This window comes from Tachyglossus aculeatus, chromosome 16 (assembly GCF_015852505.1).
Source record: "Tachyglossus aculeatus isolate mTacAcu1 chromosome 16, mTacAcu1.pri, whole genome shotgun sequence".
Taxonomy (NCBI): Eukaryota; Metazoa; Chordata; class Mammalia; order Monotremata; family Tachyglossidae; genus Tachyglossus; species Tachyglossus aculeatus.
In genome coordinates, this window is record NC_052081.1 from 4899004 (window position 1) to 5013883 (window position 114880).

General features: G+C 48.4%; 2 protein-coding genes across 2 annotated transcripts; one reads left to right on the forward strand and one right to left on the reverse strand.

Annotated features, from left to right (window-relative positions):
• Window positions 1-13279: 13279 nt before the first annotated feature.
• DCAF6 (DDB1 and CUL4 associated factor 6) lies at window positions 13280-67132 on the forward strand. Its single transcript, XM_038757598.1, has 18 exons — window positions 13280-13408; window positions 15192-15327; window positions 16980-17194; window positions 20751-20844; window positions 23306-23425; window positions 27100-27360; window positions 32754-32933; window positions 37387-37446; window positions 42786-42897; window positions 46156-46271; window positions 46858-46920; window positions 47363-47687; window positions 54913-54954; window positions 60518-60656; window positions 62089-62245; window positions 63461-63549; window positions 65348-65453; window positions 66666-67132. The coding sequence occupies exons 1-18, from the start codon at window positions 13298-13300 to the stop codon at window positions 66728-66730; spliced, it is 2391 nt and encodes a 796-aa protein (XP_038613526.1). The 5' UTR covers window positions 13280-13297; the 3' UTR covers window positions 66731-67132.
• A 2430-nt stretch (window positions 67133-69562) lies between these two features.
• Window positions 69563-82980, reverse strand: GPR161 (G protein-coupled receptor 161). Its single transcript, XM_038757930.1, has 5 exons — window positions 82626-82980; window positions 78365-79092; window positions 76077-76184; window positions 73644-73763; window positions 69563-72188 (listed from the first exon to the last, which is right to left on the reverse strand). Exons 1-5 carry the CDS (start codon window positions 82973-82975, stop codon window positions 71941-71943), a joined length of 1554 nt encoding a protein of 517 aa, XP_038613858.1. The 5' UTR covers window positions 82976-82980; the 3' UTR covers window positions 69563-71940.
• Window positions 82981-114880: the final 31900 nt, after the last annotated feature.

The following is a 114880-nucleotide window of genomic DNA, read 5'->3' on the forward strand; positions in this document are numbered from 1 at the left end:
TTGTTCATTCTCTTAGAACTTCAAGTGGTTTTGGTGTTAATTTTGAGTGATCAAGCGAGCACAGTTAATTGCCTTAATTTCTTCCTCTTCTTTAAAGCCAATTGACATTTATGCTTAATATTTTAGGTGAATACGATCTGTTGGAATGACACGGGGGAATATATTTTATCGGGCTCAGATGACACCAACCTGGTAATTAGCAATCCCTACAGCAGAAAGGTAAGGTTGAGGGGGGGGGTGTGTGTGTGGGGGGTGTGTGTGTGTGTGTGTGTGTGTGTGTGTGTGTGTGTGTGTGTGTGTGTGTGTGTGTGTGTGTGTGTGTGTGTGTGTGTGTGTGTATTTTAAGAGGAAGAAAGAAATGGTGACTAAAATGTCCTGTGGCTTTTAAAGAAAACACTTTTTTAAAGTAGGGAAACCGCATGGGCTAGTGGAAAGAGCACAGGGCTGGGAGTTGGGAGACTGGGGTTCTGTTCCCAACTCCGCCACTTGCTTGCTGGGTGACCTTGGGCAAGTCACTCAACTTCTCTGGGCCTCAGTTTCCTCATCTGAAAAATGGGGATTAAATGCCTGTTCTTCCTTTCCTTATAGGCTGAGAGAGGGACTGTGTCCCATCTGGTTATCGTATGTCTGCCTCAGCACTTAGCACAGCGCTTGGGCATGTTGGTGCTTAATGCCACAGCTAATGATCCTGGTTAGTAGTAGAATAAAACAGTTAATCTCAAGATTTCAACGTCTCCTCTTTAAATCACGGCAGTAGCTCTTTAAGGCGAAGAAGCTGCTCTTGATGTCTTTAGGACATGATTAGTGTTGTTTACCTAATTCCGGGTCTCTTGGCAACTTAACCAGTGCTATTTACTGAGCACTTACTGAGTGCAGAGCACTGTACTGAGCACTGCCATTTGCTGTGAGTCAGATGCAGGCCACCTGGATGAAAACGGGAGTCCCGTCCGCTAGACTCTCTCCAGTTATAGAACAGTGTGTAGCCTTCCTTTCAATCCCATCATTCTTCAGAAGAAAGTGGGAACGGCAGTTATAATTCTAGGGGTAAAATTATCTACTCAGATCTGTTTCCTATGGGCATTTGATATTCGCCCCACCCTCAACCCCACTTGTACCTATTGTTAAATTATATAAATCTTTTATTTATATTAATGTCTGCCTCCCCCCTCTAGACACTTGACCCTGGTCAAGTCACTTCACTTCTCTGAGCCTCAGTTCCGTCATCCCTTCAAGGCCCTGCTGAGAGCTCACCTCCTCCAGGAGGCCTTCCCAGACTGAGCCCCTTCCTTCCTCTCCCCCTCGTCCCCCTCTCCATCCCCCCATCTTACCTCCTTCCCTTCCCCACAGCACCTGTATATATGTTTGTACATATTTTTTTTTACTCTATTTATTTTATTTGCACATATCTATTCTATTTATTTTATCTTGTTAGTATGTTTGGTTTTGTTCTCTGTCTCCCCCTTTTAGACTGTGAGCCCACTGTTGGGTAGGGACTGTCTCTATATGTCGCCAATTTGTACTTCCCAAGCGCTTGGTACAGTGCTCTGCACATAGTAAGCGCTCAATAAATACGATTGATGATGATGATCTCTAAAATGGGCATTAAAACCGTGAGCCCTGACAACTCTACTCTCCCAAGTGCGTAATGCAGTGCTGTGCACATAGTAAGCGCTCAGTGAATACCATCGATTAGCAAAGGGTGACTGAGAAAAATAATTCAGTGGGTGGGTGTTTCGTAAGTAGTCTTAGAATTATTTCCATTCCTCGTAAGCTCCTTTTGGACTGGGATAGCGTCTACCAACTCTGTTGTAGTTTCCCAAGCGTTCAGTACAGGCCACGCTGCACGGTAACGATCCGGAGATACAATGGAACCAAGTCTCGCCCGTCCAGGTCGGGTCTGGTGGCGTGGTGGAAAGGTTTCATGCTATCTGCAGTGTCTTAACGGCGCTAAGAATAGCTGACCCGGGTGCCAGCTGCCCTTAAGGAAATTTGATATCAGGCCCTGGCTCTTCGCAAGTCAGCCAGAGGTGCCGAAAAGCATCATGTTGAGATCAAACCGGTATAAGGTCATTTCTTTCCTTTGTCCACCTCCTGTTTTTTGTTTTTTTTTTTTAAATGGTATTTAAGCGATTACTATGTGCCAGGCATTATACTAGGCGCCGGGATCGATACAAGCGAATCGGGTTGGACGGTGTCCGTGTCCCCATTTTGCAGATGAGGTAACTGAGGCACAGTAAAATGACTTGCCCAAGTCACCCAGCAGACAAGGGGCGGGGGCTGAATTAGAACTCAGGTCCTCTTCCAGGCCTGGGCTCTATCATCATCATCATCAATCGTATTTATTGAGCGCTTACTATGTGCAGAGCACTGTACTAAGCGCTTGGGTAGTACAAATTGGCAACATATAGAGACAGTCATCATCATCATCAATCGTATTTATTGAGCGCTTACTATGTGCAGAGCACTGTACTAAGCGCTTGGGTAGTACAAATTGGCAACATATAGAGACAGTCCCTACCCAGCAGTGGGCTCACAGTCTAAAAGGGGGAGACAGAGAACAAAACCAAACATACTAACAAAATAAAATAAATAGAATAGATGTGTACAAGTAAAATAAATAAATAAATAGAGTAATAAATCTGTACAAACATCTATCCATATATACAGGTGCTGTGGGGAAGGGAAGGAGGTAAGATGGGAGGGAGAGGGGGACGAGGGGGAGAGGAAGGAAGGGGCTCAGTCTGGGAAGGCCTCCGGGAGGAGGTGAGCTCTCAGTAGGGCCTTGAAGGGCTCTATCCACAGTGTCATGCTGCTTCGAGGCCCTGGCATTCACCTCCATTGGCCAATGCTCCCAGATACCTGCCCACTAGACTCTAATAATAATAATGGTATATAAGTATTTACTATCTACTAAGCGCTGGGGTGGATACAAGCAAATTGGGTTGGACACAGTCCCTGTCCCACGTGAGGCTCACAGCCTCCACCCCCATTTTACAGATAAGGTACCTTGAGGCCCAGAGAAGTGAAGTGACTCACCCAAGGTCACACAGCAGAGAAGTAGCAGCGCCGGGATTAGAACCCAGGACCTTCTGACTCCCAGGCCGGTGCTCTAGCCACTCCACCATGCTCTAAGAGAAGCAGTGTGGCTCAGTGGAAAGAGCCTGGGCTCGGAAGCCAGAGGTTATAGGTTCTAATCCCGGCTCCGCCACTTGTCTGCTGTGTGACTTTGGGCAAGTCACTTAACTTCTCTGGGCCTCAGTTCCCTCCTCTGTAAAATGGGGATGAAGACTGTGAGCCCCTCGTGGGACAACCTAATCACCTTGTTTCCCCCCAGCGCTTAGAACAGTGCTTCGCACACGGTAAGCACTTAAGAAATACCACTATTATTATTATTATTATTATTGTTATTATGCCATCCCTGAGGGCAGCAATGTCAGCAATGTCAGTCACCCCAACTGATTTGATTGGATGGGCTGTAAGTAGAATAAATGATAAAAGGGTACCCAGTTAACTGCTGACAGGATGACTTAAAGCAGGAAAAGGGAAGGAGATTATTGTGGTTATAATTATTAGCCTCACTATTATTGTATTTAAGTGCTATCTGCCAACTATCTGTTCCATGCGTTGGCGTAGTTACAAGATCATCAGGGCGGGCACAGACCCTGTCTCACAGGAGGCTCACAGTCGAAGTAGGAGGGAGAACATTGAATCCCCATTTCACAGACGAGGAACCTGAAGCCCAAGTTCACACCCAAGCAGGGCCGGGATTAGAACCCAAGTCCTCTGACTTCTGAGTCTGGGCTCTTTCCCCCAGGCAGTGGTGTTCAATCAATCACTCGTATTTATTGAGGGCTTGCAGTGTGCAGAGCACTGTACTGAGTGTTTGGGAGAGGACAGTACAACAGCATTAGCAGGCATATTTCCTGCCCGTAACGAGCTGATAGTCTAGAGCAGCGTAGCAGCAGAATTTTGGGAGGCCCTAAGTTTCCAGGAAAGTGCTTTTTTTTGGAGAAGAAAATGGGTGAGGATCCTGTAGACTGTCAGCTGCCTGTAGGCAGGGATCGAGCCTGCCCATTCTATTGCACTGCACTTTCCCAAGCGCTTAGAGTACAATGCTGTGCACCAAGTGCTCAATAATTGCCGTCGATTGATTTTTTTGATGGAGGCTGAAGCAAAGTTGATGATAATAATAATTATAATAGCATTTGTTAAGCGTTTATTATGTGCCAAGCACTGTTCGAAGCGCTGGGGAGGATACAAGGTGATCAGGTTGTCCCACGTGGGGCTCACAGTCCTCATCCCCATTTTCCAGATGAGGGAACTGAGGCCCAGAGAAGTGAAGCGACTTGCCCAAAGTCACACAGCTGACAAGTGGCGGAGCCCGGATTAGAACCCACGGCCTCTGACTCCAAAGCCCGGGCTCTTTCCACTGAGCAACACTGCTTCTCTTGACAGCATGAGGAATTTATTTATATTCATGTCCGTCTCTTCCTCTAGACTGTGAGCTCTCTGTGGGCAGGGAATGTTTGTTTATTGTTATATTGTACTCTCCCATGCACTTAGTACAGTGCCTGGCACATACTAAGTGCTTAACAAATACCATAACCCCATCTCCCCCACCAAACTAAACCAAAAAAACCCTAAACATTCAAGCAAAAGAATGAGAAGCAGCAAAAGGTTCTAATCCCAGCTCTTAAGCTCATCTGCCACGTGACCTCCTTTTAGACTGTGAGCCCACTGTTGGGTAGGGACTGTCTCTATATGTTGCTAACTTGTACTTCCCAAGCGCTTAGTACAGTGCTCTGCGCACAGTAAGTGCTCAATAAATACGATTGATGATGATGATGACCTTGAGCAAGTCACTTCACTTCTGTGTGTCTCAGTTACCTCATCTGTAAAACGAGGATTAAGACCGTGAGCCCTATGTGGGACAGGAACTGTGTCCAACCTGATGAACCTCTATCTACCCCAGGGCGTAGTCCGAGGCTTGATCCATAGTAAGCGCTTAACAGATACCACTGAAAAAAAAAGAAAGCATCATTTTCGGGGCAAAGACCCATCAAGTCACTTTCATCTTGTGGCGGTTTTAAAAAAAAGCCAGACTTGATGTGGGAGGTTTTCCACCGATAATGACGATGTTTATTGTAGGCATTCGGTGCTGTGTGTGCCGAGATCTGTTCTGAGATTCGTCGGCTTCGGCCGAGTTGAAAATTTGAAACGATTGTGATCCAAGGACCCAAGCTGCAGGTGGTGATTGCTTCTGACAGCTGCAATTGGGATCAGTTTGCCAGTGGATCAGATTCTAAACCCTGATGCGGTTGCGGGATTTATCTGTACTTTTCATTTTACTTCTCTATAGTCTTAGGGGAAGGCTCCCCTCCCCCTGATCCCCCCCCCCCCCCCACCTCTCCATCCTTCATAATTAGGACTCAGATTCTTATCCGACTGCTTTTTTTTTAAAAAAAATGGAATTTACAGTGTATTCTTTGCCATAAGGGCAAGTCAGGAGTTGGGTGGTGCTATTTCGGTATACAAACTTCACCGGTAAAGTAGACAAAAGCTGTTTAAAAATATCCCGTTGGGTCATGCCACGTTCAGCTTTGGTCTGTGGCCTCGGTCGACCAAACCAAAAAATAAATAAATAAAAAAGAAATCACTACGACCGTCTCAGTGGCCGAGAATCCAGTTGGAAGCCTCGAGTGGTTTGATGTCGATGTAAATTGCATCACTCATTCAGGATCTTGGATCGGCTCTCGAAGGATGATGTTTTTCAGCACCGGATGACTTCGTCCTTCTGTTCCATTTCGAGTGTAGCAGTAGCCCAGATTATATGAAAGCCGATCAGAAAGCAGGGCTATAATATTGGTGTGTCTTTTCAGGTGAACAGTTGATTGTGGTGGGGGGTGAGGGGGAAGAAGGGGGTCATGCAGAATCCCACCAAAGCAGCCCGCCACATCTGCCCTCTCTCTGGAGTTATACATAATTATATATAATATATATATATTATATCGCCGCCGACCTCTCTCCCACATCCTGCCTCTGGCCTGGAATGCCCTCCTCCTTGTATCCGACAGATAATTCCTCTCCCCCACTTCAAAGCCTTATCGAAGGCCCATCTCCTCCAAGAGGCCCTCCTTTCCTCTTCTCCCACTCCCTTCTGTGTCACCGGGACTTGCTCCCTTTATTCATCACATTTATTGTGCATTTAGCTTTAATTCTGTTTGTTCTGATGACACCTGTCCACATGTTTTGTTTTGTTGTCCGTCTCCCCCTTTTTGACTGTGAGCCCGTTGTTGGGTAGGGACCGTCTCTATATGTTGCCGACTTGTACTTCCCAAGCGCTTAGTACCGTGCTCTGCACACAGCAGGTGCTCAATAAATGCAACTGAATGAATGAATCCCCCCCTCAGTTCCACAAAACTTATGTCCATATTTGTAATATAGTTATTAATATTAATGTGTGCCTCCCACTCTAGACTGTAAGATCATTGTGGGCAAGGAATATGTCTATTGTTATATTGTCTTCTCCCAAGCACTTACTACAGTGCTTTGCACACAGTAAGCACTAAGTATATACAGTTGAATGAATGAAAAGGCAACCCTCCAACTCTACCATGCTCTCATCTCCCCAAGTTCCATCACCTCACTCACACTGTTTCTCCCCAGCTTGGAACAAACTGCATCCTCAACTCTGACAGACCCCAGTTTTTCCCATCATTTAAAGCCTGCATACATTCTCACCTGCTTTTACAAGCCTTCCCGAACAACCCTAACTGGGTAAATTTACCCGCCAGCTGTAGCACTTGTGTATACCTGTCCTGGGAGACAGAAGGTCATAGGTTCTATGCCGACTCTGCCACATACCTTAGGCAAGTCATTTCATTTCTCTGTGCCTCAGTTCCCTCATCTGTAAAATGGGGATTAAGACTGGGAGCCCCATGTGGGACAGGGATTGGGTCCAACCTGATTACCTTGTATCCACCCCAACGCTTAGAACAGTGCCTGGCACATAAGAAGCGCTTAAGAAATACCGTAATTATTGTTTTTATTATTATCCTCAGTACATATGTATGTGTTTATTCCGTGATATATACCGGACCACCACTCTCCCTTCCTACGAAGGTCACATCTCCTCTGAGTGGCCTTCCCAGAATCAGTCCTCTTTTCCCCGGCTCTCTCTCCCTTCTTCATCATCTGTGCATGTCAGCCTGTGCCCTTTGGATACTTGATATTGGCTCCACAGCACTTATGTACATATCTATAAATTATAGATTATAGATTATTCATAGTAATGTCAGTCTCCCCCTCTAGCTCCTTATGGGCAGGGAACTTGCTGATTGACCAATTTGGGAGTAAATAGTTTTGTTTGTCTTCCCTTTTAGAGTGTCAGCTCCCTCTGGGCATGGACCATTTCGCTCCTTTTCTCTGTACTTCCCAAGCGCCTAGTTCAGTGCACCAAACCCAGTGGGTACTTAATAAATACTACAGTTTTAGAGGTGGAAACCTGTACTGAAATCTAAAAGAAAGAGATGGGCACTTCAAGTGATGTGGGAGACATTTTATGAGGTGAATAACATCCCTCGTCATTGGTTTTTTGGGGTTTTTTTTCCTTTATGGTATTTAAGCTCTTACTATGTGTCAGAAACTGTGCCAGGCACTGGGGTAGATATAAACTCATCAGATTGGACACAGTCCCTGTCCCACGTGGGGCTCAGAGTCTTAATCCCATTTTACAGATGAGGGAAAGTGGGGCACAGAGAAGTTAAGTGTCTTGACCGTGGTCACACAGCAGATTAGTGGTGGAACCGGGATTAGAACCCGGGTCCTTCTGCCGCCCAGGCCCGGGCTGTAGTCAACAGGCTAAGCTGCTTCTCGGTGGGATGCAGTCATTCTAATATCATCAGGTAATTCTTTGAAAAGGAGAGAGTAAAGACTTTTGCCTGGGCACACATTTGTTTTTACCGTGCACATTACTTAGAGCCTTTCTTCTTGTGTTTCAGGTCTTGACGACAATTCGCTCAGGTCACAGGGCAAATATCTTTAGTGCAAAATTTCTACCGTGCACCAATGACAAACAGATCGTGTCCTGCTCGGGAGATGGAGTCATTTTTTATACCAACGTGGAGCAAGACGCCGAAACCAACAGACAGTGCCAGTTTACGTGCCATTATGGAACTACCTATGAGGTACTGGGATGGTTTCATGTTCTGAGGAGATTGATTCCGTCTCACGTGTGGCAAATAACGGTGATATTTGTTGAGCGCTTACTGAGTGCCGAGCACCGAGCTAAGCGCTGGGGTGCATATAAGATAATTCAGGTTGGACACAGTCCCTGTCCACATGGGGCTCACAGGGTAGGTAGGAAGGGCAACAGGTATTGAATTCCCATTTTGCAGATGAGGGAACTGAGGCCCAGAGAAATGAAGTGACTTGCCCAAGATCACACAGCAGACAAGTGGCAGACCTTGGATTCGAACCCATGAACTTCTGGCTCCTGGGCCCGGACTCTAACCAGTACACCATATTCACCTCACCCTCAGCCCCAAAGCCCTTCTGTATATTTCTGTTTTATGGATGCGTCACCAATGTCCTCCATTCCACAACCTTATTCTTTTCATACATTCATTCAGTTCGTTGTCGTATTGAGTGCTTACTGTGTGCAAAGCACTGCACTAAGGGCTTGGGAGAGTACAATAGAACAATAAACAGACACATTCCCTGCCCACAATGAGCTTACGGTCTGGAGGGGGAGACAGACATTGTTATACGTAATTAAATTACAGATATGTACATTATTCTTTGTGAGCCCCTTAGTCGAAACCACGTCTCATTCATCTATATATTTTTTTCCCAGAGTTTAGCACGGTGCTCTGCACACGGTAAATGCTTACTAAATACCATCACTATTAATGTTACAGTGCGTAGCCTTCATTGTACTTCAGCTATCACCGGCTAGGGTTTTAACTATCTGAACGAGGAATTTTAATACGTAGCATAGGAAACAAACTCGAGCTGGGAAATAGGAAGTAGGAATCATCTGAAGCAACTACTCTGTGCAAATCACTGTACTGCGTGCTGGGCTGAGAATTAGTCATGGTCCTTGACGCTTCAGTAGGTTCAATCTACAAAGAATAAGGGCAGGAGAAGGGTTAGTAAAAGATCCATAAGATGAGATGGAGAAAAGCACAATAAAACTGTACAACAGAAGGACAAAGATAAACAGAGTAAAAGCAAAGTTTATATTTAAAGTATTATGTGTTTGAGGGCATGAGGAAGTGATGTAAATGGGCATTTACTGATGTGATGTAAATGGGCATTTAGTTTTCCTGCTAAATAGTTTAGGTGGAGGAGACCAGTTGGGAGCGGGAAGTTATAGGGAAGAGGAGCAGATGGGGCTTGGCCGTGCATAATGAAAGTTGGCAGGGAGATGTTAATTTTTGAGGCGCCTTGGTTGCGGAGTGCTGAGGAGGGACCTGGCCCAGAGGAGAAAGTCCAACATGGCCGGGGGGAGGTAGATTCGTGTGTCAGTGGGGCCCTGGGGAGTGGTCCTCCGTGGCTGCAGTCCTAGGTCCTGGGGAGGATTTATTGTGCATTTAGCTTTAATTCTATTTGTTCTGATGACTTGACACCTGTCCACATGTTTCGTTTTGTTGTCCGTCTCCCCCTTCTAGTCTGTGAGCCCGTTGTTGGGTAGGGACCGTCTCTATATGTTGCCGACTTGTACTTCCCAAGCGCTTAGTACAGTGCTCTGCACACAGTAAGCACTCAATAAATGCAATTGAATGAATGAATGAATGAGGAGGAGCTGACGGTCAGGGAGAGAGGCTGCGAACACCCGCGGCGGCGGCCCAGTTGGGTGGGCCCGAGTCCCGACCCGGCGCTTGATGGCACTTCCAGGAGCGGCCCCCGTCTCTCCCGCTTCGGGCGGCGCTGGCTCAAACGCGACCGATCGCCTCCCCCTCCCTCCCCGATTTCCATTTTTAGAACTCCTGGAGCAGAAGGCCTCTGAGCCAGGCCTGGCGGAGGGGATTCTGTTCCCCGAAGCCCACAGAGCCGGACTCCACCAGCAGCGCGGTGGCCGAGGCAACAGGCCTCTGGAGGGAGGGAGTCAAGTGCCCAGGACCACCACGGGGTTTCCCTGCTTTCCCCAAGGGGCATCGTCCTCCAGCCTCCTCCATTCCATTCCCCGACTCCTACGTTTCCAGCTGAAAATATGCTAGAGGGGGACGGACAGAGGGAGACACAGAGAGGAAGGAAGGAGCAGGATAATCAATCCCTATTTCACTCATTAATCAGACATCTCTGATTAATCTCTGATTAGGCACTGCACTAATAGTATTATTTTCATATTCTAGTGGAGAAAGATGAGGTACCGAGGAATTACAGACCGAATTGTCCAAGATCAAAGCATTCAGTGGAGGGAGCAGAATCAGAATCTAGGCTTACCGACTCTCCTATGAATGATCTTTCTAGAAGATCTGTCCTCCAGCTCAGGAAGCAACTTTTTTTAAATGTACTTGTTAATAAGTGCTTACTATGTACCATTCATTCATTCATTCAATAGTATTTATTGAGCACTTACTGTGTGTGGAGCACGGTACTAAGCGCTTGGGAAATACAAGTCAGCAACATATAGAGACGGTCCCTACCCAACAACGGGCTCACAGTCTAGAAGGGGGAGACAGACAACAAGAGGCTGGGGTAGGTACAAGCTAGTCAGTCTGGACACAGTCCCACACAGGACTCACAGTCTTAATCCCCATTTTGCAGATGAGGGAACTGAGGCCTAGAAAAGTGAAGCGACTCGCCCAGGGTCCCACAGCAGACAAGTGGCGGAGTCAGAATTAGAACACAAGGTCCTTCAGATTTCCAGGCCTGGGCTCTATCTACTAGGCCACACTACTTCTCTAGGTATTAAGACCCCTACACCTTCCTGGGTATCTGAGTGGCCAGCGACCCTCAGAGCTATAAAGCGCAAGTTTTACCTTTGGCTAACCACGCGTGAACCCGATTTTTCGACGACCGGTTTAACCCTCTGTTTAAATGTTCCTTTTGACTTTGGAAGGGGAAAGATGTGCTAAAGTCTGCTGAGAAGGTTCCTCAGACGCAGTCAACTGACTCATCCCATTAAATATAGAACTCTGGCTTCTTACACTCCATAAATAACCAGTGTGAATATAATTTGGCTTCGGGGTAGTTTTAGTTTCAAATTAGATGACAGGCCAAATTTTAAACTGGTTGCCAAACTGGGAATTCGTTGCAAGCTCTGTACCTGGTGACGGTGGGAGATGCGGTCGTTGAGAGACTGGGGGAAAGGAATATTTCTTCAGTGATGATGCTGTTCAGTAACAGTGCTAAGCGCTTAGTACAGTGCCCTGCACACAGTAAGCGCTCAATAAATACAATTGAATGAATATTAGGCAGGACCCTTGTGAGTACTGAGTTGCTGTTTTTTGCCAACTGTGGAGAAATCATGAAAAATCACTGCAGTGTTCTAAGAAGATTTTATAGATATGTCTGTCAAGCCCACTTCTGAGATGTGAACCTTCATTCCAAGTGGGAATAGTCTTCATTATATGCCGAATATATTTTCAATTTGGGCAGTAGCTTGTTCGTAAGTTGGGAGGTTCACATCGGTGAAGTGAAGATGAATTGATTATGACTGTGTCCAACTTGATTAACTCGTTACCTACCCCATCATTTAGAACAGTAAGTGCTTAACAAATACCATCATTATTATCATCCTGCGCATTCTCCTCCACATCCACTTGGCTGAAGTACAGGGAAAAAGGGGAAAACTTTCCTTTTTGAGTCCCAGCAGGCTGCATGAGGGGCAAACAGAGGAGGTGACACAACACTTCCCCCTCATACCTCCATAATTATTTCATTATTAGTATTACTAGCAATAATAATATTTAAGCGATTACTGTAAGCTGGGCACTGTACCAAGCTCTGGGTAGATACAAGATAATCAGGTCAGACCCAAGTCCCTGTCCCACCTGGGATTCACCGCCTAAGTGGGAGGGAGAACAGGTTTTGAATTCCCATTTTACAGATGAGGAAAGGACCACACTGCTTGCCTTGGAAGTGGAGCAGAAAGCAGGGTGGATCTCCAAAAAGGCCGCACACACACACACACACCCCCACCCCTCCCCACCACCCATATTGAGTCATTTGGATAGAAAACAAAAAAGCACGTTTATTGCAGTTTTATTGTGGCCGCGGGAGCAGGTGGTGGAGATCCGGGGACCTTAACAGCCCTAATTAATCGCGCGGCAAGGAAGTATTTCATGTCGAATCAGGGCCGAGGCCCCACACTGATGAGCTCGTTATCAGCCCGGGTTGAGAAAGGACGTCCCTGGCCTGGCTTTCGGTGACGGGTACGGAGGGGATCGGTAGCGAGACGGAGGGCTTGAAATAGCCAAGGTGGGCAGTAGACGGACTCAAACGGAGAAATACCGAAGCCGGAGAATCAAACCGATGTCGGGCCGGGGGAGAGTCCGGGAATGTGCGGGTGGAGTTGAGGCCTAGATTCGGAAGGTGGAAAACGATCTCAAGGAATTTCCTGCCGTGGTCCGCACACAGCAAACGCTCGATAAACGTGATGGATTGATTCAGCCTCGGCTTGTTGGTCCCACGAGAGTCCTCTCGGCTTCTCGATTGGTCGAGTGCCACCCCTTTGGCAGAGAAGGGAAAACCCGAAGACCCGATTCTTCCTGGTGAGAAGCCAGATGATGGCCAAAAGAAAGAGGAATGGGGATGAAGGATGTCAAGGCTGTTTAATACCTTTCTGATAATTAGGCCTGGGACTCCCTCCCCCTCCATATAATAATAATAATTATGGTACTGGTTAAGCACTTACTATGTGCGGTGATGATAATAGTGGTGGTATTTAGTCGGCCATAATATTTTTAAGCACTATGTACCAAGCACTGTTCTAAGCACTGGGAGTACAATCGAATTTTTTCAGTGGTGTTTAAGCATTTACTCTGTGCCAGGCACTGTTCTAAGCGCTGGGATAGACATAAAATAATCAGGCCAGACACGGTCCCTTTCTCACATAGGGCTCACAGTCCTAATCCCTATTTTACCAATGAGGCATTTGAGGCCCAGAAAAGTGAAGCGACTTGCCCAAGTTCACACAGAAGCCAAGTGGCAGACCTGGGATTAGAGCCCAGGTCCTTCTGATTCCTAGGCCTGGGCTGTACCCACTAGGCCACACTGCTTCTCTATTGAAATCTATAAGGAGTAGGCTAATAGGGATTTGACTCTGCTTTTTTTTTCTTCCTTTCAGATCATGACCGTTCCAAATGATCCCTACACTTTTCTCTCCTGTGGCGAAGATGGGACTGTCAGGTGGTTCGACACCCGCATCAAGACCAGTTGCACAAAAGAAGATTGCAAAGATGTAAGAACAGAGTCCAAATAACGGTGATGGGAATATACGGTCTTAATTTTTTTTTTTAAAGTTTATAACAGCTGCCTTTGAGTAAATAGGGTGTGATTTGGTTTTACTTGTACATGTTTCCTATTCTATTTATTTTGTTAATGATGTGCATCGAGCTTTAATTCTATATGTTCTGACGACTTGACACCTGTCCAGATGTTTTGTTTTGTTGTCTTTCTCCCCCTTCTAGACTGTGAGCCCGTTGTTGGGTAGGGACCGTCTGTATATGTTGCCAACTTGTACTTCCCAAGCGCTTAGTACAGTGCTCTGCACACAGTAAGCGCTCAATAAATACAATTGAATGAATGAATGAATTTGGTGGCCAGAGGAAAATGAAATGTGATCCTTGTGTCGAAGGAAGCCAGTCACCCACCAAAATACAGTCGTGGTTCCTTTTCTAGCTCTCAACTCTATCTGGATGAACCCTCGTTTTCTGAGAAAGTACCTAGGGGGACCAAAATTGCTGCCTGCCCCTTCGGAAGAGCCCAGATTAGGGCCAACTTCTACTAAAAAGGACTTTCGGGGAGGGAGGAGAGGGAGGTGGCACGAGGAAGGGACTGCCTTTCCACTTTTCGGAAAAACTAAAAGACGAAAGCGAAAGCAGATTTTAAAAAAGCAAAACAGAGAATCGAGGAAATAGTAATAATAATGACGATGGTTTTTGTTAAGCACTTACTATGTGCCAAGCACTGCTCTAAGCGCTGGGGTAGATAAAAGGTAATCAGGTTGTCCCACATGGGGCTCATAGATTTAATCCCCATTTTACAGAAGAGGTAACTGAGGCACAGAGAAGTTAAGTGACTTGCCCAAAGGCACACAGCTGATAAGTTATGGAGCCGGGATTAGAACTCAAGCTTAAAGGGAAATGCAAGAGAAAAGACATTCTAAATATAGACCAGTGCTGTGGCGCTACTAAATGAATGGAAATGGAGTGAATGCTCTGATAACCCATTTTACAGAGGTTTTTCAGAGCTATTAACCGTGAGTCTCTAACTGCATCTTTAATAATGCAGGGGTAGTCTTCATTTCTAAGCCCGTTGGTTGTGTGCTATATCCAGTTAGATGTTCAAACTTTTGTAGATTTAAATACGAAAGATGCTTTGAGTATCCCCTTTTTCTCTTTTTAATTGGCATTCAGTGAAACTTCCAATTTGTTTTCCCTTCTAAAAGTACTATGTTTAATGAGTGTTTCTGTAGGTTTTACTTTTTCACCAAACCAAGAGTACATGCTTCACATTAGAACTCCTTTTTAAGGTCCAGATCAGAAATGAGTGATTTTTTTTTTCCTTGAGGAAGGAGATTGGGGCAAAATAACACATGACCCCGAAACCCAAACTGCCACCATTAGTTTTACCTGAGTTAGTTCATAATGAATTATCTTGAATTCATTCTACAGAATCAGATGGATAAAAATCTATTTGAAAAGGACCATTCCCAGTAAACCATAAAAATATTAAAATAGGTGAATAATTCTTTTTCTAGTTTTGCTTTTTTAATCTTTTTGATTCGACTGTAAGCCTGCTGTGGGCAGAGGAAGCATCTACCAACTTTTATATTGTTGTAGTGTACTCTCCCAAGCGCTTAGTACAATGCTCTGTGCTCAGCGCTCAAGAAATACGATTGATTAGACTACAGTTTCTATTACGTCAAAGAAATTTCCTCCTCAAAAGGAGAATCTAAATATATTAGGATTTCCTCTCAACGGCTGATCCCTTAGTAAAGACTGCTATTTTCCTTTTTGCAGGATATTTTAATTAACTGCCGCCGTGCTGCTACCTCTGTAGCTATCTGTCCCCCAGTACCTTATCATCTTGCTGTTGGCTGTTCTGATAGCTCAGTCAGAATATATGATCGGCGAATGCTTGGAACCAGAGCGACAGGTAAGAAGTCTAACCAAGATCAAGTGCTGTCAGTTTTGCCTCCCTGAAACAGCTTATTCCCTAAAATATGTGTTCAGAGTCCTTTGGGAAATTGTTAGAGCTGTAATAAAATAATAACTGTGGTATTTAATATCAATAATAATAGTGGTATTTGTTAAGCGCTTAGTACCGTGCCTGGCACGTAGTAACACAATTTAATCAGGTTGGATACAGTCCCTGTCCCATTTGGGACTCACAGTCTCAATCTCCATTTCCCAGATGAGGTAACTGAGTCCCAGAGAGGTAAAGTGACTTTCCCGAGGTCAACCAGGAGACAGGTGGCCCAGCTGAGATTAAAACCCAGATCCTTTGAGTCCCAGGCCCCCGCTCTTTCCACTAGGCCACACTGCAGGCTGTTATGTGGTTACATGGCTGTCCACAAGCTGTTTACGTAGTTGCCCGTTCTTCAGGGTGTGATAAGGGCAATCACTTCCTCTTCTCCTGGAGCTGGGCCCTGAGGGTGGCTCTTCCCGGAGCTCTGACAAGACCTGTGAGTTTAATAATAGATGCCCACTAAATACTACAGATCGGTAAGGAATTGCTATGGTCAACCAGTCAATGGTATTTATTGAAAGCTTACTGTGTGCAGATCACTGAACTAAGTGCTTGGGAGAGGACAGTACAACAGAACTGATAGACATGTTCTCTATCTTCAAATAACTTACAGTCTTACGAGCCTTAATTAAGAGGCGGTAATCAAGCCAGGCCAGAAGGTGCACAGTTATGTCGGTTACACCTTAATACCTCCAGCTGCTTCTAAATGTCTAATTTTCTCCAGAAGAACCCCTGATTTATCCAAATAATAATAATAATGGCATTTATTAAGCGCTCACTATGTGCAAAGCACTGTTCTAAGCCTTGGGGAGGTTACAAGGTGATCAGGTTGTCCCTCAGGGGGGCTGTCTTTAGCTCCATTTTACAGAGGGAGTAACTGAGGCACGGAGAAGTTAAGTGACTTGCCCAAAGTCACACAGCTGACAATGGGCGGAGCCGGGATTTGAACCCATGACCTCTGACTCCAAAGCCCGGGGTCTTTTCCACTGAGCCACGCTGCTTCTCTTACTTCAAAAGTGGATGGTTTTAGGCCTGCACAGTCTCCTGTGGCAGTGCATTCCATATTCTTAAAACCTTCTGTGGGGACCATACAGATTGTCAAAGACGAGCGTAAGAGGTTGGTCTTTAGATATTTCAGGACTTCCCCTTTGGTGTGAAAGTCTAAATTTTTGCCATATGTTTGTTTACAGTATCTGTTAAGTGTCAGTATCAGTTAAGTATCAGTATCTGCCAGGAAATGTACTCAGCACTGGGGTAGATGCAAGATAATCAGGTTGGACACAGTTGACACATGAATCCCACATGGGGCTCACAGTCTTAATCCCCATTTTCCAGATGAGGTAACTGAGGCACAGAGAAGTTAAGTGATGTGGCCAAGGTCCCCCACCAGACAAGTGCAGAGCCAGGGTTAGAACGCAGGTCCTTCTGACTCCTATGAATGCAGGTCCTACATGTGACATAACTCAAGTTTGGATTCAAACTATGTAGGCCTTTTTAACAACGACAGCCCGACAGACTCAATTAGTTTAAATCTCCCCAAATTGTGCCTTCCTTTCTAGGGAATTACGCAGGTCGTGGAACTACGGGAATGGTGGCTCGCTTTGTCCCCCCGCATCTCAATAACAAATCGTGCAGAGTGACGTCGCTGTGCTACAGCGAGGACGGGCAGGAAATCCTGGTCAGCTACTCTTCAGACTACATCTATCTGTTCGACCCAAAAGACGACACCGCCCGTGAACTTAAAGCCCCTTCGGCCGAAGAGAGAAGAGAAGAGGTGAGTAGATCCCTGTTGGTCATGGGAGCCATTTGCAAGGTTCCGCAAACAGCCGTGTATTCCCCACTCAAACCAAAGATGAGATTTTTTTTTTTTTAAACCTGAAGGAAAATAAAAAGATGGCCCTCCTTTAGTTGATCTTCATTCTGTTCTGGTAAAACAGTGAAATTCTGCGGAGGGTTGAAATTCTAAGTCAGCCCAGTGGAGTAACTTGGTGGATGTGATCAACTTATGTGTTAGCTGAGTTAATCAATCAATCAATCGTATTTATTGAGTGCTTACTTTGTGCAGAGCACTGTATTAAGCGCTTGGGATGTACAAGTTGGCAACATATAGAGACAGTCCCTACCCAACAGTGGGCTCACAGTCTAAAAGAGTTAATGGAGAGTTGGTTTGCTTGAAGTATAGATGGGGAATAATCAATGAAACCGTTAAAATCGTCTTGCACATTGCAATTCTCGTCATCCTTGCAGTATCCCTCTCTAGACTGTAAGTTCCCCCTCTAGACTGTAAGCTCGTTGTAGGGAGACGGAGTCAGGCGGTTATCTTGAAGGGAGAAAGGGCAAGTGAATCGAGAGATGCAGCATGGCCTACTTACCTACCCACCCAAGTGCTTAATATGGTGCCTGGCACATAGGAAGCGCTTAACAAATACCTTAAAAAATAAACCAAAACAAGCACCAGTGCAACTGCATGGCCATGCGGATAGAGCACGGACCAAAGAGTCAAAAGGACTTGGTTTCTAATCCCAGCCTCCGCCACTCGTTAGGTATGTTTATTATTTATTCTATTTATTTTATTTTGTTAGTATGTTTGGTTTTGTTCTCTGTCTCCCCCTTTTAGACTGTGAGCCCACTGTTGGGTAGGGACTGTCTCTATATGTTGCCAATTTGTACTTCCCAAGCGCTTAGTACAGTGCTCTGCACATAGTAAGTGCTCAATAAATATGATTGATGATGATGATGTTTATTAGGTCAGACATGGTCCCTGTCAGGTCAGACACAGTCCATGTCCCACATGGGGCTCATAGACTTAAGGAGGAGGGAGAATGGAAACTGAAACCCCATTTTGCAGTTGAGGAAACTGAGGGGCAGAGATATGAAGTGACTTGCCCAAGGTCACGCAGCAAGCAGTTGGCAGAGCTGGGATTAGAACCCAGGTCTCTGATTCCCGTACCTGGGCTCTTTCCACTAGGCCACGCTCCCTCTCAACAGTTGTGTGAATTTTCCTTCCTTATCTGGATATCAGAAAGCTGCTCTCATAAGGATATGTGTGTTTTTCCAATTTCTTGGGATGCACCCACTGACAAGTGATTTCAATTTGACCTTCATTTGTGAAATTCCACTGAATCTATGATCAGCCTCTTGCAAGACGGGTGGCTTCTTTCCAGTAATCTTCAGAGGTTTGTTTCGTGTCAGTCTTTATTAAAGCCTATTAGTAGACACGAAACAAACCCTTTTAGACTGTGAGCCCACTGTTGGGTAGGGACTGTCTCTATATGTTGCCAATTTGTACTTCCCAAGCGCTTAGTACAGTGCTCTGCACATAGTAAGCGCTCAATAAATACGATTGATGATGATGATGACACGTCTTGTTAAAGGCTATCGTGCATTTCACACACCCGGCCTCCTGTGATTTAGTGCCTGGAAATTTGCACAGAATTCTTGAAGTATATAAACAGTGTTTCTCTAACTGTGTTTTAGTGCTAAAGAATGTGGACTATCACCAAGCAGATTAAGGAACTTAAAAGAACGAAGGGACTAATTTAGAACTTTCAGCAGCCATTTAAAAGCTTATTAGACACCGGAAAATTTAAATGGAATGTGTTCCATCGTCGTTTTAGGCATGACAGTGTGGCTTCCCCCAGGATATGTGCTTAAAAAAAAAAACAGCGTTCGCCAGACCGCGTGGTTCGTTTTGAACTTCTCCAACTTTCTGACTAGCACAAACAGAATTGGCACCCAAGAACATGAAGCCAGAAAGATGTTTATTCGTTTAAGACCCACACAGATGAGTCATCCCCCGAAGGATTTCTTCAAGTAGCAAGTGTCCCAGCGGCAAGGGCGGGCTCTTCAGAAGCAGAAGAGCCTGCCAGGAGGAGCACGAGGGTTTGAGGGTGACCCGGAAAAGTCAAGTCAAAGCGTTGACCTGAAACTGTCCTTCTCCCTCCCTCTCCTCTCCCCGTAAATGAACAGCTGCCATTACCAGCTGGAGGCAGTGATGCCTTTTTCTTTTTTAATGTTTAAATCATATTTTTTGAATGCTTCTCACGTGCAGAGTTCCGGACTAAGGTCTTGGGAGAGTCCAGCAGAACAGAATGGGTTTTTTGGGGGCTTTTAAATGATATTTGTTAAGTGCTTACTATGTGCCGGTCACCATTCTGAGCGCTAGAGTTAATCAGGCTGGACACCGTCCATGTCCTGCATTCATTCATTCAGTCGTATTTATTGAGCGCTTACTGTGTGCAGAGCACTGGACTAAGCGCTTGGGAAGTCCAAGTTGGCAACATATAGAGACGGTCCCTACCCAACAGTGGGCTCACAGTCTAGAAGGGGGAGACAGAGAACAAAACAAATTAACAAAATAAAATAAATAGGATAAATATGTACAAATAGAATAAATAGAGTGGGCTCACAGTCTAGAAGGGGGAGACAGAGAACAAAACAAATTAACAAAATAAAATAAATAGAATAAATATGTACAAATAGAATAAATAGAGTGGGCTCACAGTCTAGAAGGGGGAGACAGAGAACAAAACAAATTAACAAAATAAAATAAATAGAATAAATATGTACAAATAGAATAAATAGAGTTATAAATACGTACAAACATATATACATATATACAGGTGCTGTGGGGAGGGGAAGGAGGTAAGGCGATGGGGATGGGTGGGGGGGAAGGAGGGAGCTCAGCCTGGGAAGGCCTGCATGCAACCCAGTCTTAATCCTCATTTTACAGATAAGTTAACTGAGGCCCAGAGAAGTGAAGTGACCTGTTCAGGGTCACACAGCAAATAAGTGGCGGAGTCGGGATTAGACCCCAGGTCCTTCTGCCTCCCGGGCCCCGGGATCTATGCACTAGGCCAAGTGGCTTCTCTGATAGTCGTGTCTCCGCCTGCAACGAGCTGAAGGACGAGAGGAAAGTTAGAGTTTCTGTCAGAGGAAAGATAAAGTCCATCAGGGGACGGCTCTGAAGCCGGCCATTCCGTCTGGGTGCCCTGAAGCCTCAACTGAAAGCCAAAAACTACATTTAGTTTCCCTCTGAATCGTTCATTCTTTCATTTAATAGTATTCATTGAGCTCCTACAGTGTGCAGAGCACTGTACTGAGCCCTTGGGAGAGTCCAGTAGAACAATATACAGACACATTCCCTGCCCAGCGTGAGCTTACAGTCTAAAGGGGGAGACAGACATGAATAGAAAGAAAGAAAGAAAGAAATGACAGATGGATGTTGGCGCCGTGGAGCCGGGAGAGGGGCGCTGAATAAAAGGAACCGCGAGCCGCCAGGCTAAGTCCGGGACCGTGTTTGGTCAGTAACCGCCGACTCATTTTCCCAGCTCCGCCAGCCTCCCGTGAAACGTCTGAGACTCCGCGGCGATTGGTCAGACACCGGACCGCGAGCACGGCCAGAGAGCGAGCGGGAGCGAGATGGTAACTGTCCTTCGGTGGGGTTTGGAGCAGGGTGTTGCTCTTCCCAGAGGGATAACTTCCCAAGTGCTTAGTACAGTGCTCTGCACACAGTAAGCGCTCAATAAATACGATTGATTGATTGATAAGGGGAAGGTGTCCAGATCGGCAATAATAAGTAGGAAGGCAGCATGGTCTAGTGGCGAGAGGCGCCTGGAAATCAGGAGATTGAGTCCTAATACTAATAACTATGTGCACTGTACTAAGCGCTGGGTCCTAGTCTGTAAGCTCGTCCTCTAGACTGGAAGCTCGCGTGGGCCGGGAATCTGTCTGTTTCTTGTTACATTGTACTCCCTGAAGTGCTTAGAACAGCGCTTTGTACACACCAAGCGCTCAATAAATATGACTGAATGAGCGAATGAATAGTCCCAGCTCCATGATTTGCCTGCTGGGTGAACTTGGGCAAGTCACCTCACTTTTTGTCTGTTTCCTCATCTGTACAGCGGGGATAAGGTCACCGCTCTCCCTTCTTCTTAGGCTGTGAGCCCCAGGTGGGACAGGGATTGTGTCTGATCCAGTTAGCAATAATGTAAATAACTGTGGTATTTGTTAAGCGCTACTGTGTGGCAGGCACTTTGCTGAGCACTGGGGTAGATCCAAGATAGTTGGCTTGGACACGGTCCCTTTCCCACAAGGGGCTCATAGTCTTAATCCCCGTTCTACAGATGAGGTAACGGAGGCCCAGAGAAGCGAAGTGATTTGTCCAAGGTCACAGAGCAGACAAGTGGTGGAGTCAGGATTCGAACCCAGGTCCTCCTCACTCTCAGGCCCATACTTTATCCACTAGGCTATACTGCTTCTGTTGTTGTTATTGTTAGCACTCGATGATGATGATGGCATTTGTTAAGTATTTATTATGTGCCAAGTACTGTTCTAAGCGCTGGGGGATACAAGGTAATCAGGTTGTCCCACATAATAATAATAATGATGATGGCATGTATTAAGTGCTTACTATGTGCAAAGCACTGTGCTAAGTGCTGGGGAGGTTACAAGGTGATCAGGTTGTCCCACGGGGGGCTCACAGTCTTAATCCCCATTTTACAGATGAGGTAACTGAGGCACAGAGAAGTTAAGTGACTTGCCCAAAGTCACCCAGCTGATAATTGGCAGAGCCGGGATTTGAACCCATGACCTCTGACGCCAAAGCCCGGGCTCGTGCCACTGAGCCATACTGCATGGGGCTCACCGTCTTAATCCCCATTTTACAGATGAGGGAACCCGCTGCAATACATACGATTGCTTGTATTATCTTGTATCTACCCTGTGTTTGACCCAAAGTAAGTTGATAAAATCACGTTTATTATTTAAAAAAACCTCACCAGATTTATTATTTTTAAAAAAAACCCTCACCAGATTGAAGAGGAGACTCTCCAGAGCCTGGTCATGAGGCAGTATCTCAATCTAGCAGATCCTTGAAGCTGGTTGTATTTTAAATTCATCTTGTCTTCCACGCCTTACTTCCTACGTTCTCCTCTATGCTGAGTTTCAGTAGGCTATAGCTCGATTAAAAGGCCAGTACCAGAATGCCAGCAGGGCGTTGCGTTTGAACTGCTATTTCAAGTTCTAAATTGCTTATTCATTCTTCTCACATTAAAAAAAAAAAAATATTTAAAGAGATCTAAAATAGCCTAGCCTCCCTCTGTGTTGTCCGCTCCTTACACAGAGGGGAAAAATGCAGAATCGAGTAACTGTTTCCTTTCCCGCTACCAAAAATTCCCAGCCCTTTTGTCCCAGCTCTGCCGAAAAATTGGTCAAATTGTGCTAGGCCATAAAACCTCTCCTAGCATGATAAAAATAGTAATTGTGGTATTTGTTATGAGCTTACTCTGTGCCAAGCACTGTACTGATTGCTGGGGTAGATTCAAGATAGTCAGGTTTCACATGGGGTTCACCGTCTAAATCAATCAATCAGTCGTATTTATTGAGCACTTACTGTGTGCAGAGCACTGTACTAAGCGCTTGGGAAGTACAAACTGGCAACATAATAGGAGGGAGAAGCAGCGTGGCCTAATAGATAAAGCCCGGGCCTTGGGGTCAGAAGGACCTGGTTTTTAATTCTGGCTCTGCCATTTGTCTGCTGTAGGACCTTGGGCAAGTCACTTTACTTCCCTGTGCCTCAGTTACCTCATCTGAAAAATGGGGATGAAGATTTTATGCCCCATGGGGACATGAACTGGGTCCAACCTAATTTGTATCTACTCCAGTGCTTAGTACAGTGCCTGGCACATAGTAAGCCCTTAACAAATACTATTAAAAAAGAAACGGTGGCAGAGCCGGGATTAGAACTCAGTTCTCCTGACCCCCAGGCCTGGGCTCTTTCCACTAGGTCACATGCTCCTTCTCAAATGGGTTTTGACTGGGGGAAAAAAAAGTTCTGGGATCATTTCAAAACTTGCAATTACAGGCGCTCTCTCTCTTGTTGTAGGAGAACAAAGTCCAAATGTATCGCTGATGCAGAGGATGTCCGACATGCTGTCAAGGTGGTTTGAAGAGGCGAGCGAAGTTGCCCAGAGCAACAGAGGGCGAGGGAGATCGCGATCAAGAGGTGATTCAAGAGTTGATTATAATTATTTTTTATTATTGGGATTGCAAATCTACACCAGAAAGGAGATGTCAGAGAGTGGGAAATCCTGGGCCTGCTTACATCGTGATCAGAGCTCTGACCCAGCCAGGTGAGATCCAAGGGTTAATGCTGTGGAAGGAGATTTTGTTGGCCTGTAAACTCCCTGGGGGTAGGGATTATGTCTGCCAACTCCTTCCACTCTCCCTTGAGCAGCGTGACTCAGTGGAAAGAGCACGGGCTTTGGAGTCAGAGATCATGGGTTCAAATCCCGGCTCTGCCAACTGTCAGCTGTGTGACTTTGGGCAAGTCACTTCACTTCTCTGTGCCTCAGTTACCTCAGCTGTGAAATGGGGATTAAAACTGTGAGCCCCCTGTGGGACAACTTGATCACCTTGTAACCTCCCCCAGCGCTTAGAACAGTGCTTTGCACATAGTAAGCGCTTAACAAATGCCATCATCATCATCATCCCTTGATACAGTGGTTGATACAGTACTTTGTGTCCAGTAGGCTGAGGGCAGGCGTCACGCCTTGTAATCAATCAGTGGTATTTATTGAGCGCTTACTGTGGGCAGAGCACCGTACTAAGCACTTGAGAAAGTACAACACAGCAGAGTTAGTAATAGTAATGATGATAACAACGGAGTTAGTAGTACTAATAATGATAATAATAATGATGGCATTTATTAAGCTCTTTGTGCAATGTTCTAAGCGCTGGGGAAGTTACACGGTGATCAGGTTGTCCCACGTGGGGCTCACAGTCTTGATCCCCGTTTTACAGATGAGGGAACTGAAGCCCAGAGTAGTTAAGTGACTTGCCCCAAGTCACACAGCTGACAAGGGGTGAAGCCGGGAGTTGAACCCATGACCTCTGACTCCAAAGCCCGGGCTCTTTCCACTGAGCCACGCTGCTTCTCCTGTATCCACCCTAGTGCTTAGTCCAGTGCTTGGATATAAGTGCTTAAATACCGTTAAAAGAATTCCTGATGGTTAGCTCTGAGGCACTCAGTCTCTCACTGTTACTTATTCACTTGTTGTCGTCGTCGTCTTATGCTGTCGAGTCACGTCCGACCCGTAGCGCCGCCACGGACACAGCTCTCGATAGGAAACTTTGTCAGTTTTCTTGGTAGAAATACGGAAACGGTTTACCGTCACCTCCTTCCGGGAAGTAAATCTGAGTCTCCGTCCGCAGCTCCCTTCCGTGCTCTATTTATTTATTTATTTTACTCATACATATTCTATTTATTTTATTTTGTTAGCATGCTTTGTTTTGTTCTCTGTCTCCCCCTTCTAGACTGTGAGCCCACTGTTGGGTAGGGACCATCTCTAGATGTTGCCAACTTGGACTTCCCAAGCGCTTAGTACAGTGCTCTGCACACAGTAAGCGCTCAATAAATGCGATTGAATGAATGAATGAATGAATGCTGCTGCCCAGCACGGGTGAGTTTTGACTTGTAGCAGATGGCCTTCCACTCGCTACCCGCTGCCCAAGCGAGGAATGGAATGGATAGGCCTCTGCTTGACTCTCCCTCCCCTAGTCGGGACTGGAAGAGGACTGGAAACTCTCCAGGTGCCACCCTGCGAGGTGACTTATTCACTATTTTATTTTAATGGCCGTTTCCACCAACGACCCTCCTGGAGGGAGGTATCCTTGGCTAGAAACTATCATCCTCTTCCAACGCGAGCACTCCTGTAAGTCAGTTTACTGTGTGCAGAGCACTGTACTAAGCAATCAATCAATCAATCATATTTATTGAGCGCTTACTATGTGCAGAGCACTGTACTAAGTGCTTGGGAAGTACAAATTGAAGTACAAGCACCTGGGAGGAAACAAGTGCTTGATTCAGTGCTTGGCACTCTGTTCTTTCTCAAGCGCTTACTCATTACTCTATTTTACTTGTACATATCTATTCTATTTATTTTATTTTGTTAGTATGTTTGGTTTTGTTCTCTGTCTCCCCCTTTTAGACTGTGAGCCCACTGTTGGGTAGGGACTGTCTCTATATGTTGCCAATTTGTACTTCCCAAGCGCTTAGTACAGTGCTCTGCACACAGTAAGCACTCAATAAATACGATTGATGAAGCGCTTAGTACAGTGCTCTATATACGGTAGAGGTTCAGCAATTACTGTAGATTCTAGGTGCACAATTCCTCTTGCCACCGTATCAGACAAGCAGCATGGCTTAGTGGATAGAGTGTGGACCTGGGAATCAGAAGGACATGGGCTCTAATCCCGAGTCCACCACATGTCTATTTATTTATTTATGCGTATTTATTACTCTATTTATGTATTTATTTTACTTGTACGTATCTATTCTATTTATTTTATTTTGTTAGTATGTTTGGTTTTGTTCTCTGTCTCCCCCTTTTAGCCCACTGTTGGGTAGGGACTGTCTCTATATGTTGCCAACTTGTACTTCCCAAGCGCTTAGTACAGTGCTCTGCACACAGTAAGCGCTCAATAAATACGATTGATTAATGTCTGCTGTGTGATCTTGGGCAAGTCACTTAACATCTCTGGGCTTCAGCTGCCTCATCTGTAAAATGGGGATTAAGAGTGTCAGCCCCATGTGGGACGGGGATTGTGTCCAACCCGCTTGACTTGTATCTACCCCAGTGCTTAGAACAGTGCTTGGCACACAGTAAGTGCTTAACAAGTACCATTATTATTATTATTATTATCAATCAATCAGTGGTATTTATTGAGCACTTACTATGTGCAGAGCACTGTACTGAGTGCTTGGAAGCATACAGTTCAACCAAGTAAGCAGGCACATTACCTGCCCACAACGAGTTTACAATCTGGAGGGGAAACAGATATCAATATAAATACATTGTTTACAATATGTAATGTAGATATTTACGTAAGTGCTATGGGGTTGAGGGTTAATAGCCCCCTTTCCCTTTATGCCTTGCAAAAAGAGGAGAGTGAATTCAAGATTTCTTCTTCCCCTCTCCCTTCTCAGCGTAACGTGAAAATAGGGAGAAACAAATTCAGCTTGATGTAGGCAGGGAACGTGTCTGCCAACTCTGTGGTATTGTCCTCTCTCAGACCTTAGTACAGTGCTCTGCACATAGTAAGCACCCAATAAATACCATTGATTGTCGTAATTGGTTTCTGTGGAGTCAGCGCTCCTAATTTTCATTCATGTCATTTCAGTAGAAAAGAAAGCCCTCCCACTCCATTCCAAATCTCACATGTTTCTTTACTCTGAATCAGACTGGTTGGTTTGATTTTTGTTGCTAATTGTTTTATCCATGTGGAGTTTCCCAGATTGGTTTAGAACCTGCCACACAGTATTTCCGTTGTCTTTCCATCTTGGGAATGGACGAATCCCGGGAATGAAACCAAATCTATTCATCAAAGGAAAAACCGTCGCGCAAGTCAAACCGAAATTCCTCTCGCACGTCTTCCCACTTTTATCTGCCACTCCCCACAGAAACCTACACGAGGCTCCCCCCAGGTCACAACCACTGCCATCATCCCAGTTCATATTTCTCGAGCCTCCAGATGCGTATGAGCTCAAAATAGGCAAGCACTTAGTTTGGTTTTTATTTTTTATTGTCTTTCCCCACCGCCTCTCTTTCACCGGGTGTTCATCGAGCGCCCGGTTTTAAAAGGAGGCTTTTGGTCACGCTGGGTGTGCCTGTTTTGAAGGTGGATCCAGTCAGTCCGATGCTTCCGCCCCTCCAACGGGCCCCCCAAGCGCCGAATTCGAGGGGACCGAGACGACGATGGAAGTAGACAGTCCGGCCGAACCGGGCCTTCAGGCCTCCCCGTCGACTCCGGCCCCCGGCCTGGCTCCGTCCACGTCTTCGTCCACGGAGAGCCCCCGCCCTCCATCCACCCTGCCCTCTCCAGACCACGAAGGGAGACAGTCTCCGGAGGCTTCAGGGCAGCGTCCCTCTCATCAGTCGGGTGAGGAGGAAAGCGCCAAGCGGTTTCCAGTAACGCGAACCTCCCCCTCCTTACAAAACCCCCGGGGGTGATGGTCTAATTTACGAAATGGGGTGTCTCTTCGAAATATTTCCATGAGCTCTGAGGTACTCGTTGAGAAACTTCCGAGAACAGCATTAGGAGCTATACTGGGTTATCATTTGCGGTCTCACTTTGATGTGATATGTGACAGTATGAGTTGACACCAAAGTTACACTTCCAAATAACACTTTCACCAGCTTTCGTATGATTGGGTTCCCCCCGAGGCTACACCCCCCCCCCCCCACAATGACATTTTTACCAGCTTTCCAACGATCGAACTCACCCCAAATTTACACCCCTAAAGGACATTTTTCTGTGCTTTCATACGATCGAGTTCACACCAAAGTTACATCGCAAATGACGTTTTTATGAGCTTTCATGTGATCGAGTTGACACCGAAGTTACACCCCCAAATGACGTGTGCTTGCTCATGTAGGTTTTTACCCCAATTCTAGGTTTGGGCCCCAAATAAAATAGTGTGTAAAGAGGTACCTGTTGCTCTCTCAGCAAGTAAGGGGGAAAGCAGTACGGTAGGTATGATTTTTCACTCTCTCTTCTTGGTTAAGACATCGGTTACTGGTGACATACATTTTCATTTATCGAAGGGAAAAGCCAAGCATTTCTCCATTCTCCTAATAAACGCGATGGACCACTTAGTTTCATTCTGGGGTTTCACTCCCCTGGAGGCCGCCTTGATTTGCATCCAACATGGGAAATGGCTGCTACTTTCTATGTGCCGGCACCACCGATGCTCACACAGATTGCTCCATCCTCACCTTCGAGTCTTTCCGCTCCGCTCAACCCGTCCTCTCCATCTCAGTCTGACGTCTCACATCTTCCTTGGCTGTGCTGCTGCATTAGCGACCGGCAGAAATCTTGGCCGTTCAGAATTAGACACGTCTCCTCTCTTTCCCCATTCTCTGCCTTCTCTGTCTTAATTCCGGGGAACTCAGGGTTGCCTTCTCAGGTGATCACAGTTTACGTAGTATCAAGCTGGTCGGGGGAGAGAGAGAGAAAGAGAGGGAGAAGAAGGGGATGGAGAAAAGGATGAACCTTCCTGAGGGGTGAGAGTACGAAGTAGTGGATAGAGCACAGGCCTAGGAGTCAGAAGGTCATGGGTTCTAATCCAGGCTCTGCCAATTGTCTGCTGTGCGACCTTGGACAGGTCATTTTACTTCTCTGGGCCTCGTTACCTCATCTGTAAAATGGGGATTGAGACTGTGAGTCCCCATGTGGGACAGGAACTGGTATCCTCCCTATTTGCTTATATCTACCCCGGCGCTTAGCACCTAGTAAGCATTTAACAAATACCATAATTATTATTACCAGGGCCCAAGCTCGTTGAGTGTGAGCAGCGAAAATTAGTCTAACAAAGGACTGTCAGTGCGGAAGGAATCGCAAACTAGTGAAGAGTCACCCGGTTGGAACCATCAATCGATGGTATTTATTAAGCGCTTACTGCGGGCAGAGCACTGTACTAAACGCTTGGGAAAGTACAATATAACAGAATGACAGAGTTGGTAGTTACATTCCCTGCCCACAACGAGTTTACAGGCTAGATGGGGGAGACAGACATTAATACAAGGAAATAAATGGCGGATATGGACATAAGTGCTGTGGAGCTGAGGGAGGGGTGAGTAAAGGGAGAAAATCAGGGTAACACAAAGAAGGGATGGGGAGAAGAGGAAATGAGGGCCTAGTCAGGGAAGGCCTTGTGGAGGAGGTGTGTCTTTAATAATTTTAGACTGTGAGCCCACTGTTGGGTAGGGACTGTCTCTATATGTTGCCAACTTGTACTTCCCAAGCGCTTAGTACAGTGCTCTGCACGCAGTAAGCGCTCAATAAATACGATTGATTAATAAGGTTTTGAAGGGTTGGGGGGAGTGATTGTCTGTCAGGTATAAAGAGAGAGGGCATTTCAGGCCAGAGGCAGGAGGTGGGGCGAGAGGTTGGTGGCGAGATAGACAAGATCAAGGTTCCACTGTGACAATTAGCACGCTCCTAAACCCCGCTGACACCCGGCCCAATTTCTCAGATGGCCATTTCTGCAGGCTCCATGATCATGGAATGGGCTGGTGAGGCCCAAATTTTTCTGAGGAGATTGGTTCGTTTAGTTCAGAAGGCAGTCGTGAACCTTTCCACTTTTTTCCCCCCCTCAAAAACTGCACCCGTTTCATTATAGCAGCAGGAAAGGTGTGTGTTCAGCTTTTCCTTCAGGCTGTTAGGATAGCAGGTCGGGGCCCTGACACCCCACCTTCCCCCGGGAAAAACTGAGCACAGCTGGTGGGCCCGAGCTAAAACCTCAAAAAATTCTCAACGGTTCCGCTGCCAGCTTGCCACTCGGATTTCTGGCTTCCATGGAAACGGACACCTGCTCACCCAAAATGCGGAGAGGGTGGGGAGCGGTGTTGAAATAGTCACTGTTTTGAGCAGAACTGCATTTTGGGGGAGCCAGTGTGTGTTTCCACGGGAACAGAAGCAGTGGTTGAAAGCGTGATGAGCGTAGGGACCCGCAGGCTTTCTCTATAATTATCGGCCGAAGCAGGTTCTCAGCAGACTTCAGCGTCTGGGTCAGCTCTTTTTGTGGGAAAGAAAAGGAAAATATTTCTTTCTTTTTTTAAAGGAAAAGATTCAAACCAAGTAGGACCCAGCATCCCCCCAAACTCCCCAAGTAATTCTGCTGAAATATTCACAGGCTTTCAAAAGTGTTCAGAAGGGTGTTCATTTAAAACAATTGCCACAGCACACTTGGGGACACTCAGTTGCTTGGGCTGATGGAGGAAAAGGTCTCCCTTTAGACCCCCGGTCTCCACGTTAATTGTCTTGGCAAATAAACACCCGGACCTGACCTTGGTGTTTTCCCCATCTGGATCCCAGTCACCTTTAACGGTGATCCTGAAAGTGGTTTGATTGACACCCATGGTCCCACCAGCATCATTCCCCTTGACCCCGTTCTCCAAATACCAGGATGCCGTTCTTCCCGTTTTCACCGTGTAAAGCGATTTATTTTCAGGGAACCTCAGCAGAATCATTTCTAATTTGCAGTGGAATGCATCATTTTATCACGTATGTAAAGCAAGCTCCTCACCCGGTGGGCTGATCTTTCTCAGCAGGGCGCCTTCTCAAGTTGCATAGTCAGAAACTTGCATCTGATAAAAAAAAAAAACAGCAGGCAAACAAAAAAGACCCACACCGTCACCACCACTATCCTCATCAAGTAATTCAGGAAATGGCTCAGTCCATTTTATCCAGGCTCTTTTCTACCAGGGAAGCTCACAAATTGGAAAGTAAAAGAAACGGTGAATCGTGGGATAAAACGAATGAGGTGTTTTTTTCCCTTAGGATGTGTAGAAAGTTTCATGAAGAAAAATACCAGAGAAGTAGGTCAGAGTGAGTGGCAGTAAGCTCACTGTGGGCAGGAGACGTGGCCTACCAACGCTGTTATATTGGACTTTCCGAAGCGCTCAGTCCAGTGCTCTGCACACAGTGCTCAATAAATACCATTGATGATGATGGTGATGAGCGGGCTGGTCCTGGAGGGAGTGGGGCTTCCTAGGGACCGTGGCATTTTCTGAAGTGTTGTGCTCACTCCCAGAAACCTGGATCCCACTGGGGAAGAAGGAAGAGGAATTTGTAATCACAGGCTCTAGCAAATCAATGTTAGTGAGCCCCTAACTGTCTGGGAGTTTCAGTACAGAAGTCAGTCGGTCAGTCGATTGTATTTATTGAGCTCTAATGGCGTGCAGAGCACTGTATTAGGTGATTGGAAGAGGACAGTCTAACAGAGTCGGTGGACACAGTCCTTGCCCACAGCAGTTTTACAGTGTACAATCTCCACCGCTCCATCCAGGGCTAGCCCAGTCCTCACCGTCGTCATCGGTGGTATTTATTGAGCATTCACTGTTTGCAGAGCATTTGACTAAGCGCTCGGGAGAGGACAAGGCAGTGGAGTTGGGAAACGCTCTCCCTGCCCAGTAAAAGAGCAATAGCGTGGGACCTGGGCGAAGAGTAAGCGAAGCAGAAGCATAGTCATCATTGACGGCCCTCTTTCCGAGCGGCCACATTCCCGCTTCCGTCTTTCCTCTGGCACTCTACCCTGCCTCCCTCCCTCCACCCCCCCCCCACCCTCCCCGACCTGGAGTTTGAGGCAAGATTAAAGTTTCTTTAAGGAACAGATAAGGGTGACATTTAAATCAGCTGCTTCAAAGGGAGAGGAGCCCTTGAACTTTTAATTGATATTTCAAGGGGATGTAACTTTTAACCTCTAGAGGATATGGACTTTTCAGCTTCTAGTGAGCTCTGGTAATTTCCCCTGGTTATCTGAGTCTCAAAGCACTTGAATGATATAAGATATTCTGTTTTTTAATGATATAAGATACTCTGTTTTTTCATCACACCCCCTCTAGACTGTGAGCTCCTAGTGGGCAGGGAACTTGTCTACCAACTCCACTGTATTGTTCCCTCTCAAGCATCTAGTACAGTGCTCAGCACACCATAAGCACTCAATAAGTACCAGTGATCGATCATCCACCTCTGTGTCTTCTCGCTATTTAATTGTTGTACTAGAAAATAAAATGCCAGGCTGGTGTTTTCCCCTTTCAACAAGAGAAGCAGCGTGGCCTCGTGGAAAGAGCACGGGGACGGAGGAACCCTGGCTCCGCTATGTGTCCGCTGTGTGACGTTGGACCTGTCGCTTCATTTCTCCGTGCCTCAGTTCCCTCATGCATAAAATCAATCAATCAATCGTATTTATTGAGCGCTTACTGTGTGCAGAGCACTGTACTAAGCGCTTGGGAAGTACCAGCTGGCAACATATAGAGACAGTCCCTACCTAACAGTGGGCTCACAGTCTAGTAAAATGGGGATTAAGACCATGAGCCCATGAAGAGCATGGACCGTGTCCTACATGATTAGCTTCTGTCTGCCCCAGTGCTTAATACAGTGCCTGGCACAGAGGAAGCGCTTAACAAATACCGTAATTAATCGATGGTATTTATTGAGCACTCCCTAGGTGTAGAGCACTGTACTAGGTACTTGGGAGAGTACAGTACAAACGAGCTTCCAGTCTAGAGAAAACAAATGTCTTCCGAAATCCCTGCTCCACGGGTAATTTGCCTTTGCCCGGATGAATGTGGGGTCATTCATTCAGTGGTATTAATTGAGCGCTTACAGTGTGCAGAGCACTGTATTAAGTGCTTGGGAGAGTCCAGTACAACAACAAACAGATGCATTCCCTGCCCTCGGCCTCCCCCCCCGCCACCTCCTCCTGTGCGTCCTTTCGGTCGTCTCTTTGCCTCCTCTCTTTTTGACGTCTCTCTTTTCCTGTCCCGTAGCGGAGCGGTTAAGGGCACCCGAGTTAGCTTTGCTCCGTAAGCGCCTGCAGCAGCTGAGGCTTAAGAAGGCCGAGCAGCAGAAGCAGCAAGACGGAGCCGGAGGTCCCCAGCCTCGGCCCGAGCCCCCCACCTCCGGGCGGCCTTCCCCGCGGGGCTCCTCCCGGGAACGTCATCCTTCAGGTGGTCACTGGCCAGGACCCTTAAGGCAGCTGGTAGAGTGGACCGCGTGCGCGGCTGCTGTTTGGAGAGTGGCTTCCGCTCCCGCCCCTCGCCTCTCCGCCCACGGCTCCCCTTTCCGCTCCTCCTCCGTCCCTCGCATGCCGCCGTGTCAGTCATCCCCTGTTCCGAGAAATACGGGGTTGGGAGGGTGGGGGCACCGCCTGACCCCCAGAGATAAAAATGAAGAGTTTCCCCAGCCGGATCCCACCCCTGGCTGGTTTCCTCAGGCCCCCCCACCATTTTCCCTCGCTCCAAGGTAAAGGAAGCAGCGTGGTCTAGTGAATAGAGCCTGGGCCTGGGAGGGGAGTCAGAAGGTCCTAATCCCGGCTCCGCCACTTGCCAAGTGACCTTGGGCAAGTCACTCCACTTCTCTGGGCTTCCTCACCTGGAACATGGGGATTTAAGAGCATGAGCCCCATGTGGGATAGGGACTTTGCCCAGCCTGATTAGCTTGTAACTACCCCGGCACTCAGAATAGTGCTCAGCCCATAGTAAGCTCTTACCAAGTACTGTTATTATTATTACTTCACTTCTCTGGACCTCAGTAACCTCATCTGGAAAATGGGGATTAAGACTGTGAGTCCTATGTGGAACGTGGACTGTGTCCAACCTGATTACTTTGTGTCTACCCCAGCACTCAGAACAGTGCCTGGCACATAGTACTTAACAAATACCATAAAAGAAAACAGGAATGGCATTCCCTTGCATTTTGGTGCGACAGGGACTGTCGCAATCCGATATGCTTGTATCCACCCCAGCGCTTAGTACAGTGCCCGGCACATAGTAAGCACTTAACAAATACCATTGTTATTTTGGGGTACAGGGAGGGATAATCTGGCCTCTCTGGACAGAGGGGTCCTGTGCTGTCGAGCTTGTAGTGACGTTGCCATTAGAACCTCCTGCTCCTGGACACGATCTCAGCAGTCGGAAAAGAGAACCGCTTCTAACAAAGAGCCGTCCTCATTTGGCTTGCCGCCCTCTCGTGCATTTGACAATTAACCAGGGTGCCAGTGTGAGCTATCTAGTGCTGGATTGGAGTGTTTTGGGACGGATGGAGTTAGCCAGTAGCCCGTTAAAAATGGGCAGAACTGATCAATAGCCTTGTCGCCCCACCTCACCATTGACTTTTCATTTATTGCTTGTAATTTGAATCAATCAGTCAGATTTGTCAAGTGCTTACCGTGGGCAGAGTACACTGTAACAGAGTCGGTAGACGTGTTCCCTGCCCGCAACGAGTTTTCCATGGAAATCACACATTCCCTGCTGCCCCGTTCCTTGAGGGCAGAGGATGCGTGTCTTGTTACTGCTGTACTCTCCAAGCCCTCAGTACAGTGCCTGACACTCAGGAGGCACTCATTAAATGCCAGCGACTGACTATTATGGAATTACATTTGGAAGCTATTGAGCGCTAAGTGATTCAGCATTCTAATTTTCACTCTCTTCGCTGTAAAATCTGGGTTGTACGGGATCTGTGCCCCCGGTTTGTTTCAGTGGAAGATCATGATAGCCGGGGACCAAGTCTTTGATAATTATCGAGGACATCAGGTGTCTGATCGGCGATGAATCCCACAGTCCCCGCCATCTTGATACCTTCCCACAATCTTGGTTTGGCCTTACAACCCTCTAGACCATAAGCTCATTGTGGGAAGAGAATGTATCTACTAACTCTTTTATTTTGTATTCTCCTAAAACACTATACCAAACTCTAGGGTAGATACAATAATAGTGATAATTATGGTATTTGTTAAGCGCTTACTATGTGCCAGGCATGTATACTAAGCGCTGGGGTGGGTACAAGCAAATCGGGTTGGACACAGGCCCTCCCCCACATAGGGCTCACAGTCTTAAACCCCATTTTAAAGGTGAAGTAACTGAGGCCCAGAGAAGTGAAGTACCCAAAGTCACAAAACGGACAGGTGGCAGAGCCAGGATTAGAACCCAGCTCCTTCTGATTCCCAGGCCCGTGCTGTACCCACTAGGCCTCGCTGTTCCCTGGTTCTGTCAATCAAATGCTGTTGAGCACTGACTCTGTGCAGAGCACTGCACTAAGCACTGGGGAGAATCCAGTCCGACAGAGTTGGAGTCAGTAGGCATGTTCCCTGCCCTCAGCGAGTTTACAGTCTAGAGTCTGTCGATGCAAATGCCTCTGGAAAACTTGTTTTTTCTGGAAGGCATTCAGCCCGTCTCCTTCCATTACCTAATGGTGGGATCCAGAAATCACCAGGAAGCTTTGAGAGGATGGTGAGTTGGAGAGGACTGGGCAGTGTTAATAGAGATGTAGTTTGCCAGGGAATTTAAGAGCAGGAGAGCTGAACTTTGATTTAGAGTGTTCTTTCTCAGGAAACTTCATTCCCAGAAGGGCAGGGACCCAAATTAAAAACAGATTGGGAGCAGAGATCCAAGAGAATTTTCATTTTCCAGGTTTGGTTTCAAGATAAGATTGGTTACGGGGGTGAAAAGCAAAGTAAAACAAAGTAAATGAATAATGGCAACTTTCTCTAAAAGGGCATACTCCCTTGGAAAGAATCCAAACTGGAAAGACACATGTTAGAAAGTGTAGGGTTCTCAGTCCAGCTAAACGTGAAAATATCCAAACTAGGTTCCTCCTCTGGCTTACTGAATATAAATTCTGGTGACAAAAGTAAGGCCAATGGATTTGGAGAGTGAGTTTCCCGATATGTAAGTCGGCCGTGTATCCGAAACAAATATTTGGAGGCTATACAATTGTCGGAGGGGTGTTCCCGACTCAGTATTTCGTCTATAAAACCATTCACTTTGGTCTACATTGTCCTGTGCTGATGCTACTTGTAAATTTCACTCAGTTCATTACCTTGAAACAGCTGTCCTTTCGCGGGGAGAAAAATGTGGAGGGTCGAAGAAGGGGAGAGGGCCTCGATTCTGTGGGCAGCGAGTGGTGTAAAATTAGTTTGGGGAGAAAGAGGAGCGTCTTGATTCAGTTAAAGTGGACAGTCTAAAGTCTTTCCAACTGCCACTGGAAAAGGTTGATATTTTGTCCATCGGATCAAGGAAAAATGTTGCCTAAATCTTGGAAACTTAAGCCCCCTTGAGCCATAGGGTTGGTTCTTCAAGCCAGGCTTTGATCCCGCTATAAAGCAGGGAGGAAAAACCATATGCTTTTGGGCTCCCATCTCCTCATCGATCAGTTGATCAGTGAGAAGCGGTTGTCTAGTGGATAGAGCCCAGGCCTGGCGGTCAGAAGGACCTGGGTTCTAATCCTGGATCCACCACTCGTCCGCCATGTGACCTTGGGCAAGTCACTTCACTTCTCTGGGCCTCAGGTGTTTCATCGGGAAAATGGGGTTAAGACTGGGAGCCCCATGTGGGATAGGGATTGTGTCCAAACCCAATTTGTATCCACCCCAGCGCTTAGCGCAGTGCTGGGCGCATAGTAAATGGTTAACACATGCCACAGTTACTACTATAGTTGGACACCATTCCCTACTAACGTAGTTTTAAAAAAGAATCCCCGCGGTGCTGGAAAAATGCCTTTTTTGATCATTTTTCAGTGTGGAATCCCGAGAGGGCTCACTGTGGCTGGGAACGTGCCTACCCACTCTGTCGTAGCGTACTCTCCCAAGCGCTTAATACAGTGCTCTGCCCATAGTAAGCGTTCAATAAATGCCACTGATGAAGAACAGGCTTCTAAGTTCTTGCCAGAAGAAGGAATGTGAGCTGAGACTTCCAGATCTGCTTACTGGCTGCTGGGAAACACCCGACTCCCCCCGCTGATCCTAACCCTCCTGGTTCCTTTTGAGGTGGTGTGTACTAACTCAGTTGTGCTCTCCCAAGCACTTAGCACAGAGCTTTGCACACAGTAGGAGTGAAGCCTACAGTACAGTGCTGTACGGTACAGTGAGTACAGTGCTCTGCACATAGTAAGCGCTCAATAAATAAGATTGATGATGAAGCCGCTTGAGGGCAGGGATCATGTTCATGCATTCGTTCAGTCCTATTTATTCAGCGCTTACTGTGTGCAAACCACTGTGTTAAACGCTTGGGAGAGTACAATATAACAATAAATGGACACATTCCCCTCCCACAGTGAGCTTACAGTCTAGAGGGGGAGCGTCTGCTGACTCTGTCATCTCCTAAGTGCTCAGAACAGTGCAGGGATTGTCTCTATTGCTGAATTGTACTTTCCAAGTGCTTAATGCAGTGCTGTGCACATAGTAAGCGCTCAATAAATACGACTGAATGAATGAATAAGCACCTTGAGTCCACTAACTCTCATGTGCTCTTCCAAGCTCTTAGTTCGGTGCCGTGCCCGGAGCAAGCGCTCAATAAATGCTAGTGATTGATTTCAACCCCACCCTTTAACCTTTGGCTGACCGTAACATTGCTCTGCAGTTTTCTGCCGCTCGTTTTGTAAGCTGAAATCTCATTTTTGTTTCAGATTCTCCTTCCTCTGTGGTTAACAAACAGCTCGGATCCATGTCCCTTGATGAGCAACAGGGTGCGTGCCGTTGGAGATGGGCCACACCCATACCCATTTGTAGTTTCATCGTGTTGCTTCAATCGAGCCCTTTCTCTGTCGCTGGCTTTTCGAGTAGATAGATAAGCTGATATTCAGTCCTTCACAGAGTCAAGGGATACCAAGGAGAATTCCAGTCCAGAGCTGGACGGGAGTCAGAGGACCTGGGTTCTAATCTCAGCTCCGCCATTTGCCTGCCGTGTGACCTCGGGCAAGTCACTTCACTTCTCTGGACCTCAGTTTCCTGATCCAAACTGGGGATAGGATGTTCTCTCCCTCTTGTTCTGTGAGCGCCATATGTAACAGGGACCATATCCAATCTGATTATTTTGTACAGACCCCAGCGCTCAGCACAGTGCTTGGTACATAGAAAGCATTAATTAAGTACAATTATGATTAGTCGTAGTAGTATAAATAAGAGCAGGTCTCTTGAGTAGAGCGAGGTGATCTTTAACCAGTTAAATAAATTTCCGTTCCATTGGAGTGAGTCGGAAGTTTTTGCCTCACTTAATTTCGGTGGTAAGGAAGGGGTCAGAAAAGGCCTTTCCCATTTTGCAGTTGTAGAATTGGAGTGACAGGAAAGTTGAGGGACTTGGCTAAGATCCCAAAGGGAAAATCTTCATACCAGACCGGGGCCCTGCAGCCTATACCCACTGTGTTGGGATGTGGTTCATGCGGTCAAGTGTATTTTGGCTTGGAGTCAGAAAAGGATCAAGTCAAACTCATGGCTTTTATATCCAGGCTCGAACGACTCTTCGGGGTGCCTGGTTCCAGTTAGGATCAATTCCCAACCAATGGAAAGGGCATTTGATTTAGTTATAATAATAATGATGATGATGATGATGGTATTTGTGAAGTGTTTATTATGTGTCAAGCACTTTTCTAAGTGCTGGAGTAAATACAAGCTATTCCGGTTGGATAAATCCCTGTCCTATGTGGGGCTCATAGTCTTACAGATGAGGGAACTGAGGCACAGAGAAATTAAGTGACTTGCCCAGGGTCACACAGCAGCAAGTAGCAGAGCTGGGATTAGAACCCAGTTCCTTCTGATTCCCAGGCCTGTGCTTTATCCACTAGGCCGGGCTGCTTAAGGCACCGATTTATAAGCAGTGACTTGCAAGTTCTAATTCTCCTACGGAAATCAAATTATGCAGGGGAGAATTCTTCCTGACCCATTTGTCTCCGCCCTTCTGAATCCCTTCTTTGTGGAGCTGCAGGGGAATCACACCTTTCATTACTTTAATGAGCGGGCTGCAAGAAATCAGGATTTGCAGGCTTGTGAACCTGCCTTCTTGGACAGGTTCAGGGCTATAGCCAAAGTAATAATAATAATAATGGTAGTTGTTAAGCGCCTACTATGTTCCAGGCACCGTACTAAGCGCTGGGGAAGATTCAAGCAAATAGTGTTGGATGCAGTCCCTGTCCCATGTGAGGCTCTCAAGTCTCGAGACCTATTTTACAGATGAGGTAACTGAGGCCCAGAGAACTAAAGTGACTTGCCTAAGCAGCGTGGCCCAGTGGAAAGAGCTTGGGCCGGGAGCCAGAAGGACACCTGGTTCTAATTCTGGCTTCGCCACTTGTCGGTTGTGTGACCTTGAGCAAGTCACGTCACTTCTTTGCGCTTCAATAATCTCATCTGTAAAATGGGGATTAAGACCTTGAGCCCCATGTGGAACATGGACAGAGTCCGACCTGATTAGGGAAGCAGCGTGGCTCACTGGAAAGAGCCCGGGCTTTGGAGGCAGAGGTCATGGGTTCAAATCCCGGCTCTGCCCATTGTCAGCTGGGTGACTTGGGGCAAATCACTTAACTTGTCTGTGCCTCAGTTTCCTCATCTGTAAAATGGGGATGAAGACTGTGAGCCCCCCGTGGGACAACCTGATCACCTTGTAACCTCCCCAGAGCTTAGAACAGTGCTTTGCACATAGTAAGCGCTTAATAAATGCCATCATTATTAGTATTATTATTAGCTTCTATGTACGGCAGCTCTTAGTATAGTGTGTTAGTATAGTATAGTTAAGTGCTTAGTACAGTGCCCTGCACACAGTAAGCACTCAATAAATACGATTGATTGATTATAGTGACTAGCACATAGCGCTTAACAGATACCACAAAAAGGGTAATATATGTCCCTCCTTCACAGTTCCCTCTTTGTTTAGTGACAAGAAAAGGAAGTAGCTAGTGAGTCCTCTGTGTCTAAACTAGCTGAAGGAATATTTTGAGATTTTTATTTTTAATATTTAACATTATTCAGTATATTTAATATTAACATTTGCCCCATCTACCATAAGACTTGCATTTTTCTGGGTAATTTCCTTCTGGGTAGGTCGTGTCTACCTACTCAGCTATATTGTCCTCTCCCATCATTCAGCACAGTGTTCTGCCCAAAGTAAGCATCCAATAAATAGCATCATTTGAAAACCAATGTGCTGAATGTGGTGAGCTACCTAGTTCTTTATTGTCATCGTGCAGGGGATTCTGGGGCCAGGCTCTTTTTCTATATTATGGCTCACTTATGGTGGAAGAAAAAAAAAAAAGGGTGAGTTAAAACAGCTGGGGGTCAGAGGTCAGACAGACAGGGTCCGGGGTGGGTGGAGGGGAAGGGGGGTTGAGAGGGTGTGGAGCAGGAACAGAGACGGGGGGAAATAATAATAATAATTAGTAGTAGTAGTAGTAGTAGTATTAATAAATATGATTGAATGAATGAATGAATCCATGGGAAGGAACCCATCCCTGGCGGGGAGGGTCAGGTCACCTGGGTTAATGCGACTAAGCGCGTGGCTCAGTGGAAAGAGCCCGGGCTTGGGAGTCAGAGGTCGTGGGTTCAAATCCCGGCTCTGCCAATTGTCAGCTGTGTGACTTTGGGCAAGTCACTTCACTTCTCTGGGCCTCAGTTCCCTCATCTGTAAAATGAGGATTAAGACTGTGAGCCCCACGTGGGACAACCCAATCACCTTGTAACCTCCCCAGCGCTTAGAACAGTGCTTTGCACATAGTAAGCGCTTAATAAATGCCATTATTATCATTATTATTATTATTATAAATAACCAATTTCACATGTAAAAAATCAGGTGCAGGCTATTAGCCTGTGAGCCCCGTGTGGGACAGGGACCTGATTATCTTGTATCTATCCAAGCGCTTAGTACAGTAGCTGGCACAGAGCAAGTGCTCAACAAATTGGTCTTGTGGAAGCAAAGGATCCGCCTTCTTGAGGCCGAATGGTGACTGAACCCCATCCTAGATTTGTGTGACCTCGAGCAAGTCACTGCACTTCTCTGGGCCTCAGTTACTTCATCTGTCGAATGGGGGTTAGGACTTTGCTATTCCATTCATGCTGTTTGTGATTCAGTCTAGGGGGAACCCTTCTTAATTCGGCCTTATAAAAATGCTGATGACGTGGGTTATGGCAGGGATACCAACTCGGTTATTTCGTGCTCTCCCAAGTGGCCAGATGGGTGGGCTCGGGACCACGAAGGTGGCACAGATCGTCGGCCCGTGGGGGTCCGGGGGTGGGGAGAGGATCAGTTGTGGTTGCGAGGCTGTCGAAGGCAACTAAAATGTGTTGACCTGGGCCTCTCACGATGGAACCGCAAAGGCTGAACCTAAGTGTCTCACTGCAGGGCCATACCGTTGATTAGTTCCCTCTGCCGGATATTGAGGCGTGGGTAGAGCACGGGCCTGGGAGTAAGAAGGTCATGGGTTCTAATCCCTCAAAGTTCTTTGAGGGGAAGAATCGTATCTACTGAGTCCATTGTACCCTCCCGAGTGCTTAGCATACTGCTCTGCACACAGGAGGTGCTTGTGAGAAGCAGTGTGGCTTATTGGCTAGAACACGGGCTTTGAGTCAGAGGTCATGGGTTCAAACCCCGGCTCTGCCAGTTGTCAGCTGTGAGACTTTGGGCAAGTCACTTCACTTCTCTATGCCTCAGTGACCTCATCTGTAAAATGGGGATTAAGACTGTGAGCCCCCCATGGGACAACCTGATCACCTTGTAACCTCCCCAGCGCTTAGAACAGTGCTTTGGACATAGTAAGCGCTTAATAAATGCCATTATTATTATTATAGAACAAGGGCTTGGGAGTCCAAAGGACCTGGCTTTAATCCCTGCTCCTCCACATAACAATAATAATAATAATAATAATAATAATAATAATAGCATTTGTTAAGCACTTAGTATGTGCAAAGCACTGTTCTAAGCACTGGGGGGGCTACAAGGTAATCAGGTTCTCCCACATGGGGCTCACAATCTTAATCCCCATTTTACAGATGAGGTCACTGAGGCTCAGAGAAGTTAAGTGACTTGCCCAAGGTCACACAGCAGACATGTGGCAGAGCCAGGATTCGAACCCATGCCCTCTGACTCCCAAGCCACATATCTGCTGGGTGACCTTGGGCAAGTCAGTTAACTTCTCTGGGCTTCAGTTACCTCATCTTTAAAATGGGGATTAGGACTAGGAGCCTCATGTGGGACAGAGACTGTGTCCAACCTAATTAACTTGTATCTATCCCAGTGATTAGTACAGTGTTTGGCACCTAATAAGCGCTTAACAAGTAACATAATTATTACAGAGCTATCCGGCAGCTGAGCTACCCAAGGTCGATTATGTGAATGAGGTGTGACCCTGCAGGCTCCGAGGTGCAGGAATTAGAAGAGCTCCTAGAATTAGCGTTCTCCTACAGGTTCACAATTTAGTCTCCTTGGGGCTTTGAGGTCCTCAACTGAAAGCACGATGTGAATTCCAGCATTTTGAAACGACATAGCAACAGAATCCTAAGCGCAGGGCGATTTTGTTTGGGAGGCAAGGAAGCTAAAGGGTTGGGACTTAGTCAAGAAGGTCATCTCAAAGTCAGATTTTTGGGGCCGCAGAAAGCTTTAGAGTGTCTCTGATTCGACCCTTTTTGTCCTGACTGTGGGTTTTTATGTACATAGTATGTGCTTAAATACTACATTATCATCATCATCATCGAAATAAGCACACAAGTCCTTTTATCAGTTAATTTAGCTTTGCTGCTTAAGCACCGAGATGCCCGAGGCTCTTATTTGGAGCAGCGAAAACCTCCCTTCTACCCTGCTGGCCGCCCATATTAAAAATACAAACCATTTTGCCGTTGAAAGACTTGGAGCCCTCCAAAGGGCAACGGAACGGGCAAGATATCACAAACACCTTAATTTGGGGACAAAATAGAGCCGCAAAGACCTCTGCTTTCCATCATCCTGGGCTGTGGGAAATGTCGTCTTTTTTTTGTTGTTGTTTTTTCCTCCTCCTCCTCCTCCTCCTTCCCCTAAGCGATAGCGCCCTATGCCAAACTCTATTTGCAGAGAGCAGCAGTGAAAAGCTGAGCTCCAGGCCAGGCGAGCCAGTGTTAAGTTTGCACTACAGCACGGAGGGAACGACTACAAGCACGATAAAACTAGACTTCACAGATGAGTGGTAAGTCTGGCTCTTGGGGTTTTGTCTTTTGAGGTACAGGGGAGGAAGATTTTGTACCACAGCCGTCTACCGTAGAGGTGTTGTTCTAAATGGGAGGCGGCGGGGCCCGGTGGAAAAAGCACGAAAACTGCAAAGTCAAAAGACTCGGGTTCTAATCCGAGCCCTGTCGCCGGCCTGCTGGGTGACCCTGGGTAAGTCACTTAACCACTTGCAGCCCTCTGGTTCCTCAGCTGTGGAATGGAGAAAAGGTCCCCATTCTCCTCAACATTTCACGGTGTGAGGTGTCGTGTGTGTGTGTGTGTGAGTCCGAGCTGATAACCCTAGCACTTTACGTAGGCCCCTGGCACGCGGGAAGCACAAAATAATTTCGATCATTAATATAATTATTGCTACTAAGGATAGTCATTCGGTTTTGTTCCTTCTCTGGAGCCTCCCTTCCAGAATTCTATCCTGTGGTATATTCGGTCTTTTGTTATTTCAGGGTGGTAGCTATTAGTGGGGCTGAACAGTCAGTAGCAAGAAGCAGTTTTCTGTCATTTTTACTCATCATATAATTCACCAGGAAAATAGCCGCAGTCCTCAGTGTATTTTCAAGTTTCGGGCTGCTTTCTCTTTCATCTGGGGAATCACTCCGTAAGTCTCAAAGTGAAATGAAGGACTGGCAATATAAATGTCTGCTTTAAAGCAGGCAGGATGAACAGAAGACGTGAACGGGGAGAGAGTTTTGTTCCGGTATTAAAATGATCCCATAAAATCCAGTTATAGCTGTTTGCAGGGAAGCAGCACGGCTTAGTGGAAAGAGCACGGGCCTAGGAGTCATTCATTCATTCATTCATTCATTCAATCGTATTTATTGAGCGCTTACTGTGTGCAGAGCACTGTACTAAGCGCTTGGGAAATACAAGTTGGCATCACATAGAGATGGTCCCTACCCAACAACGGGTTCACAGTGTAGAAGGGGGAGACAGACAACAAAACAAAACATATTAACAAAATAAAATAAATAGAATAGTAAATAGTGAGGCAGAGGACCTAGGTTATAATCCTGGCTCCACCGCTTGTCTGCTATGTGACCTTGGGCCAGTCACTTCCCCTCTCTGGGCCTCGGTCTCCTCATCTGTAAAATGGGGATTTAATACCTGTTCTCCCTTCTACTAGCAAGACCTGGTTATCTTTTATCTGTACTAAGCCCGAGCTTAGTACAGTGCTTGGCACATAGTAAGTGCTTCACAAATGCCACAATTACTATAATTATTATCAGAGAATTATCTAAGAGCTTAGTTGTGATTGAAGCAGTGCTTATCCGATTCCTTTGATATTTTGGAAGTTGTAACATCACAACTTATTGTTTGTTTCACATTAGTTTTTCCCAGTTCCTTTGGTCATAGAAGCCAAAGAGTCTTAAAAAGAAATATGTATATTTCAGTCTTGCCCTGTCTTAGAAAAAAATGTAAGGAAACATCCAAATAGTAATTATGATACTTGTGAAGCGCTTACTATGTGCGAAGCACTATTCTAAGCACTGTGGTAGTTACAGGTTAATCAGGTCAGACACAGTCCCTGTCCCACATGGGGCTCACAGTCTAAGTAGAAGGGAGTAGGATTTAATCCCGACTTGACAGATGAGGTACCTGAGGCACAGGGGAGTGAAGCGACTTGCCCAAGGTCACACAGCAGACAAGTGATGCAATCAGGATTAGAACCCGGGTCCTCCGACTCCCAGTCCCAGGTTCTCTGCAGCAGGCCAAGCTGCTTCTCTTTGTTTTTCCTCCTTGTTTCAAAATAGAACCTCTGAGCTTGGATCTCTACTTATTTCTAAGTAAATATTTTCAGATTCTTCAGTTTGAAAATAGAATCACAAAGTGAGGTGCTGTGGTCAGAGGCTTATACTCAGGAGTGAAGTGTCAGGATTATTAAGGTCGCTTTTAAATCCATTTCTCATCCTTCAGTTAGTCTTGCTCCTCCTCCTTCTATTCCTCCTCTTCCTCCTCGTCATCACTGATATGTCCTGAGTACATGCTCTGCGTGGTGTGCGATTCTAGGCTCAATGTAGCTTACAATAAAAGTGGAGGACCAGGTCTCTGCCTTTAAAGAGATTTCAGGATCCTGATGGCTTTCAATCAATGCATTGATGGTATTTATTGAGCACTTACCGTGTGCCGAGCACTGCACTGAGCCCTTGGGAAAGTACAATACCATAGAGCTAGTAGGCATGATCCCTGTCCAGAAGGAGCTTACAGTCTCCATGGGAAGACAGACATTAAAATAGATTAGGGATAGGGAAAGTGTAGAGATAAGAATAGTTAGAGAAGCATTGGTACATAGCCAAATGCATGGTCGATAGGAGAGGAGGGCGGCTAGTGATTTTCTTGCTTAGGCATGTTTCTGTTCAACCAAATGGGAGATTTGGATCCTATCTCTCGACTCATGTCTCCCATATGAAAGTTTCTTAAAATAAGTGAGAACCGTGCATATAAATAGCTTCATTTAAAGCAAATGAAATCCAAAATCGTTCATTCAGATCCTGTCTCCCGGCTGGCTTTCCTTCATTCTTTAACATCTCGTTCTTCCCAGCCTGTTATTCTTGACTTTGTAAAATGGGAGATATTTTTTTCTCCCAATTACAGCTCTCCAATCTGTATATCAGAGATCGAGGGGCTTGTTCCAATATAATTGTATTACAGGCCTTTTGGAGAAATTCCTGAAGGAGCAAGCCCGAAAGGTCAGCAACGGCAATGCCATTGCGAGAGCATCCTTTTATTTGTTCTAATTGGGTTCCAGTGAGGGTCAGCCAGTGGTACTTACTGAGCACTTACTGTGTGCAGAGCACTGTACTAAGCTCTTGGGACACGTTCCCCGCCCTCAAGGAGCTGACGGTCTAGAGGTTGTCTCGTCCAGGAGTTGTCTTGGTGGTGGTGGGTTTTGGGGGGTGGGATTTACAATCGCTTCTGCAGCTTTTAGCCCTCCTTTCCCCTTCCCCAGCTCCCTTCTGCGTCGCCCTGATTTGCTCCTCTTTATTCATCCCCCCTCCTGGCCGCACAGCACTTATGACCATATCTGTCATTTATTTATTTATATTAGTGTCTGTCTCCCCCTCTAGACTGTAAGCTCGTTGTGGGCAGGGAATGTGTCTGTAGTATTGTTCTGTTGATCTCACAAGCTCTCAGTACGGTGCTCTGCACACAGTAAGTGCTCAGTAAATACAATCGATTGAACAAGTGAGGTTCTGAAACCAAGGTTGCCGTGTTTTGGGGCCAGGAGCAGTACAGCCTCAAGTTCCAGAGGAAGCGGCAGTCACTGCAAGCCGGAAGGTCAGGAAGAGGCCTTAATGACGTCGCTCCCGGGGCCGTCCAACACCGAGGACAGCCAAGCAGGTGACAGGTTTTCTTTTGCCGCTCTCTGAAAAACAAAATCCGCGGATTCCACCCAAATTCACACCGCCCTAGATAAAGGGCTCCCAATTCACCAGGACTCGCCCTGTTCCCCACGATTAAGCCATTCAGAATCAGTCAGTCATATTTATTGAGCGCTTACTATGTGCAGAGTGCTGTACTGAGTGCTCGGGAGAGCTTTTTTTCCCCTACAACTGGATTCTGGACATTTACACCAAGATCACGTCCAGTTTTGAAAGGGAGCCGTCACTGCTGTGAATCAGATAACGTGTCTGGGTTGTAGAACGGTCCTAGCCAAAGATTCGGTGAGAGAACAGAAATGCTTTACGGTTCCAAACCAAAGCCAGATGCTTCAGGAAGAGGGACAGATGTACTTTCTCCATGACTAAAACAGTGTCCTGGATCAAGTGGTGGCTCAGTAAATACCCCAACTACTTAAAAAGCAGAGTCGGCTCACCTCCCTCCCGAGTACCAGGTTAGTTCCTGGCTCGAGGTGGAGTGTTGATCGGGTGAAATGAGTTTCACTGACGGATTCATAAGCCGTAACGAGGACACGTTTCTATCCTAGGAGCTCCTGGAGAATCCCTGGAGGAGGCGGCAAAGGTTGAAACTCAACAACCAGAAGTTCCAGGTGGGTAACTGGGCTGGTTTTCTGCAGTTGCTTCAGAACACAAGCCTTCTGGAAAAGCGGTGTGGTCTAGTGGAAGGAACCCAGGACTGTGAGTCAGAGGTCATGGGTTCTAATCTCGGCTCCCCCACTTGTCTGCTGCGTGACCTTGGGGAAGTCACATCCCTTCTCTGGCCCCCGGTTACCTCATCTGTAAAGTGAGGATTGAGTGTGAGCCCCACAGGAATGATGTCCAAACTGATTGACTTGTAGCTACCCCAGTGCTTAGAACAGTGCTTGGCCCATAGTAAGTGCTCAACAAGGGCCATAATTATTATTATTATTCCCGGTGCCTCGTTTTCCTCGTCTTCAAAGTGGGGGTTCACTACCTTCTCTGCCCGTAACGATCTCATCGGAATGAGGTTGAATGAATGGTGTGTCCCAGGGGCCCTTTGTTTCCGGACAGTGCCAGCAGATAAAATGGCAGCCGATTCCCCGGGATCTGGCTCGGACGAGAGGATGGACCCGAGTCCGGGCAGCCCCGGCGAGATCCCCGAAGAAGCCCCTCCGAGCGGGAGCAGCGAAGAGCAGAGGGCCGGGCAGGCCGGGCCGGCGAGTGCAGCTGAACCGGAGAACCCCAGGGAAGAAGCCCAGGTGCCGAGCGAGTCCCCGGGGTCCGCTGGGAACGAAGACACGCCCACTAGGGCCTCCGCTTTCCAGGAAACGGACGACAGTGACGACGACGCGGTCCTAATCCCGGGGGCCAGGTATCGAGCTGGACCGGGCCACAGGTGAGTCGGCGCTCGGCTGACACGGTCCCGGGGGTGGTCACCCCCGGCCCTACTTCCCCAAATCCGACCCTCCCTTCAGTCGGTCCCAGACAGGTGGCCCAAACCTCGAGATCCAGGGTAGGAGAGCGCTGCAGGCCTCCTCGGGCCCGCTGTTTTGAAAACCAAGATTTCTCTTGGGTTAAGGCTGCTCGGAGACCGCTACAGGCTGCCTCAGGCCCTCCATCCTGAAAATAAGAGATTTCTCTCAAGTTAAGACCTCTAGGAGAGCGTTGCAGGCCGCCTCAGGCCCACCGTCTTGAAAATACAGATTTCCTCAGGTTAAGACCTCCCGCGGTGAGTTGCCCACTTTCCAGCCGGCTTGGGCCTCAAAAATATGATTAAGGGAGAATACCGTGGTGCTTGGAAAGGGGACTGGTTTAGGACCCCCGGGAGTTTCTCCTTTTGGGTCACCTCGTACGTTTCAGTGCTCGGAGGGATGACGGTCAGTGTAGCCCGCCCGGTTTGTTCAGGCCTGTGGAAATCTCTGTCTGGGGAGAATGAGCTTTACGTTGGCCATTTCTTCCGACCCCATTTCGAAGCAGGAGAAATAGCACCGAGTAACCGAGACACAGCGGATGTGGGTTGGCGTTACTGGGCCTCTCTCCGACTGTCTCTGGGATAAAAAGCTTCCATTCGGAAAAAAAGAGAGATCTTGCTCTTTTTCCTTCCTGCTTTGAAGCGCACTCATTTCAAACAAACTGTTATCCGCCTTCCCCAACGAAAAACAAAAGTGGTTTTGGCGATTGGAGCCTTTAAAGCTTTCCCACCCCCTTTTCACCCTCTCCCCAACCCTGACTGAATCTGGCCCCATCTCGGGGCCAGTTTAGACTGCAGGGAAAATTCCATCCTCTCCTCCCGCTTTGCCCCACGTGTAGCATTCCTGAATCCTAAACACATCACCTCTCACAGAACCTTTTCCCCGCTTCGCTCTCTGACCATCGGAGCCCTGGGAGGAGCATGCTGACGAAACCGTGCCTCCCGTACATTCCGTTGTTCGGCTAGGCGGCTATTTGGCCTTTACCACTGAGCAGCTTTAGATATGAACCAGAGACACCACGGGTTTGAAGGCGGATATAGACAGAAGTCCCAATTAGCCTCCCATGCGCATTATTCACTTAAAGTGGAAGTGTAAAAATAGCCCCGCCGCCACCCCATCTTTTTGTAGGGAATGCTTCATTTTCCCCAAATCATTGGGTTGTTTGGTTAAAGCAAATTCCCTCTGCTCCGGTATAGCGACTTAGATTAAAATTCCTAGTGATCCTTTCTCATCCTTCTGTAGCCCCGGAGCCTCACAATGCAACTGTTGCAGAGAGAGGAGCCTGGCTCTTTCTCTCTCCTCTCCATCCCCCGACCTTGCGTCTCCCTTGGATTCCAAAGGTCTTCCCAAAGACAATATAGAGCCAGGACTGAAAGTTTGAAAATCAGAAAGAAATCAGGCCAGGTGACCTGGAAAGAACAGGATGGCTTGTTACCATCCTGGATCTCAATGGGTATGGGTATGGTTGAGGACACTACTTTCAGATGGTCTACACAAATGAAGGTGAAACAATTACTGGCACCTACTAGGTGTCCGCTGGGAAGACTGCTACAAAAACCACTTAAAATAGAAGCAGAGAAGCAGCCTAGGGGAAAGAGTGTGGGTCTGGGAATCAGAGGACCTGGGTTCTAATCCCAGCTCTGCCAGTTATTTACTTTGTGACCCCAGTCAAATAATTTCACTTCTCTGTGCCTCAGTTTTCTTGTTCTCCTTCCTGCTTAGACTGTGAGCCCCGGGCGGGACAGGGACTGGGTCCAACCTAATCAACTTAGATCAATCAATCGTATTTATTGAGCGCTTACTACGTGCAGAGCTCTGTACTAACCGATCTACCCCAGCACCTAGAACAGAGTTCGACACATAGTACCATTAAAAAATTAACCATTAACAAGTACCGTTAAAAAAAATAAAATTTAATATGTCCCATTCCCATTATCACATAGAGGGCCCCGGGGGCGGTCTGTGGAAGCGACTCCAGGAGCAGAATTCACCCGGGGTTCACCAAGCACTTTAGTTCTTACCATCGTGAAGATGGGGCAACCGAGGAACCAAGATGATCGGTGCGACCTCCTGAGCATTACAAGTTGACAGTAGAAGCCGGATCTTCTGATTCGGTAGCCGAACATTTGAGAAAGCAGAAGGCTAATTGGGAGCAAACTAGGGCCATCCCCTCCCCGGCCCATCTAGATGGGGGTTGGGGGTGGGGGGTGATCAAATCTCCTGCCTGACTAAAAGCTCGTTGGGGGCAGGAAACGTGTCTACCAAGTCTGCCGTCCCCTCCCAAGTGCTTACTACATAGTAAGCACTCAGTACATTCCACTGATTGATCGATAGGCTTGAGGGGTAGTTTCCAGTTTCCCCACAGTTCGCCTCCTGCTTTCTCTCTGATGTCACCCCTTTGTAGGACAGAGACTGTGTACCACCTGATGATCTTGTATCTACCCCAACACTTAGTACGGTGCCTGACACATAATAAGCGCTTATTAAATACCACAACTATTACTAATATTAGTCAATCAGTCATATTGAGTGCTTACTGTGTGCAGAGCCCTAGACTAAGCGCTTTGGAGATTACACTATAACAGACACATTCCCTGCCCACACCAAGCATAGTGATGATGATAATAATTATTGTGGTATTTGTTAAGCCCTTACTATGTGTGCCAGGTACTGTACTAAGTGGTGGGGTGGATACAAGCAAATCAGGTTGGACACAGTCCGTGTCCCACGTGGGGCTCACAGTCTCAATCTCCATTTTGCAGATGAGGGAAGTGAGGCACAGAGAATTGAAGTGACTTGCCCAATATCACAAAGCAGACAAGTGGCAGAGCTGGGATTAGAACTCATGACCTTCTAACTCCACGGCCCGTGCTCTAAGCAGACATTAATATAAATAAATTACCGATATAGCATTACTATTGTGCAACAGTTGGTAGGCATGCTCCCTGTCCAGAAGGGGCTTCCAGTCTAAAATAATCCCTTGGGATTCATCACACGCTTAGTGCAGATGCGTTTCTTTCCATTTTGCTCTTCCCTCCTTCAAGTCTCAGTGGGCACCCCCCTCCTCCTGTTGTGGAGTTTGGTGAACATCCGTGGGGTCCATGTTCTCCATTTGGTGGGGTCTGTCTTCTCCTTAGTCACCCCACCTTGGTTTTATAGGCCTCAGTCCTGCCCCTTCTAAGCCCAGAGAGTTGTAATTCCTTTCCAGCAGCTGACCGCAAAAAATAAAAGTCGTTCATGACTCAAGGAGAAAAATTCATAACTTAATAATAAGGTATTCTTCAAGCCTGTAAGCTTGTCATTGGCAGGGAATGTGTCAGATTGTTACATTGTCCTCTCTCAAGTGCTTAGCGCTCTACACACAGGAGGTACTCGATAAATACGACTGACTGGCTGATAAGACAAGATTCCTAGAGGAATTTTTGTCTCCGGAAAGGCCTTTAGGGGACCCATATTCACCAGCTAAAAGCATCGGCTTCAACTCTGCCCCCTTCCCATTATATCACCCGCCCTCAAAGTCTGGGGTGGGTTTCAAGATTGGGATGAGAAGCCCCCCTCCAACCAGTGGCTTCAGTGCTTGTCGAGTCTTTCCTCCTCGTGGGGGTAAGGGGAAGGGTCTAGGGATGAGCAGTCAAGGTGCCCTGATGTCCGACCCGGCCCAGTTCCTGGCCAAGGGTGGAGAAGCAGCGTGGCTTAGTGGCTAGAGTCCGGCCCTTGAAGTCAGAAGGTCATGGGTTCTAATTCCCAGTTCCTCCGCTTGTCTGCTGTGGGACCTCAAGCGGGTCACTTCACTTCTCCGGGCCTCAGTTGCCTCATCTCTAAAGCGGGGCTTGAGACTGTGAGTCCCAAGCGGGACAGGGTCTGTGTCCAACCCGATTTGCTCATAACCACCCCAGAGCTACGAACAGTGCCTGGCACATAGTAAGCACTTAACAGCTATCATAATTATTATTATTAAAATAAATTTCAGAATAACCGCTGCTCTTTTGACAAAGGTCAGCATGGGACAGTCTCAAAATCAAGCCAGATTGAGGCCCAAGTAGGCGAGACCGAGCGTGTCTACATTAGGATTCTCCCCAAAAGTTTTCTTTTTTGCCAGAGGGCTGAGGAGATCCTGGTTCCGCATTCTACTTTTGGGGACCGAGTGAAGCGTGGGAAGGAAATGCTTTGGAAGCAAGTTCTAAACGACTAATCTAAGGATTTCAGATGGCCTGTCTGGCTGATTAACTGAAGCGGCGCTTCTCCTGAAATGTAACAGGAGGCTCCTGTGGTAGCGTGGGCTGCTATAGCAGGGTTTGCCATCCCCTGCAATGCCCGGCTGCCCCGCAGAGCAGTGCCCGGTGGTATTAAAGATGGTGGCCCCTGGTGCTCTGGGGCCTCGTTGGCACGGCAAACCCTTGCATCTTGGATCGATCGATCAGTTGTATTTATCGAGCGCTTACTGTGTGCAGGTGACGCAGGAGCAGTGCGTCCCCAAGAGGGGAGCCCCCCCGGTTCTAGAGCAGACAGGCTCTCCCCTCCATCATCATCATCATCAATTGTATTTATTGAGCGCTTACTGTGTTCAGAGCACTGTACTAAGCGCTTGGGAAGTCCAAGTTGGCAACATCTAGAGACAGTCCCTACCCAACAGTGGGCTCACAGTCTAAAAGGGGGAGACAGAGAACAAAACCAAACATACTAACAAAATAAAATAAATAGAATAGATATGTACAAATAAAATAAATAAATACAGTAACAAATATGTACAAACATATATACATATGCCAAGACCTGCACATCTTTGGCTCAGTGGAAAGAGTCCGGGGCCTAACTCCGGGATGGAATGGAAGGGAAGAGAGGAAAAAGGAATCAGGGACCCAAGGCAAAATCCCAGGGCCAGGGATTATTAGGGAGGAGGAAAGGAGAAGGAGACTCAGCAGTGCCTATAATGAAGCAGCGTGGCTCAGTGGAAAGAGCGCAGGCTTTGGAGTCAGAGGTCATGGGTTCAAATCCCGGCTCCACCAATCGTCAGCTGTGTGACTTTGGGCAAGTCACTGAACTTCTCTGTGCCTCAGCTACCTCATCTGTAAACTGGGGATTAAGACCGTGAGCCCCCCCCGTGTGGCAACCTGATCGCCTTGTAACCTCCCCAGCGCTTAGAACAGTGCTTTGCGCATAGCAAGCGCTTAATAAACACCATCATTATTATTATTATCTTCCCTGGTGCTTTGGCCGGAGGGGACGGACACGGTCAATCCCCAGGACGTTCTAAAACAAAATCAGAAAGGAGAAGGAAAAGATAATCGTCAGGGACGTCCTTCGGAGGACTAAGCGCATTTTGGATATCTCGGAAATACGGTCCCTCGTAAAAAGAGGTCTGTCTTTGAGGGTACGTGGTGTGTGCTGCGAAATTCAGCTGCGTTAGGGAATGGTGGTGGCCTGGTGGATTCTCAGGTAGGGTAACTGATTATCCTCTCTCTCTCTGTCCCATCTTTTTCCCTCCCTCTCCTCTCTCCTTTTCCCTCTCCTCTCTCCCTCCTCTTTCTCTCTCCCCCTCCTCTTTCTCTCTCTCTCCCCCTCCTCTTTTTCTCTCTCTCCCCCTTCTCTGTCTCTCTCTCTGTCTGTCTCTCTCTCCTCTCTCTCTCTCTCCCTCTCTCCCCTCTCTCATTTTCCCAATCCATCCTGGGCATTCATGGAAGCTCCCCCAAGCAGATAGTGTGGGAAAGCCCTTTGACTCCCCGAGCCACCCACTCTGTAGTAGTTAGATTATCCCTTCTCTCGCCAAGGAAAAGAGGCCACTCTTCATTTATGAAAGAAAAGTCTCCACCCACTACCCCCGGCTGCCATGACACCCCTGGCCCTCGCCTAAAGGGAAAGTAAATCGTCAGTGGGCACCTACCTGGGTTTAGCTTCCTTAGAAGCAACACAGCAAGGATCTGGGAATCAGAAGGACCTGGGTTCTAATCCCGGCTCTGCCGCTTGTCTGCTGGGTGACCTTGGGCAAATCACTTCACGTCTCTGGGCCTCAGTCACCTCATCTGAAAATGGGGATTGAGACTGTGAGCCCCAGGTGGGACAGGGACTCTGTCCATCCCGATTTTCGTGCTTTATGTAGTTAGTGCTCGACAAATACCATTAAAAAAACAACCCAACACTTCTCTGTGCCTCAGCTCCCTCATCTGCAAAATGGGGGCTTCAGTACCTGCTCTCCCTCCCCCTTAATTGTGGTATTTAGATTGAGAACCCTATATAGGACCTGATAGAAGCGGCGTGGCTCAGTGGAAAGAGCACGGGCTTGGGAGTCAGAGGTCATGGGTTCAAATTCCGGCTCCGCCAATTGTCAGCTGTGTGACGTTGGGCAAGTCACTTAACTTCTCTGTGCCACAGTTACCTCATCTGTCAAATGGGGATTAAGACTGTGAGCCCCAAGTGGGACAACCTGATCACCTTTTATCCTCCCCAGCGCTTAGAACAGTGCTTTGCACATAGTAAGCACTTAACACATGCCATCATCATTATTATTATTATTATCTTGCATTTGCCCCCGTGGCACATAGTAAGCGCTTTAACAGATACCACATTTATCAAGATCATTTCCACATTTCAGGAGAGTGTCTCTGGCGTATATTTAAAACATTAAAAGAAACCGACCATCGGGTCCCAGCCACTAGCAGGGAACGGGTCTGCCAACTCTGTTGTCTTCTCCCAAGAGCTTAGTACAGCACTGCACACATAGTAAGCACTCAATAAATGCCACTGACGATGATGGTAGCGATGATGACCAGGCACCCCGAGGGGGCATTCAGACTCCCTCATCCCCTAAATTCTCCTCCACCCTGCCTTTAAAGACTTCAGGAAGATTAGCGGCCAACCGGTGGCGCGGCCGATACCATTCGAACCCCGAGCCCTGCGGGTCAGTAGATGTTACACGGCCTTTGAGGCAGCCTGGTGGGGGGTTTTTTGGAGGGGGGTGGCTGGGGGCGGGGGAGAGATCCTGGGGATGAGACACCCCTTGGAAGGGAGTAATTAGCCCTTTTTGAAACCCAGTGAGCTGTCCTTTCCTTCAAATGAGATGGTTAATTATGCAGGCGGAGACCTTAGCAGTTGATATAGCCGCCACTACCGGGCTTTTGTGAATGACTGCAGTTATTGTGTTCCCTTCACTAGATTTAATGTCAGAGGAACAGCAGTAGGTGATAGAATAATGAGGTAATTCAATATGTTCCTTTGCCCCTTCCTTCCCCCCGCCGCCATTGGCTCTGCCAGGCCTTCACCTTCCACCGCTAACCACCTTTCCTATTAACACCTAGTACTTCTGAGCATTGTGAAGCAGGTTGCTTTCTGAACTGCATTTATCTGCATGCACTGCATGGGCCCAGTGTGGGGGAAAGAAATAACGATTGAGCCGATGCAGTGAAACGCTCACTTGTCTTGTGTGTCGCAAGAGCACGGGACTGGGTTCTAATTCTGGCTCCGGCCCTGCTGCCCCTTGGCTGCTGTGTGACCTTTGGGGAAGTCACTTCACTTCTGCGGGCCTCTATTTCCTCGCCTGTAAAATGGGGATTCAGCAACGGCTTGGGAGTGAGAGGTTCTAATCCCGCCTCCTCCACTTGTCTGCTGTGTGACCTTGGGCAAGTCACTTAACTCCTCTGTGCCTCTTACCTCATCTGTACAATGGGGATCGAGACTGTGAGCCCCACGTGGGAGAACCTGATCACCTTGTATCTACCCCAGCGCTTAGAACAGTGCTTGGCGCATAGCGCTTAACAAATAGCATAATCCAAGCGCTTAGTACAGTGCTCTGCACACAGTAAGCACTCAATAAATACGATTGAATGGATGCCCGTTCTTCCTCCCTTGAAGGCTGTGAGCTCCGTATGGGACAGAGACAGTGTTTGGAACTGAGAATCTGGTGTCCTTCCCAGCATGAAGCATAGTGCTGCCCAGGAAACACTGAATAAGTATCATTTTTAACTATAAAACCACGTTTGAAAGGCAGCACATTGATTTCTTTAAGTTATCGAATACCACAGCCGTTTGATTTGTGTTTTTGAAAGGATAACTCCTGAATTCTGTGGTACTGAACTGCAGTTTCGTGCACCTAGATTATATTATTTAGAGACAGTATTTTTGTATCGAGAAGCCAGTGGCATTAGAGAATGGAGCCTTTTTTTTTTTTTTTGACCATCAGAATTAAGAGTATTGGTTTTGGAAAAGAACACCTCTCTTTGTGTAGCTGTGCCATGCTGAGGAATCCAGTAAATTGGTCTCCTGTAGTGCGATATCAGATTATCTCCAGAGCACCAGACAAAGCTGGATTTCTAATCCCCCTCCCCCAGGTCTGTCTCTGATCCAGGAAACCAGAGTGGAGTTGAAGGAAAGAGGTTTCATGCCACAGCTAGGCCACGGATCAGTAGAATTGTAAAAGGGTCACAGGTGTCGGAGCTGGTGTCATGGCCTTTCTAAGAAGACGGGAGGGAACGGCAAGACAGGCTTCCTGGAGGATGGGAGGGTAGAACAGAGATTTGAAGGAGGAGAAGTATGGTATGATTGTTATTATATTTGTTTAAAGCGCTTGCTATGTGTCGAGCACTGGTCTAAGCACTGGGGACCATACCAGTTAATGGGGTTGGACCCAGTCCCTGTCCCACACCGGGCTCCCAGCCTAAGTAGGAGGGGGAACCGGTATTTGATTCCCCATTTTACAGTTGCGGGAACAGCCTCAGAGGAAGCGAGGTGACTTGCCCAAGGTCACAAAATAGGCAAGTGGCAGAGCCGGGATTAGAACCCAGGTCCTCTGTCTCCCAGGCCCGGGTCCTTCCATTGGACCACACTGCTCTTTGTTATGTACTTATTGCATGCCAAGCAGTATGCTGAGCGCTGGCCAAGATAATCATATCAGGCCCAGTCCCTGTCCCATATGGGGGTCACTTCATTCATTCATTCATTCATTCAATCATATTTATTTATTGAGCACTTACTGTACTAAGCATTTGGGAAGTACAGGTCGGCAACATATAGAGACGGTCCCTACCCAACAACAGGCTTAATGGTTCCATGGGGTAAATGAGCGAACACTTAAGCGCATATCTGTAATTTTATTTATTTGTATTGATGTCCGTCTATACCCCTCTAGACTGTAAGCTCACTGTGGGCAGGGAATGTCACTATTTATTGTACTTTCCCAAGCGCTTCGTACAGTGCTCTGCACACAGTAAGCACTCAGTAAGTCCGATTGACGGAACACGGACAGGCCATGTGACTCGAGGGGGACAGGAAATCAGTTCATTCGTCTGAAGCGAGAGGGCTTCATCGTGGAGAGCAGTAAGAGATGAGGGTGGCTAATTTATAGCAGAGGGTGGCGGATCAATCAATCCATCGTACCTATTGAGCGCTTACACTGTGCAGTGCACTGTATTAAGCGCTTGGGAGAGTGCGCTGTAACAGTTGGTAGACAAGTTCCTTGCCTACAGCAAACTCCCAGTATAGAGGGGGAGACAGACAGTAATACGAATAAATAAATTACGATTGTGCACGTAAGCGCTGTGACAATGAGGAGGGGTGAATAAAGGGTGCAAATCTGAATTCAAGGGTGACGCAGAAGGGAGAGGGAGAAGAAGAAATGAGGGCTTAGTGGACAAATGGTTTAGGACTTGACCTTCCTTAGTCGGTTTGAATATGCAAAGTAATCAGGAGCCTCTGTTGGGTATTATTATTATGGCATTAGTTAAGTGCTTATTATGTGTCAAACACCGTGCTACACACTAGAAAAGACACAAGATAATCAGCTCAAAATGCAGTCTTTGTCCAACATGGGGCTCACAGTCTAAGTAGGAGGGAGAACAGGCATTGAATCCCCATTTTACAGGTGAGAAAACAAGAAGTCGGACTGGGTTCTAATCCCCATTCTGCCCCTTGCCTGCCGTGTGATCTTGGGCAAGTCACTTCACTTCTCTGGGCCTGTTTTCTCATCTGTAAAATGGGGATCCGGTGTTCATTCTCCCTCCTACTTAGACTGTGAGCCCCATGTGGGACAGGAACTCTGTCCAACTGATGATCTCGTATCTACCCCAGGGCTTAGTACAGTGCTTGGCTCAGAGTAAGCGCTTAACAAGTACCACCATTATCGTATGTGTGGATTGGGGTACTTGGAAGAGTAGGAATGGGTATCAGTAGGAAACAGACCATCATCATCATCATCAATCGTATTTATTGAGCGCTTACTGTGTGCAGAGCACTGTACTAAGCGCTTGGGAGGTACAAGTTGGCAACATATAGAGACAGTCATCATCATCAATCATATTTATTGAGTGCTATGTGCAGAGCACTGTACTAAGCGCTTGGGAAGTACAAATTGGCAACATATAGAGACAGTCCCTACCCAACAGTGGGCTCACAGTCCCTACAAGAAGTAACTCTCCCAAGCCACAGAGGGTAGCATCACATTTTGAACCTTGAGGGGTTTGGGGGTGTCCCTGTCCAGAAAAAATAAGAACACTGTCCGACACCCCCATCTCTGTCTCTGGGTTTTTTGGGGGCAGCGTGGATAGTGATTCTGGCTTTTAGGTGGGGATAGCTGGGTTAGGGTCCGTGGATTTGGGGGACACAGTTGAGGTAGGATCATTGGGTGTGGGGGAGACGGGGTAAGGCCACCGGATTTCGGGGAGAGAGTTGGGGTAGGGTCTCTGATTTCGGGGGACCTAATTGGGGTAGGATCATTGGATTTGGGGGAGACAGGGAAGGGCCACTGGCTTTCAGAGGAGACAGTTGAGGGTAGGGTCACTAGCTTCCCAGAGTTTGGGGTGGTGGCGGTGGTTTCCTTTTGTACCAACCAGGTGACCACCCTCCTCCCCTTCCCTAGCCGGTTCCCAGTGCTCTCCCTCCGGTCCCGTGCCCGCCCCAGGATCTCTCCCCGTAACAGCAAACTTTCCCCCCGGCCGGCAGCGATCCCGGCACCGCTGGGGCAGGAGGAGAACGGCTTGGCCTTCAGCCGTCTCCCCGCCCGAGCGGTCTCCCCCTCTCAGGCCCTCTGGCTCAATGGCCGCATCTCTTCTCTGCCAACGACTGACCCTGCGAGCCGCACGAGACACTTCCCGAGCCACGGCCCATCTCCCCAGTGGTCTTCATCGAGTGCTTGCTGGGTGCAGAGCACCGGACTAAGCACTCAGCGCCGTGGCGGATTCCAAAGGACACGGGACCCTCCATTTTCCTGGAAACCATGGGCAAAAGGGAGACCGGTGGTGGTGAAAGCCACCCATTAATACTTAATCCCTTTACGGGTGGGGAAGGTACCCCTTCTCCGCTTTGCACTTCTCAAACGTTTAGTACAGTGCGTTGCCCCCAATGGGTGCTAGATTCCCACTATTACCGCCCCCTCCACCCCCCCACGTTACTCCCAATGCCTGTCCCTGGTAAGCTCACTGTGGGCAGGAAACGTGCCTGTTATACTGTAGTCTCCCAAGCGCTTAGTACGGTGCTCTGCACTCGGTAAGTGCTCAGTAAATACCATTGATTGGCATCCCACAGAGCCTCCCGGCCCCTAAAACCTGTCTTTTCGCACCCCCAATCCCCAAGCTGGCCTGGGGGGTCTCGGAAGACATCGCCCCACCTCACGGCCGGAGACACCATACGGGGCCTGGTGAATCGAGCCCGGGCTTGGGAGTCAGAAGGACCTGAATTCTAATCCCGCCTCCTCCACTCATCTGCTCTGTGACCTTGGGCAAGTCACTTTTTTTCGCTGGTCCTCGGCTCCCTCCTCTGTAAAATGGGGATTAGACTGTGAGCCCCGTGTGGGACAGGGACTGTTTCCAACCCAATTTGCTTGTATCCACCCCAACACTGAGTATAGTGCGCATAGTGATTATTATTATTGCCACAACTCGGTTTTTTTGTCCTCTCCCAAGTGCTCAGTACAGTGCTCCACACCCAGTAAGCGCTCATTAAAAACCCTCGTTCGATGGGTCGGTCGACGGGCCCGGCCTGTTTAGATCAAATTCTAACCCCGGTCCTCCGCTCGGCCTGCCACTCACCCAGAGCAGAGCGTGGCCGCGAAGTAGACGTGCAGCCAGCGAGTAATCGTCTGCTTCCCTGCCCTTTCCCCATTTCTCTGTCAGGGCGGCATGAAGCAGTGAGAAGCAGCGAGGCCTAGTGGATAAAGCATGGGCCTGGGAATCAGAAGGACCTGGGTTCTAATCCTGACTCCGCCACTTATCTGCTGTGTTAACTTGGGCAAGTCACTGTCCTGTGCCCGTGAAATGGGGATTAAGACTGTGAGCCTTAGGTGGGACAGGGACGTTTCCAACCCGATTACCTTGTATCTACCCCAGCGCTTAGTACAGGGCTTGGCACATCATAAGTCCTTAAATACCACTATTATTATTATTATTATCAGGGCAGACACGGAGCGGCCGAGGGGATCGTCCGTCCCCTTGAAGCCGACGGTCTCCCCAGTCTTTGCCTGCGTCTAAACAACTGTCGCATGCCCTTCCCCGTCCCTTCCCCCGACCCCGGGAAACCTCCTCCACTAAAACCGTGTAGCTCAGGTAACCCCACTTTAGCCTGACCTCCTGTCCCCGTCACATCCGGGGGTCCCGCGAAGGGCCAAGCGACCGGGCTAACGTCATTCGAACGCTCCCGTCCCCGAGCCGTTCCCTCGGGAAACCCTGTGCGACCCCTCCGGTGACCTCTAAGCCCTGTGTTCTGTATGTGTGTGTGTGTGCGTGTGTGTGTGCGCGCATGCTTGCGTGCTCGTGTGCGTGCGTGTAATCCGTAGACGCTCCGCCGTGGCCCGCATTCAGGAGCTCTTCAGGAGGAGGAAAGAGAGAAAAGAGATGGAAGAATTGGATACCCTGAATATCAGACGGCCCCTAGTAAAGATGGTCTATAAGGGTCATCGCAACTCCAGGACCATGGTACAAAACGCCCCCCATCCCATCCCTCCCCCGCCAAGACCCCGGGTGGGCCTGGGGTGGGGGGAAGGGGCACTCGGTCCTGGGCGGGTTAAATCCATCAGCGGGATTTATTGAGCGCTCATGGCGGACAGAACGTCTTCAGTCATTTGATCGTATTTATTGAGCGCTTACTGTGTGCAGAGCACTGTACTGAGCACTTGGGAGAGTACAATACAGCAGTAAAGAGTGACATTTTCTGCCCACAATGAGCTCGCCGTCTAGGAAAGCATCACAAGAACAGTGCAGCAGTAAATCAGTTGATCAATCAGTGGTATTTATTGAGTGCTTACTGTGTGCAAGAGCACTGTTCTAAGCACTTAGGAGAGTCCAAGAGAATTAGCAGACACGTTCCCTGCCCTAAATGGGCTTACAGTTTAGAGGAGGAGACGTTAATATGAATGATTTACAAAAATTGAAAGTACATAAGTGCTGTGGGGTTGGGACGAATATCAAGTGTCCAAAGGTCACAGATCCAAGTTCAGTAAAGTAGAGAGAGAGAGAGAGAGAGAGAACAGCCCGGCCTAGAGGAAACAGCACTAAGGTCAAGAGTTCTAATCCTGGCTCTGCCACGTGCCTGCTGTGTGACCTCGGGCGAGCCACAGCACTTCACTGGGCCTCAGTTACCTCATCTGTAAAATGGGAATGGAGACTATGAGCCCCACATGGGACAGGGATTGATTTTGCTTGTGTCCACCCCAGCACTTAGCACAGTTAAAAAGTAAGCACTTAACAAATACCACAATTATTATTATTATTATTATTATTACTAAAAGCAGTGGTTGGGCTCTGTAAAACCTAATGCAGGGGGGAGTAAAGGTTTAATTATTGCTTTGAAAGGGTTTGAAGAAGAAATGCCATCTCCCCATTACCCCAAGTCCACACCTGCCCCCCATCTCTAACCACCACCACCCCGCCCCCCCGAGAACCTTCAACGGTCCCCTCATCTGTGATTTTATCCAAACCTCTCCAATTCCATATAAATTAATCCTCTCCTATCTCCTACTGTTCTTAGAAGTCTTTGACTTTTTTTTTTTGGCCTGGTATTTATTAAGCGCCTATGTATCAAGCACTGTTCTAAACGCCGGGACAGATACAAGTTAATCAGGTCACACGCAGTCCCTGTCCCGCATGGGGTTCACAGTGTAATTAGGAGAGAGAACGGGTATCGAATCTCCATTTTCCAGGAAACTGAGGTCCAGTGAAGTGACTTGCCCAGGGTCACCCAGCAGGAATCAGCAGAGCCGGGATTAGAACCCATGACCTTCTGACTCCCGGGCCCCAGCTTTTTCTACCAGACCATGGCGTTTCTCTCGCTTTACGTAGTTCCTGCTCCAATCTCCAGGAGACTGGAGGAGAAGGGTGAACATTTCCGATTTTCGTCTCTTCACGCCAGATCAAAGAAGCCAATTTCTGGGGGACGAACTTCGTCATGAGTGGTTCGGACTGCGGCCATATTTTCATCTGGGACCGCCACACGGCTGAGCACTTGATGCTCCTGGAAGCCGATAACCACGTGGTCAACTGTTTACAGCCTCACCCGTTTGACCCAAGTAAGCCGCATTCATCCGTTCAATAGTATTTAGTCACTGCTTACTTCGTATCCACCCTAGTGCTTAGTACAGTGCTTGGCACAAAGTAGTTGACAGATGCTGTTCTTATTATTGCTATTAAACCCGGGATTCAGTACCTGTTCTCCTTTCTACTTAGATTGTGAGCCCTGTGTGGGACAGGGATTGTATCTGGCCTAATGATCTTGTAACTTTCCCAGTGCTTAGAAGAATACATGACACATAGTAAGCCCTTAACAAATACTACTATTATTATTATTAATTTATATTATTCTTATCTGCCGGTCCTGGTTTCAGCACCCAAGGGTCATGGGCAGTTTAGGCCCTCTCCATCCGGATTGTAGTTTCGTGCTCTCTGGCTTCCCCTTAAAGAGTCTGTCTACTTTGGGCCCCTTGGCGTGACCAAGATCATCCCTCTTTACTTGCGTTGAAAATTCCGGCCCGCTAGAACTAGAAAGGGCAAGAATGGGAACAGAATGTAGAGGGTGAATTTTTGAGGGCTTACCCAAGGCCTACCATATTGCTGTCTGTAATCATATTAATAATTAGGGCATTAAATGTTTACTACGTATCCAAAGATGGGATAATCCTAATGTCTGGGGTAGCCATTGCTTTCTCTTTTCCATACATTCATTCAGTTGTATTTATTGAGTGCTTACTCTGTGCAGAGCACTCTACTCACTGCCCTGAGCACCAGGGTGGATAAAAATTCAGCAGATCAAGTCCCTGCCTAAAATCCAAAAGGAGCCTGGAGTTTCCTCCCATTTTACAGAGGAGGAAACTGATCCCCAGTGAGGATGTGACTTCACCAAGGTCACCCCACAGGCCACAGGCCCCTGGTCTTTTCCACGAGGATGAATCCATCGGAGCAAACTCCTAGGGAGCCCACTCTTGCTTCCCACTCAGACTTGCACTCGGGATTTCCAAAAGAGCCTCAGAAGAGAACACGTAAAGTAATTTTTCGTAGCCCGGTGGTTATGACCTAGGGAACTTGCAATAAATCACCATCCAGAAAAGATCTCCGTGGGCAGACCATCACAATTCCGTACACGTGGTGATCACTCAATAAATACGATCGATTGCTTGAAAAATATACCATTTCGGTTTAAAATCCAGTTGGTCTGTGCAGGGATCTAACGTAAATCCAGGAGGCCTCCCCGCCCAAGTTTTGTTGCTAAGACGTTCATTCATTTTTAGTTCTAGCGTCATCGGGTATAGATTACGACATAAAGATATGGTCACCCCTGGAGGAGTCGAGGATTTTTAATCGCAAACTGGCAGACGAGGTAAGCTCCCGAGGCTCCGTTTGCGACGGTCACCGTGTGCCCGGGTTCTCAAGAGCGTCGCAGAGGGTTTCCCCCTTCGGTTCTCCGATTCATTCTTTAGAAATGTCCCGTGGGGGCGGTGAGGGCAAGGGAAAGGAAATAAAGACGGCAAGCGCCCTGCCCGGGATAATCAGACCAAGGCGAGGGAAAGTGGGACCGTGAATCCGTCGGTTAGTCAGTGGCATTTATTGATTATTATTGCACTCTCTTACGGTGTACAGAGCGTTGTACTAAGCGCTTGGGAGAGGACGATAGAAAAATATGACACAGTCCCTGTCCACAGTGAGCTTACACTCCAGAGGGGGAGACAGACATGAATAGCAGTAAATACATGACAGAAAAGGACATAAGAGCTGTGGGGCTAGGAGGGGGAGAGGAATAAGGGGAGCAGGCCTAAAAACGTAACCTTCCACTATTGAGCGTGGTGTAGTTTTCCCCTCAAATAATTTTTTCTTTTCCATTTTGAAGCATTGGAACTTGGAGGGCTCATCTTAAATCCAGGACTGGCCTTGGACGCGGACCGAAACGGCATTTAGAAGCCGTTTACCTCCTCCCCCAACAGAACTTAGCCTTGACCGAGGGGGTCGTGCTGTCGCCTGCCAAATTGGGGTGGAAATAGGGGGCCGCACGGTTTTGCTGAGCTGCATTTCACAGCCGTCCTTACCAAAAGCCTATAAGTTGGCGGAGAAAAGGGGAAGCGACCCCAGTTACGCGAGAACCACACGCTATTTCATGGTGCCCGTACGGTGTTTCACGGTACCCACGTTCCATTTCACAGTCCCCACACGGTATTTCCCAGTGCCCACACGGAATTAGAGAAAAAGCATGCCCTAGGGGCAAGAGCACGGCCTTGGGCGTCAGAGGACCTAGAGTTCTAATCCCGGCCCCGCAACTTGCCTGCTGTGTGATCTTGGGCAAGTCACTTCACTTCTCCCTGCCTCAGTTACCTTATCTGGAAAATGGGGATTACGACTGTGAGCCCCACACGGGACCGGCTGATTACCTTGTATCAACCCCAGCGCTTAGAACGGTGCTTGGCACATAGGAAGCACTTAGCAAATACCATCATTATTAAATACCGTAATTATTATTATCATTATTCTATCCTGACATAGTAAGCACTTAGCAAATACCATCATTATTAAATACCGTAATTATTATTGTCATTATTCTATCCTGACATAGTAAGCACTTAGCAAATACCATCATTATTAAATACCGTAATTATTATTATCATTATTCTATCCTGACATAGTAAGCACTTAGCAAATACCATCATTATTAAATACCGTAATTATTATTATCATTATTCTATCCTGACATAGTAAGCACTTAGCAAATACCATCATTATTAAATATCGTAATTATTATTATCATTATTCTATCCTGGTGCCCGCAGGGTATTTCAGAGAACCTTCAGGGCCTCTCATGGCTCCCAAATGGGTGTCAGTGCAGAAGGATAGGGGAGCATGGGCCAACTTTCCGCCCCAGAGCTCTGGGAAATAAACAGCAGCGGCTAAGAGGTGGCCGACACCTCTGGAAACAGCCACTGCCGAGACGAAGATGACCCTGGCCCCCATTTCCCAGGGGCGACATCGTTGGTCGGAAATGATCCTGGGTGGGGGACGGCTGGGGTTGTGGGGGGGCGTCCGTGCTGGGGTTCAGGGGCTCCCACGTCGAAAGTCCGAGGAAGAGCTTCTCCCGCTCCTGCGTGTGCCCCTTCCCCTCTCACTTAGGCCGCCGTCCGCTTGTCGTGCAGGTTATAACTCGCAATGAGCTCATGCTGGAAGAGACCAGAAACACCATCACGGTGCCGGCCTCCTTCATGCTGCGGATGCTGGCCTCTCTGAATCACATCCGAGCGGGTAAGCGCGTCCCAGCGAGCCTCCCGCCCGCTCGCCGCCGCTGGCACGGAGCGGTGACCCACGTGGCGGCTCACGCCGCTGACGAGTCAGAGGCGGGGATCCAGCCCTCCCCGTCCTCCCGACCCCGGCCGGCCACCCAAGTGACTCGGGCTTGCAGGCCGCTCTGGCGGTCTTAATCATCCTCCGTATTGGCTCAGCGCATCCTTTCCCCTTTTTTAGTGACATTTGTTAAGCACTTACTATGTGCCAGGCACTGAACTAAACACTGGAGTAGGGACAGGTTGGACACGGTCCTGGCCCCTCATGGGGCTTGCGGTCATAATCCCCATTTTCCAGATAAGGGAGCTGAGGCTTCAAGGCTGTCCATCACCTCGCCCCCTCCTACCTCACCTCCCTTCTCTCCTTGTCCAGCCCAGCCCACACTCTCCGCTCCTCTGCCGCTGATCTCCTCACCGTGCCTCGTTCTCGCCTGTCCCGCCATCAACCCCCGGCCCACGTCATCCCCCGGGCCAGGAATGCCCCCAATCCCTCTGCCCATCCGCCAAGCTAGCTCTCTCCCTCCCTTCAAGGCCCTACTGAGAGCTCACCTCCTCCAGGAGGCCTTCCCACACTGAGCCCCTTCCTTCCTCTCCCCCTCGTCCCCCTCTCCATCCCCCCCATCTTACCTCCTTCCCTTCCCCACAGCACCTGTATATATGTATATATGTTTGTACATATTTATTACTCTATTTATTTTACTTGTACATATCTATTCTATTTATTTTATTTTGTTAGTATGTTTGGTTTTGTTCTCTGTCTCCCCCTTTTAGACTGTGAGCCCACTGTTGGGTAGGGACTGTCTCTATATGTTGCCAACTTGGGCTTCCCAAGCACTTAGTACAGTGCTCTGCACACAGTAAGCGCTCAGTAAATACGATTGATTGATTGATTGATTGAGGCATAGAGGAGTGAAGCGACTTGCTCAGCAGATGAGCGGCGGAGTCGGGCTTAGGAAGCAGGCATTTAGAAGCCGTTCCCTCCTCCCCCGAGGGGGTCATTTTGTCACTTGCCGCACCGGGGGTGGGAATACGCGGCTGCACGGTTTTGCTGAGCTGCGTTTCACAGCTGTTCTTACCAAAAGCCTTTAAATTGGCGCAGAAAAGGGGAAGCAACTCTACCCTTTAGGCCGCGCTGAACTCCCGTCGTCCGCTAACGTCCGTTTGTACTCTGCAGACCGGTTGGAGGGGGACCGATCGGAGGGCTCGGGCCAGGAGAACGAAACCGAAGACCAGGAGTGACCCGCCGTTCCCCTCTCGCACTTGGGGCGCGATGAAATTTGTATAAGACGTTTTACTCTATTTTTCCTTACAGAGCTTTAGCGCGATCTGGCGGGTTTTGTTGTTTTTTTTCGGGGGGGGCGGGGGGAGGATTATCACCTAATGTTTGTTTTGAAAAACTGCGTGCATGACTTTGGGAGCGTGTGCAAAGGAACCTAGCGAAGGACGCCTTGAAGACGTCTTGCCGGGTCCGAGGGGTGTGCTAGGAGACGCAAAGTGCAATATTTCCCTGAACCCGCCGACGTGGGGGCTTGGATCAAAAACAACTTTCATCCTAGTGGAAACGTTGGTTCAGAGAATTTCTATACCTGCTATTTGCATGTTTGTGCTTTCTAATTAAAAGATTTGGTTGTTTTAAAGGTGTCTTGGTTTTGGCTGTTTTTAATCTGGCGACATTAGATGTGGGTCTCTCATAGAATTATGGTCTTTGGTGTGTGTTGAGCGCTTACTGTTTGCAGAGCACTGTACTAAGCACCTGGCAGAGGACAACAGGGTTGACAGATACGTTCCCCGCCCTGAATTAGCTTAAGACGCTTCCTCTGTGCCAAATACCGTACTGAGGGCTGGGGTATCTACAGTATAGGCAGATCAGCCCCAAAAGGGGCTCGCAGTCTGAAGGGGAGGAAGAAGAGACATCTTATTCCCACGGTAACAGACGAGGAAACTGAGGCCCAGAGTCTGAAGAAATTGTGAATAGACGTGATCCATTCCCTTGGGAGCTTAGAACCTAGCAGGGGAGATAAATTAGAGGTGGGGGAAGCATAAAAATGTCATCATCATCGATCGTATTTATTGAGCGCTTACTATGTGCAGAGCACTGTACTAAGCGCTTGGGAAGTACAAATTGGCAACATATAGAGACAGTCCCTACCCAACATTGGGCTCACAGTCTAAAATATAAAAATATGTTCATCAATCAACAAGGACTGGGGTGGGGAAATACCTAAGTGCTTAAGGCGTATGGTCTCAAATTCACAGGGGACGCAATAGGTAGGGAAATAGGTTTGGGGGTGGTGAGAGATTAGTCAGGAAAGACTTCTGGGAAAAGATGGGGTTTTAGGCAAGCCGTACGGTCCTCTAGACTGTAAACTCGTTACGGGTAGGGGACGTGACGGCCAATTCTGTCCCACGTGGGGCTCACACTCTTAATCCCCATTTTACAGATGAGGCACCTGAGGCCATAAGAAATGAAGTGGCTTGTCCAAGGTCACCCAGCAGAAAAATGGTGGAGCAGAGATTAGAATCCAGCACCTTCTGTTTCCCAGGCCCATGCTTTTTCCACTATGCCACACTGATTCTCTACCCAGCGCTTAGAACAGTGCTTTGCACATAGTAAGCGCTTAATAGATGCTATCATTATTATTACTCTGCTGCTTCCACTTGCCATAATACGGAGCTGCAAACTCCTTGAGTGCAGGGGTTGTTTCTACCGCTTTTATGCTCCCAAACGCTTAGAACAGTGCTCTGCACCCCATCAGCGCACAATAATAATAATGGTATTTGTTAAGCGCTTACTATGTGCCAAGCACTGTTCTCAACACTGGGGTAGATACAAGGTAATCACGTTGTCCCACGTGGGGCTCACAGTCTTAATCATCATCATCATCATCAATCGTATTTATTGAGCGCTTACTATGTGCAGAGCACTGTACTAAGCGCTTGGGAAGTACAAATTGGCAACATATAGAGACAGTCCCTACCCAACGGTGGGCTCACAGTCTAAAAGAGTGGGCTCACAGTCTAATCCCCGTTTTGCAGATGAGGTAACAGGCCCAGAGAAGTTGAGTGACTTGCCCAAAGTCACACAGCAGACAAGTGGCGGGGGTGGGATTAGAACTGACTTCCAAGTCCGGGCTCTTTCCACTAAGCTCGTGGTGGGCGGGAAACGTGTTTGCCAACTGTTGTATTGGACTCTCCCAAGTGCTAATACAGTGCTTTGTCAGAGTAAGCGCTCAGTAAATCCAATTGAATGAATAAATGCCATTGATTGATAGATAAGGACATGCTGTAAAGATGGAGTATGGATGGTATTGAGCTGGTCCAGACCCCTGACACAAGGAAGGACAAGGAGAAGACCATTTTCCACCATTTCTTGCCATTCTCTAAGGACAAAGAACTGTTCTGGATAACACCTAGTATTGTTATTTTTTAAACAAACAGAGCATGTGGGAGCCCCAACTTGTATATTTCAGACCAAGCCTTGTCCTCGGGGGAAATACATGCTAAAGGGGCCAGGTGGATTTGTTTCTTGTCTGGACTTGCACTGTGAAATGATTTATTCCTATTAACTTCTGTCTCCCCCCGCCCACAAGGAGCTACTAGACTTGAGGGCGAGGATTGTGTCTTCCAAGTCTATTGCCCTCTCCTAAGCGCTTAGTTCAGAGCTCTTCTCTACAGAAAGGGCTCAATAAATACAAACGCCTGACTGGGAGAAGCCATTGTAGGAAACCCAATTGGCTCTGAGGAAGGAATTGTTGAGTCAGGTGAGGGAGCCGCTGTCTGGGGGTTGGGGAGACCCCCCTCCCGCCCCCGGGCAGGTCGCTTTTTGCCTCCAACTGCTCATTTCTTGCAACGATGGACAGCGGACAGGGGCAGGCTGCAGTGGAGGGGCACAGAAAATGGTATGATGTGAGTCTGACTGGTAGTGGAGGCTGTTGGGAATGGAGAGGGGAAGGGTCACCCAGAGAGAGGAGGCCTTAGAGACCCCTCGCTTGGGGAGGGGACGGAGGACGCCTCCCCCTACCAGAAGCTGACCCGGCGCCATCACACGTCACACAGCTACCAAAACGGGCATTTAATCGGGTAAATCAAACTGCTGTAGGTACAGTCTTCTGGCCTTATAAATACTGACATAAACCCAAATCTCGTCCTCGCTTCCTTTGGAGAAGACAGTGGACGAGGCCCAGATCGAACACGGGCCCGGGAGGCCGATTTTGCCCCCGCAAGCCGCTCCGCTTGGCACCCACTAGGCCACTGTGAAGTCTGTCACCCGGTGCCCGAGGCCACTTGGAGTAAACTCCCCCATCCCATGGCTTCTGGGGTGACTCGAAGCTTTTCGCTTGCTGGGGGATAAAATGTAACGGAAATGACCTGCAGCACCATCCAGCAAGGATGCGTGGGGCTAGAAAAAAGTGAAAATAGCACCAGCAGAGACCGTGTTTTACGTGCCCCGGATGGGCTTAGTCCTGAAGGAAACCACCCGCCACTCCAGCAACCACCACCGGCCTTGACTTAGAGGAGCCCTGAAGCCCCTCGTACTACTTCCTGGATCCGATTGCCTGAATCTCCTCCATCCCCACCCTCCTCGGCCCCCTTGCCTCCTTAGAGATTGCTAAAGCCCTCGCAGACCCAGGCGGTGTCGTGACTCGGTTTCTCCAGGCCTGTCCGTGTTGGGAAGGCCGGGTCTCCCTCCTATATGCCGAGCCCAACCTCCTCTCCAGCCTCCGTGCGATGGAATCGTCTCCTTCAGACCAGTTGGTGGCCGCCAGGGTGGGAAGGATCCGCCGCGCTTCGGCCCAATCGGAAGAACGTTTCTCTGGCACTGCCAATTCCCCCTCTCCCGTCCGTCTTCAATGGCCAAACCTTCTCCTCCTCTCCCTGGTAAGCAAATCCTCTAGCCCCAGGGCTACCATTGGTGACTTTCTGCTACAATGGGCCAAGGGGCAGAGCCCCAATCTGGGTGAGCTTTGGGGCGGAGAGGGTTTGAGATGAAGCCACAATTCTCCTCAGGAGCCCGGGGACACCAACAGCACCAGCTGAGAGGACGGAACTGCCATCCCAACCAAGAAGTCGCCAACCACCTCCCCATCCTCACTCTGTCTCCCACACTGGCTGGGTCAATCAGACAGGTAAGCCGTCAGTTCTCGAACTCTCCGAATTAGATAACTTGGCTCAATGGTGATTCTGAGTTTAGGGCTGCCTTGCAGATAAGAACAGGCCCACAGGCCCAGAAACGGGCCCCACAGGGGAAGGGCAAGGAGGGTGAATTGGAGTTGTTTCACTCACTCTCTGCAGGGCAGCTTGGAGATCCTGGAGAGAGAAGGATGCTGCGAAAAGGTCCAGCTGAGAGGCTGTGGGGGGATTCCCACCCTGACTACCAAGGAATTCTGAGGCTCAGCAAGGAAGGAGATTTAGGGGAGGAGATCCAGAGGAGCCCACAGAACTTGGGGTTTTGTCTGCCTGGTCCACGCTCCGTGACTAGGCAACCTCCCCCCTGTCAACTTCCTTTCCTGACTTTGGTTCAATGGGGCACCCCCAGGGGGTTACTGGGGGTCAGAAGGCTGCTCCAGTCTCCCCACAAATTTCCTGCCCATCGTTTCCTCCCCCAGGGTTGTCCACAGAGCGAATCCTCCCTTTCTTCCCCTGACGACGGTGGTGCCGCCCCGTGACTGTGTGGGCACATGCCCCCTTTAATGCGGAGGACCGACCTTTCTGGTGGGAAATTCAAGTTCTCAGGAAGGAAGGACAGACCCTTCTTTCTCCTCCCACCATCCCCCAGCTTCCTTAGGGGCCCCTCTGTACCAGTGGACCAGCTGACCGGCTAGGTCTTCGGCCCGGCCCGACTGCCGGCCCTCCCCATGCCCCTCGGAGAAAACCGGGACTCTCCCGACCTGGCAGCCGGCCCTTCACCCGGCGGGAATGTCTCCGGGACCCCTGAGGGGTGGCTCGTCCGCCAGACCCGAAGAGATGACCCCTTCGGCCCCGCGCCTGAGGACACCTGGCTCCGGATTGCCCACGGCCCTCCCCCTTGCTGCTGCAGAAGGCGGGTGACAAGGAGGGTGCAGTGTGAGGAATTCCTTCTCTACGGATGCATCCTACAGGACATTAGCCTCTAGACCTGCCAGAGGGAGACTGGGGCAAATGGGTTAATGGATTCTATGGCAGTCTCCCGGCCCCAGGGACCACGCAAGGCCCCCTGTTCTCTCCCCACACCGGCTCTGGCATCCCCTTAGAAGTAGAGGTCACGCTGACGGGCAGCGGGAAGATACGCGGCTCCGCCTGGGCAAGGAAGATCCAAAAAAAGTGGCACGGAAACGGCCACCCGCTGTGGCTGCCCAGGACCCTGGCGCCCACCCAGAGCGATGCCCACCCGTCTCCTCCTCGGCACCTCTCTCCGAGCGAGGGTCCCGTCCCGTCGGCCGGCCCGGGCCCCCTCCTCTTCGGCCCCGGGGTTAGGCGCTGCCTTCGTCGATGCTCTGCAGCTGCAGTCTCTGGCCCGCGAGGGTCCTGCTGCCCCGCCGGCCCCCGAGCCCACCCCCCGTGGCCGTCCGCCCGGGGCCCAGGACCCCCAGTAGGGCCTCGCCTCCGAACAGGCTGATCTTGGCGTCGGCTTCGATGGCTCTGGCCAGGCTGGCCGCGTAGCTGTCCAAGGACTTGTGTACTTCTGCACGCACGTGCACAACCGAGTTCCTGGCGGCTTCTGTGGAAGGGAAGGAGAAGGTGGTGAGGGGGGTGGCTGGGGGGGGGACAGTCGGTGAGGGGTCAGCCCTGTGGCCCGGGCGCTTGGTACGTAGTAAGCGCTTAACAATTACCACAGTTATTATTATCATTATTCCGGCTTCATTGCTGAGCTCACTCAGAGTTTTTTTTTTTTTTTTTTTTGTGTGTGTGTGTGTGTGTGTGTGTTTGGTATTTGTTAAGCGCTCATTATGTGCCAGGCACGGCACTAAGTGCTGGGGTACATACAAGCTAATAATAATAACAGTTATGCTATCTGTTAAGTGCTTATTATGTGCCAAGCACTGTACTAAGTGCTGGGGTGGATACCAGCACATCAGGTTGCTGTCCAACGTGGGGCTCACAGTCTTAATCCCTATTTACAGATAAGGAAACTGAGGCCCAGAGGAGCGAAGTGACCCGTCCAAGGTCACAAAGCAGGCAAGTGGCGGAGCCTAGACTAGAGCCCAGGTCCTTCTGAATCCCAGGCCCGGGCTCTATCCACTAGGCCGCCCTGCTTCTCAGAGTTTTGTGCTTGAGAGGCACTGGCCGGACCAGTAAACGAAACCTTTTCCTTTCACCTTTCACCGGAATGGGAAAGGGAGGGTCTCAGCATGGCCTAGTGCCAAGAGCATGGGCTTGAGAGCCAGAGGACATGGGTTCTAATCCCGCCTCCGCACTTGTCTGCTGTGTGACCTTGGGCAAATCACTTCACTTATCTGTACCTAAGTTACCTCATCTGTAAAATGGGGATTAAGACTGTGAGTCCCATGTGGGACAACCTGATTACCTTGTATCTACCCCAGGGCTTAGGACAGTTCTTGACACATAGTGAGTGCTTAACAAATGCCATAATTATTATTGTTATTAAAAGAGGAAGCCCCAAAGGGGAAAGGAGGACCAATAGGGGAGGGGAGAGCCAGGAGGGGATATAGAAGCAACATGGCAAGGTGCATTTAGCACACGCCTGGGAGTCAGAAGGACCTGGGTTCTAATCCTGGCTCCACCCCGTGACTGCTGTGTGACCTTGGGCAAGTCACTTCACTTCTCTGGGCTTCAGTGGCCTCATCTGTAAAATTTTAGACTGTGAGCCCACTGTTGGGTAGGGACTGTCTCTATATGTTGCCAATTTGTACTTCCCAAGTGCTTAGTACAGTGCTCTGCACATAGTAAGTGCTCAATAAATACGATTGATGATGATGGGGGTTAAGGCTGTGAGCCCCATGTCAGGCAGGGACTGTGTCCAACCTGCTTAAGTTGTATCTCCCCCAGTGCTTACAGCAGTGCTTGGCACATAGTAAGCACTTAACAAGTAACATTATTATTATTATTATTACCCTCTTGGCCCAAGCCCGAGCCCCGAGAGAGGCGGGACTCAGGGCGCGGCCCCCGACTTTGGCCTCTGGTTTTTCCAGAAGAATCCATTCCAGGAACCCACCTTTAATCTGTTCCACTTCATCCTCAAATGTCACGGAGCTCTTCCTCCGCGGAGGATAAACAGCGGGCGGATGAGAGGCCTCGTCGGAATGATAATCTTCCAGCAGCATCACGTCCGTTCCTGAAATGAGCCCGGGTTTTCCAGATGTTTGGGGACAAGGCCACGGCGCCTGTTCTCCCCCTCTCCCAACCCCGCCACCATCCTCCTATTCGAGTTCCAGTTCCCCAGGAGGCCCGAGGCCTCAGAAAACGATTCTCAAAGTGAGAGTCGGGATCTGCTCGTTATATAATCCCCGCAGACGGGGGAAAAAAACAGGGAAGTGGCGTGGCTCCGGTGAAAACAGCTCGAGTCAGAGGACCTGGGGTCTCATCCCACTTGCCTGCTGTGGGACCTTGGACATGTCACTTCACTGCCCTGGGGCTCAGTTCCCTCCTCTGTAAAATGGGGATGAAAGATGATAAGATGATAAGAAGATAAGATAAGATGTAAGATGGGGATGAAAGGAGGGACGTTCTCCCTCCTACGTAGATTGGGAGCCCTGTAAAGGAAAGGGACTGGGTCCGACCTGATGATCTAGCCTAGGGTTTAGTATAGTCCTTGGCACACAGCAAGCACTTAACAGATACCACGGTCGGTCGTTATTATTAAAACACCCCGGAATTTAAGATGCAGGTGCATTTCAGAAGCAGTTCCTCCTCCTGGGCAAGACCATGGGTGAGGGCTGAGGGAGGAAGAGGGGATATGGAGGAAGTTTTCTGAAGCCACCCAAAGCTAAGGCCAGAGGATAGTTCCTTCCAGGGGCCCCGTCCCCTGCCCCCTGCCCCAGCGTGGCAGCGTCAGAATCAATCAATTGCATTTATTGAGCGCTTACTGTGTGCAGACCACTGTGGTAAGCGCTTGGGAGAAAACTTTATGAGACACTTTCCCTGCCCACAGTGAGTTTAATAATAATAATAATAATGATGGCATTTATTAAGCACTTACTATGTGCAAAGCACTGTTTTAAGCACAGGGAAGGTTACAAGGTGATCAAATTGTCCCACAGGGGGCTCACAGTCTTAATCCCAATTTTACAGATGAGGGAACTGAGGCACAGAGAAGTTAAGTGACTTGCCCAAAGCCACACAGCTGACAAGTGGCGGAGCCGGGATTTGAACCCATGACCTCTGACTCTAAACCCAGGGCTCTTTTCCATGGAGCCACGCTGCTTACAGTCCAGTGGGAGGGACAGACATGAATAGAAATAAATAAACGACAGATATGGACATAAGTGCTATGGGGATGAATAAAGGAGCAAGTCAGAAGGGAGTGGGAGAAGAGGAAAGGAGGGCTTAATCAGGGAAGGCCTCTTGGAGGAGATGGGCCTTCAGAAAGGCTCTGAAGCTGGGGACGGTCATCGTCTGTCGGGCATGAGGAGGGAGGGCGTTTCAGGCCAGAGGCACGACGCGGGCGAGAGCCCGGCGGCGAGACAGACGAGATGGAGGGACAGCGGGAAGGTTGGCTTTAGAGGACCGAAGTGTGCGGGCTGGGATCATCATCATCATCATCATCAATCGTATTTATTGAGCGCTTACTATGTGCAAAGCACTGTACTAAGCGCTTGGGAAGTACAAATTGGCAACATATACAGACAGTCCCTACCCAACAGTGGGCTCACAGTCTAAAAGGGGGAGGCAGAGAACAAAACCAAACAGACTAACAAAATAAAATAAATAGAATAGATATGTACAAGTAAAATAAATAAATAAATAAATAAATAGAGTAATAAATATGTACAAACATATATACAGGTGCTGTGGGGAAGGGAAGGAGGTAAGATGGGGGGATGGAGGGGACGAGGGGGAGAGGAAGGAAGGGGCTCAGTCTGGGAAGGCCTCCTGGAGGAGGTGAGCTCTCAGCAGGGCCTTGAAGGGAGGAAGAGAGCTAGCTTGGCGGAGGGGCAGAGGGAGGCCATTCCAGGCCCGGGGGATGACGTGGGCCGGGGGTCGATGGCGGGACAGGCGAGAGCGAGGTACGGTGAGGAGATTAGCGGCGGAGGAGCGGAGGGTGCGGGCTGGGCTGGACAAGGAGAGAAGGGAGGTGAGGTAGGAGGGGGCGAGGGGATGGACAGCCTGGAAGCCCAGGGTGAGGAGTTTCTGCCTGATGCGCAGACTGATTGGTAGCCACTGGAGATTTTTGAGGAGGGGAGTAATATGCCCAGAGCGTTTCTGGACAAAGATAATCCGGGCAGCAGCATGAAGTATGGATTGAAGTGGAGAGAGACACGAGGATGGGAGATCAGAGAGAAGGCTGGTGCAGTAGTCCAGACGGGATAGGATGAGAGCTTGAATGAGCAGGGTAGCGGTTGGGATGGAGAGGAAAGGGCGGATCTTGGCAATGTGATGTCTGGGATGTCGGAGGAGAAGGGTGAGGTGAAGCAGGAGGGTGGATTACCTGAGTCCTGAGAGTAGCTGAAGCCAGTGTCCCCGGTGCTGCTGCTGCTCTGGCCCAGGGGCTGCCCGCCCGCCACTAGGGCCGTCAGGTGGGGCGAAAGGCCCAGGTCTGCAAGCCCAAGGAAGAAGCGGCATGAAAAAGTGGCCAGCAACATTCTCGTCGACCAGAATACTGACCACCGTCCAGATGGCTCCCACCGCCCATCCCCCGGCATCCAGGCCCCCAGCAGCCCGGCAGCCTGGCCTTTTTTATTTTCATTATGGCATTTATTTAGCACTTACTACGTGCAAAGCACTGTTCTAAGCACTGGGGAGGTTACAAGGTGATCAGGTTATCCCACAGGGGGCTCACAGTCTTAATCCCCATTGTACAGATGAGGGAACTGAGGCACAGAGAATGATGGCATTTATTATTAAGCACTTACTATGTGCAAATCACTGTTCTAAGCACTGGGGAGGTGACAAGGTGATCAGGTTGTCCCACAGGGGGCTCACAGCCTTAATCCCCATTGTACAGATGAGGGAACTGAGGCACAGAGAATGATGGCATTTATTATTAAGCACTTACTATGTGCAAAGCACTGTTCTAAGCACTGGGGAGGTTACAAGGTGACCAGGTTGTCCCACAGGGGGCTCACAATCTTAATCCCCATTTTACAGATGAGGTAACAGAGGCACAGAGAAGTGAAGTGACTTGCCCAAAGTCACACAGCTGACAGGTGGCGGAGCCTGGATTCGAACCCATGACCTCTGACTCCAAAGCACGGGCTCTTTCCACTGAGCCACACTGCTCCTCATGTGGGGCTCACGGTCTTAATCCTCCCAGCGAAGCGAAGTGTCTTGCCCAAGGTCACGCAGCAGCGAGTGGCGGAGCCAGGACTAGAACCCAGGACCTTTTAGCTCCCAGGTGCACGCTCTATCCACTAGGCCATGCTGCTCATTGAAGCAGGGCCTTCATTGAAGCTCTCAGGGCCAACCCGGGGGTCGCAGGCGTAACTATCAAGGGGGGAGAAGCCGGAGCCGCAGCGGCTTCTGGGCCGCCGCCCCTGGGGGAGAAGCCGCGTGGCCTTGTGGAAAAAGCACTGACCTAAGAGTCAGAGGAACTGGGTTCTTATCCCAGCTCTGCCACATACCCGATGTGTGACCTTAGACAAGTCACTTCACTTCTCTAGGCCTCCATTCCCTCTTCTACAAAATGGAGATTCAATCCCCGTTCTCCATGCTACTTAGGCGGGGAGCCCCACGTGGGACCTGATGATCAAGTATCTACCCCAGCGTTGAGCACATAGTAAGCGCTTACCAAATACCACAATTGTTATTCTTACCGAGTCAAGAACCCATTTCCTCTCCCACGCGGGGAGCGGTGGACACCCCCACGCTTTAGGAGAGTGGTCCTAGACTGAGCCCCTTCCTTCCTCTCCCCCTTGCCCCCCTCTCCATCCCCCCCATCTTACCTCCTTCCCTTCCCCACAGCACCTGTATATATGTATATATGTTTGTACAGATTTATTACTCTATTTATTTATTTATTTTACTCATGCATATCTATCCTATTTATTTTATTTTGTTAGTATGTTTGGTTTTGTTCTCTGTCTCCCCCTTTTAGACTGTGAGCCCACTGCTGGGTAGGGACTGTCTCTATATGTTGCCAACTTGTACTTGCCAAGCGCTTAGTCCAGTGCTCTGCATACAGTAAGCGCTCAATAAATACGATTGATGATGATGACTGTCTCTATATGTTGCCAACTTGTACTTCCCAAGCACTTAGTCCAGTGCTCTGCACACAGTAAGCGCTCAATAAATACGATTGATGATGATGACTGTCTCTATATGTTGCCAACTTGTACTTCCCAAGCACTTAGTCCAGTGCTCTGCACATAGTAAGCGCTCAATAAATACGATTGATGATGATGACTGTCTCTATATGTTGCCAACTTGTACTTCCCAAGCGCTTAGTCCAGTGCTCTGCACGCAGTAAGCGCTCAATAAATACGATTGATTGATTGATTGATTGCTCCGGGTTGCCCCGTCTCTCCCCCACCCCAGGGACGGGTGAGACCACCCGGGGAGGGGCCGGGAAGCCGGGATTCATTCAGTCATATTTAGTGAGCGCTTACTGTGTGCAGAGTACTGTACTAAGCGCTTGGGAGGCTCCAATTCAACAACCAACAGATCCATTCCCCGTCCACAACGGGAGTGGGACCCTTGTGGTCCGGCTGGTTCCCGCGTCTGCCCGAGGGGGGATGACCCGGCCGGAAAAGCGCTGTGGGAGGAGCGGGCGGGGCGGACCTGTGATCCGGTTGGAGATGCTGAAGAGGCGGGAATTCCTCTGGCACCGCACGAAGGGCTCCCGGTAATAGCGGTCCCCGAAGCACATGCCCAGCAGCTCCTTGCGCACGGTCTTATTCCAGAGCCCGTAGATGAGCGGGTGGCAGACGGCGCTGGTGAAGGACAGCCAGGTGGCCAGGGTCTCCAGGGCCGGGGCCGCGCTGTTGGGGCCGCGGAGCGCCTCGGAGGCGATGAGCACCGCGTAGGGCCCCCAGGTGAGCGCGAAGGCCCCGACCACCACCAGCACGGTGACCAGGGCCTTGCACTGGCTGGCCGAGGAGAAGACGGCGCCGGGCGGGCCGGGCCTCCGGCTGCCCGCCGACGAGGTGGAGGCGCTGGAGGTCTTGCGGCCGTCCCGCCGGCCGGCCCCCTCGGCTAGGACCACCGTGCCGCAGTGCACCTTGCGGGCCTTGACCCGGGCCACCCGGAAGATGAAGCCGTAGCAGACCAGCATGACCAGGAAGGGCGGCAGGGCGCACCAGACCAGCCAGAAGGCCGTGTAGCCCGCCGCCCGGTGCCAGGCGGCCACGCACATCCACTTGAACTCGTCAAACTCCAGGGCCGACCAGCCGAAGAGCGGCGGCAGGCACCCGATCAGGGCGTGCAGCCAGATGTAGGCCAGGGCCAGCACCGCCCGGTTCCCGGTGATCTTCATGGGGTACACCATGGGGTACAGCACGGCGTAGTACCTGCCCGGGGGAAGGCGGGGAGCGGAGCCGTTAGAAACGCCCCGGAGAGCCCCCCCCACGCCGCGCCTCCCGCGGGGAAATGCTCACACTCATTCATTCATTCATTCAATCGTATTTATTGAGCGCTTACTGTGTGCAGAGCACTGTACTAAGCGCTTGGGAAGTACAAGTTGGCAACATCTAGAGACGGTCCCTACCCAACAGCGGGAACGGAGAGGATATGGGACTCGCTCTCCTGTGGCCTTTCTGTCTCCTCTGGCTCTCCTCTCCTCCCTGCCTTCAACCTGATCAGCTTGTAACCTCCCCAGCACTTAGAACAGTGCTTTGCACATAGTAAGTGCTTAATAAATGCCATCATTATTATTATTATTATCCTCTTGTTCTCTCTCCTTGTCTCTCCTCTTTCCACCCTCATCTTTCTGAAATGATCTCTCACCCTCTCTCACTCCCTCCCTCCACCACACTCTTTTTCTCTGCCTCCTTCTCCTATCTTTCTTTCCCTCCCTCTTTTTCCTCTCTTCCCTCTTTCTCCTCAATTAATCCATTGATGGTATTAACTGAGCGCTTACTGTGTGTACAGCACTGTACTAAGCCCTTGAAAGAGAACTATACAACAAAGTTGGTAGGCACGTTCTAAACTGTAAGCTTGTTGTGGGCATGGAATGTGTCTGTTTATCGTTCTATTGTACTTGCCCAAGCATTTAGTACAGTGCTTTGCACACAGTACGTGCTCAATAAATGCAACTGAGTGAATGAATGAATGAGATTCCCTGCCCACAACGAGGCTTTCTCTTTCCCTCCTCCTCCCTCTTTCATACCTTCTTACTCTCCTTTTTTTTGCCAGGTGCTGTACTAAGCGCCGAGATTGATACAAGCTAATTAGGTTGGACACAGTCCCTGTCCCACATGGGGCTCACAGTCTTAATCCTCCTCACAGTCTTCCCCCTCCCCATCCCCCCCACCTTACCTCCTTCCCCTCCCCACAGCACCTGTATATATGTTTGTACAGATTTATTACTCTATTTATTTATTTTACTTGTACATATTTATTCTATTTAATTTTGTTAATATGTTTTGTTTTGTTGTCTGTCTCCCCCTTCTAGACTGTGAGCCCGCTGGTGGGTAGGGACCGTCTCTATATGTTGCCAACTTGTACTTCCCAAGCGCTTAGTCCAGTGCTCTGCACACAGTAAGCGCTCAACAAATACGATTGAATGAATGAATGAATGAATCCCCATTTTATAGACAAGGTAACTGAGGCACAGATGAAGTGAACTGACTTGCCCAACAGAGAAGTGGTAGAGCCACTTTCCCTCCGGGCCCGGGCCCACGCTCGTTCCACTAGGCCACGCTGCTTCCCTTTCTTCCCCACTCTCTCTCTTATACATCCCCCCTTCCCTAACCCACTCCCTCTACTCCCACCTTGGTTCTTCTTGGAATTCTAACTTCTAACCAGGCTCTTGAATTCCCCCAAGAGCCAAGAATGGGAATCTCCCCCGATGGAAACAGAAATCCGACAGAAATGTCTTTCCCCCACAAACAAGTCTTGAAAGGCAGCCCGTTCCCAAGATAAAAAAACCTCGGTCTGGGATGGGTCCCAAGCGGTTCCTCTCGGGGCCATGTTCCAAAATGAGGCCAGTGTGGGGAATTCCAAAACCTTCCTGACTGGAGCGGGTCCCTGAATTCCCGGGGCTCCGGCCACATCTCTGTGATTGGGTCACTCCCCACAAGCCACACAAGCTTTCTGGGCTTGCCATTTTTCTGCCTCTGAGGTTTTCAGTGGTTGTTTTTTTTTTACGTTATTTGTTAAACGCCGACTACGCGTGAAACGCTATCCTAAGCGCTGGGGGAGGTATGAGTTAATTAGGTCGGCCGCAGTCCCCGTCCCGCATGGGGCTCACCGTCTAAGTTGGAGGGAGAACAGGGATTTGATCCCCATTTTACCGTTGAGGCAACTAAGGCCCAGAGAAGTGACGTGATTTGTCCAAGGTCACAATCGGCAGAGGCGGGATTAGAATCCAGGTCCTCCGACTCCTCCCAGGCCTGGGCTCTTACCCCCAAGCCGTGCTGCTTCTGAGTTTCCTGGAGGAAACCAGCTGCTCAGAGGTGAGAAGCTATTTTGACTGACTTACCCCAACTTGGCTAGCATTGAAAACGTAGTCGGGACCAACCGTATTCTAGAACCTCGGAGAAGCAGCGTGACTCGGTGGAAAGAACCCGGGCTTTGGAGTCAGAGGTCCTGGGTTCAAATCCCGGCTCCACCACTTGTCAGCTGTGTGACTTTGGGCAAGTCACATCACTTCTCTGGGCCTCAGTTACCTCATCTGTAAAATGGGGGTGAAGACTGTGAGCCCCCCGTGGGACAACCTGATCACCTTGTAACCTCCCTAGAGCTTAGAACAGTGCTTTGCACATAGTAAGCGCTTAATAAATGCTATTAAAAAAAAAACAAAAAACCTCAAATCCCGGCTTGGGGCCGGGATTTTCCCGTCTGGATGACGGGTCCTTCGGCAGGAAGTTCAGATACATGTGATCCAATTCTGCTAGATTGTACCCTCCTTGAGGGCAGGGATTGTATTTCCAGTAGGGTTAACCCATGTTAACCATTCCACAGATCTGAGAGCGAGCCACTGAGTGTGATCCAGGCTGAGATCAACCAATCGATCGATGGGATCTATGAAGCCGTTACGATGTGCAGGGCACTGTGCTGAGCACTTGGGAGCGTCCAATACAGCAGAATTAGCAGACACGTTCCCCGCCCAGAACAAACTTCCCGTCTAGGCCGGGTAGAAGAAGAGAGGGATTGGGGTTTGGGCTCTGTGAGCCCAGCACGGGGAAGATCGTGGCTTAGCGGAAAGAACCCGGGCTTGAGAGTCGGAGGATGTGGGTTCTAATTCCGCCTCCGCCATTCATCTGCTGCGTGACCGCTTAATCAATCAATCAATCAATCGTATTTATTGAGCGCTTACTGTGTGCAGAGCACTGTACTAAGCGCTTGGGAAGTACAAGTTGGCACCATATAGGGACGGTCCCTACCCAACAGTGGGCTCACGGTCTACAAGAGGGAGACAGAGAACAAAACCAAACATACTAACAAAATAAAATAAATAGAATAGATATGTACAAGTAAAATAAATAGAGTAATAAATATGTACGAACATATATACATATATACAGGTGCTGTGGGGAAGGGAAGGAGGTATGATGGGGGGATGGAGAGGGGGACGAGGGGGAGAGGAAGGAAGGGGCTCAGTGTGGGAAGGCCTCCTGGAGGAGGTGAGCTCTCAGTAGGGCCTTGAAGGGAGGAAGAGAGCTAGCTTGGCGGATGGGCAGAGGGAGGGCATGCCACGCCTTCTCTGTGCCTCAGTTACTTCATCTGTAAAATGGGGATTAAGACAGTGAGCCCCACGTGGGACAAGCTGCTTATCTTGTATCTACCCCACTGCTAAGAACGGTGCTTGGCACATATAGTAAGCGCTTAACAAACACTATCATTATTTGAGGTGGCGGGGGGTGAGCAGAGAGGGGCTCACCGGTCTATGGCGATGATGCCCAGGGTCAGCATGCTGGCCGCGCTGATGAGGAGGTAGAGGAGGGCGGAGAAGTTGCACCAGACGACCCCGAAGATCCATTGGCGTCGGATGGAGCTGGTGGCGACAAAGGGCAGCACCAACACGGACAGCAGGAAGTTGGACAGGGTCAGGCTGAAGACGAACTTGTTGCTGAGCGTCAGGAGGTAGGACTTGCGGTAGAGGGTGACCGCGATGACCAGGTTGCCCAGGCAGACCGAGACGGCGATGACTATGATGGCGACGGACTCGGCCACGACGACGGCTCCGGCGCTCCCGGCGGGCGCGCTGAGGTTCCCCGGGCGGCCGCTCATGGTCGGTGAGGGGCGGAGCGGGGCATGCCGGCCGGCTGCGGGAACCGGGGGGGGACCGGGCGGGGGGGGGGACGGGGGGATGGGCAGGGGACAGAGACACAGAGCGAGAGACACAGAGACAGAGAGAGAGGGTCATTGGGTGGGGAGGCTCTTGCCTGTCATCTCTAGTCGGTCAACTGTATTTTTTAAAATTATTATTATTATTAAGCAATAATAATATTGCACATAGTAAGCGCTTAACAAATGCCATCATTATTATACAAGTTAATCAAGTTGGACACGTCCATTCATTTATTCATTCGATCGTATTTATTGAGCACTTACTGTGTGCCGCGCACTGTTCTAAGTGCTTGGAAAGTACAGTTAGGCAACAAATAGAGACAATCCCTACCCAACAACGGGCTCACACTCTAAGAAGGACCGTCCCTGTCTCACGTGGAGCTCACACTCTTAATCCCCATTTTACAGACGAGGGAACGGAGGCCCCAGAAGCATATATGTATATATATGCTTTTAGACTGTGAGCCCACTGTTGGGTAGAGACTGTCTCTATATGTTGCCAATTTGTACTTCCCAAGCGCCTAGTACAGTGCTCTGCACACAGTAAGTGCTCAATAAAGACGATTGATGATGATGATGATATGTCTGTACATATTTATTACTCTATTTATTTTACTTGTACATATTTATTCTATTTATTTTATTTGGTTAATATGTTCTGTTTTGTCGTCTGTCTCCCCCTTCTAGACCGTAAGCCCGCTGTTGGGTAGGGACCGTCTCTATACGTTGCCAACTTGTACTTCCCAAGCGCTTAGCACAGTGCTCTGCACACAGGAAGTGCTCCATAAATACGACTGAATGAATGAATGAAAGTGACTTGCCCAAGCTCACAGAGCAGACACGTGGCGGAGCCGGGATTAGAACCCAGGTCTTTCTCCCTCCCAGGCCCGGGCTCTATCCGCTAAGCTACGCTGCCTGTCAAGAAGCGTGGCTCAATGGAAAGAGTCCGGGCTTTGGAGTCAGAGGTCATGGGTTCGAATCCCGACTCCACCACATGTCTGCTGTGTGACCTTGGGCAAGTCACTTAACTTCTCTGAGCCTCAGTTATCTCATCTGTAAAATGGGTATTAAGACTGTGAACCCCACATGGGACAACCTGATCACCCTGTATCCCCCCCAGCGCTTAGAACAGTACTTTGCACATAGTAAGCGCTTAACAAATGCCAACATTATTATTATTATTATTAATTACTAAGCACTTAATGCGTGCTGAGCAGGGCACCATCATCATCATCATCATCATCATCAATCGTATTTATTGAGCACTTACTATGTGCAGAGCACTGTACTAAGCGCTTGGGAAGTACAAATTGGCAACATATAGAGACAGTCCCTACCCAACAGTGGGCTCACAGTCTAAAAGGGGGAGACAGAGAACAAAACCAAACATACTAACAAAATAAAATAAATAGAATAGATATGTACGAATAAAATGAATAAATAAATAAATACAGTAATAAATATGTACAAACATATATACATATAATGTATATAATATACACCAAGCACTTGGGAGAGTACAGTATGGCAATAAACAGACAAATTCCCTGCCCACAATGAGCTTACAGTCTAGGGGTGAGTCCCTGGACAGGGGGCCACCCCAGAGGGAAGGGAGGCTGGTGGGCAGACCATGGGGGAGGGAGAGATGACAGCAGGGAAGACCTGGATTTTCCCCACCCCCTCAGTCGGTCAGGAGTCGGGCCATGACTCTGTCTCCCCTTCTAGACTGAAAGCTCCTTTTTTTTTTTTTTATGGTATTTGTTAAGTGCTCACTTTGTGGCAGGCACTGTATTAAGCACTGGGGTAGATACAAGCGAATCAGGTCCCTGTCAATCAATCAATCAATCAATCAATCGTATTTATTGAGTGCTTACTGTGTGCAGAGCACTGTACTAAGCGCTTGGGAAGTCCAAGTTGGCAACATCTAGAGACGGTCCCTACCCAACAGTGGGCTCACAGTCTAGAAGGGGGAGACAGAGAACAAAACCAAACATATTAACAAAATAAAAAAAAATAGAATAGATATGTACAAGTAAAATAGATAAATAGAGTAATAAATATGTACAAACATATATACATATATACAGGTGCTGTGGGGAAGGGAAGGAGATAAGATGGGGGGGTGGATGGAGTCTGAATCCCCATTTTACAGATGAGGTAACTGAGACACAGAGATGTGAAGTGACTTGCCCAAGGTCACACAGCAGACAAGTGGCAGAACCAGGGTTAGAACCCAGGTCCGTCTGACTCTCAGACCCTCTGACTCTCACTAGTCCACACTGCTTCTTCTTTAGCTTGTATCTACCCGGTTTTTTTATATAGCATTTATTAAGCACTTACTATCTGCAAAGCACTGTTCTAAGCGCTGGGAGGGATACAAGGTGATGGGGTTGTCTCATGTGGGGCTCACAGTCTTCATCCCCATTTTACAGATGAGGTAACTGAGGCACAGAGAAGTTAAATGACTTGCCCAAAGTCACACAGCTGACAAGTAGCGGAGCTGGGATTCGAACCCATGACCTCTGACTCCAAAGCCCGGGCTCTTTCCACGGAGCCACGCAGTTGTGAGTACAGTGCCTGACACATAGTAAGTGCTTAACAAATACCATTAAAAAAAAAGAGAAAAAGAGTGAGGGGCTAAAGCCTTCAAACATTTGATATTCACCCCACCTTTAGCCCCACAAAACCTATTTACATATCCATAATTTATTTATATTAATATCCATCTCCCCTGTTAGGCTGTAAGTTCCTTGTGAATAGGGTGCATGTCTACCAACTCTGTCGTATTGGATTTTTCTAAGTGCTCTGCACGTAAAAGGCGCCCAATAAATCCCATGGATTGATTGATTGACATATCTGGGCATGGCACCCACCCTGAGAATGCCTCTTTACCCTCACGCCAGGGCCAATTGCCAATTTGCCCCAGGTGTTAAGGTGAATAGAGCTAGCTGTTGGAGGGACTTGGGAAGGAAAAGATTAATTAGGGAAGGCCTCCTGGAAGAGGTGGGTTTTCCGGAGGACTTTAAAGATGAGTTGGACTTGGAGAGTGGGAGGGATGAAAACGAGGCCCACTGAGGCGCTGAGCTTGAGGGACATGGTGGAGAGGGTGAGCTGGGGTGAAGAGGGAGTGGGGAGTGGACAGGGAAGAGGGAGGGAGCTGACGGAGGAGGGTCTGAACACCACTGACTCTCCGGGCCTGGGTAGTGAGCGGGTTTTGGGCCCAGTTGGCCAGAGGCAAGGGATCAATCAATCAATCAATCAATCGTATTTATTGAGCGCTTACTTTGTGCAGAGCACTGTACTAAGCGCTTGGGAAGTACAAGTTGGGATCCAACAGGGTCAGTGAGAGAGAGAGAGAGAGAGAATTTGAGTATATGAGTGAAGGTGAGAGAGTATGAACACCACTGACTCTCCGGGCCTGGGTAGTGAGCGGGTTTTGGGCCCAATTGGCCAGAGGCAAGGGATCAATCAATCAATCAATCGTATTTATTGAGCGCTTACTTTGCGCAGAGCACTGTACTAAGCGCTTGGGAAGTACAAGTTGGGATCCAACAGGGTCAGTGAGAGAGAGAGAGAGAGAATTTGAGTATATGAGTGAAGGTGAGAGAGTATGAACATATGAATATGAGCAGGGCTTTGAGCAAGGGTGTGAGAGTGAGTGAGAGCGAATAATAATAATAATTGTGCTATTTGTTAAGCACTTACTGTGTGCCAGGCACTGCTCTAAGCTCTGGGGTGGATACAAGCAAATCGGGTTGGACCCAGTCCCCATCCCACATAGGGCTCACTGTCTTAATCCCCATTTTACACCTGAGGGAACTGAGGTAAAGAGAAGTGAAGCGACTTGCCCAAGGTCACACTGCAGACAAGTGGTGTGCCCGGAACTAGGTCCCAGGCCCTTCTGATTCCCAGGCCCTCTGTGAGAGTGGGTGTATTTGTGAGCATGGGTGAGAGAGTGTGAAGGTGTGAGACTGTGTGTGTGAGTGTGACTTGGGGTAGGCCTGAGTGTGACTGTGTGAGCGTGTATGGGTGGGGCTCCGCCAATTGTCAGCTGGGTAACTTTGGGCCAGTCACTTCACTTCTCTGGGCCTCACTTACCTCATCTGTAAAATGGGGATTAAGACTGCGAGCCCCCTGTGGGAACAACCTGATCACCTTATCTGTTTGTATTAATGTCTGTCTCCCCCTCTAGACCGTGAGCTCGTTGTTGGGTATGGACCGTCTCTGTATGTTGCCAACTTGGACTTCCCAAGCGCTTAGTACAGTGCTCCGCACACAGTAAGCGCTCAATAAATACAGCTGAATGAATGACTCCCCACAGCACATATGTATCTATCTGTATATATCTGTAATTGATTGTTTTATCTATTTGTATTAATGTCTGTCTCCCCCTCTAGACCGTGAGCTCCTTGTTGGGTAGGGACCATCTTTATATGTTTCCAACTTGTACTTCCCAAGCACTTGGTACAGTACAGTAAGCGCTCAATAAATACGATTGAATGAATGAATGAATGTGGGTGTGTGTGAGCATGTGTGTGAGAGTGTGAATGTGCCTGGGATTATTCATTCATTCATTCATTCAATCGTATTTATTGAGTGCTTACTGTGTGCAGAGCACTGTACTAAGCACTTGGGAAGTACTAGTTGGCACCATATAGAGACGGTCCCTACCCAACAACGGGCACACAGTCTAGAAGGGATTAGATTGGGAAGGTGAGCCCATCCCCTGTCCCGGGACCTCACTGCCTGATGACCCGGGCCCGGCCGCCCCACACAATCCCTCCTCTCGACCAAGAGTTCCAGAGCCCCTGGCTCGCTCCGAAAGCCTGGCTTCCCGCTCCCTGTTCCCCGTCTCGGCTCTGCACGCGGGGAGGGAGAGGGAACACAGGCTTGGAGGAAGAAATCCTCATGGAAAGAGAATGTTCCCGAGCACCACATCAAACACCCAAGGCGCGTGACATCACTGCAATGCTATTTTGGCAGCCGGTCCCCTGCAGCTCCTCATCTCCCAGCTTCTCCTCACGCCATCCTCACGCTCTGCTTTGCGGACAAACATCAATCATCACCCCTTTGGGGCAGGTATTACCATCCCTGCTCCCGACACGGAACAACCGGTCCGGCCTGGTCCAGCAGAGACGACCTCTGGGCCATATGTGGAGGCTGGGCGGGAGGGAGGGATCCGGAAGGAGTTCCCAAAATCCTTAGCCTTCCACTCAGGCTCTTTCCCCCCCTTCCCTCATGCAAGAACCGGGCCCAAAGAGATCAAATAAGAGTGAGACGGATCCGGAAGGAGTTCCCAGAATCCTAAGTGTTCCACTCAGGCTCCTTCCCCCCTTCACTCATGCAAGAGCCGGGCCCAAAGAGATCAAATAAGAGTGAGAGGGACGACTCCTTCCCACCAACACTTGCATGGGGTATCCCAACACCGAGAAGGCTCCCCCTCAGCCCAAGCACTGAGGTTCTGTCGGGATTTAATCCACTGAGACCCATCGATGCCACGGTTGGTGTTTGGAAGCCCCGTTTCCATTTTCTGCATCCACCCCTGGGGCCCCTTCAGTCTCTAGGACCCACCAGCTGGCCGAAAGCCACTGGGACCTGGCTCATAGCCCAGAGATGTAAATAAATAGAAAGAAACCATCTGGCCCCCCTCCCCACCCTACTCCGGTGGAGTTCCACTTGGCTTTCTCTCCCCACTCTGTTCCTCCTCCCCAGGCCCTGGATTTCCCTCTGTGAGTGAGGCTGTGGCCCCTGTCTCCAGTGTAAACCTCACAACTGTAGGACAAACCTTGGAAGTGGGCAGGGAATGTTTCTGCTTCCTCTTACACTACCCTCACAACCACTCAGTACAGTGCTACGCACAGTAAGCACTCAATAAATACCATCATCATCATCATCAATCGTATTTATTGAGCGCTTACTATGTGCAGAGCACTGTACTAAGCGCTTGGGAAGTACAAATTGGCAACATATAGAGACAGTCCCTACCCAACAGTGGGCTCACAGTCTAAAAGTCTAAAATACCAGTCTAAAATACCAGTGAATGAATGGCCTTCATCTCCTGCCTATCTGCAATTAATTTTAATGTCTGTCTCCCCCGTAGACTCCCTGTGGGCTGGGATCTCGTCTACCAACTCTATTATCCTGGGCTTTCTCAAGCGCTTAGTACAATGCCATGCATTCGGTAAGCGCTCAATAAATACCACTAACTGACTGAATTTCCCCCAGCCAGTTCATCCTGGTTTCAAAATCCTCTCAACCCTGAGAAGCAACATGGCCCTCCTGCAAGGTTCTAATACCAACTCCGCCCACACAATCAATCAATCAATCAATCAATCGTATTTATTGAGCGCTTACTGTGTGCAAAGCACTGTACTAAGCGCTTGGGAAGTACAAGTTGGCAACATATAGAGACAGTCCCTACCCAACAGTGGGCTCACAGTCTAAAAGAGGGAGACAGAGAACAAAACCAAACATACTAACAAAATAAAATAAATAGAATAGATATGTACAAGTAAAACAAATAAATAGAGTAATAAATATGTACACTCGTCTGCTGTGTGACTGTGGGCAAGTCACTTAACTTCTCTTTGCCTCAGTTATCTCATCTGTAAAATGGGGATTAAAACTGTGAGCCTCACGTGGGACATGGACTGTGCCCAACCTGATTATCTTGTATCTACCCCAGTGCTTAGTTCAGTGCCTGGCACAGAGTAAGCACTTAGCAAAGACCACAAAAAGCAAACAAAAAAAACCTCTCCGGCAGAAGCAGCGTGGTTTAGCAGAAGAAGCACACGCCTGGGAGTCAGAGGGCTTGGGTTTAATCCTACCTCTGCTATTTGCCTGCTGTGTGACCTAAGGCAAGTCACTTCCAGCGCTTAGAGCAGTGCTTGGCACATAGTAAGCGCTTAACAAATACCATTATTCTTATTCACTTCTCTGGGACTGTTCCCTCATCTAAAAACGGATCTCTCCTACTTAGACTGTGAGCCCCATGTGGAACCTGATGATCTTGAATCTACGCCAGGGCTCAGTACAGTGCTTGGCACATAGTGAACCCTTAACGAATCCCACAATTATTTATTATTATCACACCCTTCCTAATTCCAAAAACGATCAGTCGACTCGGGGAAAGCTGGCACCGACTGAGATGGAACTCTGAGAATCGTTGGAAAACAAAAGATCCAAACAATTCCTCTCCGGCTCCCCGCCCTCACCCCCAGTCACCCTTTGCAGTCTCCAGCGTCGAAACCACGGGGGGAAACCGTCTACCCAAGTGGCCTGCAAATAGCCGGCTTTGCTCCAGACTGAGATTCCCACCGCGGAGGGCGAAGAGGAGAAGCGTTTTGGGATGGGGAGGTGGGTGGGCTTTCCCAAGCTCTGCTCCGGTGGCCTCTGAGAGGAAGGGAAAAGGCTGGACGGGGGGAGAGGAGGAAAAGGATGGACTGAGGCAAGGGAAGCTGTTTGGAAGCTTCCCTCTCAATCCAGCCCTCTGGACTGTAACCTCATTGTGGGCAGGGGACGTATCTGTTTATTGTTGTATCGTCCTCTCCCCAGGGCTTAGTACAGTGCTCTGCACACAACAGTGCTCCATAAATGCGACTGAATGAATGAATGCTCTCTGCCGGGAGGAGCCGAGGGAGAGCTGAGGCCTCCTCCCTTTCATTCGCTCATTCATTTATTGAGCGAATCATTCATTCATTTATTGAGCGCTTACCGTGTGCAGAGCACTGTACCTAGTGCTTGGTAAGTACAATAATAATAATAATAATAATAATAATGGCATTTATTAAGCGCTTACTATGTGCAGAGCACTGTTCTAAGCGCTGGGGAATTTACAAGGTGATCAGGTTGTCCCACGTGGGGCTCACAGTCTTCATCCCCATTTTACAGATGAGGGAACTGAGGCCCAGAGAAGTTAAGTGACTTGCCCAAAGTCACACAGTTGACAAGTGGTGGAGTTGTACAAATCGGCAACATATAGAGACGGTCCCTACCCAACAACGGGCTCACAGTCTAGAAGGGGGAGACAGACAATGCTTGTGTCCCCGTGCAGTCAGTCGTATTTATCGAGCGCTTACCATGTGCAGAGCACTGTACTAAGCGCTTGGGAGAGGACAATAGAACAACATAACAGACACATTCCCTGACCACAGCGATCTTATAGTCTAAAAGGGGAGACAGACCCAGGACTGAGTCTCAGAGCCCAGAAGGAGTCTCTGGAGTTCTCCCTCTAGACCATAAGTCACTATGAGGAGGGAACGTGTTTACCAATTCTGTTCTATTGGACTCTCCCAGGCGCCTAGTACAGCCCTTGAATACGACTGAATAAACAGTAAGCGTGCACTAAATACCATTTATTGATTGATTGATAACCAATAGACACCCTCCCCACTTTCAAAGCCTTATTAAAATCACACCTCTTTCAAGAAGCCTTCCCCACTAAGCCCTCATTTCCACTACTCCCTCTCCCTTCTGCATCACCCTTGCACTTGGATTTGCACAATTTATTCACCCCTCCCTCAGCCCCACAGCACTTACATCCATATCTGTAATTTATTTATTTCTATTAATGTCTGTCACCCTCTCTAGACTGTAAGCTCATTGTGGTCAGGGAATATGACTATCATCATAATCAATCATATTTATTGAGTGCTTACTGTGTGCAGAGCACTGTACTAAGCGCTTGGGAAGTACAAGTTGGCAACCTATACAGTCCCTACCCAACAGTGGGCTCACAGTCTAAAAGGGGGAGACAGAGAACAAAACCAAACATACTAACAAAATAAAATAAATAGAATAGATATGTACAAGTAAAATAAATAAATAAATAGAGTAATAAATATGTACAAACATATATACATATATACAGCGGATATATGCATTCTATTGTCCTCTCCCCAGAGCTTAGTATACTGCTTGACATAGAGTAAGCACATAATACCACAATTATTAATAATATTATTATTATCACATAGTTGAACCACTTCTCCACCCGTTTCCCTCTGATTCATAACTACAGGCTGAGCTGGCCTTGTCTCACTAGTGGCGGGGAAATCACTGGCTTCCTACATTCTGTGAGTGAAAATGTGAACCATCCCCTCATAATAATAATAATGATGATGGCATTTACTAAGCGCTTACTAAGTGCAAAGCACTGTTCTAAGCGCTGGGGAGGTAACAAGGTGATCAGGTTGTCCCATGGGAGGCTCACAGTCTTCATCCCCATTTTACAGATGAGGTAACTGAGGCACAGAGCAGTTAAGCAACTTGCCCAAAGTCACACAGCTGACAATTGGTGGAGCCGGATTTGAACCCATGACCTCTGACTCCAAAGCCCGTGCTCTTTCCACTGAGCCACGCTGCTTCTCATAAGCGAAGCGACATGGCCTAATGGACAGGACCCACATCTGGGACACAGAGGACCTGGGTTCTAATCCCGGCTCTGCCACTTGCCTGCTGTGTGACCTTGGGTGAGTCTCTTCACTTCTCTGAGCCTCAGGTCCCTCATCTGCAAAATGGGGATTCACACCTGTTCTCCTGCCTACTTAGACTGTGAGCCCCATGTGGGACCTGATGATCTTGTATCAACCCCAGCGCTTAGTGCAGTGCTTGGCACATAGTAAGTGCTTAACAAATACTATTTATTATTATTATTATTATTATTATTACTATTATTATTATTATTATTACGTCCTCCTCTGCAGCTGCCCCCCATGAAAAACCTGTCTCTCCAGCTCTCACAAGGCATGATCAACTCTGTAATCCCATTGATTCTCAAACACTGAAGAGGCTTCGCGTGGCAGTGGTTGGGAGGGAGAAATTAAATGGAAAGGCTGAACTGAAGAAAAAGTGGCCAATAATTGTTAAACTCTGGTCATGCATTTGTGTGGCAAAGAAAGGGGAATTGTGGGTGATGATAAATGCCTGCTATGGGTGAAGCACTGTGCTGAACGCTGCAGTAGATCCACGATAATCAGGTAGGGCACTGTCCCGGGGCCACACGGGGCTGGATGTGCACGGGTGTGACTGAAATGGCAGATAAACCATCATCGGGGCAAAGAACTCTGTTCTATTGGACTCTCCCAAGCGCTTAGTACAGAAAGTGCTCAATAAATACAATTGACTGCTTGATTGAATCCGTCCAGTCTTCACTTTATATATTTAAAAATAATTCTTCACCGTCACGTCGCACTGCGGCTTCTTTCTTCCTTCATCTGCAGCACCTCGAAGCTCCAAAGAAAGTCTCAGAAAGCAACCGGCTTCATTGGCAAAGGTTTTCCATCTTCTCCCAGCAATAACTTTCTCAGCATGGGCTAATTTCCGCACAGTAGTTGTCCCTCTCTTGCTTCTTAATCGCCAATTAAACTGGGAGTCTTGAACCTCTCCGCCGGCAAGAGAGGCACTGACAAAAGCAAATTCCAAGCACCCAGAGAAGAGGCAGGTTTTCATTGAACCCCAAAGTTAATTCCTCCAACAGCTCTGGGCCATAATACGTGGAGACCCCAACTTCAGTCAATCAATCAATGGTATTTATTGAGCGCTTACTGCACATAGAGCACTGCCAATTGTCAGCTGTGTGACTTTGGGCAAGTCACTTCACTTCTCTGGGCCTCAGTTACCTCATCTGTAAAATGGGGATTAAGACTGTGAGCCCCCTGTGGGACAACCTGATCTCCTTGTAACCTCCCCAGCGCTTAGAACAGTGCTCTGCACATAGTAAGCGCTTAATAAATGCCATCATTATTATTATTATTATTACTAGGCAACTTTTTATGGTATTTGTTAAGCACTTACGATGTGCCAGGCACTGTACTAAGCGCTGGGGTAGATACATGCTAATCAGATTGGACACATTCCATATCCCTCATGGAGCTCAGTCTTAAGTCCCCATTTGACAGATGAGGTAACTGAGGCACAAAGTTCAGTGATTTGCCCAAGATCACACAGCCGACAAGTAGCAGAGCTGGAGATGAAAGTCAGGTTTCCTGTCTACAACGAGTGGGGGAGACAGACATTAATATAAATAAATAACTTACAGATATGTACAACTCCGGAGCAAATACCAAATGTTCCAAGGGTCTTCTGTGCCTCAGTTCCCTCATCTGTAAAATGGGGATTAAGACTGTGAGCCCCACGTGGGACAACCTGATTCCCTTGCATCTTCCCCAGTGCTTAGGACAGTGCTTGCCACATAGTAAGCGCTTAACAAATGTTATTATTATTATTATTATTATTATTATTATTATTATTATTACAGAGGCAAGTGCAATGTCTCCAACAACTCCAGGGGCCAGAAGAAGACCACTGTGGGAAGTGGGAAGTAGTATGACCTAGCGGAAAGAGCAGGGGCCTGACTCCCTCTGACCGGGGTGCTAATCTCGGCTCGGTCATTTGCCTGCTGTGTGACCTTGGGCAAGTCACTTCACCTCTCTGCACCTCAGATTCCTCCACTATTGCAAAACGGGGATTTGATACCTGCTCTCCCTCCTGTTTAGCCTGGGAGCCCCAGGGGCGACAGGCACCATTCATTCATTCAATCGTATTTATTGAGCGCTTGCTGTGTGCGGAGCACTGTACTAAGCGCTTGGGAAGTACAAGTTGGCAACATATAGAGACGGCCCCCACCCAACAACGGGCTCACAGTCTAGAAGGGGGAGAAAGACAACAAAACAAAACATCTGGACAGGTGTCGAGTCGTCAGAACAAATAGAATTAAAGCTCGATGCACATCATTAACAAAATAAATAGAATAGTAAACACGTACAAGTAAAACCGAATCTCACCCTATTTACTCAAAGGCACCAGCCTGGAGCTTCTTCCAGGGGGAGGCTCATTGCAAGTGTCTGCTGGGTGACCTAGGGAAAGTCCCTTCATTTCTCTGGGCCTCGGTTATCTCATCTGGAAAACGGGGATGGAGATTGTGACCTCCACGTGGGACGGGGCTGTGTCCAAACCCCAGCACTTAGCAGAGTGCCTGGCGCATAGTAAGCGGTTAATGAATACCACAATTATTATTATTATTAGGTATTGCGGGTCGGGGGGAAGGGAGGGACAGGATGGTTAACAAATACCCCTAAAAACAAAAACAACCAAGCACCATTCATTCATTCATTCAATCGTATTTATTGAGCGCTTACTGTGTGCAGAGCACTGTACTAAGCGCTTGGGAAGTACAAGTCGGCAACATCTAGAGACGGTCCCTACCCAACAACGGGCTCACGGTCTAGAAGGGAGAGACAGACAACAAAATGAAACATGTAGACAGGTGTCAGCACAACAAAGCAAGCCTAGTGGATACAGCAAGGACCTGGGTTCTAATCCCAGCTCCGCCACTTGTCGGCTGTGTGACCTTGGGCAAACAACTTCACTTTTCTGGGCCTCAGTTTCTTCATCTGTAACTGGGGATTAAGACTGGGAGTCCCATGTGGGACAGGGACTGTATTCAACCTGATAAGCTTGTATCTACTCCAACGCTTAGAACAGGGCTTGACACACAATAAGCACTTAACAACTACCGTCATTAAGCAAGGCATGGTGAGGTTGGAAGCTGAGATTAACTCACATTATTTTAATCGCCAGACTAACCTAGATTGGTATTTTAATTGGTTCGAGGCCCTTAATTAGTATTTTTCCTCATCTTCCTCTCCAGGGTCAGCCAATTAGTTAAGTTCCGCCAGGTCGGTGGTTTCAAAGTCTTTCTTCTGAAGAGCATTTTTGGGGACTGCCGTTTTGGGTGAGGTCACAGGTCACCTACCTACTGCTCTCAGTCCAGGCCGTGTTTGAAGCAGCGGCTGTGGCAGCAGTTTCCTGAGAGCCCTGAGAGATTCAGTCATATTTATTGAGCACTTACTGTGTGCAGAGCACTGTATTAAGCACTTGGGAGAGTACGATACAATACACAGATACATTCCCTGCCCACAGTGAGCTTCAGTCTAGAGGGCTCGATTGAGAGGGAAGCTTCCATCCCTTTCCTCCTCTCCCTCTCCCACTCCCTACCTGGCCCCCCCATCCCCTCTCCCTCTTCCTGTCTTTTTTTTAAAAAAAAAAATGGTATTTGTTAAGTGCTTACTATGCACCAGACACTGAATTAAGTGCTGGGGTAGATCCAAGCTAATCAGGTTGGACACAGTCCACGTCCCACAGGTGGCTCACCGTCTCAATCCCCATTTTGCAGATGGGGAATTGAGGCACACAGACGTGAAGTTTTATTTATTTTATTTTGTTAATATGTTTGGTTTTGTTCTCTGTCTCCCCCTTCAAGACTGTGAGCCCACTGTTGGGTAGGGACTGTCTCTATATGTTGCCAACTTGTTCTTCCCAAGCGCTTAGTACAGTGCTCTGCACACAGTAAGCGCTCAATAAATACGATTGATTGATTGACTGATTGATTGATTTAAGTGACTTGCCCAAGGTCACATAGCAGGTAGGTGGTGGAGCCGGGATTAGAACTCAGGTCCTCTGATGCCCAGACTCGTGCTCTTTTCAGTTGGCTTACTGCTTCTCCCCCTGCCTTGTTTGCCCCTCCTCTTCCGTGGGTCTCCCATGTACCCAATTTCTCCCACTGTCTCCCACCCACCTCCTGAAATATCTTGCTTCTCAGCAACCACAAAACTCCATTCCTCAGTGCCATAGTGACTCTTCCCACACTTCAAAGCCTTACTGAAAGCACATCTCCTCCAAGAGGCCTTCCCCTTCTAAGCCCTCTTTTCCTGGCATGTCATTCACTCATCCATCCATCCATCCATCCATCCATCCATCCATCCATCCATCCATGTTTATTGAGCATTTCCTCTGTGCAAAGCACTGTACTTACTAAGCACTTGGGAGAGTACAGTATAACAACAAACAGACACAGTCCCTACCCACAAGGAGCTTACAGTCTAAAGGGGGAGACAGACAATTAATATAAATAAATTGGCCGGAAGCTCATTGGAGGCAGAGAATATGTCTGCCAACTCTGTTGTATTCTCCTGAGCTCTTGGAACAGTGCTCTGGATACAATAAACACTCAATAAATACCACTGATGATGATGATGATGCTCTGCACATAGTAAGTGCTCAATAAATGGCATTAATTGATTAATTGGTAAGCTATTCATCCCCGGGCTCAGTTTGTAAGGTTAAGCCCAAGATGGTCAGATAAGGGCCTTATTTCTCTACTTGGCTTTACTCACACTGACTTGGTGCTAAGACGCTAGTCAAATAGCGAGGAGAGGAAAGAGGCAGGGGGCAGGCCTGACTGTCTTAGGTGCCTATGAGCAATCGATCAAGCAAAGGTATTTATTGAGCACTTAATGAGTGCTGAGCACTGTGCCAAGCGCTAGGGAGAGTACGATCCAGTAGAGAGGGTAGGCTCTCAGACCCCTGAGAACGTTACTGGAAGGTGGAGGAGGGATGTATCAGTCTCGGTGGAAATTAATAATAAAAGAGGGAGGATACGGACAAGGCACCTTGGGAAGGAAGACTAGGATGAGGTAATAATGATAGTATTTGTTAAGCGCTTACTACGTGCCAAGCATTGTTCTAAGCGCTGAGGTAGATACAAGGTAATCAGGTTATCCCACATAGGGCTCACAATCTTCATCCCCGTTTTCCAGATGAGGTAACTGAGGCCCAGAGACGTTAAGTGACCTGCCCAAAGTCACACAGCTGATGAGCGGCTGGAGCCGGGATTAGAACCCACGACCTCTGACTCCCAAGCCCGGGCTCTTTCCACTAAGCCGCGCTGCTTCTCTATTCGTTAAGCGCTTACTATGTGCCAAGCACTGTTCTAAGCGCTGCGGTGGATACAGGGTAATCGGATTGTCCCATGTGGGGCTCACAGTCTTCATTCCCATTTGAGGGAATGGGAGAAATAACTCTTGAGAGATCCAGCTGGAAGAAGGCCAGGCCTCTTCTAGGCAGCTCTGGGGCCAGGCTGACCTACCAATCCATTCATTTATTCATTCATTCAATGGTATTTACTGAGTGCTTACTGTGCGCAGATCACTGTATTAAGCGCTTGGGCACCAAAGGAGTTTATTGGACGCTTACTGTGTGCAGGGCACTGTACTAGGCGCTTGGGCACCAAAGGCGTTTATGGGACACTTACTGTGTGCAGGGCACTGTACTAGGCGCTTGGGCACCAAAGGCGTTTATGGGACACTTACTGTGTGCAGGGCACTGTACTAAGTGCCTGGGGGAGTACGCTCCGACGGAGCTGGTGGGCTCCACCCGTGGCCCCTGAAGGCCCCCGTCTCTGATTCCTCCGGGCTTTGAGCTCGTCGAGGGCAGGGCACGTGCCTCCCCACCCTGGGGCACCGCGCTCCCCCGGCCGCTCAGTACGGTGCCCTGGGCCCGGTGTTTGCTCCATGACACGACGGCTGACGGAGGGCTCGCTTCCTCCGAACCACGCCGGCGGCGGGGTGGGTTGGGGCCTCCCCCGGGTCGGAGGCAGGGGGCTGTCCTCCAGGAGCTCAGGCGGGCCGGGGGGGGGGGGGGGGACCCTAACGGGGGCTTGTGGCCGGGCGCGGCTGGAGGGCCCGGGGGAGAAGCGAACCCCAGGCCGGGGGGCCGGGGGGCCGGGGGGCCAGTGCTGGGGACAATGCTGCGCACACCCGCTCCCTCCTCCTCCTCCTCCTCTTCCCTTCCTCCTGCTCCTCCTCCTCCTCCTCTCTTCTTCCTCCCGCTCCCTCCCCTCGCCCCTCGCCCCTCGCCCCTCGCCCCTCGCCCCCGGCCCCCGGGCCGGTCCTGGGACTCACCGCCGCCCGGCTCAGGCCCGGACCATCCACCACTCCTTTCTTCCTCCTCCTCCTCCTCCTTTCTTCCTCCTCTCTTCCTCCTCCTCCTTTCTTCCTCCTCCTCCTCCTCCCCCTTTCTCCCTCCTCTCTTCCTCCTTTCTTCCTCCTCTTCCTTTCTCCCTCCTCTCTTCCTCCTCCTCCCCCCTCCTCTCTTCTTCCTCCTCCTCTCTTCCTCCTCCTCCCCCCTCCTCTCTTCTTCCTCCTCCTCTCTTCCTCCTCCTCCTTTCTCCCTCCTTCTTTCTCCCTCCTCTTCCTCCTTCCTCTCTTCTTCCTCCACCTCCTTTCTTCCTCCTCCTCCTTTCTCCTTCCTCTCTCCTCCTCCCCCTCCTCTCTTCTTCCTCCTCCTCTCTTCCTCCTCCTCCTTTCTCCCTCCTTCTTTCTCCCTCCTCTTCCTCCTTCCTCTCTTCTTCCTCCACCTCCTTTCTTCCTCCTCCTCCTTTCTCCCTCCTCCTCCTCCTCCTCCCTTCTCCCTTCTCCTCCTTTCTCCCTCCTCTCCTCCTCCTCCTTTCTCCCTCCTCTCCTCCTCCTCCTTCCTCCGTCCTCCTCCTCCTCTTTTCTTCCTCCTCCTTTCTTCCTCCTCCTCCTCCTCCTCCTCTTCTCCTCCTCCTCCCGCTCCCGTCGCCCCCTGCCCCCGGCCCTCGGGCCGGTTCTGGTACTCACCGGCGCCCGGCTCAGACCGGGACCCTCCACCCCTCCTTTCTTCTTCTTCCTCCTCCTCCTCCTGCTCCTGCCTCTCCTCCTCTCTTCCTCCTCGTTTTTCTTTCTTCCTCCTCGTCCTCGTCAGTTTCCCCTGGTCCTGGGGTCTCTGCTCTTTCTCTCTCCTCCCTCTGTCCTCCTCCTCCTCCTCCTCCTGGTCCTCCGCCCTCCCGGCCGCCGATGGGTGCGGGTCGGTCCCGGCGGGCTTCGGCCTTCACCCCCGGAGCCCCCCGAGGTCCGAGGAGGAGGAGGAGGAGGAGGGCCAGCCGGAGGGCCACAAACTTTCCTGCGCTCCCGCCCCTCCTCCCGGCCTTCCCTCCTCTTCCTCCTCCCCTTCCTCCCCACCCCTCCTCCTCCTCCCCTCGACAGCCCCCACCTCTCCTCCCCATCCCTCTCCCCAAGTCAATCAATCAATCAATCAATCAATCAATCTTACCGATGGAGCGCTGATTAACTAAGCGTTTGGGACCGTACCATTCATTGATTCATTCATTCAATCGTATTTATTGAGCGCTTACTGTGTGCAGAGCACTGTACCAAGCAACAGACAGGCCCATTCCCGGCCCACCACCAGTTTACAATCTAGAGGCCCAATAATAATAATGATGGTGTTTGTTAAGCAGTTGTAGGGTTTCATTCATCCAATCCTATTTATTGAGCGCTTACTGTGGGCAGAGCATGGTACTAAGCGCTTGGAAAGTACAATTCAGCAACAGAGGCAATCCCTGCCCACAACAGGCTCACAGTCTAGAGGATGGGCTCGCAGGTACATAGTAAGTACTTAACAAATACTATTATTATTATTATTATTATTATTATTGTTATTATTATTATTATGTTCCAGGCACTTTGTTAAGCCCTTATGATGTGCCAGGTACCGGACTAAGCGCTGGGGTGGATACCAACAAATCGGGTTGGACACAGTCCTTGTCCCACAGGGGGCTCCCAGCCTCAATCCCCATTTTCCAGATGAGAGAACTGAGGCACAGAGAAGTGAAGTGACTCGCCCGAGGTCACACGGCAGACCAGCGGCGGAGGTGGAATTAGAACCCATGACCTTCTGATTCCCGTGCTCTATCCATTAGGCCATGCTGCTTCTCCTCTCCCTCCCGCCTCCCTTTCCCCAACCCCCTTCCCCTACTCTGTCCTCCTCTCCTCATCTCTCCTCCTCCCCCGTCCCTTCTTCCCCTAATCCTTCCCCCCTTCCTGGCCCACGTCCTCCTCTCCCCCCAACCCCCCCAACCCATCACGCAACCCCGTTCTCTGGTGCTTCCTCTCCCACCCTTCTCCCCATGCCTGCATGGTTCTCTCTGTCACTCTCTTGTCCCCCACCCCCACCCCCCTGACCTCTCTGATACCACTGGACTCCCCTCCTTTCCCTCCTCCTCTCCTCCCCAGGGATTCCTCCCCTCCTCCCGGTGCCTTCACTCACCCAAGCCCTGTCCCTCTTCCTTTTCCATCGCCTCTCCATCTCTCCCGACTCCACCTTTCCTCACCCTTCCCTCACCCCTTCCTCAAAGCTGCATTACTCCTTTTTCTCTGCCACCTTTTATCTACTTCAGCCTCCTCCGACCTTTCTATTCCCCCACCCTCCTTGTGCCCCCTCCATTCCTCTCCTTTCCACCCCACCCCTGCCCCTCCTCATCCTCCTCTGCCTCACCCTTTCCCTGCCCCCCAACCCCCTGCCCCCCTCTTCCTGTCCTACCTTTGGCATCTCCCAGGCATCGTCAGCCCAGGGGACGGCTGCTCTGCCACCCGGCGTGTGGAGCGGCTAATTGAAAAGAGAGTACCTGATGTGGCCCATCCCCAGCCCTCGCCTTCCCACGGGGGCAGGGAGCTCCCCAGAGGTAAGAAACTCGTTAGCTCTACTAGACCACCGGGGCACTTTCAGGGGACCACAGGAGGAATTTCATAAACGGTACTTGGGTGGCCCCCATGCCTCTTTCCTAATTTATGCCCGGGGGTAATTTTGCTTGGATCGCCAACCATTCCTGGCGACGACTCATTTCTCACCAAAACAGGAGGTGGAGGTGTCGGCATTTTCCCCCTGAAGAGTCGAGGGGAGAGCTCCAGCTGGGACCCAAGTACCCTTCTCCCCTCTCTGGGTCTCTACCAGAGCTCACTGGCAAGACCGATGCTGGTGGGCCTCCAGTTTGAGCTCAAGATGTGCCAAATTGTACTTCCCAAGCACTTAGTACAGTGCTCTGCACACAGTAAGCGCTCAATAAATACGATTGATGATGATGATGTTGATTGAGCTCAAGGGAGGAGCAGCATGGCCTTGGGGAAAGAGCCTGGGCCTGGGAATCAGGGGACCAGGGATCTCATCCCGGCTCTGTCGCTCGTCTACTGTGTAACCTTGGGCAAGCCATTTAACTTCTCCAGGCCTCAGTTTCCTCATCTGTAAAATGAGGGATTGGATGCCTGTTCTCTCACCTACTTAGACTGTGTCCCACCTGATCAGCTTGTACCTATCCCAGTGCTTAGTACAGTGCTTGGTGCCTAATCAGTGCTAAATGCATCCTACAATTATTAAGAACAGAATTCATCATCATCATTTATTGAGCATTTGTTGTGTACAGAGCCCTTGAGAGAATGCAGTAGCATCGGGATTGTTTCTATTTGTTGCCAAATTGTACTTTTCAAGCGCTTAGTACAGTGCTCTGCACACAGTAAGCGCTCAATAAATACGATTGAATGAATGAATGAATATGATTTCTGCCCTCAAGGAGAAAATAATTCTTCATCATAGTCACCCAAATCATCATCATCATCATTTCTTGAGAGCCTAGTGTGTGCAGAGCACTATACTAAGTGCTTGGGAGCGTAGCATAGAAGTAGAAGAGAGAGTCCCCACCCTCGAGGCATTTCCAATCTGATGGGGGAGAGCTACCCAGATCATATACGTATAATAAGAAGAAAGGTGAAAGTATGGGTATGACTGAAAGAAACAAAAGTTGTTAGAGGTGAATAAATGAGAAACAAATTAAATGAACAGATATATCCATGAGTGCTGAAGGGATGCCATCATCATGGAGATGGAGATTAGTCAGAGAAGGTCTGGAGAAAAGAGATATTTGAATTAATCCCATCAGTGGTATTTACTGAGCACTTACTGTGCAGAGCACTGTACTAAGCACTTGGAGGAGTACAATAGAGTTAGGAGACAGGATCCCCGCTCTCAAAGAGCTTACTGTGTGCAGAGCATTGTACTGAACGCTTGGAAGAGTACAATACATTTGGCATACATGATTCCTTCCCTCAAGGAGCTTACAGTCTAGTGGGTTTAGGAGGTTAGTTTGGCAAATTTGAGTAGAGAGAGATTACAAGCAGGAGGAAGGGCACGTAAATCTGTCAAGTCGAGAGAATTGAGTGCGAGGTACAGTTCGGAGGCGAGCTTGAGAGGTGTGAAAAGGGTGAGGTGGTGGCGGGGTGGAGGGGGAAGACTAGAAACCAATCATTAATCTGCAGTCTTAAGCTTGGACATTATGAGATGTTATATCCATTTAGAGGGGGTCACCATTCTGTTCCCTAAATCCACCACTGATTGTGCTGGTGGGCAAGAATACCTGTTGGAAAACAACCAGCCTGTAGCGCAACATAATCTCCTATTAAGAGATGACCAGAACCTATAAATGTGTTGGGATCGAGCTCTAATGAGCCGCAAAGATGATGCCTGACTCTCTGTCTGGCAAGAAGATCAATACTGAGTAAGATCAGTTCCCAATTTGGCCTGACTTTTGGGAAGTAGCCACCCTGTGGACCAGTAAATCAGGCATCGGATGCCATGGGAACTCAACTTCCCGGACAGGGAAACATGAGGCCCTCAGGACTTCCATTCCCAGGACAAACCCCTCGTCCATCAAGCCTCAAATGTCGATCCCTGAAAGTGGCATCCAGACGTTTCAAGGAACAGTGTGATGGGTGCTCCCTCTGAACTCTAACTTTATCTTTAAGAACGTACCACTCACGTCTACCCCAGCGCTTAGTACAGGGTTTGGCATATAATAGGAGGTTAACAAATATCCTGATTATTATTATAATCCTTTACAAATCATGCTATGGGGTGAGTGGAAAGAGGCCAGCTTTAGGAATCAGGAGACTGGAGTTCTCGTTCCTGATCTGCAAACATGACTGCGCCATCAGAGGGTTTCCAACAGAAGGCCCAGCTTGAATCCCGAAAAATATCTGTCTCACGTGAGTGGTGAAAACTGCCGGGGCTACCGAGGCCTGCCCGATCGATGCACAGCATCAACTGTGTGACCTTGGGTGAGTCATTTCACTTCTGTCTACCTCAGTTCCCTCATCTTTAAAATGGGGATTAAAAGGAGACATCATCACCACAGACCTCTCATCGCTGAGTTCTCCCAGGGTGAATCTGAGAGCGGATAACCATTCTTAAGCAGGCATGGGGAGAAAGAGGTGCTGTTATCTTACATTAATTCAGTGAAGCAAACACACAAAATAAAAATTCAGCCATCCTAGGTTCTGTCTAGACTTTGTTAATGACATGTAAAAGGTTCCTTTATCTCCACCTCATTTCCTGTCTTAGCCAAAAACTTTTTTGTTCTCCTGTGGCGATCTGAGATCACCATTAAAAACACAGGCATTTCCTCCCTCTGAACTCTCTGTAGCATATTGAGTGCAGTAGGACACCATTAAAATAACTTTACATGATTGATTTCTTGATTGATTTCTCCTAGTGCTAGTCCTGAACTGGGTCCTGGGCTAGGTTGTTGGGTCCGAAAAGATAAATTTCATGGTATTATTACAGTGATTATTTGACTCTCTCTGACCCTGATAGCCTTATGTAAAATACATATTCTAAAAATAAGAGGCAGCAAAGCCTGGGTTTTAGTCCCCGCTCTGCCTCTGGCCTATTGAGTGACGTTGGGTAAGTCACTTAACTTCTTTGTGCCTCAGTTTCCTCATCAGTAAAGTGGGGAGAAGATGCCTGCTCTCCCTTTCTTTCAGATTGCTATGCCTTTATGGGACAGAGACCGTGTCCTATCTGATCATCTTATGTCTACTACAGTACGAAGCACATAGTAACAAACATGAAAATGTTTCTATGCTTAACAGATGTTATTACTCTTATTATTAGCTCCAAAACAAGAAAAAAAGATGACCTCCTTCCTAGTTCAGCACTCTACCTGCAGTTGGCACGGCAAATATGGCTAATGATATTTATCATATGATAAATGACATGATATGGTATTTAATAATGATGAAGATGATGATGTCAGCCAAGACATTACTCTCTCCCAGCCTCACCTCAGATATTGCTCATCAAGGATGCGTGCTGAAAATATCCAAACATGCATCGTTGTATGAACAAAAATAACAACAATAATAGGAATTATCAAGTGCTTACTATGGGCCAGCTAAGTGCTGGGAAAAATACAGTCTAATCCAGACAGACACAGTCCCAGATCCACACAGGACTCACAGCCTAAGAGGGAGGAAGAACGGGGATTTTATCCAGTTTTACAGGGAAGGAAACTGAGGCCCAGAGTGGTTAAGTGACTAGCCTAAGGTCACACAGAAGACGAGGGGCAGGGCTGGGCAGGGAGCCTGAGTCCCCTGACCCCCAGGCCTGTGCTGTTAACCTGAAAGGCTCACTGTGTTCTGTGATTCCACAGTTCATTATGTTTCCCAATAAATCTTATCGGTTACCTGGCATTATCAGCTATGCAGCTGCTTTCTCTCCCCCTTTTAGACTGTGAGCCCACTGTTGGGTAGGGACCGTCTCTATTTGTTGCCAATTTGTACTTCCCAAGCGCTTAGTACAGTGCTCTGCACATAGTAAGTGCTCAATAAATACGATCGATGATGATGATGATGATGCTTTCAAGCAGCGGGAACCAAGGTGACCTAGTGGAAAGAGCACCCATCTGGGAGTTAGAGAACCTTGCTTCTAATCCTGACTCTTCTTCTTGTCTATTGTGTGACCTTGGGCAAGTCGCTTCTCTGGGCCTCGGTTATCTCATCTGCAAAATGGGGCTTCAATACCGGCTCTCCCTTCCACTTTGACTGTGAGCCCCGTGTGGGATCCGACGACCTCGTATCTACCCCAGCGCTTAGTGTGGTGTTTGGCACATAATAAGCACTTAACAAATACCACAATTTTCATTAATCCATCCATCAATCAATCAGTGGTATGTATTGAGGGCTTACTACGTGCAGGGCACTTTATTGAGCGCTTGGGAAAGTGCAATGCAACAGAATTAGAAGATATGCTGCTTCTCTGAGTCCAAACACCGTGGAAAGTGCTGGGGTAGTTACTGCTTGTCAGATGAGGGGCATAGTCCCTGTCCCACATGGGGCTCCCAATATAAGTTGTGGGGAGAGCAGAGGAGAAAAACTGAGACCCAGAAAGAAGAAACACCTTACTAAATCATAATAGTCAAAGCCCTACTGAGAACTCACCTCCTCCAGGAGGCCTTCCCAGACTGAGCCCCCTCCTTCCTCTCCCCCTCCTCATCCCCCCTGCCTTACATCCTTCTCCTCCCCACAGCACCTGTATATATGTATATATGTTTGTATGTATTTATTACTCTATTTATTTATTTTATTTGTACATATTTATTCTATTTATTTTATTTTGTTAATATGTTTTGTTTTGTTCTCTGTCTCCCCCTTCTAGACTGTGAGCCCGCTGTTGGGTAGGGACCGTCTCTATATGTTGCCAGCTTGTACTTCCCAAGCGCTTAGTACAGTGCTCTGCACACAGTAAGTGCTCAATACATACGATTGAATGAATGAATGAATATAGCAGGTCACTGGCAGTGTGTGAATGGGAGAAGGGGTGGGAAGAAGGAAGGGGCCCAGCAATGATAATAATGGCATTTGTTAAGCGCTTACTGTGTGCCAGGCACTGTACTAAACACGGGGAGAGATCCCCCCCCTTCTAGACTGTGAGCCTGTTGTTGGGTAGGGATTGTCTCTGTTGCCAAATTGTACTTTCCAAGAGCTTAATACAGTGCTCTGCACACAGTAAGCACTCAGTAAATATGACTGAATGGATGAATACAAGGTGATGGGGTTGGACACAGTCCCTGGCCCACACAGGGCTCACAGTCTTAATCCCCATTTTACAGATTTAATCCCCATTTTACAGATGAGGGAACTGAGGCCCAGAGAAGTGAAGTGATTTGCCCAAGATCATACAGCGGACAAGTGGTGGAGCCGGCACTAGAACTCAGGTCCTTCTTACTCCCAGGTCTGGGCTCTATCTATTAGGCTATGCTGCTTCCCTAGAAGGGTAGTTTTTTTTTTTTATATATAATCTATCCATCAGTGGTATTTATTGAGCACTTATTATATTCAGAGCACCTGTACTAAGTGCTTGGGAGAGTACAATACTGGTATTTATTAAGCGCTTATTATGTGCAGGCACTGTATAGGCACTGGGGTAGATACCAGATCACCAGGGTGGATGCGGTCCCTGGCCTACATGGGGGCTCACAATCTTAATCCCCATTTTACAGATGAGGGAACTGAGGCCCAGAGAAGTGAAGTGATTTGCCCAAGATCATACAGCAGACAAGTGGTGGAACCGACACTAGAACTCAGGTCCTTCTTACTCCCAGGTCTGGGCTCTATCTATTAGGCTATGCTGCTTCCCTAGAAGCGTAGCTTTTTTTTTATAATCAATCCATCAGTGGACTAGAACTCAGGTCCTTCTTACTCCCAGGTCTGGGCTCTATCTATTAGGTTATACTGCTTCCCTAGAAGGGTAGTTTTTTTTTTTTTATAATCAATCCATCAGTGGTATTTATTGAGCACTTATTATATTCAGAGCACCTGTACTAAGTGCTTGGGAGAGTACAATAATGGTATTTATTAAGCGCTTATTATGTGCAGACACTGTATGGGCACTGGGGTAGATACCAGATCACCAGGTTGGATGTGGTCCCTGGTCTACATGGGGGCTCACAATCTTAATCCCCATTTTACAGATGAGGGAACTGAGGCCCAGAGAAGTGAAGTGATTTGCCCAAGATCATACAGCAGACAAGTGGTGGAGCCAGCACTAGAACTCAGGTCCTTCTTACTCCCAGGTCTGGGCTCTATCTATTAGGCTATGCTGCTTCCCTAGAAGGGTAGTTTGTTTTTTATAATCAATCCATCAGTGGTATTTATTGAGCATTTATTATATTCAGAGCACCTGTACTAAGTGCTTGGGAGAGTACAATAATGGTATTAGTTAAGCGCTTATTATGTGCAGGCACTGTATAGGCACTGGGGTAGATACCAGATCACCAGGTTGGATGTGGTCCCTGGTCTACATGGGGGCTCACAATCTTAATCCCCATTTTGCAGATGAGGGAACTGAGGCCCAGAGAAGTGAAGTGATTTGCCCAAGATCATACAGCAGACAAGTGGTGGAGCCAGCACTAGAACTCAGGTCCTTCTTACTCCCAGGTCTGGGCTCTATCTATTAGGCTATGCTGCTTCCCTAGAAGGGTAGTTTTTTTTAATAATCAATCCATCAGTGGTATTTATTGAGCACTTATTATATTCAGAACACCTGTACTAAGTGCTTGGGAGAGTACAATACTGGTATTTGTTAAGCGCTTATTATGTGCAGGCACCATATAGGCACTGGGGTAGATACCAGATCACCAGGTTGGATGCGGTCCCTGGCCTACATGGGGGGGTCACAATCTTAATCCCCATTTTACAGATGAGGTAATTGAGGCACAGAGAAGTGAAGTGACTTGCCCAAAGTCATTTGTCTGGGGCACCACTTGTCTGCTGTGTGACCTTGGGCAAGTCACTTCACTTCTCTGTGCCTCAGTTACCTCACCTGTAAAATGAGGATTAAGACTGTGAGCCCCACAGAGGAAGAAGATGAAGAACAAGAAGAGGAGGAGGAGGACGGGAAGTAGGGGAGAGTTAGAGCAAAGAAAGGAAGAGTTGGAGGAGAGAGGAAACTTGAAGCAGTGTGGCTTAGTAGAAAGAGCTGGGGCTTGGGAGCCACAGGTCGTGTGTTCTAATCCCGACTCCATCGCTTCTTTGCTGTGTGACTTTGGGCAAGCCACTTCACTTCTCTGTGCCCCTTCCTTCCTCTCCCCCCTCCTCCATCCCCCCCATCTTACCTCCTTCCCTTCCCCACAGCACCTGTATATATGTATATATGTTTGTACATATTTACTACTCTATTTATTTATTTATTTTACTTGTACATATCTATTCTATTTATTTTATTTTGTTAGCATGTTTGGTTTTGTTCTCTGTCTCCCCCTTTTAGGCTGTGAGCCCACTGTTGGGTAGGGACTGTCTCTATATGTTGCCAATTTGTACTTCCCAAGCACTTAGTACAGTGCTCTGCACATAGTAAGCACTCAATAAATACGATTGATGATGATGATATGCCTCAGTTACCTCATCTGTAAAATGGGGATTAAGACTGGGAGCCCCACGTGGGACAACCTGATTATCTTGTATCTACCCCAACGCTTAGAATAGGACTTGGCACATAGTAAATGTTAACAAATTATTTAATTTATTATTATTATTATTATTATTTGCAATTACTTTCAATGCATCTCCTTTACTTTTTAAACAAAAGTTTCACCCGAACTAGTCAACGGCTAAGGCCCTCTGCTGACCCCTAGAATCTGTTCCTGATTTTACAATTCCTGCCTGATTTTTCAGCCTTGATTTACTCCCCCCAGGATTTTTTTTTAAATGGTATTTATTAAACTCTTAGTATATGCCAGGCATTGTACTAAACGTTGGGGGTGAGCACAAGCTAATCAAGTTGAACCCAGTCTATGTCCCTTGTGGGGCTCACGGTTATAATCCCCGTTTTACAGGTGAGGTAACTGAGGTACAGAGAAGTGACTCGAACAAGGTCATACAGTAGACAAGTGGTGGAGCCGGGATTAGAACTCAGGTCCTCAGACTCCGAGGTCTGGACTCTTTTGGCCTTCCCAGACTGAGCCCCCTCCTCCCTCTCCCCCTTGTCCCCCTCTCCATCCCCCCCGTCTTGCCTCCTTCCCTTCCCCACAGCACCTGTATATATGTATATATGTTTGTACAGATTTATTACTCTATTTATTTATTTATTTTACTTGTACATATCTATTCTATTTATTTTATTTTGTTAGTATGTTTGGTTTTGTTCTCTGTCTCCCCCTTTTAGACTGTGAGCCCACTGTTGGGTAGGGACTGTCTCTATACGTTGCTAGCTTGTACTTCCCATGCGCTTAGTACAGTGCTCTGCACACAGTAAGCGCTCAATAAATACGATTGATTGATTTCCACTAGGCCATGCTGCTCTTGGCATCCCCCATGTCATTGTTTTACCAAGTAAGATGGATTGAGGAGGGGCCAGGGTAGAATAATAATAATAATAATAATAATAATGGTATTTGTTAAGTGCTTACTATGTGCCAAGCACTGTTCTAAGCGCTGGGGAGGATACAAGGTAATCTGGTTGTCCCACGTGGGGCTCACAGTCTTAATCCCCATTTTACAAATGAGGTAACCGAGGCATAGAGAAGTTAAGTGACTTGCCCAAAGTCACACAGCTGACAATTGGCGGAGGCAGAATTAGAACCCATAATAATAATAATGATGATGATGGCATTTGTTAAGCGCTTACTATGTGCAAAGCACTGTTCTAAGCTCCAGGGGGGATACAAGATGATCAGGTTGTCCCACATGGGGCTCACAGTCTTAATCCCCATTTTACAGATGAGGGAACTGAGGCTCAGAGAAGTGAAGTGGCTTGCCCAAAGTCACACAACAGACATGTGGCGGAGCTGGGATAAGAACCCATGACCTCTGGCTCTCAAGCCCGGGCTCTTTCCACTGAGCCACGCTGCTTCTCTAGAATCAATCAATCAATCGTATTTATTGAGCGCTTACTGTGTGCAGAGCACTGTACTAAGCGCTTGGGAAGTACAAGCTGGCAACATATAGAGACAGTCCCTACCCAACAGTGGGCTCACAGTCTAAAAGGGGGAGACAGAGAACAAAACCAAACATGCTAACAAAATAAAATAGAATAGATATGTACAAGTAAAATAAATAGAGTAATAAATATGTACAAACATATATACATATATACAGGTGCTGTGGGGAAGGGAAGGAGGTAAGACGGGGGGATGGAGAGGGGGGACGAGGGGGAGAGGAAGGAGGGGGCTCAGTGTGGGAAGGCCTCCTGGAGGAGGTGAGCTCTCAATAGGGCCTTGAAGGGAGGAAAAGAGCTAATAAATAGAGTAATAAATCTGTACAAACATATATACATCTATACAGGTGCTGTGGGGAAGGGAAGGAGGTAAGATGGGGGGTATGGGGAGGGGGAGGAGGGGGAGAGGAAGGAGGGGGCTCAGTGTGGGAAGGCCTCCTGGAGGAGGTGAGCTCTCAGTAGGGCCTTGAAGGGAGGAAGAGAGCGAGCTTGGTGGATGGGCAGAGGGAGAAGCATCATGACCTAGTGGAAAAAGCAGAGGCCTGGCAATCAGGGAAACTGGCTCAGTGGCAAGAGCCCGGGCTTGGGAGTCAGAGTCGTGGGTTCTAATTCCGATTCCGCCGCTTAATAATGGTGGTATTTGTGAAGCGCTTACTATGTGCCAAGCACTGTTCTAAGCGCTGGGGTAGATACAGGGTCATCAGGTTGTCCCACATGGGGCTCACAGACTTAATCCCCATTTTACAAATGAGGGAACTGTGGCCCAGAGAAGTTAAGTGACTTGCCCAGGTCACACAGCAGACAGGTGGCGGAGTCGGGATTAGAACCCACGACCTATGACTCCCAAGCCTGCGCTCTGTTCACTGAGCCACGCTGCTTCTCCACTTGTCTGCTGTGTGACGTCGGGCAAGTCACTTTACTTCTCTGTGCTTCAACTACCTCATCTGTAAAATGGGGATGAAGACTGTGAGCCCCATGTGGGACCTCCCCGTAGCACCTGTATATATGTTTGTACAGATTTATTACTCTATTTATTTTACTTGTACATATTTACTATTCTATTTATTTTGTCAATGATGTGTATCTAGCTTTACTTCTATTTATTCTGATGACTTGACACCCGACCACATGTTTTGTTTTGTTGTCCGTCTCCCCCTTCTAGACTGTGAGCCCGTTGTTGCGTAGGGACTGTCTCTATATATTGCCAACTTGTACTTCCAAAGCGCTTAGTACACTGCTCTGCACACAGTATGCGCTCAGTAAACATGATTGAATGAATGAATGAATGAATATGTTGCCAACTTGGACTTCCCAAGCGCTTAGTACAGTGCTCTGCACACAGTAAGCGCTCAATAAAATATGATTGATTGAATGAATGAATGACAACCTGATTACCTTGTATCCCCCCAGCATTTGGAACAGTGCTTGGCACACAGTAAGTGCTTAACAAATGCCACCATTATTAATAATAATAATAATAATAATAATGGTATTTATTAAGCACTTACTATGTGCAAAGCACTGTTCTAAGCGCTGGGGAGATTACAAGGTGATCAGGTTGTCCCACAGGGGGCTAACAGTCTTAATCCTCATTTTACAGATGAGGGAACTGAGGCCCAGAGACGTTAAGTGACTTGCCCAAAGTCACACAGCTGACAAATGGCAGAGCCAGGATTTGAACCCATGACCTCTGACTCCAAAGCCCGGGCTTTTTCCACTGAGCCACGCTGCTTCAATTATTATTATTATATATATATATATATAATATATATTATATATATATTATGTATATATTATTATTGTAAGGCGGAAAACACAGGACCTAAGTGCCTCAGTCTGACTTCTTGTGTCTTTAACCAAAATGCTTCCATTTTCCATTCCAAATTGTCAGCTGTGTGACTTTGGGCAAGTCACTTAACTTCTCTGTGCCTGTTACCTCCTTCCTCTCCCCCTCCCCATCCCCCCGCCTTACCTCCTTCCCCTCCCCAGAACACCTGTATATATCTATATATGTTTGTACGTATTTATGATCTATTTATTTTTTATTTGTACATATTTATTCTATTAATTTTGTTAATATGTTTTGTTTTGTTGTCTGTCTTCCCCTTCTAGACTGTGAGCCCGCTGTTGGGTAGGGACCGTCTCTAGATGTTGCCAACTTGTACTTCCAAAGCGCTTAGTACAGTGCTGTGCACACAGTAAGTGCTCAATAAATGATTGAATGAATGAATGAATCTGTAAAATGGGGATTAAGACTTTGAGCCCCTCCGTGGGATAACCTGATCACCTTGTGACTTCCCCAGCGCTTAGAACAGTGCTTTGCATATAGTAAGCACTTAATAAATGCCATCATTATTATTATTATTATTCTCTGTGCCTCAGTGACCTCATCCGTAAAATGGGGATGAAGACTGTGAGCCCCCCGTGGAACAACCTGATCATGTTGTAACCTCCCCAGAGCTTAGAACAGTGCTTTGCACATAGTAAGTGCTTAATAAATGCCATCATTATTATTATTATTATTCTCTGTGCCTCAGTGACCTCATCTGTAAAATGGGGATGAAGACTATGAGACCCCATGGGACAACCTGATCACTTTGTAACCTCCCCAGCGCTTAGAACAGTGCTTTGCACATAGTAAGCGCTTAATAAATGCCATCATTATTATTAGAGAAGCAGCGTGGCTCAGTGGAAAGAGCACGGGCTTTGGAGTCGGAGGTCATGGGTTCGAATCCCAGCTCCACCAATTGTCAGCTCTGTGACTTTGGCAAGTCCCTTAACTTCTCTGTGCCTCAGTTACCTCAACTGTAAAATGGGGATTAAGACTGTGAGCCCCATGTGGGAAAACCTGATCACCTTGTATCCTCCCCAGCGCTTAAAACAGTGCTTTGCACGTAGTACGTGCTTAATAAATGTCATCATTATTATTATTATTATTCTCTGTGCCTCAGTTCCCTCATCTGTAAAATGGGGATGAAGACTGTGAGCCCGCCGTAAGACAACCTGATCACTTTGTAACGTCCCCAGCGCTTAGAACAGTGCTTTGCACATAGTAAGCGCTTAATAAATACCATCATTATTATTATTATTCTCTGTGCCTCAGTGACCTCATCTGTAAAATGGGGATGAAGACTGTGAGCCCCCCGTGGGGAAACCTGATCACCTTGTAACCTCCCCAGCGCTTAGAGCAGTGCTTTGCACATAGTAAGCGCTTAATAAATGCCATCATTATTATTATCTGTGCCTCAGTGACCTCATCTGTAAAATGGGGATGAAGACTGTGAGCCCCATGTGGGAAAACCTGATCACTTTGTAACGTCCCCAGCGCTTAGAACAGTGCTTTGCACATAGTAAGCGCTTAATAAATGCCATTATTATTATTATTCTCTGTGCCTCAGTGACCTCATCTGTAAAATGGGGATGAAGACTGTGAGCCCCCCGTGGGGCAACCTGATCACCTTGTAACCTCCCCAGCGCTTAGAACAGTGCTTTGCACATAGTAAGCGCTTAATAAATGCCATTATCATTATTATTATTATTCTCTGTGCCTCAGTGACCTCGTCTGTAAAATGGGGATGAAGACTGTGAGCCCCATGTGGGAAAACCTGATCACCTTGTAACCTCCCCAGCGCTTAGAACAGTGCTTTGCACATAGTAAGTGCTTAATAAATGCCATTATCATTATTATTATTCTCTGTGCCTCAGTGACCTCATCTGTAAAATGGAGATTAAGACTTTGAGCCCCCCCGTGGGACAGCCTGATCACCTTGTGACTTCCCCAGCGCTTAGAACAGTGCTTTGCACATAGTAAGCACTTAATAAATGCCATCATTATTATTATTATTATCTGTGCCTCAGTGACCTCATCTGTAAAATGGGGATGAAGACTGTGAGCCCCATGTGGGAAAACCTGATCACTTTGTAACGTCCCCAGTGCTTAGAACAGTGCTTTGCACATAGTAAGCGCTTAATAAATGCCATCATTATTATTATTATTCTCTGTGCCTCAGTGACCTCATCTGTAAAATGGGGATGAAGACTGTGAGCCCGCCGTGGGACAACCTGATCACTTTGTAACGTCCCCAGCGCTTAGAACAGTGATTTGTACATAGTAAGCACTTAATAAATGCCATTATTATTATTATCTGTGCCTCAGTGACCTCATCTGTAAAATGGGGATGAAGACTGTGAGCCCCCCGCGGGACAACCTGATCACCTTGTAACCTCCCCAGCGCTTAGAACAGTGCTTCGCACATAGTAAGCGCTTAATAAATGCCATCATTATTATTATTATTCTCTGTGCCTCAGTGACCTCATCTGTAAAATGGGGATGAAGACTGTGAGCCCCCCGTGGGACAACCTGATCACCTTGTAACCTCCCCAGCGCTTAGAACAGTGCTTTGCACATAGTAAGTGCTTAATAAATGCCATCATTATCATTATTAT

Bases quoted from the DNA above. Each gene is read 5' to 3' on its own strand.
- DCAF6 (XM_038757598.1), top strand. From the start codon at position 13,298: ATGACCGTTCCAAATGATCCCTACACTTTTCTCTCCTGTGGCGAAGAT. The intron at 15,328-16,979 runs GTAAGAAGTCTA...CTTCCTTTCTAG, and splicing joins GCTTGGAACCAGAGCGACAG to GGAATTACGCAGGTCGTGGA. The intron at 46,272-46,857 runs GTGACAGGTTTT...TTTCTATCCTAG, and splicing joins CACCGAGGACAGCCAAGCAG to GAGCTCCTGGAGAATCCCTG.
- GPR161 (XM_038757930.1), bottom strand. From the start codon at position 82,975: ATGAGCGGCCGCCCGGGGAACCTCAGCGCGCCCGCCGGGAGCGCCGGA. The intron at 73,764-76,076 runs GTAATCCACCCT...GGCTCATTTCAG, and splicing joins CAGCTACTCTCAGGACTCAG to GAACGGACGTGATGCTGCTG. The intron at 72,189-73,643 runs GTGGGTTCCTGG...TCCCTTCCACAG, and splicing joins TGAAGTGGAACAGATTAAAG to AAGCCGCCAGGAACTCGGTT.